Source organism: Halictus rubicundus, unplaced genomic scaffold (assembly GCF_050948215.1).
Source record: "Halictus rubicundus isolate RS-2024b unplaced genomic scaffold, iyHalRubi1_principal scaffold0042, whole genome shotgun sequence".
Lineage (NCBI taxonomy): Eukaryota > Metazoa > Arthropoda > Insecta > Hymenoptera > Halictidae > Halictus > Halictus rubicundus.
Window position 1 is genome coordinate 372,744 of NW_027488583.1, and position 144,179 is coordinate 516,922.

The following is a 144,179-nucleotide window of genomic DNA, read 5'->3' on the forward strand; positions in this document are numbered from 1 at the left end:
ATAGGATAGGGGATTGGATAGGATAGAGGACAGGAGACGATGGAGGATAGGACAGAATACAGGATAGGATAGGATAGAGGATAGGATAGGATAGAGGATAGGATAGGATAGAGGATAGGATAGGATAGAGGATAGGATAGGATAGAGCATAGTATAGGATAGAGGATGGGATAGCATAGAGGATAGGATAGGATAGAGGATAGGATAGGTTTGAGGATAGGATAGGATTGAGGATAGGATAGGATAGAGGATCCGATAGGGGATTGGATAGGATAGAGGATAGGATAGGATAGAGGATAGGATAGGATAGAGGATAGGATAGGATTGAGGATAGGATAGGATTGAGGATGGAATAGGATAGAGGATCCGATAGGGGATTGGATAGGATAGAGGATAGGAGACGGTAGAGGATAGGATAGGGGATTGGATAGGATAGAGGACAGGAGACGATGGAGGATAGGACATAATACAGGATAGGATAGGATAGGGGAAAGGATAGGATAGAGGATAGGATAGGATAGTGGATAGGATAGGATAGAGGATAGGATAGGATTGAGGATAGGATACGATAGAGGATCCGATAGGGGATTGGATAGGATAGAGGATAGGATAGGATAGAGGATAGGATAGGATAGAGGATAGGATAGGATTGAGGATAGGATAGGATTGAGGATAGAATAGGATAGAGGATCCGATAGGGGATTGGATAGGATAGAGGATAGGAGACGGTAGAGGATAGGATAGGGGATTGGATAGGATAGAGGACAGGAGACGATGGAGGATAGGACAGAATACAGGATAGGATAGGATAGGGGAAAGGATAGGATAGAGGATAGGATAGGATAGTGGATAGGATAGGATAGAGAATATGATAGGATAGAGGATAGGATAGGATAGAGGATTGGATAGGATAGAGGATAGGATAGGATAGAGGATAGGATAGGATTGAGGATAGGATAGGATAGAGGATAGGATAGGATAGAGGATAAGATAGGATAGAGCATAGTACAGGATAGAGGATGGGATAGCATAGAGGATAGGATAGGATAGAGGATAGGATGGGATTGAGGATAGGATAGGATTGAGGATAGGATAGGATAGAGGATAGGATAGGGGATTGGATAGCATAGAGGACAGGAGACGATGGAGGATAGGATAGAATAGAGGATAGGATAGGATAGGGGAAAGGATAGGATAGAGGATAGGATAGGATAGAGGATAGGATAGGAAAAAAGATATGATAGGATAGAGGATAGGATAGGATAGAGGATCCGATAGGGGATTGGATAGGAATAGAGGATAGGAGACGATAGAGGATAGGATAGGGGATTGGATAGGATAGAGGACAGGAGACGATGGAGGATAGGATAGAATAGAGGATAGGATAGGATAGAGGAAAGGATAGGATAGAGGATAGGATAGGATAGAGGATAGGATAGGATAGAGGATTGGATAGGATTGAGGATAGGATAGGATTGAGGATAGAATAGGATAGAGGATCCGATAGGGGATTGGATAGGATAGAGGATAGGAGACGGTAGAGGATAGGATAGGGGATTGGATAGGATAGAGGACAGGAGACGATGGAGGATAGGACAGAATACAGGATAGGATAGGATAGAGGATAGGATAGGATAGAGGATAGGATAGGATAGAGGATAGGATAGGATAGAGGATAGGATAGGATAGAGCATAGTATAGGATAGAGGATGGGATAGCATAGAGGATAGGATAGGATAGAGGATAGGATAGGTTTGAGGATAGGATAGGATTGAGGATAGGATAGGATAGAGGATCCGATAGGGGATTGGATAGGATAGAGGATAGGATAGGATAGAGGATAGGATAGGATAGAGGATAGGATAGGATTGAGGATAGGATAGGATTGAGGATGGAATAGGATAGAGGATCCGATAGGGGATTGGATAGGATAGAGGATAGGAGACGGTAGAGGATAGGATAGGGGATTGGATAGGATAGAGGACAGGAGACGATGGAGGATAGGACATAATACAGGATAGGATAGGATAGGGGAAAGGATAGGATAGAGGATAGGATAGGATAGTGGATAGGATAGGATAGAGGATAGGATAGGATTGAGGATAGGATACGATAGAGGATCCGATAGGGGATTGGATAGGATAGAGGATAGGATAGGATAGAGGATAGGATAGGATAGAGGATAGGATAGGATTGAGGATAGGATAGGATTGAGGATAGAATAGGATAGAGGATCCGATAGGGGATTGGATAGGATAGAGGATAGGAGACGGTAGAGGATAGGATAGGGGATTGGATAGGATAGAGGACAGGAGACGATGGAGGATAGGACAGAATACAGGATAGGATAGGATAGGGGAAAGGATAGGATAGAGGATAGGATAGGATAGTGGATAGGATAGGATAGAGAATATGATAGGATAGAGGATAGGATAGGATAGAGGATTGGATAGGATAGAGGATAGGATAGGATAGAGGATAGGATAGGATTGAGGATAGGATAGGATAGAGGATAGGATAGGATAGAGGATAAGATAGGATAGAGCATAGTACAGGATAGAGGATGGGATAGCATAGAGGATAGGATAGGATAGAGGATAGGATGGGATTGAGGATAGGATAGGATTGAGGATAGGATAGGATAGAGGATAGGATAGGGGATTGGATAGCATAGAGGACAGGAGACGATGGAGGATAGGATAGAATAGAGGATAGGATAGGATAGGGGAAAGGATAGGATAGAGGATAGGATAGGATAGAGGATAGGATAGGAAAAAAGATATGATAGGATAGAGGATAGGATAGGATAGAGGATCCGATAGGGGATTGGATAGGAATAGAGGATAGGAGACGATAGAGGATAGGATAGGGGATTGGATAGGATAGAGGACAGGAGACGATGGAGGATAGGATAGAATAGAGGATAGGATAGGATAGAGGAAAGGATAGGATAGAGGATAGGATAGGATAGAGGATAGGATAGGATTGAGGATAGGATAGGATAGAGGATCCGATAGGGGATTGGATAGGATAGAGGATAGGAGACGATAGAGGATAGGATAGGATAGAGGATAGGATAGGATAAAGGATAGGATAGGATAGAGGATAGGATAGGATTGAGGATAGGATAGAATAGAGGATAGGATAGGATAGAGGATAAGATAGGATAGAGCATAGTATAGGATAGAGGATGGGATAGCATAGAGGATAGGATAGGATAGAGGATAGGATAGGATTGAGGATAGGATAGGATTGAGGATAGGATAGGATAGAGGATCGGATAGGGGATTGGATAGGATAGAGGATAGGAGACGATGGAGGATAGGATAGAATAGAGGATAGGATAGGATAGGGGAAAGGATAGGATAGAGGATAGGATAGGATAGAGGATAGGATAGGATAGAGGATATGATAGGATAGAGGATAGGATAGGATAGAGGATCCGATAGGGGATTGGATAGGATAGAGGACAGGAGACGATGGAGGATAGGATAGAATAGAGGATAGGATAGGATAGAGGAAAGGATAGGATAGAGCATAGGATAGGATAGAGGATAGGATAGGATAGAGGATAGGATAGGATAGAGGATAGGATAGGATTGAGGATAGGATAGGATAGAGGATCCGATAGGGGATTGGATAGGATAGAGGATCGGAGACGATAGAGGATAGGATAGGGGATTGGATAGGGTAGAGGACAGGAGACGATGGAGGATAGGATAGAATAGAGGATAGGATAGGATAGGGGAAATGATAGGATAGAGGATAGGATAGGATAGAGGATAGGATAGGATAGAGGATATGATAGGATAGAGGATAGGATAGGATAGAGGATAGGATAGAGGATTGGATAGGATAGAGGATAGGATAGGATAGAGGATAGGATTGAGGATAGAGCATAGGATAGAGGATAGGATAGGATAGAGGATAGGATAGGATAGAGAATAGGATAGGATAGAGGATAGGATAGGATAGAGGATGGGATAGCATAGAGGATAGGATAGGATAGAGGATAGGATAGGATTGAGGATAGGATAGGATAGAGCATAGGATAGGATACAGGATAGGATAGGATTGAGGATAGGATAGGATAGAGGATCGGATAGGGGATTCGATAGGATAGAGGATAGGAGACGATAGAGGATAGGATAGGGGATTGGATAGGATAGAGGACAGGAGACGATGGAGGATAGGATAGAATAGAGGATAGGATAGGATAGGGGAAAGGATAGGATAGAGGATAGGATAGGATAGAAGATAGGATAGAGGATTGGATAGTATAGGATAGAGGATAGGATAGGATAGAGGATAGGATAGGATTGAGGATAGGATAGGGGATTGGATAGGATAGGATAGGATAGAGTATAGGATAGGATAGAGGATAGGATAATATAGAGGATAGGATAGGATAGAGGATATGATAGGATAGAGAATAGGATAGGATAGAGGATAGGATAGGATACAGTATAGGATAGGATAGAGGATAGGATAGGATAGAGGATAGGATAGAGGATAGGATAGGAGAGAGGATAAGATAGGATTGAGGATAGGATAGGATAGAGGATAGGATAGGATACAGTATAGGATAGGATAGAGGATAGGATAGGATAGAGGATAGGATAGAGGATAGGATAGAGGATTGGATAGGATAGAGGATAGGATAGGATAGAGGATAGGATAGGATAGAGGATAGGATTGAGGATAGAGCATACGATAGAGGATAGGATAGGATAGAGGATAGGATAGGATAGAGGATAGGATAGGATAGAGGATGGGATAGCATAGAGGATAGGATAGGATAGAGGATAGGATAGGATAGAGGATAGGATAGGATAGAGCATAGTATAGGATAGAGGATGGGATAGCATAGAGGATAGGATAGGATAGAGGATAGGATAGGATAGAGGATAGGATAGGATAGAGGATAGGATAGGATAGAGCATAGTATAGGATAGAGGATGGGATAGCATAGAGGATAGGATAGGATAGAGGATAGGATAGGATTGAGGATAGGATAGGATTGAGGATAGGATAGGATAGAGGATCCGATAGGGGATTGGATAGGCTAGAGGATAGGAGACGATAGAGGATAGGATAGGGGATTGGATAGGATAGAGGACAGGAGACGATGGAGGATAGGATAGGATAGGGGAAAGGATAGGATAGAGGATAGGATAGGATAGAAGATAGGATAGAGGATAGGATAGGAGAGAGGATAAGATAGGATTGAGGATAGGATAGGATAGAGGATAGGATAGGATAGAGGATCCGATGGGGGATTGGATAGGCTAGAGCATAGGAGACGATAGCGGATAGGATACGATAGAGAATAGGATAGGATAGAGGATAGGATAGGATAGAGGATAGGATAGGATAGAGGATAGGATAGGATAGAGGATAGGATAGGATAGAGGATAGGATAGGATAGAGGATAGGATAGGATAGAGGATAGGATAGGATTGGGGATAGGATAGGATAGAGGATAGGATAGGATGGAGGATCCGATAGGGGATTGGATAGGATAGAGGATAGGAGACGATAGAGGATAGGATAGGGGATTGGATATGATAGAGGACAGGAGACGATGGAGGATAGGATAGAATCGAGGAAAGGATAGGATAGAGGATAGGATAGGATAGAGGATAGGATAGGATAGAGGATAGGATAGGATAGAGGATAGGATAGGATTGAGGATAGGATAGGATTGAGGATAGGATAGGATAGAGGATCCGATAGGGGATTGGATAGGATAGAGGATAGGATAGGATAGAGCATAGGATAGGATAGAGGATAGGATAGGATTGAGGATAGGATAGGATTGAGGATAGGATAGGATAGAGGATCCGATAGGGGATTGGATAGGATAGAGGATAGGATAGGATAGAGGATAGGATAGGATTGAGGATAGGATAGGATAGAGGATAGGATAGGGGATTGGATAGCATAGAGGACAGGAGACGATGGTAGATAGGATAGAATAGAGGATAGGATAGGATAGGGGAAAGGATAGGATAGAGGATAGGATAGGATAGAGGATAGGATAGGATAGAGGATATGATAGGAGAGAGGATAGGATAGGATAGAGGATAGAATAGAGGATTGGATAGGATAGAGGATAGGATACGATAGAGGATAATATAGGATAGAGAACAGGATAGTAAAGAGGATAATATAGAGGAGCGGATAGGGGATTGGATAGGATATAGGATAGTTGACGATAGAGAATAGGATAGGGGATTGGACAGGATAGAGGACAGGAGACGATAGCGGATAGGATACGATAGAGAATAGGATAGGATAGAGGATAGGATAGGGTAGGATAGAGAATAGGATAGGATGGATGATATTATAGGATCGAGGACACGATAGGATAGAGGATACGATAGTATAGAGGATACGATAGGATAGAGGATAGGGTCGAATAGAGGATAGGATAGGGGATTGGATAGGATAGGATAGGATAGAGTATAGGATAGGATAGAGGATAGGATAGGATTGAGGATAGCATAGGATAGAGGATAGGATAGGATAGAGGATAGGATAGGATACAGTATAGGATAGGATAGAGGATAGGATAGGATAGAGGATAGGATAGGAGAGAGGATAAGATAGGATTGAGGATAGGATAGGATAGAGGATAGGATAGGATAGAGGATCCGATGGGGGATTGGATAGGCTAGAGGATAGGAGACGATAGAGGATAGGATAGGGGATTGGATAGGATAGAGGACAGGAGACGATGGAGGATAGGATAGAATAGAGGATAGGATAGGATAGAGGAAAGGATAGGATAGAGCATAGGATAGGATAGAGGATAGGATAGGATAGAGGATAGGATAGGATAGAGGATAGGATAGGATTGAGGATAGGATAGGATAGAGGATCCGATAGGGGATTGGATAGGATAGAGGATAGGAGACGATAGAGGATAGGATAGGGGATTGGATAGGATAGGGGACAGGAGACGATGGAGGATAGGATACAATAGAGGATAGGATAGGATAGAGGATAGGATAGGATACAGTATAGGATAGGATAGAGGATAGGATAGGATAGAAGATAGGATAGAGGATAGGATAGGAGAGAGGATAAGATAGGATTGAGGATAGGATAGGATAGAGGATAGGATAGGATAGAGGATCCGATGGGGGATTGGATAGGCTAGAGGATAGGAGACGATAGAGGATAGGATAGGGGATTGGATAGGATAGAGGACAGGAGACGATGGAGGATAGGATAGAATCGAGGAAAGGATAGGATAGAGGATAGGATAGGATAGAGGATAGGATAGGATAGAGGATAGGATAGGATTGAGGATAGGATAGGATTGAGGATAGGATAGGATAGAGGATCCGATAGGGGATTGGATAGGATAGAGGATAGGATAGGATAGAGGATAGGATAGGATAGAGGATAGGATAGGATTGAGGATAGGATAGGATTGAGGATAGGATAGGATAGAGGATCCGATAGGGGATTGGATAGGATAGAGGATAGGATAGGATAGAGGATAGGATAGGATTGAGGATAGGATAGGATAGAGGATAGGATAGGGGATTGGATAGCATAGAGGACAGGAGACGATGGAGGATAGGATAGAATAGAGGATAGGATAGGATAGAGGATAGGATAGGATAGAGGATATGATAGGAGAGAGGATAGGATAGGATAGAGGATAGAATAGAGGATTGGATAGGATAGAGGATAGGATACGACAGAGGATAGTATAGGATAGAGAACAGGATAGTAAAGAGGATAATATAGAGGAGCGGATAGGGGATTCGATAGGATATAGGATAGTTGACGATAGAGAATAGGATAGGGGATTGGACAAGATAGAGGACAGGAGAAGATAGCGGATAGGATACGATAGAGAATAGGATAGGATAGAGGATAGGATAGGGTAGGATAGAGAATAGGATAGGATGGATGATATTATAGGATCGAGGACACGATAGGATAAAGGATACGATAGTATAGAGGATACGATAGGATAGAGGATAGGGTCGAATAGAGGATAGGATAGGGGATTGGATAGCATAGGATAGGATAGAGTATAGGTCAGGATAGAGGATAGGATAGGTTAGAGTATAGGATAGGATAGAGGATAGGGTAGGATAGAGAATAGGATTGAGGATAGAGCATAGGATAGGATAGAGGATGGGATAGCATAGAGGATAGGATAGGATAGAGGATAGGATAGGATTGAGGATAGCATAAGATAGAGGATAGGATAGAGGATAGGATAGGATACAGTATAGGATAGGATAGAGGATAGGATAGGATAGAAGATAGGATAGAGGATAGGATAGGAGAGAGGATAAGATAGGATTGAGGATAGGATAGGATAGAGGATAGGATAGGATAGAGGATCCGATGGGGGATTGGATAGGCTAGAGGATAGGAGACGATAGAGGATAGGATAGGGGATTGGATAGGATAGAGGACAGGAGACGATGGAGGATAGGATAGAATCGAGGAAAGGATAGGATAGAGGATAGGATAGGATAGAGGATAGGATAGGATAGAGGATAGGATAGGATTGAGGATAGGATAGGATTGAGGATAGGATAGGATAGAGGATCCGATAGGGGATTGGATAGGATAGAGGATAGGATAGGATAGAGGATAGGATAGGATAGAGGATAGGATAGGATTGAGGATAGGATAGGATTGAGGATAGGATAGGATAGAGGATCCGATAGGGGATTGGATAGGATAGAGGATAGGATAGGATAGAGGATAGGATAGGATTGAGGATAGGATAGGATAGAGGATAGGATAGGGGATTGGATAGCATAGAGGACAGGAGACGATGGAGGATAGGATAGAATAGAGGATAGGATAGGATAGGGGAAAGGATAGGATAGAGGATAGGATAGGATAGAGGATAGGATAGGATAGAGGATATGATAGGAGAGAGGATAGGATAGGATAGAGGATAGAATAGAGGATTGGATAGGATAGAGGATAGGATACGATAGAGGATAGTATAGGATAGAGAACAGGATAGTAAAGAGGATAATATAGAGGAGCGGATAGGGGATTGGATAGGATATAGGATAGTTGACGATAGAGAATAGGATAGGGGATTGGACAGGATAGAGGACAGGAGACGATAGCGGATAGGATACGATAGAGAATAGGATCGGATAGAGGATAGGATAGGGTAGGATAGAGAATAGGATAGGATGGATGATATTATAGGATCGAGGACACGATAGGATAGAGGATACGATAGTATAGAGGATACGATAGGATAGAGGATAGGGTCGAATAGAGGATAGGATAGGGGATTGGATAGGATAGGATAGGATAGAGTATAGGATAGGATAGAGGATAGGATAGGATTGAGGATAGCATAGGATAGAGGATAGGATAGGATAGAGGATAGGATAGGAGAGAGGATAAGATAGGATTGAGGATAGGATAGGATAGAGGATAGGATAGGATAGAGGATCCGATGGGGGATTGGATAGGCTAGAGGATAGGAGACGATAGAGGATAGGATAGGGGATTGGATAGGATAGAGGACAGGAGACGATGGAGGATAGGATAGAATAGAGGATAGGATAGGATAGAGGAAAGGATAGGATAGAGCATAGGATAGGATAGAGGATGGGATAGCATAGAGGATAGGATAGGATAGAGGATAGGATAGGATTGAGGATAGGATAGGATTGAGGATAGGATAGGATAGAGGATCCGATAGGGGATTGGATAGGATAGAGGATAGGATAGGATAGAGGATAGGATAGGATAGAGGATAGGATAGGATAGAGGATAGGATAGGATTGAGGATAGGATAGGATTGAGGATAGAATAGGATAGAGGATCCGATAGGGGATTGGATGGGGTAGAGGATAGGAGACGGTAGAGGATAGGATAGGGGATTGGATAGGATAGAGGATAGGATAGGATAGAGGATCCGATAGGGGATTGGATAGGATAGAGGATAGGAGACGATAGAGGATAGGATAGGGGATTGGATAGGATAGAAGACAGGAGACGATGGAGGATAGGATAGAATAGAGGATAGGATAGGATAGAGGAAAGGATAGGATAGAGCATAGGATAGGATAGAGGATAGGATAGGATAGAGGATAGGATAGGATAGAGGATAGGATAGGATTGAGGATAGGATAGAGGATCCGATAGGGGATTGGATAGGATAGAGGATAGGAGACGATAGAGGATAGGATAGGATAGAGGATAGGATAGGATTGAGGATAGGATAGGATTGAGGATAGGATAGGATAGAGGATCCGATAGGGGATTGGATAGGATAGAGGATAGGAGACGGTAGAGGATAGGATAGGGGATTGGATAGGATAGAGGACAGGAGACGATGGAGGATAGGATAGAATAGAGGATAGGATAGTATAGAGGATAGGATAGGATAGGGTATAGGATAGGATAGAGGATATGATAGGATAGAGAATAGGATAGGATAGGATAGGATAGAGGATAGGATAGGATAGAGGATAGGATAGGATAGAGGATAGGATAGGATTGATAATAGGATAGGGGATTGGATAGGATAGGATAGGATAGAGTATAGGATAGGATAGAGGATAGGATAATATAGAGGATAGGATAGGATAGGGTATAGGATAGGATAGAGGATAGGATAGGATAGAGGATAGGATAGGATTGAGGATAGGATAGGATTGAGGATAGAATAGGATAGAGGATCCGATAGGGGATTGGATAGGATAGAGGATAGGATAGGATAGAGGATAGGATAGGATTGAGGATAGGATAGGATAGGGGAAAGGATAGGATAGAGGATAGGATAGGATAGAGGATAGGATAGGATAGAGGATATGATAGGATAGAGGATAGGATAGGATAGAGAATCCGATAGGGGATTGGATAGGATAGAGGATAGGAGACGATAGAGGATAGGATAGGGGATTGGATAGGATAGAGGACAGGAGACGATGGAGGATAGGATAGAATAGAGGATAGGATAGGATAGAGGAAAGGATAGGATAGAGCATAGGATAGGATAGAGGATAGGATAGGATAGAGGATAGGATAGGATTGAGGATAGGATAGGATAGAGGATCCGATAGGGGATTGGATAGGATAGAGGATAGGAGACGATAGAGGATAGGATAGGATAGAGGATAGGATAGGATTGAGGATAGGATAGGATTGAGGATAGGATAGGATAGAGGATCCGATAGGGGATTGGATAGGATAGAGGATAGGAGACGGTAGAGGATAGGATAGGGGATTGGATAGGATAGAGGACAGGAGACGATGGAGGATAGGACAGAATACAGGATAGGATAGGATAGGGGAAAGGATAGGATAGAGGATAGGATAGGATAGTGGATAGGATAGCATAGAGGATATGATAATAGAGGATAGGATAGGATAGAGGATTGGATAGGATAGAGGATAGGATAGGATAGAGGATAGGATAGGATTGAGGATAGGATAGGATAGGGGAAAGGATAGGATAGAGGATAGGATAGGATAGAGGATAGGATAGGATAGAGGATATGATAGGATAGAGGATAGGATAGGATAGAGGATCCGATAGGGGATTGGATAGGATAGAGGATAGGAGACGATAGAGGATAGGATAGGGGATTGGATAGGATAGAGGACAGGAGACGATGGAGGATAGGATAGAATAGAGGATAGGATAGGATAGAGGAAAGGATAGGATAGAGCATAGGATAGGATAGAGGATAGGATAGGATAGAGGATAGGATAGGATAGAGGATAGGATAGGATTGAGGATAGGATAGGATAGAGGATCCGATAGGGGATTGGATAGGATAGAGGATAGGAGACGATAGAGGATAGGATAGGATAGAGGATAGGATAGGATTGAGGATAGGATAGGATTGAGGATAGGATAGGATAGAGGATCCGATAGGGGATTGGATAGGATAGAGGATAGGAGACGGTAGAGGATAGGATAGGGGATTGGATAGGATAGAGGACAGGAGACGATGGAGGATAGGACAGAATAGAGGATAGGATAGGATAGGGGAAAGGATAGGATAGAGTATAGGATAGGATAGTGGATAGGATAGGATAGAGGATATGATAGTATAGAGGAGAGGATAGGGTAGAGAATTGGATAGGATAAAGGATAGGATAGGATAGAGGATAGGATAGGATTGAGGATAGGATAGGATAGAGGATAGGATAGGATAGAGGATAAGATAGGATAGAGCATAGTATAGGATAGAGGATGGGATAGCATAGAGGATAGGATAGGATAGAGGATAGGATAGGATTGAGGATAGGATAGGATTGAGGATAGGATAGGATAGAGGATCGGATAGGGGATTGGATAGGATAGAGGATAGGAGACGATGGAGGATAGGATAGAATAGAGGATAGGATAGGATAGGGGAAAGGATAGGATAGAGGATAGGATAGGATAGAGGATAGGATAGGATAGAGGATATGATAGGATAGAGGATAGGATAGGATAGAGAATCCGATAGGGGATTGGATAGGGTAGAGGATAGGAGACGGTAGAGGATAGGATAGGGGATTGGATAGGATAGAGGACAGGAGACGATGGAGGATAGGATAGAATAGAGGATAGGATAGAATAGAGGAAAGGATAGGATAGAGCATAGGATAGGATAGAGGATAGGATAGGATAGAGGATAGGATAGGATAGGATAGAGTATAGGATAGGATAGAGGATAGGATAGTATAGAGGATAGGATAGGATAGGGTATAGGATAGGATAGAGGATATGATAGGATAGAGAATAGGATATTATAGAGGATAGGATAGGATACAGTATAGGATAGGATAGAGGATAGGATAGGATAGGATAGAGGATAGGATAGGATAGAGGATAGGATAGGATTGATAATAGGATAGGGGATTGGATAGGATAGGATAGGATAGAGTATAGGATAGGATAGAGGATAGGATAATATAGAGGATAGGATAGGATAGGGTATAGGATAGGATAGAGGATATGATAGGATAGAGAATAGGATAGGATAGAGGATAGGATAGGATACAGTATAGGATAGGATAGAGGATAGGATAGGATAGAGGATAGGATAGAGGATAGGATAGGAGAGAGGATAAGATAGGATTGAGGATAGGATAGGATAGAGGATAGGATAGGATAGAGGATCCGATAGGGGATTGGATAGGATAGAGGATAGGAGACGATAGAGGATAGGATAGGGAATTGGATAGGATAGAGGACAGGAGACGATGGAGGATAGGATAGAATAGAGGATAGGATAGGATAGAATAAAGGGTAGGATAGAGCTTAGGATAGGATAGAGGATAGGATAGGATAGAGGATAGGATAGGATAGAGGATAGGATAGGATACAGCATAGTATAGGATAGAGGATGGGATAGCATAGTGGATAGGATAGGATAGAGGATAGGATAGGATTGAGGATAGGATAGGATTGAGGATAGGATAGGATAGAGGATCCGATAGGGGATTGGATAGGATAGAGGATAGGATAGGATAGAGGATAGGATAGGATAGAGGATAGGATAGGATTGAGGATAGGATAGGATTGAGGATAGAATAGGATAGAGGATCCGATAGGGGATTGGATAGGATAGAGGATAGGAGACGGTAGAGGATAGGATAGGGGATTGGATAGGATAGAGGACAGGAGACGATGGAGGATAGGACAGAATACAGGATAGGATAGGATAGGGGAAAGGATAGGATAGAGGATAGGATAGGATAGTGGATAGGATAGCATAGAGGATATGATAGGATAGAGGATAGGATAGGATAGAGGATTGGATAGGATAGAGGATAGGATAGGATAGAGGATAGGATAGGATTGAGGATAGGATAGGATAGGGGAAAGGATAGGATAGAGGATAGGATAGGATAGAGGATAGGATAGGATAGAGGATATGATAGGATAGAGGATAGGATAGGATAGAGGATATGATAGGATAGAGGATAGGATAGGATAGAGGATCCGATAGGGGATTGGATAGGATAGAGGATAGGAGACGATAGAGGATAGGATAGGGGATTGGATAGGATAGAGGACAGGAGACGATGGAGGATAGGATAGAATAGAGGATAGGATAGGATAGAGGAAAGGATAGGATAGAGCATAGGATAGGATAGAGGATAGGATAGGATAGAGGATAGGATAGGATAGAGGATAGGATAGGATTGAGGATAGGATAGGATAGAGGATCCGATAGGGGATTGGATAGGATAGAGGATAGGAGACGATAGAGGATAGGATAGGATAGAGGATAGGATAGGATTGAGGATAGGATAGGATTGAGGATAGGATAGGATAGAGGATCCGATAGGGGATTGGATAGGATAGAGGATAGGAGACGGTAGAGGATAGGATAGGGGATTGGATAGGATAGAGGACAGGAGACGATGGAGGATAGGATAGAATAGAGGATAGGATAGTATAGAGGATAGGATAGGATAGGGTATAGGATAGGATAGAGGATATGATAGGATAGAGAATAGGATAGGATAGGATAGGATAGAGGATAGGATAGGATAGAGGATAGGATAGGATTGATAATAGGATAGGGGATTGGATAGGATAGGATAGGATAGAGTATAGGATAGGATAGAGGATAGGATAATATAGAGGATAGGATAGGATAGGGTATAGGATAGGATAGAGGATAGGATAGGATAGAGGATAGGATAGGATTGAGGATAGGATAGGATTGAGGATAGAATAGGATAGAGGATCCGATAGGGGATTGGATAGGATAGAGGATAGGAGACGGTAGAGGATAGGATAGGGGATTGGATAGGATAGAGGACAGGAGACGATGGAGGATAGGACAGAATACAGGATAGGATAGGATAGGGGAAAGGATAGGATAGAGGATAGGATAGGATAGTGGATAGGATAGCATAGAGGATATGATAGGATAGAGGATAGGATAGGATAGAGGATTGGATAGGATAGAGGATAGGATAGGATAGAGGATAGGATAGGATTGAGGATAGGATAGGATAGGGGAAAGGATAGGATAGAGGATAGGATAGGATAGAGGATAGGATAGGATAGAGGATATGATAGGATAGAGGATAGGATAGGATAGAGGATCCGATAGGGGATTGGATAGGATAGAGGATAGGAGACGATAGAGGATAGGATAGGGGATTGGATAGGATAGAGGACAGGAGACGATGGAGGACAGGAGACGATGGAGGATAGGATAGAATAGAGGATAGGATAGGATAGAGGAAAGGATAGGATAGAGCATAGGATAGAATAGAGGATAGGATAGGATAGAGGATAGGATAGGATAGAGGATAGGATAGGATTGAGGATAGGATAGGATAGAGGATCCGATAGGGGATTGGATAGGATAGAGGATAGGAGACGATAGAGGATAGGATAGGATAGAGGATAGGATAGGATTGAGGATAGGATAGGATTGAGGATAGGATAGGATAGAGGATCCGATAGGGGATTGGATAGGATAGAGGATAGGAGACGGTAGAGGATAGGATAGGGGATTGGATAGGATAGAGGACAGGAGACGATGGAGGATAGGACAGAATAGAGGATAGGATAGGATAGGGGAAAGGATAGGATAGAGTATAGGATAGGATAGTGGATAGGATAGGATAGAGGATATGATAGTATAGAGGATAGGATAGGGTAGAGAATTGGATAGGATAAAGGATAGGATAGGATAGAGGATAGGATAGGATTGAGGATAGGATAGGATAGAGGATAGGATAGGATAGAGGATAAGATAGGATAGAGCATAGTATAGGATAGAGCATAGGATAGGATAGAGGATAGGATAGGATAGAGGATAGGATAGGACAGAGGATAGGATAGGATTGAGGATAGGATAGGATAGAGGATCCGATAGGGGATTGGATAGGATAGAGGATAGGAGACGATAGAGGATAGGATAGGATAGAGGATAGGATAGGATTGAGGATAGGATAGGATTGAGGATAGGATAGGATAGAGGATCCGATAGGGGATTGGATAGGATAGAGGATAGGAGACGGTAGAGGATAGGATAGGGGATTGGATAGGATAGAGGACAGGAGACGATGGAGGATAGGACAGAATAGAGGATAGGATAGGATAGGGGAAAGGATAGGATAGAGTATACGATAGGATAGTGGATAGGATAGGATAGAGGATATGATAGTATAGAGGAGAGGATAGGGTAGAGAATTGGATAGGATAAAGGATAGGATAGGATAGAGGATAGGATAGGATTGAGGATAGGATAGGATAGAGGATAGGATAGGATAGAGGATAGGATAGGATAGAGGATCCGATAGGGGATTGGATAGGATAGAGGATAGGAGACGATAGAGGATAGGATAGGGGATTGGATAGGATAGAGGACAGGAGACGATGGAGGATAGGATAGAATAGAGGATAGGATAGGATAGAGGAAAGGATAGGATAGAGCATAGGATAGGATAGAGGATAGGATAGGATAGAGGATAGGATAGGATAGAGGATAGGATAGGATTGAGGATAGGATAGGATAGAGGATAGGATAGGATAGAGGATAGGATAGGATAGAGGATCCGATAGGGGATTGGATAGGATAGAGGATAGGAGACGATAGAGGATAGGATAGGGGATTGGATAGGATAGAGGACAGGAGACGATGGAGGATAGGATAGAATAGAGGATAGGATAGGATAGAGGAAAGGATAGGATAGAGCATAGGATAGGATAGAGGATAGGATAGGATAGAGGATAGGATAGGATAGAGGATAGGATAGGATTGAGGATAGGATAGGATAGAGGATCCGATAGGGGATTGGATAGGATAGAGGACAGGAGACGATGGAGGATAGGACAGAATACAGGATAGGATAGGATAGGGGAAAGGATAGGATAGAGGATAGGATAGGATAGTGGATAGGATAGCATAGAGGATATGATAGGATAGAGGATAGGATAGGATAGAGGATTGGATAGGATAGAGGATAGGATAGGATAGAGGATAGGATAGGATTGAGGATAGGATAGGATAGGGGAAAGGATAGGATAGAGGATAGGATAGGATAGAGGATAGGATAGGATAGAGGATATGATAGGATAGAGGATAGGATAGGATAGAGGATCCGATAGGGGATTGGATAGGATAGAGGATAGGAGACGATAGAGGATAGGATAGGGGATTGGATAGGATAGAGGACAGGAGACGATGGAGGATAGGATAGAATAGAGGATAGGATAGGATAGAGGAAAGGATAGGATAGAGCATAGGATAGGATAGAGGATAGGATAGGATAGAGGATAGGATAGGATAGAGGATAGGATAGGATTGAGGATAGGATAGGATAGAGGATCCGATAGGGGATTGGATAGGATAGAGGATAGGAGACGATAGAGGATAGGATAGGATAGAGGATAGGATAGGATTGAGGATAGGATAGGATTGAGGATAGGATAGGATAGAGGATCCGATAGGGGATTGGATAGGATAGAGGATAGGAGACGGTAGAGGATAGGATAGGGGATTGGATAGGATAGAGGACAGGAGACGATGGAGGATAGGACAGAATAGAGGATAGGATAGGATAGGGGAAAGGATAGGATAGAGTATAGGATAGGATAGTGGATAGGATAGGATAGAGGATATGATAGTATAGAGGATAGGATAGGGTAGAGAATTGGATAGGATAAAGGATAGGATAGGATAGAGGATAGGATAGGATTGAGGATAGGATAGGATAGAGGATAGGATAGGATAGAGGATAAGATAGGATAGAGCATAGTATAGGATAGAGCATAGGATAGGATAGAGGATAGGATAGGATAGAGGATAGGATAGGATAGAGGATAGGATAGGATTGAGGATAGGATAGGATAGAGGATCCGATAGGGGATTGGATAGGATAGAGGATAGGAGACGATAGAGGATAGGATAGGATAGAGGATAGGATAGGATTGAGGATAGGATAGGATTGAGGATAGGATAGGATTGAGGATAGGATAGGATAGAGGATCCGATAGGGGATTGGATAGGATAGAGGATAGGAGACGGTAGAGGATAGGATAGGGGATTGGATAGGATAGAGGACAGGAGACGATGGAGGATAGGACAGAATAGAGGATAGGATAGGATAGGGGAAAGGATAGGATAGAGTATACGATAGGATAGTGGATAGGATAGGATAGAGGATATGATAGTATAGAGGAGAGGATAGGGTAGAGAATTGGATAGGATAAAGGATAGAATAGGATAGAGGATAGGATAGGATTGAGGATAGGATAGGATAGAGGATAGGATAGGATAGAGGATAAGATAGGATAGAGCATAGTATAGGATAGAGGATGGGATAGCATAGAGGATAGGATAGGATAGAGGATAGGATAGGATTGAGGATAGGATAGGATTGAGGATAGGATAGGATAGAGGATCGGATAGGGGATTGGATAGGATAGAGGATAGGAGACGATGGAGGATAGGATAGAATAGAGGATAGGATAGGATAGGGGAAAGGATAGGATAGAGGATAGGATAGGATAGAGGATAGGATAGGATAGAGGATATGATAGGATAGAGGATAGGATAGGATAGAGGATCCGATAGGGGATTGGATAGGGTAGAGGATAGGAGACGGTAGAGGATAGGATAGGGGATTGGATAGGATAGAGGACAGGAGACGATGGAGGATAGGATAGAATAGAGGATAGGATAGAATAGAGGAAAGGATAGGATAGAGCATAGGATAGGATAGAGGATAGGATAGGATAGAGGATAGGATAGGATAGGATAGAGTATAGGATAGGATAGAGGATAGGATAGTATAGAGGATAGGATAGGATAGGGTATAGGATAGGATAGAGGATATGATAGGATAGAGAATAGGATATTATAGAGGATAGGATAGGATACAGTATAGGATAGGATAGAGGATAGGATAGGATAGGATAGAGGATAGGATAGGATAGAGGATAGGATAGGATTGATAATAGGATAGGGGATTGGATAGGATAGGATAGGATAGAGTATAGGATAGGATAGAGGATAGGATAATATAGAGGATAGGATAGGATAGGGTATAGGATAGGATAGAGGATATGATAGGATAGAGAATAGGATAGGATAGAGGATAGGATAGGATACACTATAGGATAGGATAGAGGATAGGATAGGATAGAGGATAGGATAGAGGATAGGATAGGAGAGAGGATAAGATAGGATTGAGGATAGGATAGGATAGAGGATAGGATAGGATAGAGGATCCGATAGGGGATTGGATAGGATAGAGGATAGGAGACGATAGAGGATAGGATAGGGAATTGGATAGGATAGAGGACAGGAGACGATGGAGGATAGGATAGAATAGAGGATAGGATAGGATAGAATAAAGGGTAGGATAGAGCTTAGGATAGGATAGAGGATAGGATAGGATAGAGGATAGGATAGGATAGAGGATAGGATAGGATACAGCATAGTATAGGATAGAGGATGGGATAGCATAGTGGATAGGATAGGATAGAGGATAGGATAGGATTGAGGATAGGATAGGATTGAGGATAGGATAGGATAGAGGATCCGATAGGGGATTGGATAGGATAGAGGATAGGATAGGATAGAGGATAGGATAGGATAGAGGATAGGATAGGATTGAGGATAGGATAGGATTGAGGATAGAATAGGATAGAGGATCCGATAGGGGATTGGATAGGATGGAGGATAGGAGACGGTAGAGGATAGGATAGGGGATTGGATAGGATAGAGGACAGGAGACGATGGAGGATAGGACAGAATACAGGATAGGATAGGATAGGGGAAAGGATAGGATAGAGGATAGGATAGGATAGTGGATAGGATAGCATAGAGGATATGATAGGATAGAGGATAGGATAGGATAGAGGATTGGATAGGATAGAGGATAGGATAGGATAGAGGATAGGATAGGATTGAGGATAGGATAGGATAGGGGAAAGGATAGGATAGAGGATAGGATAGGATAGAGGATAGGATAGGATAGAGGATATGATAGGATAGAGGATAGGATAGGATAGAGGATATGATAGGATAGAGGATAGGATAGGATAGAGGATCCGATAGGGGATTGGATAGGATAGAGGATAGGAGACGATAGAGGATAGGATAGGGGATTGGATAGGATAGAGGACAGGAGACGATGGAGGATAGGATAGAATAGAGGATAGGATAGGATAGGGGAAAGGATAGGATAGAGCATAGGATAGGATAGAGGATAGGATAGGATAGAGGATAGGATAGGATAGAGGATAGGATAGGATTGAGGATAGGATAGGATAGAGGATCCGATAGGGGATTGGATAGGATAGAGGATAGGAGACGATAGAGGATAGGATAGGATAGAGGATAGGATAGGATTGAGGATAGGATAGGATTGAGGATAGGATAGGATAGAGGATCCGATAGGGGATTGGATAGGATAGAGGATAGGAGACGGTAGAGGATAGGATAGGGGATTGGATAGGATAGAGGACAGGAGACGATGGAGGATAGGATAGAATAGAGGATAGGATAGTATAGAGGATAGGATAGGATAGGGTATAGGATAGGATAGAGGATATGATAGGATAGAGAATAGGATAGGATAGGATAGGATAGAGGATAGGATAGGATAGAGGATAGGATAGGATTGATAATAGGATAGGGGATTGGATAGGATAGGATAGGATAGAGTATAGGATAGGATAGAGGATAGGATAATATAGAGGATAGGATAGGATAGGGTATAGGATAGGATAGAGGATAGGATAGGATAGAGGATAGGATAGGATTGAGGATAGGATAGGATTGAGGATAGAATAGGATAGAGGATCCGATAGGGGATTGGATAGGATAGAGGATAGGAGACGGTAGAGGATAGGATAGGGGATTGGATAGGATAGAGGACAGGAGACGATGGAGGATAGGACAGAATACAGGATAGGATAGGATAGGGGAAAGGATAGGATAGAGGATAGGATAGGATAGTGGATAGGATAGCATAGAGGATATGATAGGATAGAGGATAGGATAGGATAGAGGATTGGATAGGATAGAGGATAGGATAGGATAGAGGATAGGATAGGATTGAGGATAGGATAGGATAGGGGAAAGGATAGGATAGAGGATAGGATAGGATAGAGGATAGGATAGGATAGAGGATATGATAGGATAGAGGATAGGATAGGATAGAGGATCCGATAGGGGATTGGATAGGATAGAGGATAGGAGACGATAGAGGATAGGATAGGGGATTGGATAGGATAGAGGACAGGAGACGATGGAGGATAGGATAGAATAGAGGATAGGATAGGATAGAGGAAAGGATAGGATAGAGCATAGGATAGGATAGAGGATAGGATAGGATAGAGGATAGGATAGGATAGAGGATAGGATAGGATTGAGGATAGGATAGGATAGAGGATCCGATAGGGGATTGGATAGGATAGAGGATAGGAGACGATAGAGGATAGGATAGGATAGAGGATAGGATAGGATTGAGGATAGGATAGGATTGAGGATAGGATAGGATAGAGGATCCGATAGGGGATTGGATAGGATAGAGGATAGGAGACGGTAGAGGATAGGATAGGGGATTGGATAGGATAGAGGACAGGAGACGATGGAGGATAGGACAGAATAGAGGAAGGGATAGGATAGGGGAAAGGATAGGATAGAGTATAGGATAGGATAGTGGATAGGATAGGATAGAGGATATGATAGTATAGAGGATAGGATAGGGTAGAGAATTGGATAGGATAAAGGATAGGATAGGATAGAGGATAGGATAGGATTGAGGATAGGATAGGACAGAGGATAGGATAGGATAGAGGATAAGATAGGATAGAGCATAGTATAGGATAGAGGATGGGATAGCATAGAGGATAGGATAGGATAGAGGATAGGATAGGATTGAGGATAGGATAGGATTGAGGATAGGATAGGATACAGGATCGGATAGGGGATTGGATAGGATAGAGGATAGGAGACGATGGAGGATAGGATAGAATAGAGGATAGGATAGGATAGGGGAAAGGATAGGATAGAGGATAGGATAGGATAGAGGATAGGGTAGGATAGAGGATATGATAGGATAGAGGATAGGATAGGATAGAGGATCCGATAGGGGATTGGATAGGGTAGAGGATAGGAGACGGTAGAGGATAGGATAGGGGATTGGATAGGATAGAGGACAGGAGACGATGGAGGATAGGATAGAATAGAGGATAGGATAGAATAGAGGAAAGGATAGGATAGAGCATAGGATAGGATAGAGGATAGGATAGGATAGAGGATAGGATAGGATAGGATAGAGTATAGGATAGGATAGAGGATAGGATAGTATAGAGGATAGGATAGGATAGGGTATAGGATAGGATAGAGGATATGATAGGATAGAGAATAGGATAGGATAGAGGATAGGATAGGATACAGTATAGGATAGGATAGAGGATAGGATAGGATAGGATAGAGGATAGGATAGGATAGAGGATAGGATAGGATTGATAATAGGATAGGGGATTGGATAGGATAGGATAGGATAGAGTATAGGATAGGATAGAGGATAGGATAATATAGAGGATAGGATAGGATAGGGTATAGGATAGGATAGAGGATATGATAGGATAGAGAATAGGATAGGATAGAGGATAGGATAGGATACAGTATAGGATAGGATAGAGGATAGGATAGGATAGAGGATAGGATAGAGGATAGGATAGGATTGAGGATAGGATAGGATAGGGGAAAGGATAGGATAGAGGATAGGATAGGATAGAGGATAGGATAGGATAGAGGATATGATAGGATAGAGGATAGGATAGGATAGGGGATTGGATAGGATAGAGGATAGGAGACGATAGAGGATAGGATAGGGGATGGGATAGGATAGAGGACAGGAGACGATGGAGGATAGGATAGAATAGAGGATAGGATAGGATAGAGGAAAGGATAGGATAGAGCATAGGATAGGATAGAGGATAGGATAGGATAGAGGATAGGATAGGATAGAGGATAGGATAGGATTGAGGATAGGATAGGATAGAGGATCCGATAGGGGATTGGATAGGATAGAGGATAGGATAGGATAGAGGATAAGATAGGATAGAGCATAGTATAGGATAGAGGATGGGATAGCATAGAGGATAGGATAGGATAGAGGATAGGATAGGATTGAGGATAGGATAGGATTGAGGATAGGATAGGATAGAGGATCGGATAGGGGATTGGATAGGATAGAGGATAGGAGACGATGGAGGATAGGATAGAATAGAGGATAGGATAGGATAGGGGAAAGGATAGGATAGAGGATAGGATAGGATAGAGGATAGGATAGGATAGAGGATATGATAGGATAGAGGATAGGATAGGATAGAGGATCCGATAGGGGATTGGATAGGATAGAGGACAGGAGACGATGGAGGATAGGATAGAATAGAGGATAGGATAGGATAGAGGAAAGGATAGGATAGAGCATAGGATAGGATAGAGGATAGGATAGGATAGAGGATAGGATAGGATAGAGGATAGGATAGGATTGAGGATAGGATAGGGGATTGGATAGGATAGGATAGGATAGAGTATAGGATAGGATAGAGGATAGGATAATATAGAGGATAGGATAGGATAGGGTATAGGATAGGAGAGAGGATAAGATAGGATTGAGGATAGGATAGGATAGAGGATCCGATAGGGGATTTGATAGGATAGAGGATAGGAGACGATAGAGGATAGGATAGGGGATTGGATAGGATAGAGGACAGGAGACGATGGAGGATAGGATAGAATTGAGGATAGGATAGGATAGAGGAAAGGGTAGGATAGAGCATAGGATAGGATAGAGGATGGGATAGCATAGAGGATAGGATAGGATAGAGGATAGGATAGGATAGGATTGAGGATAGGATAGGATTGAGGATAGAATAGGATAGAGGATCCGATAGGGGATTGGATAGGATAGAGGATAGGAGACGGTAGAGGATAGGATAGGGGATTGGATAGGATAGAGGACAGGAGACGATGGAGGATAGGATAGAATAGAGGATAGGATAGAATAGAGGAAAGGATAGGATAGAGCATAGGATAGGATAGAGGATAGGATAGGATAGAGGATAGGATAGGATAGGATAGAGTATAGGATAGGATAGAGGATAGGATAGTATAGAGGATAGGATAGGATAGGGTATAGGATAGGATAGAGGATATGATAGGATAGAGAATAGGATAGGATAGAGGATAGGATAGGATACAGTATAGGATAGGATAGAGGATAGGATAGGATAGGATAGAGGATAGGATAGGATAGAGGATAGGATAGGATTGAGGATAGGATAGGGGATTGGATAGGATAGGATAGGATAGAGGATATGATAGGATAGAGAATAGGATAGGATAGAGGATAGGATAGGATACAGTATAGGATAGGATAGAGGATAGGATAGGATAGAGGATAGGATAGAGGATAGGATAGGAGAGAGGATAAGATAGGATTGAGGATAGGATAGGATAGAGGATAGGATAGGATAGAGGATCCGATAGGGGATTGGATAGGATAGAGGATAGGAGACGATAGAGGATAGGATAAGGGATTGGATAGGATAGAGGACAGGAGACGATGGAGGATAGGATAGAATAGAGGATAGGATAGGATAGAGGAAAGGGTAGGATAGAGCATAGGATAGGATAGAGGATAGGATAGGATAGAGGATAGGATAGGATAGAGGATAGGATAGGATAGAGCATAGTATAGGATAGAGGATGGGATAGCATAGAGGATAGGATAGGATAGAGGATAGGATAGGACTGAGGATAGGATAGGATTGAGGATAGGATAGGATAGAGGATCCGATAGGGGATTGGATAGGATAGAGGATAGGATAGGATAAAGGATAGGATAGGATAGAGGATAGGATAGGATTGAGGATAGGATAGGATTGAGGATAGAATAGGATAGAGGATCCGATAGGGGATTGGATAGGATAGAGGATAGGAGACGGTAGAGGATAGGATAGGGGATTGGATAGGATAGAGGACAGGAGACGATGGAGGATAGGACAGAATACAGGATAGGATAGGATAGGGGAAAGGATAGGATAGAGGATAGGATAGCATAGTGGATAGGATAGGATAGAGGATAGGATAGGATTGAGGATAGGATAGGATAGAGGATCCGATAGGGGATTGGATAGGATAGAGGATAGGATAGGATAGAGGATAGGATAGTGTTACGTCCCGCGGTTGGTTACACGATGGTAAAGACGCTTCGCGATTTTACCGCGGAGAGACGCTTCAAAATTACAACCATTTGGCTCACTCGACTCGTACGTTCGAAGTCTAGCCGGGTCCACGGTTCCACATAAATATGTGTAAGCTTTGTGTATAGGCTGGTGAGTTACACATAAATACTCGAGAGAGGTCAGGGCTAGACAGGATAAAGTAAACAGAGATTTAGATAGAGAGAGTGACACGGGAACCAATTAATTTAATAATTAATTACCTCGATAATTCGTGAGAAACGAATTAATGAAATATTAAAGTTCGGAAATCCACTAGACCAGGTTTCTATAAAGAAGATTGTACGGGGAGAGAATATAGGGAAGCACAAACATTTAATTGTTGATTCTCTATATTTTAGGTTAGTGTGACACGTGGGAAGTGTGTAAATATTATTTGGTGTGTAATTAATAATAAAACTCTATATTTTAGACGAATCAACCTTGTGTTTTTGCTTAAGAAGGAGCCCGAAATAATATTATAAATCAACAATTATTACGTTTGGGCAAGAAACGCGCACGAGAAGAGACATTGGATAGGCAACATTATGGAGAGGTTACAATTCCATTTTGAAGTCGTTGCAGCGGAACACTTAGATTCAGATCAAAGAGAAGAAATAAATGTCCTAATAAATGAATATAAACAGATTTTCGCCAAAGATAAATATGACGTAGGCAAAGTAAAAAATTATGAAGCATTCATTGACCTACAAACGGAGAAATATTGCTATAAAAGACCATATAGATGTTCAATCACAGATAGAATTGAGATAGAAAGACAGATCGCGGAACTATTAAAACATAATTTGATTGAGGAGTCATATAGTCCTTTTGCAGCGCCAGTGACACTAGCCTTTAAAAGAGATGAAGGAAAAAGAAGTCGTTTATGTATAGACTTTAGAGAATTAAATAAGATAATAGTTCCTCAATGCCAACCATTTCCTTTAATAGAAGACCTAATGACTGAGACCATTGACTGTAAATATTTTACAACTCTGGACATAAACTCAGCTTTTTGGTCCATACCCTTAAGAATTCGAGATAGACCAAAAACAGGATTTGTGACGCAAGAAGGATATTATCAGTGGACGTGTCTTCCTTTTGGCCTAAAAACGTCTCCAGCAATTTTTCAACGAATTTTAAGAGGTATTATAAAAAAATATAGACTATCTGGATTTGCAGTAAATTATATCGACGATATATTAATTTTCTCAAGAACATTTGCTGAGCATATAGTACATATTAAAAGATTGCTGGACGCTATCAAAAAAGAAGGACTTAGACTAAAATTCACAAAGTGCAAATTTGCATCTAATTCGGTAAAATACTTAGGACACGTAATAAAAGATAATACAATTACACCTCTAAAAGATAACTTAAAATCAATAAGAGAATTTCCAACTCCACAAACCAAAAAACACGTAAGACAGTTTTTAGGGAAAATTAATTTTCATGGAAAATATATTCCAAATGTTACAATAATACTTGAGCCGCTACACAATCTACTCCGTAAAGATACAAAATTTTATTGGTCAAATGAATGCCAAGAAGCATTTGAAATAATAAAAAATCATCTCTGTTCTAGACCAAATCTCGCAATTTTTGATCCGAAGTTACCGACAGTTATTTATACGGATGCTAGCATACACGGTTTGGGGGCGGTTTTGAAACAAACCCAATTAAATGGAGACCTGAAAACTGTAGCTTACTTTTCAAAAAAGCTAAATGAATCTCAAAAAAAGAAGAAAGCGATCTTTTTAGAATGTTTAGCCATAAAAGAAAGTCTGAAATTCTGGCAACATTGGTTACTGGGAAACTCCTTCATGGTATATACAGACCATAAACCGCTAGAAAAATTAAATGTTAAAAACAGAACAGATGATGAACTAGGGGATATGATTCACTATTTGTCCCAATACAACTTTACAATAAAGTATAATCCAGGAAAGACGAATATAGAAGCAGACTGTCTGAGCAGACATCCAGTTTTAGAAAATCACGAAAATAACGAAGATAACCTGAAGACGGTAAATATTATTAGTCTAGAAGATATAAAAAGTGACCAAGCACAAAACAAACAGTTAAGAGAGAATGCAAAATTTACTATGCAAGATGGGATCTACTACAGAGAAGATAAAAGAAAAAGAAAAAAAAATAATACTAAGTGAAGAATATAGTAAAATTGTGCTGAAGAAAATTCACGAAAACTACTGTCACATAGGAATAAATCAGATGGAAGCTAAGGTAAAACCCTTTTACACGGCACAGAATATAATGAAAAACATCAAAATAATGTGTAAAAACTGTGAAGTTTGCATAAAAAATAAAACAAGAGCAAACAGAAAATATGGTCTAATGTCACAATTAGGTCCAGCCGAGAAACCCTTCCAAATAATGTCTTTGGACACAGTTGGTGGATTTGGGAGTCGAAGATCAACAAAGAAATACCTGCATCTATTAGTGGACCATTTTACAAGATTTACATACAGCTCATGCTCGAAAAATCAAAACGCTCAAGACTTCATAAAACTGATTGAGAAGGTTTCCAAAGATAACACGATTGAAATACTGCTCTCAGATCAATATCCGGCCTTAAATTCAAGCGAATTCAAAAATTACCTTGAAAATCGAAATGTACAACTGATTTTTACAGCCGTAGATGCACCTTTCTCAAACGGTTTAAACGAAAGATTAAATCAGACGTTGGTAAATAGAATACGCTGTAAACTGAATGAGAAAGAAAAAAAATCAGCATGGTCCAAAATAGCAGAAGAATGTACAAACAAATATAACGAAACAAATCACACAATTACAGGATTTTCACCAAAATACCTGCTAAGTGGAGAATCTACTGACTTATTACCACCCGAATTAAAAGAAAAAAATAAGGATACAAGAAGTTTGGAACAAGATAGAAGAATAGCACTGCTTAGAACAAAAAAATCCCATGATTATAACAAATCTAGATTCGATAAAAACAGAACACAGTATAACTTCAAAGAAGGAGATTTAGTTTACGTAGTTAATGGAAATAAATTAAACAGGAAAAAAATGGATGAAATCAGGATAGGTCCCTTTGAAATATTGGAGAAATTATCAGATTCAATTTATAAAATAAACACTGGCCATAAAAAAAGATCACTTGGTTTGTATCATATAACAAAGCTCACACCTGTGTCGACTGATCTATGGTAAGATTAACGCTGAATTTGCATCTTCGGATGAAAATTAAGCATCTTGCGGAGGGGAGATGTAAGCTTTGTGTATAGGCTGGTGAGTTACACATAAATACTCGAGAGAGGTCAGGGCTAGACAGGATAAAGTAAACAGAGATTTAGATAGAGAGAGTGACACGGGAACCAATTAATTTAATAATTAATTACCTCGATAATTCGTGAGAAACGAATTAATGAAATATTAAAGTTCAGAAATCCACTAGACCAGGTTTCTATAAAGAAGATTGTACGGGGAGAGAATATAGGGAAGCACAAACATTTAATTGTTGATTCTCTATATTTTAGGTTAGTGTGACACGTGGGAAGTGTGTAAATATTATTTGGTGTGTAATTAATAATAAAACTCTATATTTTAGACGAATCAACCTTGTGTTTTTGCTTAAGAAGGAGCCCGAAATAATATTATATATGTAGATATGCTACTCACCAACAGTCCTGGACAGATTGCAAGAAACAGAGGCAGATGGGGCAGCCGTGATCCCTCGGATTGGCTACGGAGAATGGGTCGGTGTCCTTGTCCCTCTTAGGTCGATCTCTCTCTCTCTCTCTCTCTCTCTCTCTCTCTCTCCCTGGAGATTGGTCCTGATGCTGCGCGGCCGCGAGATGGTGCGGACGTTCGCCGAATGGATTGGATTGTTAGACACGAGAGGGCGAGATAACTGGCGTGATTAGTGTTTACAACCGGCGCGACGCGGCACTCTCTTGCGCGGGATTGGTGGATAATAAATGACAGGATTTGAATGGTTAACACTAAGTATATATATTCAAAAATAGTTGAGATACAAAGGCGCTAAATACTAAGATTGGAACAGCTAGATATAGTAACGCTTGAAGATAGAAACGCGAGATGTTGACGCGACCAGGTCGCGGATGAGAACCGACTTTCTCGGGAATTGTCCAGACCTCCTTCGCTCGGAGATCGCGTGGAGGGGCGCGTGACGTATTACGCGTCGTAGTGGGGCTCGCTAGAGCGCGGTGACGTAATAACGGGACTTAGAATTCTATGTGATGTAATGTAGTGGCTATCTATATATTATACAACTTATGGCCTAACGCGACATCTAGTTATAACTAAACACAACATCCCGACGGCGCGACATCTATTCAGAAGCTAACGCAACATGTCGATAGGCGTGACATCTAGTTATAACCTAGCGCAGCAACACGTCGGCAGACGTGACATCCCCCCCCCCCCCTTGGGAAAATAATTTTTACTACGGGAAAAATTATTCTTCCTCGTCTGAATGGTAATTAAATGTCCTTCGCACTGGTTTATCGGGGCGGTTTGGTCTATTTAAATTTGGGGGCGTAGTGTTCTCGTCACTCGGGGATCTTATAACTATTGTAGGAAGTTCGTCACTCGTAGAGTTTGTGGACACTTCACTGGGGATACACTCTAACCTCTTTTGGGGGGAACTCTCACTAATTGTCTCTTCGTTTTTCTGTTTCAAGAACAGACAGAAGTGGGTGAGGGCACTCCATGATGCAGCAAGGAGCTGGATGCTCCATCCATAAGCCGCATGCAGTGCGATTCCGTTGAGGATGACGTTGACGGTGACCTTGATGAGGCGGACCACCATGTAGATTCCAATCAGCCCTGCGACCACGGATCCGAATTCGGTGAATCTTTCCCAGATTCGTTGCCCGGTCGATTCTGCTATTTTCTCTAATGTTGCTTTATCCATTAGGTTAAACAGCGATGCGGAGCCTTCGGCATAGCTTCTTCCGGAGGCACCCTGAGCAAGTGAATCAATCACTGCGGTCTTCTCAATTGGAAACATTATGTGTTCGTTTAATTTGTTGATGTCGTCGGAGGAATATATTCCTCCGTTAGCCAGGTTCTGAGGGTCGACGTACTTCCATGCTGATTTTGTTAACGGTTGGACAGGCGGAAACGGCATACTTTCGACAGGGTTTGGCATCAGTTTGAACCAGGTTCCGTGTAGTTTGTATGCCGGAGGTATCAGCTCGTTGCATTTGCGTTGGGTACCAACAGAGGTAAGTATATGGTTTCTAGGTGTTAGAAAATAAGATGTATTTCTGTATGTCACGGGGAGCTCTTCGTAACATTCTTCTGTCTTCCTCAGTGCGCAGTCTATTGGTGTACATTTGATGAGATGTATGACCTCTCCAGCTTGGACGGCCATGAAACCATGGTCCCTGGCAAGAGTCGTGGCTACTTCTGCTGGGTCGATACGGATCGTAGCTATTGCATTCTCCAGGATCTGTTGTTCTAGTTTGCACTTTTGTTGAAGTACATCTCGATACATCGATACTACTTGGTTCTTCATATGGCGCTCGAGATATACGAATTTGGCGTTTACGTAGGTAAAGATGTCCAAATTATTCACTTGGATGGGTTCCATCTCCTTGAAACGTCCTTCCTTCTCTGTCTCCAGAATAAGAAGTTTCGGGTGCTCGGTCCTAATGAGGGTACAGCCGCACACGAATGTTCGGCTTGTGCTGGTCAGGGAGAATGCGGTCTCACCTGTTGTAACTGTGTAGATAGCTGCCCAGTTGGACTCTGGTGCTTTGGTACGTATCGATTTCCCATCGTAAAGGACGTGGTACTGGTTTAGTTGACATCTATCTGCAGGTAGACTGGTCCAGAATGTATATCCATCTTCAGAATCCAGGCAGGATTCTCTCTGGAGGTTGCATCTCTGGCCCGAAGGTAGGTAGATCTCGTTGGAAGTCAGCTTAACTGAGGCATAAAAATCTTTTAGGGTGATCCGGATGACTGCTTGGACCACCACGTCGGTCCATGTACCGAATGGATCGCTGTAGGTTGCCCCACTGCATGTGCCATCCTGCTGGACAGCACCAGCTAGGGCGATGCTCCTTGTTGAGGTACGGTTCGACATGAGACCGGCGATTTGTATGAATGGTGGCAGGTAGAGGATACCGGTGTCGTGCATTTGTTGACAGATTTCTCTGGGAGTATTCATGATATATTGCTGTCTCCCGTTCTGCACTATAGATACGTGGGAGTACATCCCGCAATGGTAGATCGTGCGGTCGATTTCTACTCGGCATTGGATGGTGGCCGTATCCTCGAATTCGGTAATCTGGAGCAGCTGGATTTTAGTTTCCTCGTTAGTTGGCATGGCGTCGGCGGTATCGCAGCTCGGTTTGTCGACGGTAGAAAAAGATGTGGTGTTGAGTGTGGGCCCACCACAGTCGTAGCCGATGAGGGCAGACGTCGTCTGGAGGACGGTGAGCATGCAGAGAAGTACGATGTGTCCCTTCATGGTTGGCGATGTCGGAATTGACTGACGCTGTCGCAATTTGTTCGTCGTCTTATACCCACCGGAGGTGTTATTGGTGGGGGCGACGAAGGGGTGTTGTTTCACCTGGATTAGTTCGGGTGGGGGGTGGGGATGGTGGCGAGTTTTAAGGAACAGTCGCGGCAGTCTGCTATTGGGGTGACGCGGCATATTTCCTTCCCACATTCGTGGCATTTGTTCTTCATTGTTTCCTGAATGGTGTGGATGTGAAACACCTCCAGGATCTGGTGCACCCTGCTGCACCGCTCGCAGAGCTCGTCTCCCTCGCTTGTCGTGTGTAGGGTGCCCTGATAGCACCTTATGCGCAGGAACCTGTTCAGATAGATCAGGCGCTTCTGTTCCGACGTTTTCCTGGGTCTGGCTAAGCGACACATTTTGATGGTTGTCGTTGCTGGAATGGCCCGTCAGTTTTTCGGGTGCCGTTTTATATCCAACCTTATCGGTAAATTTTTGGCCGGGCACGGGAGGGGGTTGGCGCGTCATCGCCCTTACTAGGAATATTCCATGGTTCTTGTTTCTTGTTTGGCCCACAGGCGTATCCGGTCCCACCAGCGTTGAATTTATATTAAGATTATCAGATCTAGCGGATGTCGCGTCTAACGTAACCGAATCGGGTTCTTTGATTATCGCTTCTAGTGTAATCGGATTCGCTTTCTTCGCGTGCTTAATTTTATTCGTATGAACGACTCGGGTTCCTCTCTTAAAGTCTAAGCGGACGTTGTTATCGCCTAAACATTCCAGTATCTTGAACGGACCGATATACTCGTCGTCAAATTTCCCTTTACGCGGTTCTTTCAGAAGGAAAACGCTATCTCCCACGGAAAAGGTTCTGGTACTGAGTTTCCTGTCGTAGTATGATTTAGAACGGATTTTCGCAGCTTTCAGGTTCTCGCGGGCTTGGCCAATGGTTCCTAATAATTTATCTTGGAGGTTTGACAGATAATTTGCGTAGGATTCATCCGAGGAGTTGTACTTCTGGGCGTCAGCCGAAGGGGTTCTTGCCAGCGAGCCGAAAACTAGCTCGTGAGGCGTGAACAGCGTTCCTTCGTGAACACTGGTGTTGTAACTGAAGGTCGCGTAAGGCAACCATTCATCCCAGTTTCTTTTATTAATGAATTGTTTTAGGTACTCGGTTAGTACGTGGTGGGAGCGTTCGATGGAACCGTTACTTTGCGGATGATATGCCGTTGTTTTAAACTGCGTGATTTTGAATTTCTTGGCAATACTTCTCATCAGTGAACTTAGAAAATTGGTTCCTCGATCGGTGAGGATTGCCTTAGGTGCGCCGAATCGACAGATAAAATGTTTTATAAATGCGTCGGCGGTGTCTATCGCAGTGGCGGACTCGATTGGGATTGCGAGGGAGTATTTTGTGAGGAGGTCTTGGATAGTGAGTATATTGTTGAACCCGTTAAGGGATGTGGGAAGGGGGCCGACAATGTCCATGGAAACCTTGTCGAAGGCCTTGCCGGGGGTGTCTGTTAATGTCATGGGTTGTCGTGTTTTGACTCTGTCCAATTTCTTCCTTTGGCATGATATGCAGCTGTTAACAAAGTTCTGAACTTCTCGCTTCAACGTGGGCCAATAATAATTTTCGCGGATACGTCTATAGGTTTTCGTAATGCCTTTATGTCCCGCGAAAGCTGATACGTGATTTTCTGTTATAATGTCTTCGCGTCTGTCTGTCGCGGGGATTGTAACTTCGTGAGAACAGCAGAAAATTTGTACATTGGTCGTCGAAAAGAATTCTAACAATAAATTTTTGAGAGAGGGCCAAGACACGTCTTCTACTGCTGATTTAGATATGCTAAATGTTGATAATTGAAGCTCCGTTATGACGTCGAGTAATGATCGGATGCATTCGATTACGTCCTCGTAGGAAGCTGAGTAGAGAGCGGATTGTTTAACTGGGAGTAAGATTAATTTCTTCGAATTGTAATTTAAAACTTTAGCACGGTGAAGCGTAGTGTCTTTGAGGAGAGGAATTTTGTTGTTCAGGGTCAGATCTATGGTTCCAGTGTCGAGGGGATGTCCGTCGAGTGTGATGAAGCCTACCAAATTGTCATTTCGCATAATTAATCGGTCTCTGGTATAAATTAAAGTTCGCCTGTGCGTCATAGTCGTCGGTGTGTTTAGAGGCTCGGAAACGTCCTCGTAGCTGTCTTCGTCTTCGTCGGTCATTGAGTTGGTCGGCGATGGGGAGGTGTTATTGGACGAAACGGGAGTGGGAGGAATTCCGCGTGGTAACGGGATTGGAGTGGTGTCGCGGGGCGTTGGTCTTGGAGGAGGGGCGCGCTGTAGGCGTAAGGGAAAGCTAGGAAGTGGAAGGACAGGGGTCGGAGAAAGACGAGGTTCCGGAGATAAGGAACGTGATGGCGGCTCGGGTGTGCTGATTAGTTGGCGATTCTGAGAGGCGGGCGCGGTCGAATGGCTATCGGCCTTTGCGGATCGGGTAGGAATGGCGTCGAAAATGGCGGATTCTGAGGAATCGGATAGAGGCAACATTGATACGGGGTTTCGAGACAACGCGTCTGCATTTAAATTTGTCTTACCAGTTTTGTACGTTACACGGTAATCATACTCGGCTAATTTTAATCGCCAACGCAGAAGGCGTGACGTAGGATCCTTGACTGAGTTGACCCAGACTAAGGGTTGGTGATCGGTGATTAAGTTGAATTTGTGTCCGTAAACGTACGGTCTGAAATGCTGTACGCAGTAAACTATGGCGAGGCATTCCTTTTCGATAGTTGAGTAATTTAGCTCTGCCCCATGTAGTAACCGAGACGCGTATGCGATAGGTCGATCTTTCCCTGGCTCGCCTTGGCTAAGAACTCCTCCTATGGCATAGCCTGACGCGTCGGTAGTGATGTTGAATTCACGAGAGAAATCCGGATATTGCAATAAAGGTTCTGTTGTCAAAATTTCACGCAAGGTGTTAAAAGCGGACTCCTGTTCAGAACCCCATTCGAACTTCTTTTCCTTTTTCAATAGGATAATCAGTGGTTTAGAAATTTGCGAAAACTGGTTTATGAATCGGCGGTAGTAGCCCGCGAGCCCTAAAAATTCGCGGACGCTCTTAACATTTTTGGGGCGAGGAAACTCTTTAACCGCTATTATCTTTTTAGGACACGGTTTTACTCCGTCTTCCCCGATGACGTGGCCAAGGTATGCGACTTCGCGGTGCAAGAGCCCACACTTTGAGGGTTGTAATTTCAAATTTGCTCGTCGCAACCTGCCAGCGAGCTTCTCGAATTTTATTTTGTGCTCGGTAAGACTTCGAGCATATATGACGATATCGTCCAGGTACACGAATAATTCCGTGCCCTGGAGTCCTGTTAGAATATTATCCATTAACCGCTGGAAGGTGGCGGGGGCGTTACGGAGACCGAAGGGCATTCTTTTAAATTCGTAGTGCCCGTACGGCGTGGAAAATGCCGTCTTGGCCGCGTCCTCGGGTTCCATGCCGATCTGATGAAACCCGTTCGCGAGATCGAAGACGCTGAAGTATTTTGCGCTCCCGAGCTGGTCCAAGATCTCTAGTATGCTTGGCAGAGGGTATGCGTCTGGGATCGATTTTTCATTTAGCGCACGGAAATCGATTACCATACGCCAGCGCTTGTTGCCGTGCTCGTCCGGCTTTTTAGGAACAATCCACAAGGGGCTGTTGTACGGAGACACGGAAGGAGTAACAATTTCGCTTTCCAAAAGTTCCTTCATTTGCTTATCTATCTCTTCCTTGTGGATTGGTGGATATCTATACTGTTTTACATGAACCGGCATCTGATCTGTCGTTACGATTTTATGGCGTACGGCGTTCGTTTTTCCCAGGCGATCTCCTGGGAGATGGAAGAGATCGTGGTGATCTCGAATTAAATTTTCGACGTGATGCTTCTCGTCCTCGCCGAGGTGACCAGTGCTTATTATGCCTGATATCTCCTCGATTCGCGAGGCGGGAGAGCGTGAATTGGAAGAACCAGTGGATATAGAAGATATGGTAGAGCTCGTGTTCGAGTTGGAATTAGAATAGAGATTGGAGTTTGCATTTGAATTTAGCGGAATAGGGGGTTCAATGGACTCCGCGGATTCCACGATTTCTTCCACCTCCTCCAGCTCCATGATCGGCATGGGGAGATTGATATCGGATTCTGTCGTGTTGATAACCTTAATAAAGATTTTTCCGTCGGAGATGCGGGCGAGGCAATGCGGGACGAGTACACCGGTCGTTAGCTCGCACCTCGGTACGTAGCCGAATTCGGGGCCGGTGGCGAGTATCGCAATGCACGCAGAAGATCGTGCCTTAATGTGACACGTGTTTAAGTTAATGAAGGGTATGTCTTTCCCCTTCCACGAAACGCAGTGTCGGACATATGAAATTTCCGCGCCTTTCGCGAGAAATGCTGATCCCAGTATTCCGTCGGTAGGAATTGGGAATGCGTCCGGCACGACGTGAAATTCTATTTCGGTCTCGTCGACCGTCAACATCGCGGAGCCAAGAGTCGATACGTGCCCTTCCGTGATACCGGATATATTTACAGCGTTATTGGTATTGATTGACACGCCGGGTTTTAGTAGCGAGATCTTAATTATGTTCGGTTCAGCTCCGGTATCTACCATTAAGTTCGCTTCGTCGCGAAGCTCGGGACAAGCGACCCGGACGTGGGGCACGGTGGTATCGGACCTTAGTTCGATTCGGGAGATGGCTCGCGGTTCTCCCTGGGCTCCTCTTGGCTTATTGCTCGAACTCGGTGTGGGTCGCGGGGACTCGTTTCCTCCCGTCGGGAACCCGAAGCAGATGAGAGGTTTCGTCCGTTTCCCGACTGGTTTCCACGGATGCGATTATTATACTCGCGCTTCCTGCACTCATGAATGTCATGACCCGCGTTCTTACAGTAGTTGCAGGATTTAGCGGGTGAGCGCGGTGCGACTTCCGGTCTATGTGAGTCATGGTGGGGCGGCATATACGCATCGCGGGATCGAGGGTTATCGCGCGTGATATCGTTTCGGATGGCACGCGAATCGTGTCGCGTTGCGTAGGGGGACTGATATCGGTATCTGTCCGGCGTCGGGCTTCTGTTACGATTCGCGTTATCATTATCGCGATAGGGCGAATAGGATCGCTCAGGGCGGCGGTAATCCGATCGCTGATTATAACGCGAGGACAGGTGTGAGGTGTCGTTGTTACCAGCCTTATCGGTTCCGGATTCGGTGAATCGCACCTGTCGCTCTGGGCGGTCGTAGCGGATTTTGTCGATTTCCGCTTCCTTGTGGAATTCGATGGCCTCGTCGAAAACGCGGTTCAACGGGGCGTTGCGGTACGTGCGCATTCCGGATCGGAGGTTTGGTATTAGACCGCTTATGAAGCTATCGCGTGTCAATGCGTCTACGTCAGCAACGTTGGGACGCGATCTGTCGCAATCTAGTATTGCGGCTCGGAGGTCTTTCACGCGGCTAATGAAATCGAGGATGTGCTCGTTCGATTTCATATATATGTTGGTCATTTCGCCGCGGTAATGATCAACTGAGTGTCGCGGTCCTAGCACATCTTTAAGGCGATTGCAGATGTGGGCGACGGTGTCTAGGTGTTCGTCTTCTACAGCTGTGTAGGCGCGACCGCGTAATTTTGTAATTATCAATTTAGCCAAGGTTTGCTCGGCTTGGGTCGGCACGAGGTCACGGGCGCGACGACAAGTGCGTACGAATTGTAACACGGGCATGTTATTCCCGTCGAACGTGGGGATCGAGTCTATAGCGGCTTTCATCGTGTAGCTCGCGCTTTCTGACGGCATTTCGGGTTGACCGTGGCTTGTGCCGGGAAGATTACGACTCGCGTCTTCGTCCGAAATTGGTATAGGTCGCGGCGTCACGCGGTGGTCGTCGAGGGCCTTAGTATCTCCTTGCAACTGGGAGATTTGTGCGCGGAGACTCGCGTTATCCGAAAGGGCGTCGCGGAGGGAGTCGCGGTCTTTCCGGTACTTTTGTTTTGCCTGCTCGGCATCGACGAGAAATTGTGATCTTTCCGCTTCAAAAGCAACTGCTTCTTCGCGGAGTCTACGCTCTTTCTCGCGGAGTTGACTCTGTAGCATTTTAATTTCATCTTCGGACATTTTCGATGAGTTATTGCGAAGATTTCCTGGCGGGACCGTCTGGAGTTTTTAACATTTTGAACCGTGGTGGTTGATATCCCACCGCTGCCACCAATTTGTTACGTCCCGCGGTTGGTTACACGATGGAAAAGACGCTTCGCGATTTTACCGCGGAGAGACGCTTCAAAATTACAACCATTTGGCTCACTCGACTCGTACGTTCGAAGTCTAGCCGGGTCCACGGTTCCACATAAATATGTAGATATGCTACTTACCAACAGTCCTGGACAGATTGCAAGAAACAGAGGCAGATGGGGCAGCCGTGATCCCTCGGATTGGCTACGGAGAATGGGTCGGTGTCCTTGTCCCTCTTAGGTCGATCTCTCTCTCTCTCTCTCTCTCTCCCTGGAGATTGGTCCTGATGCTGCGCGGCCGCGAGATGGTGCGGACGTTCGCCGAATGGATTGGATTGTTAGACACGAGAGGGCGAGATAACTGGCGTGATTAGTGTTTACAACCGGCGCGACGCGGCACTCTCTTGCGCGGGATTGGTGGATAATAAATGACAGGATTTGAATGGTTAACACTAAGTATATATATTCAAAAATAGTTGAGATACAAAGGCGCTAAATACTAAGATTGGAACAGCTAGATATAGTAACGCTTGAAGATAGAAACGCGAGATGTTGACGCGACCAGGTCGCGGATGAGAACCGACTTTCTCGGGAATTGTCCAGACCTCCTTCGCTCGGAGATCGCGTGGAGGGGCGCGTGACGTATTACGCGTCGTAGTGGGGCTCGCTAGAGCGCGGTGACGTAATAACGGGACTTAGAATTCTATGTGATGTAATGTAGTGGCTATCTATATATTATACAACTTATGGCCTAACGCGACATCTAGTTATAACTAAACACAACATCCCGACGGCGCGACATCTATTCAGAAGCTAACGCAACATGTCGATAGGCGTGACATCTAGTTATAACCTAGCGCAGCAACACGTCGGCAGACGTGACAATAGGATAGAGGATAGGATAGGATAGAGGATAGGATAGGATTGAGGATAGGATAGGATTGAGGATAGAATAGGATAGAGGATCCGATAGGGGATTGGATAGGATAGAGGATAGGAGACGGTAGAGGGATAGGGGATTGGATAGGATAGAGGACAGGAGACGATGGAGGATAGGACAGAATACAGGATAGGATAGGATAGGGGAAAGGATAGGATAGAGGATAGGATAGGATAGTGGATAGGATAGGATAGAGGATATGATAGGATAGAGGATAGGATAGGATAGAGGATTGGATAGGATAGAGGATAGGATAGGATAGAGGATCGGATAGGGGATTGGATAGGATAGAGGATAGGAGACGATGGAGGATAGGATAGAATAGAGGATAGGATAGGATAGGGGAAAGGATAGGATAGAGGATAGGATAGGATAGAGGATAGGATAGGATAGAGGATATGATAGGATAGAGGATAGGATAGGATAGAGGATCCGATAGGGGATTGGATAGGATAGAGGATAGGAGACGATAGAGGATAGGATAGGGGATTGGATAGGATAGAGGACAGGAGACGATGGAGGATAGGATAGAATAGAGGATAGGATAGGATAGAGGAAAGGATAGGATAGAGCATAGGATAGGATAGAGGATAGGATAGGATAGAGGATAGGATAGGATAGAGGATAGGATAGGATTGAGGATAGGATAGGATAGAGGATCCGATAGGGGATTGCATAGGATAGAGGATAGGAGACGATAGAGGATAGGATAGGGGATTGGATAGGATAGGGGACAGGAGACGATGGAGGATAGGATAGAATAGAGGATAGGATAGGATAGAGGATAGGATAGGGGATTGGATAGCATAGAGGACAGGAGACGATGGAGGATAGGATAGAATAGAGGATAGGATAGGATAGGGGAAAGGATAGGATAGAGGATAGGATAGGATAGAGGATAGGATAGGAAATAGGATATGATAGGATAGAGGATAGGATAGGATAGAGGATCCGATAGGGGATTGGATAGGATAGAGGATAGGAGACGATAGAGGATAGGATAGGGGATTGGATAGGATAGAGGACAGGAGACGATGGAGGATAGGATAGAATAGAGGATAGGATAGGATAGAGGATAGGATAGGATAGTGGATAGGATAGAATAGAGGATATGATAGGATAGAGGATAGGATAGGGTAGAGGATTGGATAGGATAAAGGATAGGATAGGATAGAGGATAGGATAGGATTGAGGATAGGATAGGATAGAGGATAGGATAGGATAGAGGATAAGATAGGATAGAGCATAGTATAGGATAGAGGATGGGATAGCATAGAGGATAGGATAGGATAGAGGATAGGATAGGATTGAGGATAGGATAGGATTGAGGATAGGATAGGATAGAGGATCGGATAGGGGATTGGATAGGATAGAGGATAGGATAGGATAGAGGATAGGATAGGATAGAAGATAGGATAGAGGATAGGATAGGATAGAGTATAGGATAGGATAGAGGATAGGATAGGATAGAGGATAGGATAGGATACAGTATAGGATAGGATAGAGGATAGGATAGGATAGAGGATAGGATAGAGGATAGGATAGGAGAGAGGATAAGATAGGATTGAGGATAGGATAGGATAGAGGATAGGATAGGATAGAGGATCCGATAGGGGATTGGATAGGATAGAGGATAGGAGACGATAGAGGATAGGATGGGGGTTTGGATAGGATAGAGGACAGGAGACAATGGAGGATAGGATAGAATAGAGGATAGGATAGGATAGAGGAAAGGGTAGGATAGAGCATAGGATAGGATAGAGGATAGGATAGGATAGAGGATAGGATAGGATAGAGGATAGGATATGATAGAGCATAGTATAGGATAGAGGATGGGATAGCATAGAGGATACGATAGGATAGAGGATAGGATAGGATTGAGGATAGGATAGGATTGAGGATAAGATAGGATAGAGCATAGTATAGGATAGAGGATGGGATAGCATAGAGGATAGGATAGGATAGAGGATACGATAGGATTGAGGATAGGATAGGATTGAGGATAGGATAGGATAGAGGATAGGATAGGGGATTGGATAGCATAGAGGACAGGAGACGATGGAGGATAGGATAGAATAGAGGATAGGATAGGATAGGGGAAAGGATAGGATAGAGGATAGGATAGGATAGAGGATAGGATAGGAAATAGGATATGATAGGATAGAGGATAGGATAGGATAGAGGATCCGATAGGGGATTGGATAGGATAGAGGATAGGAGACGATAGAGGATAGGATAGGGGATTGGATAGGATAGAGGACAGGAGACGATGGAGGATAGGATAGAATAGAGGATAGGATAGGATAGAGGATAGGATAGGATAGTGGATAGGATAGAATAGAGGATATGATAGGATAGAGGATAGGATAGGGTAGAGGATTGGATAGGATAAAGGATAGGATAGGATAGAGGATAGGATAGGATTGAGGATAGGATAGGATAGAGGATAGGATAGGATAGAGGATAAGATAGGATAGAGCATAGTATAGGATAGAGGATGGGATAGCATAGAGGATAGGATAGGATAGAGGATAGGATAGGATTGAGGATAGGATAGGATTGAGGATAGGATAGGATAGAGGATCGGATAGGGAATTGGATAGGATAGAGGATAGGAGACGATGGAGGATAGGATAGAATAGAGGATAGGATAGGATAGGGGAAAGGATAGGATAGAGGATAGGATAGGATAGAGGATAGGATAGGATAGAGGATATGATAGGATAGAGGATCCGATAGGGGATTGGATAGGATAGAGGATAGGAGACGATAGAGGATAGGATAGGGGATTGGATAGGATAGAGGACAGGAGACGATGGAGGATAGGATAGAATAGAGGATAGGATAGGATAGAGGAAAGGATAGGATAGAGCATAGGATAGGATAGAGGATAGGATAGGATAGAGGATAGGATAGGATAGAGGATAGGATAGGATTGAGGATAGGATAGAAGATTGGATAGGATAGAGGATAGGATACGATAGAGGCTAGGATAGGATAGAGGATAGGATAGGATAGAGAACAGGATAGTAAAGAGGATAATATAGAGGATCGGATAGGGGATTGGATAGGATATAGGATAGTTGACGATAGAGAATAGGATAGGGGATCGGACAGGATAGAGGACAGGAGACGATAGCGGATAGGATACGATAGAGGATAGGATAGGATAGAGGATAGGATACGATAGAGGATAGGATAGGGTAGGATAGAGAACAGGATAGGATGGATGATATTATAGGATCGAGGACACGATAGGATAGAGGATACGATAGTATAGAGGATACGATAGGATAGAGGATAGGGTAGGATAGAGAATAGGATTGAGGATAGAGCATAGGATAGGATATAGGATGGGATAGCATAGAGGATAGGATAGGATAGAGGATAGGATAGGATTGAGGATAGGATAGGGGATTGGATAGGATAGGATAGGATAGAGAATAGGATAGGATAGAGGATAGGATAGTATAGAGGATAGGATAGGATAGGGTATAGGATATGATAGAGGATATGATAGGATAGAGAATAGGATTGAGGATAGAGCATACGATAGGATAGAGGATGGGATAGCATAGAGCATAGGATAGGATAGAGGATAGGGTCGAATAGAGGATAGGATAGGGGATTGGATAGGATAGGTTAGAGTATAGGATAGGATAGAGGATAGGGTAGGATAGAGAATAGGATTGAGGATAGAGCATAGGATAGGATATAGGATGGGATAGCATAGAGGATAGGATAGGATAGAGGATAGGATAGGATTGAGGATAGGATAGGGGATTGGATAGGATAGGATAGGATAGAGAATAGGATAGGATAGAGGATAGGATAGTATAGAGGATAGGATAGGATAGGGTATAGGATATGATAGAGGATATGATAGGATAGAGAATAGGATTGAGGATAGAGCATACGATAGGATAGAGGATGGGATAGCATAGAGCATAGGATAGGATAGAGGATAGGGTCGAATAGAGGATAGGATAGGGGATTGGATAGGATAGGTTAGAGTATAGGATAGGATAGAGGATAGGGTAGGATAGAGAATAGGATTGAGGATAGAGCATAGGATAGGATATAGGATGGGATAGCATAGAGGATAGGATAGGATAGAGGATAGGATAGGATTGAGGATAGGATAGGGGATTGGATAGGATAGGATAGGATAGAGTATAGGATAGGATAGAGGATAGGATAGTATAGAGGATACTATAGGATAGGGTATAGGATATGATAGAGGATATGATAGGATAGAGAATAGGATTGAGGATAGAGCATACGATAGGATAGATGATGGGATAGCATAGAGCATAGGATAGGATAGAGGATAGGATATGATAGCAGATAGGATAGGATAGAGGATAGAGGATAGGATAGGATTGAGGATAGGATAGGATAGAGGATAGGATAGGATAGAGGATAGGATAGGATTGGTGATAGGATAGGATAGAGGATAGGATAGGATTGAGGATAGGATAGGATAGAGTATAGGATAGGGTAGAGGATAGGATTGAGGATAGAACATAGGATAGAGGATAGGATAGGATAGAGGATAGGATAGGATAGAGGATGGGATAGCATAGAGGATAGGATAGGATAGAGGATAGGACAGAATTGAGGATAGGATAGGATAGAGGATAGGATAGGATAGATGATAGGATAGGATAGAGCATAGTATAGGATAGAGGATGGGATAGCATAGAGGATAGGATAGGATAGAGGATAGGATAGGATTGAGGATAGGATAGGATTGAGGATAGGATAGAATAGAGGATCCGATAGGGGATTGGATTGGATAGAGGATAGGAGACGACAGAGGATAGGATAGGGGATTGGATAGGATAGAGGACAGGAGACGATGGAGGATAGGATAGAATAGAGGATAGGATAGGATAGAGGAAAGGATAGGATAGAGGATAGGATAGGATAGAGGATAGGATAGGCTAGAGGATAGGATAGGAGAGAGGGTAGCATAGGATAGAGGATAGGATAGGATAGAGGATAGGATAGAAGATTGGATAGGATAGAGGATAGGATACGATAGAGGCTAGGATAGGATAGAGGATAGGATAGGATAGAGAACAGGATAGTAAAGAGGATAATATAGAGGATCGGATAGGGGATTGGATAGGATATAGGATAGTTGACGATAGAGAATAGGATAGGGGATCGGACAGGATAGAGGACAGGAGACGATAGCGGATAGGATACGATAGAGGATAGGATAGGATAGAGGATAGGATACGATAGAGGATAGGATAGGGTAGGATAGAGAACAGGATAGGATGGATGATATTATAGGATCGAGGACACGATAGGATAGAGGATACGATAGTATAGAGCATAGGATAGGATAGAGGATAGGGTCGAATAGAGGATAGGATAGGGGATTGGATAGGATAGGTTAGAGTATAGGATAGGATAGAGGATAGGGTAGGATAGAGAATAGGATTGAGGATAGAGCATAGGATAGGATATAGGATGGGATAGCATAGAGGATAGGATAGGATAGAGGATAGGATAGGATTGAGGATAGGATAGGGGATTGGATAGGATAGGATAGGATAGAGTATAGGATAGGATAGAGGATAGGATAGTATAGAGGAAAGGATAGGATAGGGTATAGGATATGATAGAGGATATGATAGGATAGAGAATAGGATTGAGGATAGAGCATACGATAGGATAGAGGATGGGATAGCATAGAGCATAGGATAGGATAGAGGATAGGGTCGAATAGAGGATAGGATAGGGGATTGGATAGGATAGGTTAGAGTATAGGATAGGATAGAGGATAGGGTAGGATAGAGAATAGGATTGAGGATAGAGCATAGGATAGGATATAGGATGGGATAGCATAGAGGATAGGATAGGATAGAGGATAGGATAGGATTGAGGATAGGATAGGGGATTGGATAGGATAGGATAGGATAGAGTATAGGATAGGATAGAGGATAGGATAGTATAGAGGATAGGATAGGATAGGGTATAGGATATGATAGAGGATATGATAGGATAGAGAATAGGATTGAGGATAGAGCATACGATAGGATAGATGATGGGATAGCATAGAGCATAGGATAGGATAGAGGATAGGATATGATAGCAGATAGGATAGGATAGAGGATAGAGGATAGGATAGGATTGAGGATAGGATAGGATAGAGGATAGGATAGGATAGAGGATAGGATAGGATTGGGGATAGGATAGGATAGAGGATAGGATAGGATTGAGGATAGGATAGGATAGAGTATAGGATAGGGTAGAGGATAGGATAGGATAGAGGATCCGATAGGGGATTGGATTGGATAGAGGATAGGAGACGATAGAGGATAGGATAGGGGATTGGATAGGATAGAGGACAGGAGACGATGGAGGATAGGATAGCATAGAGCATAGGATAGGATAGAGGATAGGATATGATAGCAGATAGGATAGGATAGAGGATAGGATAGGATTGAGGATAGGATAGGGTAGGATAGAGAACAGGATAGGATGGATGATATTATAGGATCGAGGACACGATAGGATAGAGGATACGATAGTATAGAGGATACGATAGGATAGAGGATAGGGTCGAATAGAGGATAGGATAGGGGATTGGATAGGATAGGTTAGAGTATAGGATAGGATAGAGGATAGGGTAGGATAGAGAATAGGATTGAGGATAGAGCATAGGATAGGATATAGGATGGGATAGCATAGAGGATAGGATAGGATAGAGGATAGGATAGGATTGAGGATAGGATAGGGGATTGGATAGGATAGGATAGGATAGAGTATAGGATAGGATAGAGGATAGGATAGTATAGAGGATAGGATAGGACAGGGTATAGGATATGATAGAGGATATGATAGGATAGAGAATAGGATTGAGGATAGAGCATACGATAGGATAGAGGATGGGATAGCATAGAGCATAGGATAGGATAGAGGATAGGGTCGAATAGAGGAGAGGATAGGGGATTGGATAGGATAGGTTAGAGTATAGGATAGGATAGAGGATAGGGTAGGATAGAGACTAGGATTGAGGATAGAGCATAGGATAGGATATAGGATGGGATAGCATAGAGGATAGGATAGGATAGAGGATAGGATAGGATTGAGGATAGGATAGGGGATTGGATAGGATAGGATAGGATAGAGTATAGGATAGGATAGAGGATAGGATAGTATAGAGGATAGGATAGGATAGGGTATAGGATATGATAGAGGATATGATAGGATAGAGAATAGGATTGAGGATAGAGCATACGATAGGATAGATGATGGGATAGCATAGAGCATAGGATAGGATAGAGGATAGGATATGATAGCAGATAGGATAGGATAGAGGATAGAGGATAGGATTGGATTGAGGATAGGATAGGATAGAGGATAGGATAGGATAGAGGATAGGATAGGATTGGGGATAGGATAGGATAGAGGATAGGATAGGATTGAGGATAGGATAGGATAGAGTATAGGATAGGGTAGAGGATAGGATAGGATAGAGGATCCGATAGGGGATTGGATTGGATAGAGGATAGGAGACGATAGAGGATAGGATAACATAGAGCATAGGATAGGATAGAGGATAGGATAGGATAGAGAACAGGATAGTAAAGAGGATAATATAGAGGATCGGATAGGGGATTGGATAGGATATAGGATAGTTGACGATAGAGAATAGGATAGGGGATCGGACAGGATAGAGGACAGGAGACGATAGCGGATAGGATACGATAGAGGATAGGATAGGATAGAGGATAGGATACGATAGAGGATAGGATAGGGTAGGATAGAGAACAGGATAGGATGGATGATATTATAGGATCGAGGACACGATAGGATAGAGGATACGATAGTATAGAGCATAGGATAGGATAGAGGATAGGGTCGAATAGAGGATAGGATAGGGGATTGGATAGGATAGGTTAGAGTATAGGATAGGATAGAGGATAGGGTAGGATAGAGAATAGGATTGAGGATAGAGCATAGGATAGGATATAGGATGGGATAGCATAGAGGATAGGATAGGATAGAGGATAGGATAGGATTGAGGATAGGATAGGGGATTGGATAGGATAGGATAGGATAGAGTATAGGATAGGATAGAGGATAGGATAGTATAGAGGAAAGGATAGGATAGGGTATAGGATATGATAGAGGATATGATAGGATAGAGAATAGGATTGAGGATAGAGCATACGATAGGATAGAGGATGGGATAGCATAGAGCATAGGATAGGATAGAGGATAGGGTCGAATAGAGGATAGGATAGGGGATTGGATAGGATAGGTTAGAGTATAGGATAGGATAGAGGATAGGGTAGGATAGAGAATAGGATTGAGGATAGAGCATAGGATAGGATATAGGATGGGATAGCATAGAGGATAGGATAGGATAGAGGATAGGATAGGATTGAGGATAGGATAGGGGATTGGATAGGATAGGATAGGATAGAGTATAGGATAGGATAGAGGATAGGATAGTATAGAGGATAGGATAGGATAGGGTATAGGATATGATAGAGGATATGATAGGATAGAGAATAGGATTGAGGATAGAGCATACGATAGGATAGATGATGGGATAGCATAGAGCATAGGATAGGATAGAGGATAGGATATGATAGCAGATAGGATAGGATAGAGGATAGAGGATAGGATAGGATTGAGGATAGGATAGGATAGAGGATAGGATAGGATAGAGGATAGGATAGGATTGGGGATAGGATAGGATAGAGGATAGGATAGGATTGAGGATAGGATAGGATAGAGTATAGGATAGGGTAGAGGATAGGATAGGATAGAGGATCCGATAGGGGATTGGATTGGATAGAGGATAGGAGACGATAGAGGATAGGATAGGGGATTGGATAGGATAGAGGACAGGAGACGATGGAGGATAGGATAGCATAGAGCATAGGATAGGATAGAGGATAGGATATGATAGCAGATAGGATAGGATAGAGGATAGGATAGGATTGAGGATAGGATAGGGTAGGATAGAGAACAGGATAGGATGGATGATATTATAGGATCGAGGACACGATAGGATAGAGGATACGATAGTATAGAGGATACGATAGGATAGAGGATAGGGTCGAATAGAGGATAGGATAGGGGATTGGATAGGATAGGTTAGAGTATAGGATAGGATAGAGGATAGGGTAGGATAGAGAATAGGATTGAGGATAGAGCATAGGATAGGATATAGGATGGGATAGCATAGAGGATAGGATAGGATAGAGGATAGGATAGGATTGAGGATAGGATAGGGGATTGGATAGGATAGGATAGGATAGAGTATAGGATAGGATAGAGGATAGGATAGTATAGAGGATAGGATAGGACAGGGTATAGGATATGATAGAGGATATGATAGGATAGAGAATAGGATTGAGGATAGAGCATACGATAGGATAGAGGATGGGATAGCATAGAGCATAGGATAGGATAGAGGATAGGGTCGAATAGAGGAGAGGATAGGGGATTGGATAGGATAGGTTAGAGTATAGGATAGGATAGAGGATAGGGTAGGATAGAGACTAGGATTGAGGATAGAGCATAGGATAGGATATAGGATGGGATAGCATAGAGGATAGGATAGGATAGAGGATAGGATAGGATTGAGGATAGGATAGGGGATTGGATAGGATAGGATAGGATAGAGTATAGGATAGGATAGAGGATAGGATAGTATAGAGGATAGGATAGGATAGGGTATAGGATATGATAGAGGATATGATAGGATAGAGAATAGGATTGAGGATAGAGCATACGATAGGATAGATGATGGGATAGCATAGAGCATAGGATAGGATAGAGGATAGGATATGATAGCAGATAGGATAGGATAGAGGATAGAGGATAGGATTGGATTGAGGATCGGATAGGATAGAGGATAGGATAGGATAGAGGATAGGATAGGATTGGGGATAGGATAGGATAGAGGATAGGATAGGATTGAGGATAGGATAGGATAGAGTATAGGATAGGGTAGAGGATAGGATAGGATAGAGGATCCGATAGGGGATTGGATTGGATAGAGGATAGGAGACGATAGAGGATAGGATAACATAGAGCATAGGATAGGATAGAGGATAGGATATGATAGCAGATAGGATAGGATAGAGGATAGGATAGGATTGAGGATAGGATAGGATAGAGGATAGGATAGGATAGAGGATAGGATAGGATTGGGGATAGGATAGGATAGAGGATAGGATAGGATTGAGGATAGGATAGGGGATTGGATAGGATAGGATAGGATAGAGTATAGGATAGGATAGAGGATAGGGTAGGATAGAGAATAGGATTGAGGATAGAGCATAGGATAGGATAGAGGATGGGATAGCATAGAGCATAGGATAGGATAGAGGATAGGATATGATAGCAGATAGGATAGGATAGAGGATAGAGGATAGGATAGGATTGAGGATAGGATAGGATAGAGGATAGGATAGGATAGAGGATAGGATAGGATTGGGGATAGGATAGGATAGAGGATAGGATAGGATTGAGGATAGGATAGGATAGAGTATAGGATAGGGTAGAGGATAGGATAGGATAGAGGATCCGATAGGGGATTGGATTGGATAGAGGATAGGAGACGATAGAGGATAGGATAGGGGATTGGATAGGATAGAGGACAGGAGACGATGGAGGATAGGATAGCATAGAGCATAGGATAGGATAGAGGATAGGATATGATAGCAGATAGGATAGGATAGAGGATAGGATAGGATTGAGGATAGGATAGGATAGAGGATAGGATAGGATAGAGGATAGGATAGGATTGGGGATAGGATAGGATAGAGGATAGGATAGGATTGAGGATAGGATAGGGGATTGGATAGGATAGGATAGGATAGAGTATAGGATAGGATAGAGGATAGGGTAGGATAGAGAATAGGATTGAGGATAGAGCATAGGATAGGATAGAGGATGGGATAGCATAGAGGATAGAATAGGATAGAGGATAGGATAGGATTGAGGATAGGATAGGGGATTGGATAGGAAAGGATAGGATAGAGTATAGGATAGGATAGAGAATAGGATTGAGGATAGAGCATAGGATAGGATAGGGTATAGGATAGGATAGAGGATATGATAGGATAGAGAATAGGATTGAGGATAGAGCATAGGATAGGATAGAGGATGGGATAGCATAGAGGATAGAATAGGATAGAGGATAGGATAGGATTGAGGATAGCATAGGATAGAGGATAGGATAGGAAAGAGGATGGGATAGGATACAGTATAGGATAGGATAGAGGATAGGATAGGATAGAGGATAGGATAGAGGATAGGATAGGAGAGAGGATAAGATAGGATTGAGGATAGGGTAGGATAGAGGATAGGATAGGATAGAGGATAGGATAGGATTGAGGATAGCATAGGATAGAGGATAGGATAGGATAGAGGATATGATAGGATAGAGAATAGGATTGAGGATAGAGCATAGGATAGGATAGAGGATGGGATAGCATACAGGATAGGGTAGGATAGAGGATAGGATAGGATTGAGGATAGCATAGGATAGAGGATAGGATAGGATAGAGGATAGGATAGGATACAGTATAGGATAGGATAGAGGATAGGATAGAGTATACGATAGGATAGAGCATAGGATAGGATAGAGGATAGGATAGGATAGAGGATAGGATAGGATTGAGGATAGGATAGGATTGAGGATAGGATAGGATAGAGGATCCGATAGGGGATTGGATAGGATAGAGGATAGGAGACGACAGAGGATAGGATAGGGGATTGGATAGGATAGAGGACAGGAGACGCTGGAGGATAGGATAGAATAGAGGATAGGATAGGATAGAGGAAAGGATAGGATAGAGGATAGGATAGGATAGAGGATAGGATAGGCTAGAGGATAGGATAGGAGAGAGGGTAGCATAGGATAGAGGATAGGATAGGATAGAGGATAGGATAGAAGATTGGATAGGATAGAGGATAGGATACGATAGAGGCTAGGATAGGATAGAGGATAGGATAGGATAGAGGATAGGATAGGATAGAGGATAGGATAGGATTGAGGATAGCATAGGATAGAGGATAGGATAGGATAGAGGATATGATAGGATAGAGAATAGGATTGAGGATAGAGCATAGGATAGGATAGAGGATGGGATAGCATACAGGATAGGGTAGGATAGAGGATAGGATAGGATTGAGGATAGCATAGGATAGAGGATAGGATAGGATAGAGGATAGGATAGGATACAGTATAGGATAGGATAGAGGATAGGATAGAGTATACGATAGGATAGAGCTTAGGATAGGATAGAGGATAGGATAGGATAGAGGATAGGATAGGATTGAGGATAGGATAGGATTGAGGATAGGATAGGATAGAGGATCCGATAGGGGATTGGATAGGATAGAGGATAGGAGACGACAGAGGATAGGATAGGGGATTGGATAGGATAGAGGACAGGAGACGATGGAGGATAGGATAGAATAGAGGATAGGATAGGATAGAGGAAAGGATAGGATAGAGGATAGGATAGGATAGAGGATAGGATAGGCTAGAGGATAGGATAGGAGAGAGGGTAGCATAGGATAGAGGATAGGATAGGATAGAGGATAGGATAGAAGATTGGATAGGATAGAGGATAGGATACGATAGAGGATAGGATAGGGTAGGATAGAGAACAGGATAGGATGGATGATATTATAGGATCGAGGACACGATAGGATAGAGGATACGATAGTATAGAGGATACGATAGGATAGAGGATAGGGTCGAATAGAGGATAGGATAGGGGATTGGATAGGATAGGTTAGAGTATAGGATAGGATAGAGGATAGGGTAGGATAGAGAATATAATTGAGGATAGAGCATAGGATAGGATATAGGATGGGATAGCATAGAGGATAGGATAGGATAGAGGATAGGATAGGATTGAGGATAGGATAGGGGATTGGATAGGATAGGATAGGATAGAGTATAGGATAGGATAGAGGATAGGATAGTATAGAGGATAGGATAGGATAGGGTATAGGATATGATAGAGTATACGATAGGATAGAGTATACGATAGGATAGAGTATAGGATAGGATAGAGGATAGGATAGGATAGAGGATAGGATAGGATAGAGGATAGGATAGGATTGAGGATAGGATAGGGGATTGGATAGGATAGGATAGGATAGATTATAGGATAGGATAGATGATAGGATAGTATAGAGGATAGGATAGGATAGAGGATAGCATAGGATAGAGGATGGTATAGCATAGAGGATAGGATAGGATAGAGGATAGGATAGGATTGAGGATAGGATAGGATAAAGGATAGGATAGGATAGAGGATAGGATAGGATAGAGCATAGTATAGGATAGAGGATGGGATAGCATAGAGCATAGGATAGGATAGAGGATGGGATAGCATAGAGGATAGGATAGGATTGAGGATAGCATAGGATAGAGGATAGGATAGGATAGAGGATAGGATAGGATACATTATAGGATAGGATAGAGGATAGGATAGAGTATACGATAGGATAGAGTATAGGATAGGATAGAGGATAGGATAGGATAGAGGATAGGATTGAGGATAGAGCATAGGATAGAGGATAGGATAGGATAGATGATAGGATAGGATAGAGGATAGGATAGGATAGAGGATGGGATAGCATAGAGGATAGGATAGGATAGAGGAAAGGATAGGATTGAGGATAGGATAGGATAGAGGATAGGATAGGATAGAGGATAGAATAGGATTGAGCATAGTATAGGATAGAGGATGGGATAGCATAGAGGAAAGGATAGGATAGAGGATAGGATAGGATTGAGGATAGGATAGGATTGAGGATAGGATAGGATAGAGGATCCAATAGGGGATTGGATAGGATAGAGGATAGGAGACGATAGAGGATAGGATAGGGGATTGGATAGGATAGAGGACAGGTGACGATGGAGGAAAGGATAGAATAGAGGATAGAATAGGATAGGGGAAAGGATAGGATAGAGGATAGGATAGGATAGAGGATAGGATAGGATAGAGGATATGATAGGATAGAGGATAGGATAGGATAGAGGATAGGATACGATAGAGGATAGTATAGGATAGAGAACAGGATAGTAAAGAGGATAATATAGAGGAGCGGATAGGGGATTGGATAGGATATAGGATAGTTGACGATAGAGAATAGGATAGGGGATTGGACAGGATAGAGAACAGGAGACGATAGCGGATAGGATACGATAGAGAATAGGATAGGATAGAGGATAGGATAGGGTAGGATAGAGAATAGGATAGGATGGATGATATTATAGGATCGAGGACACGATAGGATAGAGGATACGATAGTATAGAGGATACGATAGTATAGAGGATAGGGTCGAATAGAGGATAGGATAGGGGATTGGATAGGATAGGATAGGATAGAGTATAGGATAGGATAGAGGATAGGATAGGTTAGATTATAGGATAGGATAGAGGATAGGGTAGGATAGAGAATAGGATTGAGGATAGAGCATAGGACAGGATAGAGGATGGGATACGATAGAGGATAGGATAGGGTAGGATAGAGAATAGGATAGGATGGATGATATTATAGGATCGAGGACACGATAGGATAGAGGATACGATAGGATAGAGGATAGGATCGAATAGAGGATAGGATAGGGGATTGGATAGGATAGGATAGGATAGAATATAGGATAGGATAGAGGATAGGATAGTATAGAGGATACTATAGGATAGAGTATAGGATAGGATAGAGGATAGGATAGGATAGAGGATAGGATAGGATAGAGTATAGGATAGGATAGAGGATAGGATAGGATAGAGGATAGGATTGAGGATAGAGCATAGGATAGAGGATAGGATAGGTTAGAGTATAGGATAGGATAGAGGATAGGGTAGGATAGAGAATAGGATTGAGGATAGAGCATAGGACAGGATAGAGGATGGGATACGATAGAGGATATGATAGGGTAGGATGAGAATAGGATAGGATGGATGATATTATAGGATCGAGGACACGATAGGATAGAGGATACGATAGGATAGAGGATAGGATCGAATAGAGGATAGGATAGGGGATTGGATAGGATAGGATAGGATAGAATATAGGATACGATAGAGGATAGGATAGTATAGAGGATAGGATAGGATAGAGTATAGGATAGGATAGGATAGAGTATAGGATAGGATAGAGGATAGGATAGGATAGAGGATAGGATAGGATAGAGTATAGGATAGGATAGAGGATAGGATAGGATAGAGGATAGGATTGAGGATAGAGCATAGGATAGAGGATAGGATAGGATAGAGGATAGGATAGGATAGAGGATAGGATAGGATAGAGGGTAGGATAGGATAGAGGATAGGATAGGATAGAGGATAGGATAGGGGATTGGATAGGATAGAGGATAGGATACGATAGAGGCTAGGATAGGATAGAGGATAGGATAGGATAGAGAACAGGATAGTAAAGAGGATAATATAGAGGATCGGATAGGGGATTGGATAGGATATAGGGTAGTTGACGATAGAGAATAGGATAGGGGATTGGACCGGATAGAGGACAGGAGACGATAGCGGATAGGATACGATAGAGGATAGGATAGGATAGAGGATAGGATACGATAGAGGATAGGATGGGGTAGGATAGAGAATAGGATAGGATGGATGATATTATAGGATCGAGGACACGATAGGATAGAGGATACGATAGTATAGAGGATACGATAGTATAGAGGATAGGGTCGAATAGAGGATAGGATAGGGGATTGGATAGGATAGGATAGGATAGAGTATAGGATAGGATAGAGGATAGGATAGGTTAGATTATAGGATAGGATAGCAGATAGGGTAGGATAGAGAATAGGATTGAGGATAGAGCATAGGACAGGATAGAGGATGGGATACGATAGAGGATAGGATAGGGTAGGATAGAGAATAGGATAGGATGGATGATATTATAGGATCGAGGACACGATAGGATAGAGGATACGATAGGATAGAGGATAGGATCGAATAGAGGATAGGATAGGGGATTGGATAGGATAGGATAGGATAGAATATAGGATAGGATAGAGGATAGGATAGTATAGAGGATAGGATAGGATAGAGTATAGGATAGGATAGAGGATAGGATAGGATAGAGGATAGGATAGGATAGAGTATAGGATAGGATAGAGGATAGGATAGGATAGAGGATAGGATTGAGGATAGAGCATAGGATAGAGGATAGGATAGGTTAGAGTATAGGATAGGATAGAGGATAGGGTAGGATAGAGAATAGGATTGAGGATAGAGCATAGGACAGGATAGAGGATGGGATACGATAGAGGATATGATAGGGTAGGATGAGAATAGGATAGGATGGATGATATTATAGGATCGAGGACACGATAGGATAGAGGATACGATAGGATAGAGGATAGGATCGAATAGAGGATAGGATAGGGGATTGGATAGGATAGGATAGGATAGAATATAGGATACGATAGAGGATAGGATAGTATAGAGGATAGGATAGGATAGAGTATAGGATAGGATAGAGGATAGGATAGGATAGAGGATAGGATAGGATAGAGTATAGGATAGGATAGAGGATAGGATAGGATAGAGGATAGGATTGAGGATAGAGCATAGGATAGAGGATAGGATAGGATAGAGGATAGGATAGGATAGAGGATAGGATAGGATAGAGGGTAGGATAGGATAGAGGATAGGATAGGATAGAGGATAGGATAGAGGATTGGATAGGATAGAGGATAGGATACGATAGAGGCTAGGATAGGATAGAGGATAGGATGGGGTAGGATAGAGAATAGGATAGGATGGATGATATTATAGGATCGAGGACACGATAGGATAGAGGATACGATAGTATGGAGGATACGATAGGATAGAGGATAGGGTCGAATAGAGGATAGGATAGGGGATTGGATAGGATAGGATAGGATAGAGTATAGGATAGGATAGAGGATAGGATAGGTTAGAGTATAGGATAGGATAGAGGATAGGGTAGGATAGAGAATAGGATTGAGGATAGAGCATAGGGTAGGATAGAGGATGGGATAGCATAGAGGATAGGATAGGATAGAGGATAGGAGAGAATTGAGGATAGCATAGGATAGAGGATAGGATAGGATAGAGGATAGGATAGGATACAGTATAGGATAGGATAGAGGATACGATAGTATAGAGGATACGATAGGATAGAGGATAGGGTCGAATAGAGGATAGGATAGGGGATTGGATAGGATAGGATAGGATAGAGTATAGGATAGGATAGTATAGAGGATAGGATACGATAGGGTACAGGATAGGATAGATGATATGATAGGATAGAGAATAGGATTGAGGATAGAGCATAGGATAGGATAGAGGATGGGATAGCATAGAGGATAGGATAGGATAGAGGATAGGAGAGGATTGAGGATAGCATAGGATAGAGGATAGGATAGGATAGAGGATAGGATAGGATACAGTATAGGATAGGATAGAGGATAGGATAGGATAGAGGATAGGATAGAGGATAGGATAGGAGAGAGGATAAGATAGGATTGAGGATAAGATAGGATAGAGGATAGGATAGGATAGAGGATAAGATAGGATTGAGGATAAGATAGGATAGAGGATAGGATAGGATAGAGGATCCGATAGGGGATTGGATAGGATAGGAGATAGGAGACGATAGAGGATAGGATAGGGGATTGGATAGGATAGAGGACAGGAGACGATGGAGGATAGGATAGAATAGAGGATAGGATAGGATAGAGGAAAGGATAGGATAGAGCATAGGATAGGATAGAGGATAGGATAGGATAGAGGATAGGATAGGATAGAGGATAGGATATGATTGAGGATAGGATAGGATTGAGGATAGGATAGGATAGAGGATAGGATAGGATAGAGGATAGGATAGGATTGGGGATAGGATAGGATAGAGGATAGGATAGGATGGAGGATAGGATAGGATTGGGGATAGGATAGGATAGAGGATAGGATAGGATTGAGGATAGGATAGGATTGAGGATAGGATAGGATAGAGGATAGGATAGGATAGAGGATAGGATAGGATAGAGGATAGGATAGGATAGAGGATAGGATAGGATGGAGGATAGGATAGGATTGGGGATAGGATAGGTTAGAGTATAGGATAGGATAGAGGATAGGGTAGGATAGAGAATAGGATTGAGGATAGAGCATAGGATAGGATAGAGGATGGGATAGCATAGAGGATAGAATAGGATAGAGGATAGGATAGGATTGAGGATAGCATAGGATAGAGGATAGGATAGGATAGAGGATAGGATAGGATACAGTATAGGATTGGATAGAGGATAGGATAGGATAGAGGATAGTATAGAGGATACGATAGGATAGAGGATAGGGTCGAATAGAGCATAGGATAGGGGATTGGATAGGATAGGTTAGAGTGTAGGATAGGATAGAGGATAGGGTAGGATAGAGAATAGGATTGAGGATAGAGCATAGGATAGGATAGAGGATGGGATAGCATAGAGGATAGGATAGGATAGAGGATAGGATAGGATTGAGGATAGGATAGGATAGAGGATAGGATAGGATAGAGTATAGCGTAGGATTGGGGATAGGATAGGATAGAGGATAGGATAGGATGGAGGATGGGATAGCATAGAGGATAGGATAGGATAGAGGATAGGATAGGATTGAGGATAGGATAGGGGATTGGATAGGATAGGATAGGATAGAGTATAGGATAGGATAGAGAATAGGATTGAGGATAGAGCATAGGATAGGATAGGGTATAGGATAGGATAGAGGATACGATAGGATAGAGAATAGGATTGAGGATAGAGCATAGGATAGGATAGAGGATGGGATAGCATAGAGGATAGAATAGGATAGTGGATAGGATAGGATTGAGGATAGCATAGGATAGAGGATAGGATAGGATAGAGGATAGGATAGGATACAGTATAGGATAGGATAGATGATAGGATAGGATAGAGGATAGGATAGAGGATAGGATAGGAGAGAGGATAAGATAGGATTGAGAATAGGATAGGATAGAGGATAGGATAGGATAGAGGATCCGATAGGGGATTGGATAGGATAGAGGATAGGATAGGGGATTGGATAGGATAGAGGACTGGAGACGATGGAGGATAGGATGGAATAGAGCATAGGATAGGATAGAGGATAGGATAGGATAGCAGATAGGATAGGATAGAGGATAGGATAGGATTGAGGATAGGATAGGATAGAGGATAGGATAGGATAGAGGATAGGATAGGATTGGGGATAGGATAGGATAGAGGATAGGATAGGATGGAGGATCCGATAGGGGATTGGATAGGATAGAGGATAGGAGACGATAGAGGATAGGATAGGGGATTGGATATGATAGAGGACAGGATAGTAAAGAGGATAATATAGAGGATCGGATAGGGGATTGGATAGGATATAGGATAGTTGACGATAGAGAATAGAATACGGGATTGGACAGGATAGAGGACAGGAGACGATAGCGGATAGGATACGATAGAGGATAGGATAGGATAGAGGATAGGATACGATAGAGGATAGGATAGGGTAGGATAGAGAATAGGCTAGGATGGATGATATTATAGGATCGAGGACACGATAGGATAGAGGATACGATAGGATAGAGGATACGATAGGATAGAGGATAGGGTCGAATAGAGGATAGGATCGGGGATTGGATAGGATAGGACAGGATAGAGTATAGGATAGGATAGAGGATAGGATAGGTTAGAGTATAGGATAGGATAGAGGATAGGGTAGGATAGAGAATAGGATTGAGGATAGAGCATAGGATAGGATAGAGGATGGGATAGCATAGAGGATAGAATAGGATGGAGGATAGGATAGGATTGAGGATAGGATAGGGGATTGGATAGGATAGGATAGGATAGAGTATAGGATAGGATAGAGAATAGGATTGAGGATAGAGCATAGGATAGGATAGGGTATAGGATAGGATAGAGGATACGATAGTATAGAGGATACGATAGGATAGAGTATAGGATAGGATAGAGGATAGGATAGGATAGAGGATAGGATAGGATAGAGTATAGGATAGGATAGAGGATAGGATAGGATAGAGGATAGGATTGAGGATAGAGCATAGGATAGATGATAGGATAGGTTAGAGTATAGGATAGGATAGAGGATAGGGTAGGATAGAGAATAGGATTGAGGATAGAGCATAGGATAGGATAGAGGATGGGATAGCATAGAGGATAGGATAGGATAGAGGATAGGATAGGATTGAGGATAGGATAGGATAGAGGATAGGATAGGATAGAGGATAGCGTAGGATTGGGGATAGGATAGGATAGAGGATAGGATAGGATGGAGGATGGGATAGCATAGAGGATAGGATAGGATAGAGGATAGCGTAGGATTGGGGATAGGATAGGATAGAGGATAGGATAGGATGGAGGATGGGATAGCATAGAGGATAGGATTGAGGATAGAGCATAGGATAGGATAGGGTATAGGATAGGATAGAGGATATGATAGGATAGAGAATAGGATTGAGGATAGAGCATAGGATAGGATAGAGGATGGGATAGCATAGAGGATAGAATAGGATAGTGGATAGGATAGGATTGAGGATAGCATAGGATAGAGGATAGGATAGGATAGAGGATAGGATAGGATACAGTATAGGATAGGATAGAGGATAGGATAGGATAGAGGATAGGATAGAGGATAGGATAGGAGAGAGGATAAGATAGGATTGAGAATAGGATAGGATAGAGGATAGGATAGGATAGAGGATCCGATAGGGGATTGGATAGGATAGAGGATAGGATAGGGGATTGGATAGGATAGAGGACAGGAGACGATGGAGGATAGGATAGAATAGAGCATAGGATAGGATAGAGGTTAGGATAGGATAGCAGATAGGATAGGATAGAGGATAGGATAGGATTGAGGATAGGATAGGATAGAGGATAGGATAGGATAGAGGATAGGATAGGATTGGGGATAGGATAGGATAGAGGATAGGATAGGATGGAGGATCCGATAGGGGATTGGATAGGATAGAGGATAGGATAGGGGATTGGATATGATAGAGGACAGGATAGTAAAGAGGATAATATAGAGGATCGGATAGGGGATTGGATAGGATATAGGATAGTTGACGATAGAGAATAGGATAGGGGATTGGACAGGATAGAGGACAGGAGACGATAGCGGATAGGATACGATAGAGGATAGGATAGGATAGAGGATAGGATACGATAGAGGATAGGATAGGGTAGGATAGAGAATAGGATAGGATGGATGATATTATAGGATCGAGGACACGATAGGATAGAGGATACGATAGGATAGAGGATACGATAGGATAGAGGATACGATAGGATAGCGGATAGGGTCGAATAGAGGATAGGATCGGGGATTGGATAGGATAGGACAGGATAGAGTATAGGATAGGATAGAGGATAGGATAGGTTAGAGTATAGGATAGGATAGAGGATAGGGTAGGATAGAGAATAGGATTGAGGATAGAGCATAGGATGGGATAGAGGATGGGATAGCATAGAGGATAGAATAGGATAGAGGATAGGATAGGATTGAGGATAGGATAGGGGATTGGATAGGATAGGATAGGATAGAGTATAGGATAGGATAGAGGATAGGGTAGGATAGAGAATAGGATTGAGGATAGAGCATATGATAGGATAGAGGACGGGATAGCATAGAGGATAGAATAGGATAGAGGATAGGATAGGATTGAGGATAGGATAGGGGATTGGATAGGATAGGATAGGATAGAGTATAGGATAGGATAGAGAATAGGATTGAGGATAGAGCATAGGATAGGATAGGGTATAGGATAGGATAGAGGATATGATAGGATAGAGAATAGGATTGAGGATAGAGCATAGGATAGGATAGAGGATGGGATAGCATAGAGGATAGGATAGGATAGAGGATAGGATAGGATAGAGGATAGGATAGGATTGAGGATAGGATAGGATAGAGGATAGGATAGGATAGAGGATAGGATAGGATTGGGGATAGGATAGGATAGAGGATAGGATAGGATGGAGGATCCGATAGGGGATTGGATAGGATAGAGGATAGGAGACGATAGAGGATATGATAGAGGACAGGAGACGATGGAGGATAGGATAGAATAGAGGATAGGTTAGGATAGAAGAAAGGATAGAATAGAGGATAGGATAGGATAGAGGATAGGATAGGATAGAGGATAGGATAGAGTATACGATAGGATAGAGTATACGACAGGATAGAGTATACGATAGGATAGAGGATAGGATAGGATAGAGGATAGGATAGGATAGAGGATAGGATAGGATTGAGGATAGGATAGGATTGAGGATAGGATAGGATAGAGGATAGGATAGGATAGAGGATAGGATAGGATTGAGGATAGCATAGGATAGAGGATAGGATAGGTTAGAGTATAGGATAGGATAGAGGATAGGATAGGTTAGAGTATAGGATAGGATAGAGGATAGGGTAGGATAGAGAATAGGATTGAGGATAGAGCATAGGATAGGATAGAGGATGGGATAGCATAGAGGATAGAATAGGATAGAGGATAGGATAGGATTGAGGATAGGATAGGGGATTGGATAGGATAGGATAGGATAGAGTATAGGATAGGATAGAGAATAGGATTGAGGATAGAGCATAGGATAGGGTAGGGTATAGGATAGGATAGAGGATATGATAGGATAAAGAATAGGATTGAGGATAGAGCATAGGATAGGATAGAGGATGGGATAGCATAGAGGATAGAATAGGATAGAGGATAGGATAGGATAGAGGATAGGATAGAGGATAGGATAGGGGATTGGATATGATAGAGGACAGGATAGTAAAGAGGATAATATAGAGGATCGGATAGGGGATTGGATAGGATATAGGATAGTTGACGATAGAGAATAGAATACGGGATTGGACAGGATAGAGGACAGGAGACGATAGCGGATAGGATACGATAGAGGATAGGATAGGATAGAGGATAGGATACGATAGAGGATAGGATAGGGTAGGATAGAGAATAGGCTAGGATGGATGATATTATAGGATCGAGGACACGATAGGATAGAGGATACGATAGGATAGAGGATACGATAGGATAGAGGATAGGGTCGAATAGAGGATAGGATCGGGGATTGGATAGGATAGGACAGGATAGAGTATAGGATAGGATAGAGGATAGGATAGGTTAGAGTATAGGATAGGATAGAGGATAGGGTAGGATAGAGAATAGGATTGAGGATAGAGCATAGGATAGGATAGAGGATGGGATAGCATAGAGGATAGAATAGGATAGAGGATAGGATAGGATTGAGGATAGGATAGGGGATTGGATAGGATAGGATAGGATAGAGTATAGGATAGGATAGAGAATAGGATTGAGGATAGAGCATAGGATAGGGTAGGGTATAGGATAGGATAGAGGATATGATAGGATAAAGAATAGGATTGAGGATAGAGCATAGGATAGGATAGAGGATGGGATAGCATAGAGGATAGAATAGGATAGAGGATAGGATAGGATAGAGGATAGGATAGAGGATAGGATAGGGGATTGGATATGATAGAGGACAGGATAGTAAAGAGGATAATATAGAGGATCGGATAGGGGATTGGATAGGATATAGGATAGTTGACGATAGAGAATAGAATACGGGATTGGACAGGATAGAGGACAGGAGACGATAGCGGATAGGATACGATAGAGGATAGGATAGGATAGAGGATAGGATACGATAGAGGATAGGATAGGGTAGGATAGAGAATAGGCTAGGATGGATGATATTATAGGATCGAGGACACGATAGGATAGAGGATACGATAGGATAGAGGATACGATAGGATAGAGGATAGGGTCGAATAGAGGATAAGATCGGGGATTGGATAGGATAGGACAGGATAGAGTATAGGATAGGATAGAGGATAGGATAGGTTAGAGTATAGGATAGGATAGAGGATAGGGTAGGATAGAGAATAGGATTGAGGATAGAGCATAGGATAGGATAGAGGATGGGATAGCATAGAGGATAGAATAGGATGGAGGATAGGATAGGATTGAGGATAGGATAGGGGATTGGATAGGATAGGATAGGATAGAGTATAGGATAGGATAGAGAATAGGATTGAGGATAGAGCATAGGATAGGATAGGGTATAGGATAGGATAGAGGATACGATAGTATAGAGGATACGATAGGATAGAGTATAGGATAGGATAGAGGATAGGATAGGATAGAGGATAGGATAGGATAGAGTATAGGATAGGATAGAGGATAGGATAGGATAGAGGATAGGATTGAGGATAGAGCATAGGATAGAGGATAGGATAGGTTAGAGTATAGGATAGGATAGAGGATAGGGTAGGATAGAGAATAGGGTTGAGGATAGAGCATAGGATAGGATAGAGGATGGGATAGCATAGAGGATAGGATAGGATAGAGGATAGGATAGGATTGAGGATAGGATAGGATAGAGGATAGGATAGGATAGAGGATAGCGTAGGATTGGGGATAGGATAGGATAGAGGATAGGATAGGATGGAGGATGGGATAGCATAGAGGATAGGATAGGATAGAGGATAGCGTAGGATTGGGGATAGGATAGGATAGAGGATAGGATAGGATGGAGGATGGGATAGCATAGAGGATAGGATTGAGGATAGAGCATAGGATAGGATAGGGTATAGGATAGGATAGAGGATATGATAGGATAGAGAATAGGATTGAGGATAGAGCATAGGATAGGATAGAGGATGGGATAGCATAGAGGATAGAAAAGGATAGTGGATAGGATAGGATTGAGGATAGCATAGGATAGAGGATAGGATAGGATAGAGGATAGGATAGGATACAGCATAGGATAGGATACAGGATAGGATAGGATAGAGGATAGGATAGAGGATAGGATAGGAGAGAGGATAAGATAGGATTGAGAATAGGATAGGATAGAGGATAGGATAGGATAGAGGATCCGATAGGGGATTGGATAGGATAGAGGATAGGATAGGGGATTGGATAGGATAGAGGACAGGAGACGATGGAGGATAGGATAGAATAGAGCATAGGATAGGATAGAGGTTAGGATAGGATAGCAGATAGGATAGGATAGAGGATAGGATAGGATTGAGGATAGGATAGGATAGAGGATAGGATAGGATAGAGGATAGGATAGGATTGGGGATAGGATAGGATAGAGGATAGGATAGGATGGAGGATCCGATAGGGGATTGGATAGGATAGAGGATAGGATAGGGGATTGGATATGATAGAGGACAGGATAGTAAAGAGGATAATATAGAGGATCGGATAGGGGATTGGATAGGATATAGGATAGTTGACGATAGAGAATAGGATAGGGGATTGGACAGGATAGAAGACAGGAGACGATAGCGGATAGGATACGATAGAGGATAGGATAGGATAGAGGATAGGATACGATAGAGGATAGGATAGGGTAGGATAGAGAATAGGATAGGATGGATGAGATTATAGGATCGAGGACACGATAGGATAGAGGATACGATAGGATAGAGGATACGATAGGATAGAGGATTCGATAGGATAGCGGATAGGGTCGAATAGAGGATAGGATCGGGGATTGGATAGGATAGGACAGGATAGAGTATAGGATAGGATAGAGGATAGGATAGGTTAGAGTATAGGATAGGATAGAGGATAGGGTAGGATAGAGAATAGGATTGAGGATAGAGCATAGGATGGGATAGAGGATGGGATAGCATAGAGGATAGAATAGGATAGAGGATAGGATAGGATTGAGGATAGGATAGGGGATTGGATAGGATAGGATAGGATAGAGTATAGGATAGGATAGAGGATAGGGTAGGATAGAGAATAGGATTGAGGATAGAGCATAGGATAGGATAGAGGACGGGATAGCATAGAGGATAGAATAGGATAGAGGATAGGATAGGATTGAGGACAGGATAGGGGATTGGATAGGATAGGATAGGATAGAGTATAGGATAGGATAGAGAATAGGATTGAGGATAGAGCATAGGATAGGATAGGGTATAGGATAGGATAGAGGATATGATAGGATAGAGAATAGGATTGAGGATAGAGCATAGGATAGGATAGAGGATGGGATAGCATAGAGGATAGGATAGGATAGAGGATAGGATAGGATAGAGGATAGGATAGGATTGAGGATAGGATAGGATAGAGGATAGGATAGGATAGAGGATAGGATAGGATTGGGGATAGGATAGGATAGAGGATAGGATAGGATGGAGGATCCGATAGGGGATTGGATAGGATAGAGGATAGGAGACGATAGAGGATATGATAGAGGACAGGAGACGATGGAGGATAGGATAGAATAGAGGATAGGTTAGGATAGAAGAAAGGATAGAATAGAGGATAGGATAGGATAGAGGATAGGATAGGATAGAGGATAGGATAGAGTATACGATAGGATAGAGTATACGACAGGATAGAGTATACGATAGGATAGAGGATAGGATAGGATAGAGGATAGGATAGGATAGAGGATAGGATAGGATTGAGGATAGGATAGGATTGAGGATAGGATAGGATAGAGGATAGGATAGGATAGAGGATAGGATAGGATTGAGGATAGCATAGGATAGAGGATAGGATAGGTTAGAGTATAGGATAGGATAGAGGATAGGATAGGTTAGAGTATAGGATAGGATAGAGGATAGGGTAGGATAGAGAATAGGATTGAGGATAGAGCATAGGATAGGATAGAGGATGGGATAGCATAGAGGATAGAATAGGATAGAGGATAGGATAGGATTGAGGATAGGATAGGGGATTGGATAGGATAGGATAGGATAGAGTATAGGATAGGATAGAGAATAGGATTGAGGATAGAGCATAGGATAGGGTAGGGTATAGGATAGGATAGAGGATATGATAGGATAAAGAATAGGATTGAGGATAGAGCATAGGATAGGATAGAGGATGGGATAGCATAGAGGATAGAATAGGATAGAGGATAGGATAGGATAGAGGATAGGATAGAGGATAGGATAGGAGAGAGGATAAGATAGGATTGAGGATAGGATAGGATAGAGGATAGGATAGGATAGAGGATAGGATAGGATTGAGGATAGGATAGGATAGAGGATAGGATAGGATTGGGGATAGGATAGGATAGAGGATAGGATAGGATTGAGGATCCGATAGGGGATTGGATAGGATAGAGGATAGGAGACGATAGAGGATAGGATAGGGGATTGGATATGATAGAGGACAGGAGACGATGGAGGATAGGATAGAATAGAGGATAGGTTAGGATAGAGGAAAGGATAGAATAGAGGATAGGATAGGATAGAGAATAGGATAGGATAGAGGATAGGATAGAGTATACGATAGGATAGAGTATACTATAGGATAGAGTATACGATAGGATAGAGGATAGGATAGGATAGGATAGAGGATAGGATAGGATTGAGGATAGGGTAGGGGATTGGATAGGATAGGATAGGATAGAGTATAGGATAGGATAGATGATAGGATAGTATAGAGGAGAGGATAGGATAGGGTATAGGATAGGATAGAGGATATGATAGGATAGAGAATAGGATTGAGGATAGAGCATAGGATAGGATAGGGGATTGGATAGGATAGAGGACAGGAGACGATGGAGGATAGGATAGAATAGAGGATAGGATAGGATAGAGGATAGGATAGGATTGAGGATAGGATAGGATAGAGGATAGCGTAGGATTGGGGATAGGATAGGATAGAGGATAGGATAGGATGGAGGATGGGATAGCATAGAGGATAGGATAGGATAGAGGATAGCGTAGGATTGGGGATAGGATAGGATAGAGGATAGGATAGGATGGAGGATGGGATAGCATAGAGGATAGGATTGAGGATAGAGCATAGGATAGGATAGGGTATAGGATAGGATAGAGGATATGATAGGATAGAGAATAGGATTGAGGATAGAGCATAGGATAGGATAGAGGATGGGATAGCATAGAGGATAGAATAGGATAGTGGATAGGATAGGATTGAGGATAGCATAGGATAGAGGATAGGATAGGATAGAGGATAGGATAGGATACAGTATAGGATAGGATAGAGGATAGGATAGGAGAGAGGATAAGATAGGATTGAGAATAGGATAGGATAGAGGATAGGATAGGATCGAGGATCCGATAGGGGATTGGATAGGATAGAGGATAGGATAGGGGATTGGATAGGATAGAGGACAGGAGACGATGGAGGATAGGATAGAATAGAGCATAGGATAGGATAGGGTATAGGATAGGATAGAGGATACGATAGTATAGAGGATACGATAGGATAGAGGATAGGGTCGAATAGAGGATAGGATAGGGGATTGGATAGGATAGGTTAGAGTATAGGATAGGATAGAGGATAGGGTAGGATAGAGAATAGGATTGAGGATAGAGCACAGGATAGGATAGAGGATGGGATAGCATAGAGGATAGGATAGGATAGAGGATAGGATAGGATAGAGGATGGGATAGCATAGAGGATAGAATAGGATAGAGGATAGGATAGGATTGAGGATAGGATAGGATAGAGGATAGGATAGGATACAGTATAGGATAGGATAGAGGATAGGATAGAGTATACGATAGGATAGAGCATAGGATAGGATAGAGGATAGGATAGGATAGAGGATAGGATTGAGGATAGAGCATAGGATAGAGGATAGGATAGGATAGAGGATAGGATAGGATAGAGGATGGGATAGCATAGAGGATAGGATAGGATAGAGGATAGGACAGGATTGAGGATAGGATAGGATAGAGGATAGCATAGGATAGAGGATAGGATAGGATAGAGCATAGTATAGGATAGAGGATGGGATAGCATAGAGGATAGGATAGGATAGAGGATAGGATAGGATTGAGGATAGGATAGGATAGAGGATAGGATAGGATTGAGGATAGGATAGGATTGAGGATAGGATAGGATAGAGGATAGGATAGGATAGAGGATAGGATAGGATTGAGGATAGCATAGGATAGAGGATAGGATAGGTTAGAGTATAGGATAGGATAGAGGATAGGATAGGTTAGAGTATAGGATAGGATAGAGGATAGGGTAGGATAGAGAATAGGATTGAGGATAGAGCATAGGATAGGATAGAGGATGGGATAGCATAGAGGATAGAATAGGATAGAGGATAGGATAGGATTGAGGATAGGGTAGGGGATTGGATAGGATAGGATAGGATAGAGTATAGGATAGGATAGAGAATAGGATTGAGGATAGAGCATAGGATAGGGTAGGGTATAGGATAGGATAGAGGATATGATAGGATAAAGAATAGGATTGAGGATAGAGCATAGGATAGGATAGAGGATGGGATAGCATAGAGGATAGAATAGGATAGAGGATAGGATAGGATAGAGGATAGGATAGAGGATAGGATAGGAGAGAGGATAAGATAGGATTGAGGATAGGATAGGATAGAGGATAGGATAGGATAGAGGATAGGATAGGATTGAGGATAGGATAGGATAGAGGATAGGATAGGATAGAGGATAGGATAGGATTGGGGATAGGATAGGATAGAGGATAGGATAGGATGGAGGATCCGATAGGGGATTGGATAGGATAGAGGATAGGAGACGATAGAGGATAGGATAGGGGATTGGATATGATAGAGGACAGGAGACGATGGAGGATAGGATAGAATAGAGGATAGGTTAGGATAGAGGAAAGGATAGAATAGAGGATAGGATAGGATAGAGAATAGGATAGGATAGAGGATAGGATAGAGTATACGATAGGATAGAGTATACTATAGGATAGAGTATACGATAGGATAGAGGATAGGATAGGATAGGATAGAGGATAGGATAGGATTGAGGATAGGGTAGGGGATTGGATAGGATAGGATAGGATAGAGTATAGGATAGGATAGATGATAGGATAGTATAGAGGAGAGGATAGGATAGGGTATAGGATAGGATAGAGGATATGATAGGATAGAGAATAGGATTGAGGATAGAGCATAGGATAGGATAGAGGATGGGATAGCATACAGGATAGGATAGGATAGAGGATAGGATAGGATTGAGGATAGCATAGGATAGAGGATAGGATAGGATAGAGGATAGGATAGGATACAGTATAGGATAGGATAGAGGATAGGATAGAGTATACGATAGGATAGAGCATAGGATAGGATAGAGGATAGGATAGGATAGAGGATAGGATTGAGGATAGAGCATAGGATAGAGGATAGGATAGGATAGAGGATAGGATAGGATAGAGGATGGGATAGCATAGAGGATAGGATAGGATAGAGGATAGGACAGGATTGAGGATAGGATAGGATAGAGGATAGCATAGGATAGAGGATAGGATAGGATAGAGCATAGTATAGGATAGAGGATGGGATAGCATAGAGGATAGGATAGGATAGAGGATAGGATAGGATTGAGGATAGGATAGGATTGAGGATAGGATAGGATAGAGGATCCGATAGGGGATTGGATAGGATAGAGGATAGGAGACGACAGAGGATAGGATAGGGGATTGGATAGGATAGAGGACAGGAGACGATGGAGGATATGATAGAATAGAGGATAGGATAGGATAGAGGAAAGGATAGGATAGAGGATAGGATAGGATAGAGGATAGGATAGGCTAGAGGATAGGATAGGAGAGAGGGTAGGATAGGATAGAGGATAGGATAGGATAGAGGATAGGATAGAAGATTGGATAGGATAGAGGATAGGATACGATAGAGGCTAGGATAGGATAGAGGATAGGATAGGATAGAGAACAGGATAGTAAAGAGGATAATATAGAGGATCGGATAGGGGATTGGATAGGATATAGGATAGTTGACGATAGAGAATAGGATAGGGGATCGGACAGGATAGAGGACAGGAGACGATAGCGGATAGGATACGATAGAGGATAGGATAGGATAGAGGATAGGATACGATAGAGGATAGGATAGGGTAGGATAGAGAACAGGATAGGATGGATGATATTATAGGATCGAGGACACGATAGGATAGAGGATACGATAGTATAGAGGATACGATAGGATAGAGGATAGGGTCGAATAGAGGATAGGATAGGGGATTGGATAGGATAGGTTAGAGTATAGGAAATGATAGAGGATAGGGTAGGATAGAGAATAGGATTGAGGATAGAGCATAGGATAGGATAGAGGATGGGATAGCATAGAGGATAGGATAGGATAGAGGATAGGATAGGATTGAGGATAGGATAGGGGATTGGATAGGATAGGATAGGATAGAGTATAGGATAGGATAGAGGATAGGATAGTATAGAGGATAGAATAGGATAGTGTATAGGATAGGATAGAGGATATGATAGGATAGAGAATAGGATTGAGGATAGAGCATAGGATAGGATAGAGGATGGGATAGGATAGAGCATAGTATAGGATAGAGGATGGGATAGCATAGAGGATAGGATAGGATAGAGGATAGGATAGGATTGAGGATAGGATAGGATTGAGGATAGGATAGGATAGAGGATCCGATAGGGGATTGGATAGGATAGAGGATAGGAGACGACAGAGGATAGGATAGGGGATTGGATAGGATAGAGGACAGGAGACGATGGAGGATAGGATAGAATAGAGGATAGGATAGGATAGAGGAAAGGATAGGGTAGAGAATAGGATAGGATAGAGGATAGGATAGGCTAGAGGATAGGATAGGAGAGAGTGTAGGATAGGATAGAGGATAGGATAGGATAGAGGATAGGATAGAAGATTGGATAGGATAGAGGATAGGATACGATAGAGGCTAGGATAGGATAGAGGATAGGATAGGATAGAGAACAGGATAGTAAAGAGGATAATATAGAGGATCGGATAGGGGATTGGATAGGATATAGGATAGTTGACGATAGAGAATAGGATAGGGGATCGGACAGGATAGAGGACAGGAGACGATAGCGGATAGGATACGATAGAGGATAGGATAGGATAGAGGATAGGATACGATAGAGGATAGGATAGGGTAGGATAGAGAACAGGATAGGATGGATGATATTATAGGATCGAGGACACGATAGGATAGAGGATACGATAGTATAGAGGATACGATAGGATAGAGGATAGGGTCGAATAGAGGATAGGATAGGGGATTGGATAGGATAGGTTAGAGTATAGGATAGGATAGAGGATAGGGTAGGATAGAGAATAGGATTGAGGATAGAGCATAGGATAGGATATAGGATGGGATAGCATAGAGGATAGGATAGGATACAGGATAGGATAGGATTGAGGATAGGATAGGGGATTGGATAGGATAGGATAGGATAGAGTATAGGATAGGATAGAGGATAGGATAGTATAGAGGATATGATAGGATAGAGAATAGGATTGAGGATAGAGCATAGGATAGGATAGAGGATGGGATAGCATAGAGGATAGGATAGGATAGAGGATAGGATAGGATTGAGGATAGCATAGGATAGAGGATAGGATAGGATAGGGAATAGGATAGGATACAGTATAGGATAGGATAGAGGATAGGATAGGATAGAGGATAGGATAGCGGATAGGATAGGAGAGAGGATAAGATAGGATTGAGGATAGGAAAGGATAGAGGATAGGATAGGGTAGGATAGAGAATAGGATAGGATGGATGATATTATAGGATCGAGGACACGATAGGATAGAGGATACGATAGTATAGAGGATACGATAGGATAGAGGATAGGGTCGAATAGAGGATAGGATAGGGGATTGGATAGGATAGGTTAGAGTATAGGAAATGATAGAGGATAGGGTAGGATAGAGAATAGGATTGAGGATAGAGCATAGGATAGGATAGAGGATGGGATAGCATAGAGGATAGGATAGGATAGAGGATAGGATAGGATTGAGGATAGGATAGGGGATTGGATAGGATAGGATAGGATAGAGTATAGGATAGGATAGAGGATAGGATAGTATAGAGGATAGGATAGGATAGTGTATAGGATAGGATAGAGGATATGATAGGATAGAGAATAGGATTGAGGATAGAGCATAGGATAGGATAGAGGATGGGATAGCATAGAGCATAGGATAGGATAGAGGATAGGATATGATAGCAGATAGGATAGGATAGAGGATAGGATAGGATAGAGGATAGGATAGGATAGAGGATAGGATAGGATAGAGGATAGGATAGCGGATAGGATAGGAGAGAGGATAAGATAGGATTGAGGATAGGAAAGGATAGAGGATAGGATAGGGTAGGATAGAGAATAGGATAGGATGCATGATATTATAGGATCGAGGACACGATAGGATAGAGGATACGATAGTATAGAGGATACGATAGGATAGAGGATAGGGTCGAATAGAGGATAGGATAGGGGATTGGATAGGATAGGTTAGAGTATAGGAAAGGATAGAGGATAGGGTAGGATAGAGAATAGGATTGAGGATAGAGCATAGGATAGGATAGAGGATGGGATAGCATAGAGGATAGGATAGGATAGAGGATAGGATAGGATTGAGGATAGGATAGGGGATTGGATAGGATAGGATAGGATAGAGTATAGGATAGGATAGAGGATAGGATAGTATAGAGGATAGGATAGGATAGGGTATAGGATAGGATAGAAGATATGATAGGATAGAGAATAGGATTGAGGATAGAGCATAGGATAGGATAGAGGATGGGATAGCATAGAGCATAGGATAGGATAGAGGATAGGATAGGATAGCAGATAGGATAGGATAGAGGATAGGATAGGTTTGAGGATAGGATAGGATAGAGGATATGATAGGATAGAGGATAGGATAGGATTGGGGATAGGATAGGATAGAGGATAGGATAGGATTGAGGATAGGATAGGGGATTGGATAGGATAGGATAGGATAGAGTATAGGATAGGATAGAGGATAGGATAGGATAGAGGATCCGATAGGGGATTGGATTGGATAGAGGATAGGAGACGATAGAGGATAGGATAGGGGATTGGATAGGATAGAGGACAGGAGACGATGGAGGATAGGATAGAATAGAGGATAGGTTAGGATAGAGGAAACGATAGAATAGAGGAGAGGATAGGATAGAGGATAGGATAGAGGATAGGAGACGATAGAGGATAGGATAGGGGATTGGATATGATAGAGGACAGGAGACGATGGAGGATAGGATATAATAGAGGATAGGTTAGGTTAGAGGAAACGATAGAATAGAGGAGAGGATAGGATAGAGGATAGGATAGGATAGAGGATAGGATAGGATAGAGGATGGTATAGCATAGAGGATAGGATAGGATAGAGGATAGGATAGGATTGAGGATAGGATAGGATAAAGGATAGGATAGGATAGAGGATAGGATAGGATAGAGCATAGTATAGGATAGAGGATGGGATAGCATAGAGCATAGGATAGGATAGAGGATGGGATAGCATAGAGGATAGGATAGGATTGAGGATAGCATAGGTTAGAGGATAGGATAGGATAGAGGATAGGATAGGATACAGTATAGGATAGGATAGAGGATAGGATAGAGTATACGATAGGATAGAGTATAGGATAGGATAGAGGATAGGATAGGATAGAGGATAGGATTGAGGATAGAGCATTTGATAGAGGATAGGATACGATAGATGATAGGATAGGATAGAGGATAGGATAGGATAGAGGATGGGATAGCATAGAGGATAGGATAGGATAGAGGAAAGGATAGGATTGAGGATAGGATAGGATAGAGGATAGGATAGGATAGAGGATAGAATAGGATTGAGCATAGTATAGGATAGAGGATGGGATAGCATAGAGGAAAGGATAGGATAGAGGATAGGATAGAATTGAGGATAGGATAGGATTGAGGATAGGATAGGATAGAGGATCCAATAGGGGATTGGATAGGATAGAGGATAGGAGACGATAGCATAGAGGATAGAATAGGATAGTGGATAGGATAGGATTGAGGATAGCATAGGATAGAGGATAGGATAGGATACAGGATAGGATAGGATACAGTATAGGATAGGATAGAGGATAGGATAGGATAGAGGATAGGATAGAGGATAGGATAGGAGAGAGGATAAGATAGGATTGAGAATAGGATAGGATAGAGGATAGGATAGGATAGAGGATCCGATAGGGGATTGGATAGGATAAAGGATAGGATAGGGGATTGGACAGGATAGAGGACAGGAGACGATAGCGGATAGGATACGATAGAGGATAGGATAGGATAGAGGATAGGATACGATAGAGGATAGGATAGGGTAGGATAGAGAATAGGATAGGATGGATGATATTATAGGATCGAGGACACGATAGGATAGAGGATACGATAGGATAGAGGATACGATAGGATAGAGGATAGGATAGGATAGAGGATAGGATAGGATTGAGGATAGGGTAGGGGATTGGATAGGATAGGATAGGATAGAGTATAGGATAGGATAGATGATAGGATAGTATAGAGGATAGGATAGGATAGGGTATAGGATAGGATAGAGGATATGATAGGATAGAGAATAGGATTGAGGATAGAGCATAGGATAGGATAGAGGATGGGATAGCATAGAGGATAGGATAGGATAGAGGACAGGATAGGATTGAGGATAGCATAGGATAGAGGATAGGATAGGTTAGAGTATAGGATAGGATAGAGGATAGGATAGGTTAGAGTATAGGATAGGATAGAGGATAGGGTAGGATAGAGAATAGGATTGAGGATAGAGCATAGGATAGGATAGAGGATGGGATAGCATAGAGGATAGAATAGGATAGAGGATAGGATAGGATTGAGGATAGGATAGGGGATTGGATAGGATAGGATAGGATAGAGTATAGGATAGGATAGAGAATAGGATTGAGGATAGAGCATAGGATAGGGTAGGGTATAGGATAGGATAGAGGAAATGATAGGATAAAGAATAGGATTGAGGATAGAGCATAGGATAGGATAGAGGATGGGATAGCATAGAGGATAGAATAGGATAGAGGATAGGATAGGATAGAGGATATTATAGAGGATAGGATAGGAGAGAGGATAGGATAGGATAGAGGATAGGATAGGATTGGGGATAGGATAGGATAGAGGATAGGATAGGATGGAGGATCCGATAGGGGATTGGATAGGATAGAGGATAGGAGACGATAGAGGATAGGATAGGGGATTGGATATGATAGAGGACAGGAGACGATGGAGGATAGGATAGAATAGAGGATAGGTTAGGATAGAGGAAAGGATAGAATAGAGGATAGGATAGGATAGAGGATAGGATAGGATAGAGGATAGGATAGAGTATACGATAGGATAGAGTATACTATAGGATAGAGTATACGATAGGATAGAGGACAGGATAGGATAGGATAGAGGATAGGATAGGATTGAGGATAGGGTAGGGGATTGGATAGGATAGGATAGGATAGAGTATAGGATAGGATAGATGATAGGATAGTATAGAGGAGAGGATAGGATAGGGTATAGGATAGGATAGAGGATATGATAGGATAGAGAATAGGATTGAGGATAGAGCATATTATAGGATAGAGGATGGGATAGCATACAGGATAGGATAGGATAGAGGATAGGATAGGATTGAGGATAGCATAGGATAGAGGATAGGATAGGATAGAGGATAGGATAGGATACAGTATAGGACAGGATAGAGGATAGGATAGAGTATACGATAGGATAGAGCATAGGATAGGATAGAGGATAGGATAGGATAGAGGATAGGATTGAGGATAGAGCATAGGATAGAGGATAGGATAGGATAGAGGATAGGATAGGATAGAGGATGGGATAGCATAGAGGATAGGATAGGATAGAGGATAGGACAGGATTGAGGATAGGATAGGATAGAGGATAGCATAGGATAGAGGATAGGATAGGATAGAGCATAGTATAGGATAGAGGATGGGATAGCATAGAGGATAGGATAGGATAGAGGATAGGATAGGATTGAGGATAGGATAGGATAGAGGATCCGATAGGGGATTGGATAGGATAGAGGATAGGAGACGACAGAGGATAGGATAGGGGATTGGATAGGATAGAGGACAGGAGACGATGGAGGATAGGATAGAATAGAGGATAGGATAGGATAGACGAAAGGATAGGATAGAGGATAGGATAGGATAGAGGATAGGATAGGCTAGAGGATAGGATAGGAGAGAGGGTAGGATAGGATAGAGGATAGGATAGGATAGAGGATAGGATAGAAGATTGGATAGGATAGAGGATAGGATACGATAGAGGCTAGGATAGGATAGAGGATAGGATAGGATAGAGAACAGGATAGTAAAGAGGATAATATAGAGGATCGGATAGGGGATTGGATAGGATATAGGATAGTTGACCATAGAGAATAGGATAGGGGATCGGACAGGATAGAGGACAGGAGACGATAGCGGATAGGATACGATAGAGGATAGGATGGGTAGGATAGAGAATAGGATAGGATGGATGATATTATAGGATCGAGGACACGATAGGATAGAGGATACGATAGTATGGAGGATACGATAGGATAGAGGATAGGGTCGAATAGAGGATAGGATAGGGGATTGGATAGGATAGGATAGTATAGAGTATAGGATAGGATAGAGGATAGGATAGGTTAGAGTATAGGATAGGATAGAGGATAGGATAGGTTAGAGTATAGGATAGGATAGAGGATAGGGTAGGATAGAGAATAGGATTGAGGATAGAGCATAGGATAGGATAGAGGATGGGATAGCATAGAGGATAGAATAGGATAGAGGATAGGATAGGATTGAGGATAGGATAGGGGATTGGATAGGATAGGATAGGATAGAGTATAGGATAGGATAGAGAATAGGATTGAGGATAGAGCATAGGATAGGGTAGGGTATAGGATAGGATAGAGGAAATGATAGGATAAAGAATAGGATTGAGGATAGAGCATAGGATAGGATAGAGGATGGGATAGCATAGAGGATAGAATAGGATAGAGGATAGGATAGGATAGAGGATATTATAGAGGATAGGATAGGAGAGAGGATAGGATAGGATAGAGGATAGGATAGGATTGGGGATAGGATAGGATAGAGGATAGGATAGGATGGAGGATCCGATAGGGGATTGGATAGGATAGAGGATAGGAGACGATAGAGGATAGGATAGGGGATTGGATATGATAGAGGACAGGAGACGATGGAGGATAGGATAGAATAGAGGATAGGTTAGGATAGAGGAAAGGATAGAATAGAGGATAGGATAGGATAGAGGATAGGATAGGATAGAGGATAGGATAGAGTATACGATAGGATAGAGTATACTATAGGATAGAGTATACGATAGGATAGAGGACAGGATAGGATAGGATAGAGGATAGGATAGGATTGAGGATAGGGTAGGGGATTGGATAGGATAGGATAGGATAGAGTATAGGATAGGATAGATGATAGGATAGTATAGAGGAGAGGATAGGATAGGGTATAGGATAGGATAGAGGATATGATAGGATAGAGAATAGGATTGAGGATAGAGCATATTATAGGATAGAGGATGGGATAGCATACAGGATAGGATAGGATAGAGGATAGGATAGGATTGAGGATAGCATAGGATAGAGGATAGGATAGGATAGAGGATAGGATAGGATACAGTATAGGACAGGATAGAGGATAGGATAGAGTATACGATAGGATAGAGCATAGGATAGGATAGAGGATAGGATAGGATAGAGGATAGGATTGAGGATAGAGCATAGGATAGAGGATAGGATAGGATAGAGGATAGGATAGGATAGAGGATGGGATAGCATAGAGGATAGGATAGGATAGAGGATAGGACAGGATTGAGGATAGGATAGGATAGAGGATAGCATAGGATAGAGGATAGGATAGTATAGAGCATAGTATAGGATAGAGGATGGGATAGCATAGAGGATAGGATAGGATAGAGGATAGGATAGGATTGAGGATAGGATAGGATAGAGGATCCGATAGGGGATTGGATAGGATAGAGGATAGGAGACGACAGAGGATAGGATAGGGGATTGGATAGGATAGAGGACAGGAGACGATGGAGGATAGGATAGAATAGAGGATAGGATAGGATAGAGGAAAGGATAGGATAGAGGATAGGATAGGATAGAGGATAGGATAGGCTAGAGGATAGGATAGGAGAGAGGGTAGGATAGGATAGAGGATAGGATAGGATAGAGGATAGGATAGAAGATTGGATAGGATAGAGGATAGGATACGATAGAGGCTAGGATAGGATAGAGGATAGGATAGGATAGAGAACAGGATAGTAAAGAGGATAATATAGAGGATCGGATAGGGGATTGGATAGGATATAGGATAGTTGACCATAGAGAATAGGATAGGGGATCGGACAGGATAGAGGACAGGAGACGATAGCGGATAGGATACGATAGAGGATAGGATGGGTAGGATAGAGAATAGGATAGGATGGATGATATTATAGGATCGAGGACACGATAGGATAGAGGATACGATAGTATGGAGGATACGATAGGATAGAGGATAGGGTCGAATAGAGGATAGGATAGGGGATTGGATAGGATAGGATAGTATAGAGTATAGGATAGGATAGAGGATAGGATAGGTTAGAGTATAGGATAGGATAGAGGATAGGGTAGGATAGAGAATAGGATTGAGGATAGAGCATAGGGTAGGATAGAGGATGGGATAGCATAGAGGATAGGATAGGATAGAGGATAGGATAGTATTGAGGATAGGATAGAGGATTGGATAGGATAGGATAGGATAGAGTATAGGATAGGATAGTATAGAGGATAGGATACGATAGGGTACAGGATAGGATAGAGGATATGATAGGATAGAGAATAGGATTGAGGATAGAGCATAGGATAGGATAGAGGATGGGATAGCATAGAGGATAGGATAGGATAGAGGATAGGAGAGGATTGAGGATAGCATAGGATAGAGGATAGGATAGGATAGAGGATAGGATAGGATACAGTATAGGATAGGATAGAGGATAGGATAGGATAGAGGATAGGATAGAGGATAGGATAGGAGAGAGGATAGGATAGGATAGAGGGTAGGATAGGATAGAGGATAGGATAGGATAGAGGATAGGATAGAGGATTGGATAGGATAGAGGATAGGATACGATAGAGGCTAGGATAGGATAGAGGATAGGATAGGATAGAGAACAGGATAGTAAAGAGGATAATATAGAGGATCGGATAGGGGATTGGATAGGATATAGGATAGTTGACGATAGAGAATAGGATAGGGGATTGGACAGGATAGAGGACAGGAGACGATAGCGGATAGGATACGATAGAGGATAGGATAGGATAGAGGATAGGATACGATAGAGGATAGGATGGGGTAGGATAGAGAATAGGATAGGATGGATGATATTATAGGATCGAGGACACGATAGGATAGAGGATACGATAGTATAGAGGATACGATAGGATAGAGGATAGGGTCGAATAGAGGATAGGATAGGGGATAGGATAGGATAGGATAGTATAGAGTATAGGATAGGATAGAGGATAGGATAGGATAGAGTATACGATAGGATAGAGTATAGGATAGGATAGAGGATAGGATAGGATAGAGGATAGGATAGCATAGAGAATAGGATAGTATAGAGGATAGGATAGGATTGAGGATAGGATAGAGCATTGGATAGGATAGAGGATAGGATAGAGGATAGGATAGAGGATAGGATAGGATAGAGGATAGGATACAGTATAGGATAGGATAGAGGGTGGCATAGGATAGAGGATAGGATAGGATAGAGGATACGATAGGGGATCGGATAGGATAGAGGATAGGATAGGATAGAGGATAGGATACAGTATAGGATAGGATACAGTATAGGATAGGATAGAGGGTGGCATAGGATAGAGGATAGGATAGGATAGAGGATACGATAGGGGATCGGATAGGATAGAGGATAGGATAGGATAGAGGATAGGATACGACAGGATAGGATAGGATAGAGGATAGGTTAGGATAGAGAATAGGATAGGATAGGGGATAGGATAGAGCATTGGATAGGATAGAGGATAGAATACGATAGAGGATAGGATAGGGTAGAGGATAGGATAGGGTGGATGATATTATATGCTCGAGGACAGGATAGGATAGAGGATAGGATAGGATAGAGAACAGGATAGTAAAGAGGATAGGATAGAGGATCGGATAGGGGATTGGATATGATATAGGATATTTGACGATAGAGAATAGGATAGGGGATTGGATAGGATAGAGGACAGGAGACGATAGCGGATAGGATACGATATAGGATAGGATAGGATAGAGGATAGGATACGATAGAGGATAGGATAGGGTAGGATAGAGAATAGGATTGAGGATAGAGCATAGGGTAGGATAGAGGATGGGATAGCATAGACGATAGGATAGGATAGAGGATAGGATAGGATTGAGGATAGGATACGGGATTGGATAGGATAGGATAGGATAGAGTATAGGATAGGATAGAGGATAGGATAGTATAGAGGATAGGATAGGAAAGGGTATAGGATAGGATAGAGGATAGGATAGGATTGAGGATAGGATAGGATTGAGGATAGGATAGGATAGAGGATAGGATAGGATAGAGGATAGGATAGGATTGGGGATAGGATAGGATAGAGGATAGGATAGGATGGAGGATCCGATAGGGGATTGGATAGGATAGAGGATAGGAGACGATAGAGGATAGGATAGGGGATTGGATATGATAGAGGACAGGAGACCATGGAGGATAGGATAGAATAGAGGAAAGGATAGGATAGAGGATAGGATAGGATAGAGGATAGGATAGGATAGAGGATAGGATAGGATAGAGGATAGGATAGGATAGAGGATAGGATAGAGTATACGATAGGATAGAGTATAGGATAGGATAGAGGATAGGATAGGATAGAAGATAGGATAGGATAGAGGATGGTATAGTATAGAGAATAGGATAGTATAGAGGATAGGATAGGATTGAGGATAGGATAGGATAGAGGATAGGATAGGATAGAGGATAGGATAGGATGGAGGATCCGATAGGGGATTGGATATGATAGAGGATAGGAGACGATAGAGGATAGGATAGGGGATTGGATATGATAGAGGACAGGAGACGATGGAGGATAGGATAGAATAGAGGAAAGGATAGGATAGAGGATAAGATAGGATAGAGGATAGGATAGGATAGAGGATAGGATAGGATAGAAGATTGGATAGGATAGAGGATGGTATAGCATAGAGAATAGGATAGTATAGAGGATAGGATAGGATTGAGGATAGGATAGGATAGAGGATAGGATAGGATAGAGGATAGGATAGGATAGAGGATAGGATAGGATAGGGGATAGGATAGAGCATTGGATAGGATAGAGGATAGGATACGATAGAGGATACGATAGGATAGAGGATAGGATAGAGGATAGGATAGGAGAGAGGATAGGATAGGATAGAGGATAGGATACGATAGAGGATAGGATAGGGTAGGATAGAGAAGAGGATAGGATGGATGATATTATATGCTCGAGGACAGGATAGGATAGAGGATAGGATAGGATAGAGAACAGGATAGTAAAGAGGATAGGATAGAGGATCGGATAGGGGATTGGATATGATATAGGATATTTGACGATAGAGAATAGGATAGGGGATTGGATAGGATAGAGGACAGGAGACGATAGCGGATAGGATACGATATAGGATAGGATAGGATAGAGGATAGGATACGATAGAGGATAGGATAGGGTAGGATAGAGAATAGGATTGAGGATAGAGCATAGGGTAGGATAGAGGATGGGATAGCATAGACGATAGGATAGGATAGAGGATAGGATAGGATAGAGGATAGGATAGGATAGAGGATAGGATAGAGTATACGATAGGATAGAGTATAGGATAGGATAGAGGATAGGATAGGATAGAAGATAGGATAGGATAGAGGATGGTATAGTATAGAGAATAGGATAGTATAGAGGATAGGATAGGATTGAGGATAGGATAGGATAGAGGATAGGATAGGATAGAGGATAGGATAGGATGGAGGATCCGATAGGGGATTGGATAGGATAGAGGATAGGAGACGATAGAGGATAGGATAGGGGATTGGATATGATAGAGGACAGGAGACGATGGAGGATAGGATAGAATAGAGGAAAGGATAGGATAGAGGATAGGATAGGATAGAGGATAGGATAGGATAGAGGATAGGATAGGATAGAGGATAGGATAGGATAGAGGATAGGATAGGATAGAGGATAGGATAGAGTATACGATATGATAGAGTATAGGATAGGATAGAGGATAGGATAGGATAGAAGATAGGATAGGATAGAGGATGGTATAGCATAGAGAATAGGATAGTATAGAGGATAGGATAGGATTGATCATAGGATAGGATAGAGGATAGGATAGGATAGAGGATAGGATAGGATAGAGGATAGGATAGGATAGAGGATGGGATAGGATAGAGGATAGGATAGGATAGAGGATAGGATAGGATAGAGGATAGGATAGGATAGAGGATAGGATAGGATAGAGGATAGGATAGGAGAGAGGATAAGAATAGGATAGAGGATAGGATAGGATAGAGGATAGGATAGAGCATTGGATAGGATAGAGGATAGGATACGATAGAGGATACGATAGGATAGAGGATAGGATAGAGGATAGGATAGGATAGAGGATAGGATAGGATAGAGGATAGGATAGGATTGAGGATAGGTTAGGGGAGTGGATAGAATAGGATAGGATAGAGTATAGGATAGGATAGATGATAGGATAGTATAGAGGATAGGATAGGATAGGGTATAGGATAGGATAGAGGATATGATAGGAGAGAGAATAGGATTGAGGATAGAGCATAGGATAGGATAGAGGATGGGATAGCATAGAGGATAGGATAGGATAGAGGATAGGATAGGATTGAGGATAGCATAGGATAGAGGATAGGATAGGATAGAGGATAGGATAGGATACAGTATAGGATAGGATAGAGAGCAAAGTGAACCGCCACGGTAATCGGAGCTTAACAGCAGATTTTTGAGTCTATAGCCGCGAAAGAAACAAAGAAGTTAAACTCGAAGTGAGTTTCAAGCATTAATTAAAAGAAGAATTACAAATAAGATAATTAATTCGCGCGATTTCGAGGAAAATAAGAGCAAATCTCCCCCGGGGGACTAGTTCCGAATCTCCGGGTTCAAATCACGTGAATTCGGTTATTAAACTGAACAAAGTGGATCGAGACACAGTGTAAAGTAAATTAAAATTAATTAATTAATTAATTAAGGTACTTACTTGTTATCGGGAATTCGTACGGTACGGTTTTTTCCTCGTGGAAAACCCACTCGGTCGCACGAATCGATGAAATACCACGGTCCGGAACATCTAGAAAAAAAAAGAGAGAAAATAATAAATTAGTTACTAATTAATAAAACAAGACGGGCTTGTGCGTGCGGAGATTACTCGACACGAAAACCCCTTCCTTCCAGTAAATCAAGGAACGGAGAGTGCCGGTGAAAAACCTGTAAAAAGAAAAAATTATTAGTATAATTAAAATTAATGGTCGGAGTGAGGGACACATTGAGAACAGAAGTGCATTAACTGAAAGTGAGAAAAAAGGACTTAAAGTGAGGAATTTAGGGAAAAAATTTCGAAATAGAGAAGTACCACCAGATAAACCGATACACACGGACCAGGAAGAGGGACCACACCGCGAGGGGTCAGTCGTATCTCATAAAAATAAGCTAAGAATAATATAAGTTTAGAAAAAATAAAAAAAAAAAAAAAAAAAAGCAATACAACTCCGCAGTATAACATATAATTTGAAATTGACAACACATAATTTGAAATCGACATACCTTATCCGTAGTGCAACCTAGAAGAAATAAAAACAGCTATTAATATAGAGAAAAGTGGAATAATAAGAATAAAAAGAGTAGATACAGAAACAATAGGGAGTTGAAACAGTAAATTGCAGTAGGTTATAACCAGCGGCCTGTTAAACAAGCGTTAGATAGTTAAAGGAGCTCGAGCGGAGGGAAGGGGAGGGGGGCTGCGATCGTTGCGTAACCGACCTAACCGACCGACCCCGAGCGAGCCTACATACAGCAAGCAAACAAACAAGGACAGAGGACTAGGAAGAGAGAAGAAAAAGAAGAAGAAGCAGGATAGACACATAGACAGAAAAACAATACAAGGACAGAAATAACCGCCACCAAAGACTGACATATACACACTTAGATAAGTACACACAGGCAAACAAACCGACCCTTACAAACACAAGTAAACTCTCACACAGACAGACATAACGTAGACGGTATCATTGAGAGAGAAACAAATATAACAGATACTGAAGAAGAAAGAAGGAAGATGGATGAAGAGGAGAAGTGGCTAACGCCACGCCACCCACCGGATAAAGGAATTATATTTAGAAAAAGCGATAAGATGAAAAGAAGCACAGAAAAAGAAAGAACCAAGAGAGACAGGGAGAATTTCGAGTCGGACTCGGAATCCCAATTTTCAGATGTGGTCCTTATTGGAAGCACGACTATGAAAAAGAAAAGGATAGACGACCGTAATAACACCTCGAATACTAAGCTGAATCAATCTAAAGAGGAAGAAAAGAGAAAAGAAAGAGAAAAAGAAATAGAGAGAGAAAAAGAAGAGGAAGAGGACATTCTCAAACTGATAAGAGAATTATCGACCCTTCTCAAGAAAACTAAGTCGTCTACAAAAGAATTGAAAAGTTTTTGTATGGATCCCCTAACAGAAGTTAGAAGTCCCACAAAAACGCATGCAGCTCAAGCGGACAGACAAGTGGAAGCAGCAATAACCAGGCTCAAGAACATCGAATTAATTATCGAGAACAAAAACCTGAAGAACAGCCTTCTCCACAAGGATATAGGTGTACAATGTAATATCCTGAGGAAAAGCGAGGACAAAAAAGGAATATCGGTCGGGACTGGCAAGACAACGGCAGAAGCAGCGAGGAAGTTATTAATCTACGAGAGCGAGACAGATGAAGCTGCAGAAACAACGGAAACCGAATCGAAACAAGAACAGGAATGGAAGATAGTGGAAAACAGGAAGAAAACAGAGGAGAAGAAGGCCCTTAAGAAGAAAAAGAAGGAAGAGGCCGCAGAAATAGAAAAAAGTAAGAAAGAGCAAGAGAAAGAAAAGGTAAAGGAAAGAGAGAGAGAGCTCAAAGGGACAGACAGCCGCCTCCACCAAAATCCGAAGCGATAATAATAAAGACAAGCGAAACAAGAACATTTGCGGATTTGTTTAAACAGCTGAAGTCAAATCCGGGAGACAACATGAAGGGCATCCATACGGTCAGAAAATCGCGAGGAGGCGATATCGTGATCGAAATGGAAAAAGGCACGAACGCCGGAGTCCTTGAAACATTTGCTAAACAGACCTTAGGAGAGGACTGTTTAGTAAGAAGAATGGCACCGAAAATCGTCTACGAGATAAAGGATTTAGATCCCACTATTGATAAGGACGAATTGCAAGAGGAACTAGCCCGAATCTTGCAAAAACAAAAAGAGGAAATTCAAATTAAAACTGTTAGATTTGGATACGGAGGAACCAAGACGGCAATCGTCTCCCTCCCTTCAGAAGCTCTGGAAATTTTAGGTCAAGAAAATAAACTAAAAATTGGATTTACAAACTGCAGAATTAAGAGAACCCAGAACTTATTAAGATGCTTTAAATGCCATGCCTTCGGCCACCTCTCCTACAACTGTTCTGCAGACTTGAAGGGACAGGAACTATGCAGAAGATGTGGAAACCTGGGGCATCAGATAAACGGATGTGAGGCAATAAGGTGCTGTATCTTATGCACAAGGGAGGGCATACATGCATCCAAAGCTGAACATGTAGCAGGAGCAGTCAATTGCCCGCAATATAGAAAATATATGGAACGTTTGGACAAGGGTAGCTCTAAATTATAAAATTCAATTTAAAGATACTCCAAATAAACCTGAATCATTGCAGATTGGCGCACTGCTTGCTAAACCAAACTGCAACAGAGCTGGGCGTAGATTTTGTACTAGTTTCAGAACCACTCTACAACCCGGGCAGCTGGATCTACACGAAGACAGGATCAGCAGCAGCAATCTGGGTGACGAATTTTAATGGAAATAGACGACTCGAAGATGGGGACGAATCAGAAGACGATTACTCTGCAGTAAGATTGGAAAACCTAACGATTGTGAGTACGTACGTATCGCCCAACATTTCGACCGATCTCTTCGCATTTAAAATTAAAAGATTAACGCAATTCTTGAGCCAGGAAATAGCGAAAGGTAACAGCGTAATTCTAGGAGGAGATTTCAATGCCAAGTCACCAGCCTGGGGCTCCAAGGAGCATAATCTAAAAGGAACAATACTGTTAGATGAACTTCTAAGAATAAATATTTACCCGTGTATTCCGGAAGGAGGCCACACATTCGAACGAGGAAGTTCCACTTCAAACTTGGACTTTATAGCGACCACCCAGGACCTGCAAAAGAATGAATTAGAATTTTCTAACAAGGTATTGAATTTAGAGTCGGCCTCTGACCATAAATACCTACTTACAGAGTTAAGAACAGCGGACGGAATCTCAAGGAGAAATACAAACCCTGGAGCTAGATGGAAAGTCACGAGGTCCGGCATCACCAGGCTGGGACTGGCATTGGATCGAACTCTAAGGGATCAGACAATAAATGCTGGTAGCACGTACACCTACGAAGAAGAAAATAAATTCTTCGAATGTATAGACAAAATCTGCGACGAGGCGCTGGACAAGGCTGATACGACGTCCACAAAAGGAAGAAGTAATAAATGGTGGAACCCGCAAATAAATAAGGAAAGAGCAAAAACGCAAAGGCTAAGGAGAGCCGCACAAAAAGCCAGGAAGAAAGGAAAAAATGACGAAAGGGAGGCATTAACTTACCTGTATAAACTTGCGAAAAAGAATCTCCAGAGAGTCATTAGTAAATCAAAGGAACAAACCTGGAAAGAACTTTGCGAAACAATCGACAAAGATGTATGGGGTAAACCATACAAAGCGGTCATGAGACAGGTCAAAAACAATAATCCACCAGCGACTCTTTCCGCACAATTTGCAGGAAAAGTTATGAAGGGGCTCTTTCCTCAAAAAGAGCAGCTAGCGGAACAACAAGGAGGTAGAAACGCAGCAGAAACACATAATCTACCTGTTTCAAATGATTTCAGGTCAATACCAATTCCGGATATCACCTCGGAAGAAGTCCTGGAAGCTGCCAAACTCCTGAAACCGGGAAAGGCGCCTGGCACTGACGGCATGCAACCAGAAATCCTCAAGGCACTGGTGCAATTTAGACCTGACAGGTTTGCCGCCTTATACAATGGAATCCTGACGAGAGGAATTATGCCGCAAAAATGGAAATACGCCAGAACCGTTCTGTTGAGGAAGGAAGGTAAGGACCCCTCCACCCCCTCAGCTTATAGACCCATATGCATTTTAGACGCCTCCGCTAAGCTGTTCGAGTACGTTATCCGAGCGAGGCTCCACGAAGAGCTTGGAGAGAAGCCGTTCAGTGTTTGCCAATATGGGTTCACTAAAGGAACCTCGACAGTCCACGCTATGGAGGAAGTGAGGCAAGCAGCTATAGAGGCCTCAAGCAAAAATAGGTTTGCTGCATTAATCGCGTTGGATGTCAAAAACGCGTTTAACACGCTTAGCTGGACGGCCATCCATAGAGAAGTAACAAATAGAAAAATCCCCGAGTACCTCGCTCGGATACTAAAAGACTATTTCAGATGTAGAGCAGTGAAATATGAAGCACCTGAAAAAACGATACGCCTAAACATGAAAATGGGAGTCCCCCAGGGCTCAGTCCTGGGCCCCTTCTTATGGAATATGGTATATGATGGACTACTTAGTGCAAATAACCTACCGATGTGTAAAAAAATTGCCTTTGCAGATGATCTAGCGATAATCGTACAAGCAGCAACAGTCAGAAGACTAAAAATAAGAGCCGAACAGATGGCAGAAGAAGCTAGACTGTGGATGACCACTGCGGGTCTAGAATTAGCAGAAAGTAAAACAGAAATTATTATGCTAAACCGTAAGAGGGTGGAGGGTGAACTTACCTTCAGGATCGGAGAAGCTGAAATAAAGCCAACTACGGAACTAAGGTACTTGGGAGTTATCTTCGACTCCAATAAAAATTTCAAACAACAAATCGAAAGATCAACTAACAAGGCCATTAGGACGATGTCTGCCCTGAGCAGAATCATGACGAATTCAATGAGAACGAAACAATCAGGACGAAAGCTCTATTATATGACTATGGAATCGATTGTTCTTTATGGAGCACCGATATGGGCAGAAGCAGCAGACAAACCGACCAACAGGAAATTATTGAAGAGAACACAGAAAATTGGGCTAACAAGGGTAGTATCGGCGTATAGGTCAGTTCCACTAGAAACGCTATCGGTATTATCCGGAGTTGTACCCTGGAACCTGAAAATAAGAGAAAGGAGAGAAACCTTCGAGAAAGAAAATGAAGTGGCAGAATTAATAAGCTACGAAAGAAGAAACAGAGAGGAAACCGGGGACAGAAGGAATACACACACGCACACACACACCCACACATACACACACACTCAAACACACACACACACGCATACACTAACAGAGACCCCGGTAGATACAGAAGAAAACGCAGAGGAGACAATGGAAGTAATGAGAAACAGCATGAAAAAGGTTATAAGGAAGCAAGCAAGAGAAAACACCTTACAGAAGTGGCAAGAGGAATGGGATGATGCGACGGTGGGAAGATGGACTCACCGACTCATCCCAGATATAGAGAAATGGATCAACAGAAAACATGGTCAACTAAATTTTTATATTACCCAAGCCCTTACGGGGCACGGTGTTTTTAATAATTTCAGGAAAAGAATAGGTAAAACAGCCTCCGACGAGTGTTGGTACCATCACGGAGTCCCCGATACACCGGATCACACACTCGTTGCATGCCTCAGATGGGAGGAAGAACGAAAACCACTGGTGGAGGCATTAAAAACCAGACCAGAAAACCTCACTATAGAAATCATCATTGAGGGGATCCTGGCGGAGGAAAAGACATGGATAATCTTTGCAAACTTCTGTAAGGACATCTTGAGAAAGAAGGAGGAAGAAGAGAGAAAAAGAGAAAAGGATCTCAGGGACAACCTGATCATGAGGGACACCGAGGAAGACCTGGAATCAGCTGACGCCGAGAGGATGATAGAATTATAATTAAGTTAAGCGGACTCTCCCTTTGTATTGCATAAGACAGTTAAGAATTTTTTAAACTAAATGAGAGCATATAGGCACTAAGATGTTTGTTTTCCCTGTGTTGCAGCTCACTCTGGTGCGGGCGGAGGAGGGGGAGGAGGACGAGGACGAGGAAGACGGGACGGGACGTGTGACCACGCGGGAGAAAACAAGGAGATCTCTGAGTCAACTGACGCCTGTGAATAAGCGGACTTCGCGGGGCCGGGCTAGGCCGACATACGGGATACTTACCTTGGATGACCTCCAGCAGACTCACGGGTACTCGCTTCAGTGGACTACACCCGACGTCCGTCTCTCCCCTCTCCCCCCGGGCCGCCTGATGAAGGGTTGCAGCATGGGAGCAGCATCGAAACACGCCTGAAACAGAAAGAGAAATGTAAGGACCAGCGGCATAGTGCTTGCTGCAAGCGTTGCAGCGGCACAGGCGCAATTACCCGCATAGGGCAGGGTTCTGCAGTAACTGAGAGATAGTTGAACTAGGATAAGGTAGATCACTGTAAAAACATTGCAGTTGCCTGTAAAAGATCGATAAGGTAGGACGCGTATAAGGTAGTTCACTACCCAAGTGCCGATAACCAGCAGATACGGTATAGGCTTAACAGGGGCTGGTTAACCAGCGGCGTATTGCTTTCGCATATATAACAAAATGGTCGACAAAGCCAATCACACGTGGCGACTTATACTTTTATTAATTTTGATATGATAGAACGATCATTTGGAAGCCAAAATGTGAACATGACGCTTTTTTGAGACGACCAATCATTGGAGACCAGAAATAACCTATAAAAGGAACTAAATAAAAAGATATTTTTAGGATGTAAAAAACCGGAGAAGAATATAAAAAATAGAAAATTAGCATTATTTAACGGACTAAAGACCTCTTAGTACTTTTGCAATAATAGCCTTATTACATTAGAAAAAACGCTTTTAAAGTTCAAATCAAGAGTAAAAAACAGGTTCAAGTATAATTAAGACCTGTAATTAACATAAGAAACGAAAACCTAAAAACTAGTTAGGTATAAATGTACCCTTCGTATTTGTTCTTAAAAGCAATAACTGTAAAGTTATAGACGATTGAAAGTTCAAGAAAGAATTAGGAAAAATGTTTTAAAAGTGACAAAAACGAAAAATAAAGGACTGATCGGAAAAATTGTGTCATTTCTTTAATAAAAGTACTCTTGACATTTTTTGATCAAACAAATGGCTTGGAAGATATTTCAAAATGTAACAAAATGAGATTTGCTCGAACGAGCTCAGATCGAGGTAGTAGTATAATACCTCGCCGCCGTTGTCTCAAGAAAGTGGGCATGTGGGCAACAAATGCAGAATTTATATAGTAGATGTAGTATGGTTAATAACATAGAACCAACGCAACGTTAGGAAAAAGACCGTAAATAATTGTATAACGGGTGTCCAAGATGTGAAGGGAAGTGAAACAAAACTCTTAAGTGATAAAGACCAGATTTAGGGATATTTTTCAAAATAGATAATTTAGAACAATTAACATAAAAAATGAAATCTAGCAATTTTAAATTGAATTAACATCTTTTGAAGTTTTTCGGATAGGCTCCCTATAATAATATAAGGGGTCCCAAAAGTCTAGAGCAGGAGTAAATAACTGGTTTTAATATAACAAACGGGTATATTTTATCTGCAAATCAAAAACAAAGTAACGAAGGGATAATAAATATACTGATGCAGTTGTCCCATAAGAGCAATAGTTTAAGAGTCGTGGGCTAATCAAAGACCACACAGTTTGTAGAAAAAGTTAAAAATTTTTCGCTAAAAACGATCAATGAAGGATCTAGAGTAAAAACAAGGATAATTCTTGACGAAAAGCACTCTTGAAAATTTTCGATCAGACAAACGGTTCTTTAAATATAACAAATTGTACTAAAATGCGGACAACTCGAACGATATGCGATCAAGATAGCACTTAATAGCCTCGGTAGCCTGCGCTCATAGTAGAAGGGCATACGAGGAATAAATAGAGGAATAATTTATTAAAAACGGCTAAGTAGCAACAGACAGATAGTATTATAATAACGGTCGCCAAAATAATTTCAGGGAAGGCTTCCAGAGAATAATACAAGGTAGACTAAAGTATAGTTTAGACAAAAAAAAAAAAATTAAAATTAAATAATAATAATATACTTAAGATAACTAAGGGATATAGTAACATAATATTCATAATAGAAAAGACAATAGAGTAACAAAAATATTTAAATAGCTTACTAATAGAAAGAAGAATAGGTTACAAGTTAGGACAGATGAGAAGCTAACACAAAAAAACCTAAATGCAGAGAAAGACAATTAAAACCGGGCAAATTAGTGAGCTAGAATCAATTAAAGACTGGAAACACGCTGTGTGATTTTTTAAAAGGAATATCCGATAAACATTCGACAAGATCAAAAAATTTTTTATATTAAAAGAACGCGGCTCGATCGAGCTGAAATAGCGACTATAGGTGAAAATCTCGACGGTAGGCTTCACAAGAAAACGGGCGATTAGAAATAGAACTATATTGTAATAACCGAACAGTTCAAACTCTGCCGTTAAGCATACCGGTTAATTTGATTTTCATAAAAGAAATAAGACATGGTATACTTTGGCAAGAATATTGCTAGCAAGGGTAGAAGAAGAAAAACTAGGGCATGACAACGGTCTCGTACACGAACAACCAGTACAGTCGAAAAACCAAAATCTTTGAAAACAACATAGGAGGCACTCAAGGCCGTTTCAAAATAGAACAACAAGTATATATAGAAAAAACACGCGGAGTGTCAAGCGGGAGGGGATAGCTACAGGTCACGCGAGCCCCAACGGATAAAATCCAAATCAGAGCAAAGTGAACCGCCACGGTAATCGGAGCTTAACAGCAGATTTTTGAGTCTATAGCCGCGAAAGAAACAAAGAAGTTAAACTCGAAGTGAGTTTCAAGCATTAATTAAAAGAAGAATTACAAATAAGATAATTAATTCGCGCGATTTCGAGGAAAATAAGAGCAAATCTCCCCCGGGGGACTAGTTCCGAATCTCCGGGTTCAAATCACGTGAATTCGGTTATTAAACTGAACAAAGTGGATCGAGACACAGTGTAAAGTAAATTAAAATTAATTAATTAATTAATTAAGGTACTTACTTGTTATCGGGAATTCGTACGGTACGGTTTTTTCCTCGTGGAAAACCCACTCGGTCGCACGAATCGATGAAATACCACGGTCCGGAACATCTAGAAAAAAAAAGAGAGAAAATAATAAATTAGTTACTAATTAATAAAACAAGACGGGCTTGTGCGTGCGGAGATTACTCGACACGAAAACCCCTTCCTTCCAGTAAATCAAGGAACGGAGAGTGCCGGTGAAAAACCTGTAAAAAGAAAAAATTATTAGTATAATTAAAATTAATGGTCGGAGTGAGGGACACATTGAGAACAGAAGTGCATTAACTGAAAGTGAGAAAAAAGGACTTAAAGTGAGGAATTTAGGGAAAAAATTTCGAAATAGAGAAGTACCACCAGATAAACCGATACACACGGACCAGGAAGAGGGACCACACCGCGAGGGGTCGGTCGTATCTCATAAAAATAAGGTAGGAGAAATGGTTTAGTGCCTAAAAATAGGAAAGAGTAGAGAAAAGTAGGAAAAGAGATCATTTGACCTTGAACACAAGAGAGAACTAGCGGTTTTTATATAACTAACCCACATCTATTAGTGCAGCTACGGATAGGGATAGACATAAGAAGCAATCGCCCTATAGGAAGTTTTCTCGTAAAACCTATCCCTGTAGGTGTTAGGGTCGTTATCTCGAGAACGGGGGGCCGGAGGCGAAAATCGTGTACCTCCGAAATTTCTTCGGAGACCAGTCGCCAACCCCGAGATACCCCCCCCCCCAAGAGGATAGCCTACCCAGAAAATTTTTTCAGTCGAAAATTTATGGGACACCCGGTATATAAGAAAAACTTAGACTTTATCCGATCTAGGCGTGCGACGGCTCGTTGTAAAGCTCTAGCCGAGCCCTAACCGACTACCGGGTCAGCTTTTTGAAAATCTCAAAATTCGAGGTAATTTTTCCCACAGCTCGGAAAGGAGGGGGCAAAATCGAAAAAGTTTTTCAGGGGGGAGAATACTTCTCCAATCCGACCCCGAAAGACTCGCCACCCTCCGAAATAGGCGTATACCGAATTTCGGCCCGATAGGTCAATTTTCGTACGGAACCATAATCGCGAAAACACCTAAGAAAACGCCGGGTACGATAAAACCGTGTGGGGGCTCTTTGGAAAGCCAGAGAGCAGGGCTGGCATTTCGCCAAAGCAGATTTTGTATATCGTGTAAAATAAAAGAAGTAACATACAGTTAAGAATAAAAAATTAGAGTAAGAGAAGGTATCGACACCTTGACACGTTTAGACCACGCGCAGGCGTTTTAATGATAGGTTAAATTAGGCTAAGAGCGAAAAAACCAAAAATAAATCAATTAAAAATAAGGTAGCGTTTAAGACTAGAAAATAAGAACATTTATAGAAATATATATATATATACATAGAGGCTAGAAAATTATTTACAGTAGCGAATAAAATAAGATAAGATACGTTAAAAGTTAAATAAGAAGTTAGTTTATTTTAGTGTTTTTGAATTTGAATTTGAATTTATTGCATTTCGTATACTATACTATACTATATTATACTAAGCACTATTATACTGTATTAGATTTACAAACAATTTTGAATAAGCGAAATAGTTTTAACTACGACAGACATTGTAATTTTTAGGTGATTCTGTAATTTTAGAAAATGAAATAGAGACAAATACCCGTTAAAAAAAAAAAAAGTATAGGATAGGATAGAGGATAGGATAGGATAGAGGATAGGATAGAGGATAGGATAGAGGATAGGATAGGAGAGAGGATAAGATAGGATTGTGGATAGGATAGGATAGAGGATAGGATAGGATAGAGGATCCGATAGGGGATTGGATAGGATAGAGGATAGGAGACGATAGAGGATAGGATAGGGGATAGGATAGGATAGAGGATAGGATAGGATAGAGGATAGGATAGGATAGAGGATAGGATAGGATAGAGGATAGGATAGGAGAGAGGATAAGGATAGGATAGAGGATAGGATAGGATAGAGGATAGGATAGAGCATTGGATAGGATAGAGGATAGGATACGATAGAGGATACGATAGGATAGAGGATAGGATAGAGGATAGGATAGAGGATAGGATAGGATAGAGGATAGGATAGGATAGAGGATAGGATAGGATAGAGGATAGGATAGGATAGAGGATAGGATAGGATTGAGGATAGGTTAGGGGATTGGATAGGATAGGATAGGATAGAGTATAGGATAGGATAGATGATAGGATAGTATAGAGGATAGGATAGGATAGGGTATAGGATAGGATAGAGGATATGATAGGAGAGAGAATAGGATTGAGGATAGAGCATAGGATAGGATAGAGGATGGGATAGCATAGAGGATAGGATAGGATAGAGGAGAGGATAGGATTGAGGATAGCATAGGATAGAGGATAGGATAGGATAGAGGATAGGATAGGATACAGTATAGGATAGGATAGAGGATAGGATAGGATAGAGGATAGGATAGAGGATAGGATAGGAGAGAAGATAAGATAGGATTGTGGATAGGATAGGATAGAGGATAGGATAGGATAGAGGATCCGATAGGGGATTGGATAGGATAGAGGATAGGAGACGATAGAGGATAGGATAGGGGATTGGATAGGATAGAGGACAGGAGACGATGGAGGATAGGATAGAATAGAGGATAGGATAGGATAGAGGAAAGGGTAGGATAGAGCATAGGATAGGATAGAGGATAGGATAGGATAGGGGATAGGATAGGATAGAGGATAGGATAGGATTGAGGATAGGATAGGATTGAGGATAGGTTAGGATAGAGGATAGGATAGGATAGAGGATAGGATAGGATAGAGGATAGGATAGGATGGAGGATCCGATAGGGGATTGGATAGGATAGAGGATAGGAGACGATAGAGGATAGGATAGGGGATTGGATATGATAGAGGACAGGAGACGATGGAGGATAGGATAGAATAGAGGATAGGATAGGATAGAGGAAAGGATAGGATAGAGGATAGGATAGGATAGAGGATAGGATAGGATAGAGGATAGGATAGAGTATACGATAGGATAGAGTATAGGATAGGATAGAGGATAGGATAGGATAGAGGATAGGATAGGATAGAGGATAGGATAGGATAGAGGGTAGGATAGGATAGAGGATAGGATAGGATAGAGGATAGGATAGGAGAGAGGATAAGGATAGGATAGAGGATAGGATAGAGCATTGGATAGGATAGAGGATAGGATACGATAGAGGATACGATAGGATAGAGGATAGGATAGAGGATAGGATAGGAGAGAGGAGAGGATAGGATAGAGGATAGGATACGATAGAGGATAGGATAGGGTAGGATAGAGAATAGGATAGGATGGATGATATTATATGCTCGAGGACAGGATAGGATAGAGGATAGGATAGGATAGAGAACCGGATAGTAAAGAGGATAGGATAGAGGATCGGATAGGGGATTGGATATGATATAGGATATTTGACGATAGAGAATAAGATAGGGGATTGGATAGGATAGAGGACAGGAGACGATAGCGGATAGGATACGATAGAGGATAGGATAGGATAGAGGATAGGATACGATAGAGGATAGGATAGGGTAGGATAGAGAATAGGATAGTATGGATGATATTATAGGATCGAGGACACGATAGGATAGAGGATACGATAGTATAGAGGATACGATAGGATAGAGGATAGGATCGAATAGAGGATAGGATAGGGGATTGGATAGGATAGGATAGGATAGAGTATAGGATAGGATAGAGGATAGGATAGTATAGAGGATAGGATAGGATTGAGTATAGGATAGGATAGAGTATAGGATAGGATAGAGAATAGGATTGAGGATAGAGCATAGGATAGGATAGAGGATGGGATAGCATAGAGGATAGGATAGGATAGAGCATAGTATAGGATAGAGGATGGGATAGCATAGAGGATAGGATAGGATAGAGGATAGGATAGGATAGAGGATAGGATAGGATTGAGGATAGGATAGGGGATTGGATAGGATAGGATAGGATAGAGTATAAGATAGGATAGATGATAGGATAGTATAGAGGATAGGATAGGATAGGGTATAGGATAGGATAGAGGATATGATAGGAGAGAGAATAGTATTGAGGATAGAGCATAGGATAGGATAGAGGATGGGATAGCATAGAGGATGGGATAGGATAGAGGATAGGATAGGATTGAGGATAGGATAGGATAGAGGATAGGATAGGATAGAGGATAGGATAGGATACAGTATAGGATAGGATAGAGGATAGGATAGGATAGAGGATAGGATAGAGGATAGGATAGGAGAGAGGATAAGATAGGATTGTGGATAGGATAGGATAGAGGATAGGATAGGATAGAGGATCCGATAGGGGATTGGATAGGATAGAGGATAGGAGACGATAGAGGATAGGATAGGGGATTGGATAGGATAGAGGACAGGAGACGAAGGAGGATAGGATAGAATAGAGGATAGGATAGGATAGAGGAAAGGGTAGGATAGAGCATAGGATAGGATAGAGGATAGGATAGGATAGAGGATAGGATAGTATAGAGGATAGGATAGGATTGAGGATAGGATAGGATAGAGGATAGGATAGGATAGAGGATAGGATAGGATTGGGGATAGGATAGGATAGAGGATAGGATAGGATGGAGGACAGGATAGGATAGAGGATTGGATAGGATACAGGAAAGGATAGGATTGAGGATAGGATAGGATGGAGGATAGGATAGGATAGAGGATAGGATAGGATAGGGGATTGGATACAGGATAGGATAGGATAGAGGATAGGATAGGATAGAGGATAGGATAGGATAGAGGATAGGATAGGATAGAGGATAGGATAGGATAGAGGATAGGATAGGATAGAGGATAGGATAGGATAGAGGATAGGATAGGATAGAGGATAGGATACAGTATAGGATAGGATAGAGGGTGGCATAGGATAGAGGATAGGATAGGATAGAGGATACGATAGGGGATCGGATAGGATAGAGGATAGGATAGGATAGAGGATAGGATACGACAGGATAGGATAGGATAGAGGATAGGTTAGGATAGAGAATAGGATAGGATATATGATATTGTAGGATAGAGGATAGGATAGGATAGAGGATAGGATACGACTGGATAGGATAGGATAGAGGATAGGTCAGGATAGAGGATAGGATAGGATAGGATAGAGGATTGGATAGGATAGAGGATAGGATAGGATAGAGGATGGGATAGCATAGAGGATAGGATAGGATAGAGGATAGGATAGGATAGGATAGAGGATTGGATAGGATAGAGGATAGGATAGGATAGAGGATGGGATAGCATAGAGGATAGGATAGGATAGAGGATAGGATAGGATTGAGGATAGGATAGGATAGAGGATAGGATAGGATAGAGGATAGGAGAGGATAGAGCATAGTATAGGATAGAGGATATGATACGATAGAGAATAGGATTGAGGATAGAGCATAGGATAGGATAGAGGATAGGATAAAATAGAGCATAGTATAGGATAGAGGATATGATACGATAGAGAATAGGATTGAGGATAGAGCATAGGATAGGATAGAGGATGGGATAGCATAGAGGATAGGATAGGATAGAGGATAGGATAGGATTGAGGATAGCATAGGATAGAGGAGAGGATAGGATAGAGGATAGAACAGGATACAGTATAGGATAGGATACAGGATAGGATAGGATAGAGGATAGGATAGAGGATAGGATAGGAGACAGGATAAGATAGGATAGAGGATAGGATAGGATAGAGGATAGAATAGGATAGAGGATCCGATAGGGGATTGGATAGGCTAGAGGATAGGAGACGATAGAAGATAGGATAGGGGATTGGATAGGATAGAGGACAGGAGACGATGGAGGATAGGATAGAATAGAGGATAGGATAGGATAGAGGATAGGATAGGATTGAGGATAGCATAGGATAGAGGATAGGATAGGATAGAGGATAGGATAGGATACAGTATAGGATAGGATAGAGGATAGGATAGGATAGAGGATAGGATAGAGGATAGGATAGGAGAGAGGATAAGATAGGATTGAGGATAGGATACGATAGAGGATAGGATAGGATAGAGGATCCGATAGGGGATTGGATAGGATAGAGGATAGGAGACGATAGAGGATAGGATAGGGGAAAGGATAGGATAGAGGATAGGATAGGATAGAGGATCGGATAGGATAGAGGATAGGATAGGATAGAGGATCGGATAGGATAGAGGATAGGATAGGATAGAGGATATGATAGGATAGAGGATAGGATAGGATAGAGGATAGGATAGAGGTTTGGATAGGATAGAGGATAGGATAGGATAGAGGATAGGATAGAGGATAGGATAGGATAGAGGATAGTATAGGATAGAGGATGGGATAGCATAGAGGATAGGATAGGATAGAGGATAGGATAGGATTGAGGATAGGATAGGATTGATGATAGGGTAGGATAGAGGATCCGATAGGGGATTGGATAGGATAGAGGATATGGGGCGATAGAGGATAGGATAGAGGACAGGAGACGATGGAGGATAGGATAGAATAGAGGATAGGATAGGATAGGGGAAAGGATAGGATAGAGGATAGGATAGGATAGAGGATAGGATAGGATAGAGGATATGATAGGATACAGTATAGGATAGGATAGAGTATAGGATAGGATAGAGGATAGGATAGAGGATAGGATAGGAGAGAGGATAAGATAGGATTGAGGATAGTATAGGATAGAGGATGGGATAGCATAGAGGATAGGATAGGATAGAGGATAGGATAGGATTGAGGATAGGATAGGATTGATGATAGGATAGGATAGAGGATCCGATAGGGGAATGGATAGGATAGAGGACAGGAGACGATGGAGGATAGGATAGAATAGAGGATAGGATAGGATAGGGGAAAGGATAGGATAGAGGATAGGATAGGATAGAGGATAGGATAGGATAGAGGATAGGATAGGGTAGGATAGAGAATGGGATAGGATGGATGATATTATAGGATCGAGGACACGATAGGATAGAGGATACGATAGTATAGAGGATACGATAGGATAGAGGATAGGGTCGAATAGAGGATAGGATAGGGGATTGGATAGGATAGGATAGGATAGAGTATAGGATAGGATAGAGGATAGGATAGGTTAGAGTATAGGATAGGATAGAGGATAGGGTAGAATAGAGAATAGGATTGAGGATAGAGCATAGGATAGGATAGAGGATGGGATAGCATAGAGGATAGGATAGGATAGAGCATAGTATAGGATAGAGGATGGGATAGCATAGAGGATAGGATAGGATAGAGAACCGGATAGTAAAGAGGATAGGATAGAGGATCGGATAGGGGATTGGATATGATAATAGGATATTTGACGATAGAGAATAAGATAGGGGATTGGATAGGATAGAGGACAGGAGACGATAGCGGATAGGATACGATAGAGGATAGGATAGGATAAAGGATAGGATACGATAGAGGATAGGATAGGGTAGGATAGAGAATAGGATAGTATGGATGATATTATAGGATCGAGGACACGATAGGATAGAGGATACGATAGTATAGAGGATACGATAGGATAGAGGATAGGATCGAATAGAGGATAGGATAGGGGATTGGATAGGATAGGATAGGATAGAGTATAGGATAGGATAGAGGATAGGATAGTATAGAGGATAGGATAGGATTGAGTATAGGATAGGATAGAGTATAGGATAGGATAGAGAATAGGATTGAGGATAGAGCATAGGATAGGATAGAGGATGGGATAGCATAGAGGATAGGATAGGATAGAGCATAGTATAGGATAGAGGATGGGATAGCATAGCGGATAGGATAGGATAGAGGATATGATAGGATAGAGGATAGGATAGGATTGAGGATAGGATAGGGGATTGGATAGGATAGGATAGGATAGAGTATAGGATAGGATAGATGATAGGATAGTATAGAGGATAGGATAGGATAGGGTATAGGATAGGATAGAGGATATGATAGGAGAGAGAATAGTATTGAGGATAGAGCATAGGATAGGATAGAGGATGGGATAGCATAGAGGATAGGATAGGATAGAGGATAGGATAGGATTGAGGATAGGATAGGATAGAGGATAGGATAGGATAGAGGATAGGATAGGATACAGTATAGGATAGGATAGAGGATAGGATAGGATAGAGGATAGGATAGAGGATAGGATAGGAGAGAGGATAAGATAGGATTGTGGATAGGATAGGATAGAGGATAGGATAGGATAGAGGATCCGATAGGGGATTGGATAGGATAGAGGATAGGAGACGATAGAGGATAGGATAGGGGATTGGATAGGATAGAGGACAGGAGACGAAGGAGGATAGGATAGAATAGAGGATAGGATAGGATAGAGGAAAGGGTAGGATAGAGCATAGGATAGGAGAGAGGATAGGATAGGATAGAGGATAGGATAGTATAGAGGATAGGATCGGATTGAGGATAGGATAGGATTGAGGATAGGATAGGATAGAGGATAGGATAGGATAGAGGATAGGATAGGATTGGGGATAGGATAGGATAGAGGATAGGATAGGATGGAGGACAGGATAGGATAGAGGATTGGATAGGATACAGGAAAGGATAGGATTGAGGATAGGATAGGATGGAGGATAGGATAGGATAGAGGATAGGATAGGATAGGGGATTGGATACAGGATAGGATAGGATAGAGGATAGGATAGGATAGAGGATAGGATAGGATAGAGGATAGGATAGGATAGAGGATAGGATAGGATAGAGGATAGGATAGGATAGAGGATAGGATACAGTATAGGATAGGATAGAGGGTGGCATAGGATAGAGGATAGGATAGGATAGAGGATACGATAGGGGATCGGATAGGATAGAGGATAGGATAGGATAGAGGATAGGATACGACAGGATAGGATAGGATAGAGGATAGGTTAGGATAGAGAATAGGATAGGATATATGATATTGTAGGATAGAGGATAGGATAGGATAGAGGATAGGATACGACTGGATAGGATAGGATAGAGGATAGGTTAGGATAGAGGATAGGATAGGATAGGATAGAGGATTGGATAGAATAGAGGATAGGATAGGATAGAGGATGGGATAGCATAGAGGATAGGATAGGATAGAGGATAGGATAGGATAGGATAGAGGATTGGATAGGATAGAGGATAGGATAGGATAGAGGATGGGATAGCATAGAGGATAGGATAGGATAGAGGATAGGATAGGATTGAGGATAGGATAGGATAGAGGATAGGATAGGATAGAGGATAGGATAGGATAGAGCATAGTATAGGATAGAGGATATGATACGATAGAGAATAGGATTGAGGATAGAGCATAGGATAGGATAGAGGATAGGATAAAATAGAGCATAGTATAGGATAGAGGATATGATACGATAGAGAATAGGATTGAGGATAGAGCATAGGATAGGATAGAGGATGGGATAGCATAGAGGATAGGATAGGATAGAGGATAGGATAGGATTGAGGATAGCATAGGATAGAGGAGAGGATAGGATAGAGGATAGAACAGGATACAGTATAGGATAGGATAGAGGATAGGATAGGATAGAGGATAGGATAGAGGATAGGATAGGAGACAGGATAAGATAGGATAGAGGATAGGATAGGATAGAGGATAGAATAGGATAGAGGATCCGATAGGGGAGTGGATAGGCTAGAGGATAGGAGACGATAGAAGATAGGATAGGGGATTGGATAGGATAGAGGACAGGAGACGATGGAGGATAGGATAGAATAGAGGATAGGATAGGATAGAGGATAGGATAGGATTGAGGATAGCATAGGATAGAGGATAGGATAGGATAGAGGATAGGATAGGATACAGTATAGGATAGGATAGAGGATAGGATAGGATAGAGGATAGGATAGAGGATAGGATAGGAGAGAGGATAAGATAGGATTGAGGATAGGATACGATAGAGGATAGGATAGGATAGAGGATCCGCTAGGGGATTGGATAGGATAGAGGATAGGAGACGATAGAGGATAGGATAGGGGAAAGGATAGGATAGAGGATAGGATAGGATAGAGGATCGGATAGGATAGAGGATAGGATAGGATAGAGGATATGATAGGATAGAGGATAGGATAGGATAGAGGATAGGATAGAGGATTGGATAGGATAGAGGATAGGATAGGATAGAGGATAGGATAGAGGATAGGATAGGATAGAGGATAGTATAGGATAGAGGATGGGATAGCATAGAGGATAGGATAGGATAGAGGATAGGATAGGATTGAGGATAGGATAGGATTGATGATAGGGTAGGATAGAGGATCCGATAGGGGATTGGATAGGATAGAGGATAGGGGACGATAGAGGATAGGATAGAGGACAGGAGACGATGGAGGATAGGATAGAATAGAGGATAGGATAGGATAGGGGAAAGGATAGGATAGAGGATAGGATAGGATAGAGGATAGGATAGGATAGAGGATATGATAGGATACAGTATAGGATAGGATAGAGTATAGGATAGGATAGAGGATAGGATAGAGGATAGGATAGGAGAGAGGATAAGATAGGATTGAGGATAGGATAGGATAGAGGATAGGATAGGATAGAGGATAGGATAGGATTGGTGATAGCATAGGATAGAGGATAGGATAGGATAGAGGATAGGATAGGATACAGTATAGGATAGGATAGAGGATAGGATAGAGGATAGGATAGGAGAGAGGATAAGATAGGATTGAGGATAGTATAGGATAGAGGATGGGATAGCATAGAGGATAGGATAGGATAGAGGATAGGATAGGATTGAGGATAGGATAGGATTGAGGATAGGATAGGATAGAGGATCCGATAGGGGAATGGATAGGATAGAGGACAGGAGACGATGGAGGATAGGATAGAATAGAGGATAGGATAGGATAGGGGAAAGGATAGGATAGAGGATAGGATAGGATAGAGGATAGGATAGGGTAGGATAGAGAATGGGATAGGATGGATGATATTATAGGATCGAGGACACGATAGGATAGAGGATACGATAGTATAGAGGATACGATAGGATAGAGGATAGGGTCGAATAGAGGATAGGATAGGGGATTGGATAGGATAGGATAGGATAGAGTATAGGATAGGATAGAGGATAGGATAGGTTAGAGTATAGGATAGGATAGAGGATAGGGTAGGATAGAGAATAGGATTGAGGATAGAGCATAGGATAGGATAGAGGATGGGATAGCATAGAGGATAGGATAGGATAGAGCATAGTATAGGATAGAGGATGGGATAGCATAGAGGATAGGATAGGATAGAGGATAGGATAGGATAGAGGATAGGATAGGATAGAGGATAGGATAGGATTGAGGATAGGATAGGGGATTGGTTAGGATAGGATAGGATAGAGTATAGGATAGGATAGATGACAGGATAGTATAGAGGATAGGATAGGATAGAGGATAGGATAGGATAGAGCATAGTATAGGATAGAGGATATAATACGATAGAGAATAGGATTGAGGATAGAGCATAGGATAGGATAGAGGATAGGATAAAATAGAGCATAGTATAGGATAGAGGATATGATACGATAGAGAATAGGATTGAGGATAGAGCATAGGATAGGATAGAGGATGGGATAGCATTGAGGATAGGATAGGATAGAGGATAGGATAGGATTGAGGATAGCATATGATAGAGGAGAGGATAGGATAGAGGATAGAACAGGATACAGTATAGGATAGGATAGAGGATAGGATAGGATAGAGGATAGGATAGAGGATAGGATAGGCGACAGGATAAGATAGGATTGAGGATAGGATAGGATAGAGGATAGGATAGGATAGAGGATCGGATAGGATAGAGGATAGGATAGGATAGAGGATATGATAGAGGATATGATAGGAGAGAGGATAAGATAGGATTGAGGATAGGATACGATAGAGGATAGGATAGGATAGAGGATCCGATAGGGGATTGGATAGGATAGAGGATAGGAGACGATAGAGGATAGGATAGGGGATTGGATAGGATAGAGGACAGGAGACGATGGAGGATAGGATAGAATAGAGGATAGGATAGGATAGAGGAAAGGATAGGATAGAGCATAGGATAGGATAGAGGATAGGATAGGATAGAGCATAGTATAGGATAGAGGATGGGATAGCATAGAGGAAAGGATAGGATAGAGGATAGGATAGGATTGAGGATAGGATAGGATTGAGGATAGGATAGGATAGAGGATCCGGTAGGGGATTGGATAGGATAGAGGATAGGATAGGATAGAGGATAGGATAGGATAGAGGATAGGATAGGATTGAGGATAGGATAGGATTGAGGATAGGATAGGATAGAGGATCCGATAGGGGATTGGATAGGATAGAGGACAGGAGACGATGGACGATAGGATAGGATAGAGGATAGGATAGGATAGAGGATGGGATAGCATAGGGGATAGGATAGGATAGAGGATAGGATAGGATTGAGGATGGGATAGGATAGAGGATAGGATAGGATAGAGGATAGGATAGGATAGAGCATAGTATAGGATAGAGGATGGGATAGCGTAGAGGATAGGATAGGATAGAGGATAGGAGACGATAGAGGATAGGATATGGGATTGGATAGGATAGAGGACAGGAGACGATGGAGGATAGGATAGAATAGAGGATAGGATAGGATAGGGGAAAGGATAGGATAGAGGATAGGATAGGATAGAGGATCGGATAGGATAGAGGATAGGATACGATAGAGGATATGATAGGATAGAGGATAGGATCGGATAGAGGATAGGATAGAGGATTGGATAGGATAGAGGATAGGATAGGATAGAGGATAGGATAGAGGATAGCATAGGATAGAGGATAGTATAGGATAGAGGATGGGGTAGCATAGAGGATAGGATAGGATAGAGGATAGGATAGGATTGAGGATAGGATAGGATTGATGATAGGGTAGGATAGAGGATCCGATAGGGGATTGGATAGGATAGAGGATAGGGTCGAATAGAGGATAGGATAGGGGATTGGATAGGATAGATGATAGGATAGTATAGAGGATAGGATAGGATAGAGGATAGGATAGGATAGAGCATAGTATAGGATAGAGGATATAATACGATAGAGAATAGGATTGAGGATAGAGCATAGGATAGGATAGAGGATAGGATAAAATAGAGCATAGTATAGGATAGAGGATATGATACGATAGAGAATAGGATTGAGGATAGAGCATAGGATAGGATAGAGGATGGGATAGCATAGAGGATAGGATAGGATAGGATTGAGGATAGCATAGGATAGAGGAGAGGATAGGATTGGGGATAGGATAGGATAGAGGATAGGATAGGATGGAGGACAGGATAGGATAAAGGATTGGATAGGATACAGGAAAGGATAGGATTGAGGATAGGATAGGATGGAGGATAGGATAGGATAGAGGATAGGATAGGATAGGGGATTGGATACAGGATAGGATAGGATAGAGGATAGGATAGGATAGAGGATAGGATAGGATAGAGGATAGGGTAGGATAGAGGATAGGATAGGATAGAGGATAGGATAGGATAGAGGATAGGATAGGATAGAGGATAGGATACAGTATAGGATAGGATAGAGGGTGGCATAGGATAGAGGATAGGATAGGATAGAGGATACGATAGGGGATCGGATAGGATAGAGGATAGGATAGGATAGAGGATAGGATACGACAGGATAGGATAGGATAGAGGATAGGTTAGGATAGAGAATAGGATAGGATATATGATATTGTAGGATAGAGGATAGGATAGGATAGAGGATAGGATACGACTGGATAGGATAGGATAGAGGATAGGTTAGGATAGAGGATAGGATAGGATAGGATAGAGGATTGGATAGGATAGAGGATAGGATAGGATAGAGGATGGGATAGCATAGAGGATAGGATAGGATAGAGGATAGGATAGGATAGGATAGAGGATTGGATAGGATAGAGGATAGGATAGGATAGAGGATGGGATAGCATAGAGGATAGGATAGGATAGAGGATAGGATAGGATTGAGGATACGATAGGATAGAGGATAGGATAGGATAGAGGATAGGATAGGATAGAGCATAGTATAGGATAGAGGATATGATACGATAGAGAATAGGATTGAGGATAGAGCATAGGATAGGATAGAGGATAGGATAAAATAGAGCATAGTATAGGATAGAGGATATGATACGATAGAGAATAGGATTGAGGATAGAGCATAGGATAGGATAGAGGATGGGATAGCATAGAGGATAGGATAGGATAGAGGATAGGATAGGATTGAGGATAGCATAGGATAGAGGAGAGGATAGGATAGAGGATAGAACAGGATACAGTATAGGATAGGATAGAGGATAGGATAGGATAGAGGATAGGATAGAGGATAGTATAGGAGACAGGATAAGATAGGATAGAGGATAGGATAGGATAGAGGATAGAATAGGATAGAGGATCCGATAGGGGATTGGATAGGCTAGAGGATAGGAGACGATAGAAGATAGGATAGGGGATTGGATAGGATAGAGGACAGGAGACGATGGAGGATAGGATAGAATAGAGGATAGGATAGGATAGAGGATAGGATAGGATTGAGGATAGCATAGGATAGAGGATAGGATAGGATAGAGGATAGGATAGGATACAGTATAGGATAGGATAGAGGATAGGATAGGATAGAGGATAGGATAGAGGATAGGATAGGAGAGAGGATAAGATAGGATTGAGGATAGGATACGATAGAGGATAGGATAGGATAGAGGATCCGATAGGGGATTGGATAGGATAGAGGATAGGAGACGATAGAGGATAGGATAGGGGAAAGGATAGGATAGAGGATAGGATAGGATAGAGGATCGGATAGGATAGAGGATAGGATAGGATAGAGGATATGATAGGATAGAGGATAGGATAGGATAGAGGATAGGATAGAGGTTTGGATAGGATAGAGGATAGGATAGGATAGAGGATAGGATAGAGGATAGGATAGGATAGAGGATAGTATAGGATAGAGGATGGGATAGCATAGAGGATAGGATAGGATAGAGGATAGGATAGGATTGAGGATAGGATAGGATTGATGATAGGGTAGGATAGAGGATCCGATAGGGGATTGGATAGGATAGAGGATAGGGGGCGATAGAGGATAGGATAGAGGACAGGAGACGATGGAGGATAGGATAGAATAGAGGATAGGATAGGATAGGGGAAAGGATAGGATAGAGGATAGGATAGGATAGAGGATAGGATAGGATAGAGGATATGATAGGATACAGTATAGGATAGGATAGAGTATAGGATAGGATAGAGGATAGGATAGAGGATAGGATAGGAGAGAGGATAAGATAGGATTGAGGATAGGATAGGATAGAGGATAGGATAGGATAGAGGATAGGATAGGATTGGTGATAGCATAGGATAGAGGATAGGATAGGATAGAGGATAGGATAGGATACAGTATAGGATAGGATAGAGGATAGGATAGGATAGAGGATAGGATAGGATACAGGATAGGATAGGATTGAGGATAGGATAGGATTGAGGATAGGATAGGATAGAGGATCCGATAGGGGAATGGATAGGATAGAGGACAGGAGACGATGGAGGATAGGATAGAATAGAGGATAGGATAGGATAGGGGAAAGGATAGGATAGAGGATAGGATAGGATAGAGGATAGGATAGGATAGAGGATAGGATAGGGTAGGATAGAGAATGGGATAGGATGGATGATATTATAGGATCGAGGACACGATAGGATAGAGGATACGATAGTATAGAGGATACGATAGGATAGAGGATAGGGTCGAATACAGGATAGGATAGGGGATTAGATAGGATAGGATAGGATAGAGTATAGGATAGGATAGAGGATAGGATAGGTTAGAGTATAGGATAGGATAGAGGATAGGGTAGAATAGAGAATAGGATTGAGGATAGAGCATAGGATAGGATAGAGGATGGGATAGCATAGAGGATAGGATAGGATAGAGCATAGTATAGGATAGAGGATGGGATAGCATAGAGGATAGGATAGGATAGAGAACCGGATAGTAAAGAGGATAGGATAGAGGATCGGATAGGGGATTGGATATGATATAGGATATTTGACGATAGAGAATAAGATAGGGGATTGGATAGGATAGAGGACAGGAGACGATAGCGGATAGGATACGATAGAGGATAGGATAGGATAAAGGATAGGATACGATAGAGGATAGGATAGGGTAGGATAGAGAATAGGATAGTATGGATGATATTATAGGATCGAGGACACGATAGGATAGAGGATACGATAGTATAGAGGATACGATAGGATAGAGGATAGGATCGAATAGAGGATAGGATAGGGGATTGGATAGGATAGGATTGAGGATAGGATAGGGGATTGGATAGGATAGGATAGGATAGAGTATAGGATAGGATAGATGATAGGATAGTATAGAGGATAGGATAGGATAGGGTATAGGATAGGATAGAGGATATGATAGGAGAGAGAATAGTATTGAGGATAGAGCATAGGATAGGATAGGATAGAGGATAGGATAGGATTGAGGATAGGATAGGATAGAGGATAGGATAGGATAGAGGATAGGATAGGATACAGTATAGGATAGGATAGAGGATAGGATAGGATAGAGGATAGGATAGAGGATAGGATAGGAGAGAGGATAAGATAGGATTGTGGATAGGATAGGATAGAGGATAGGATAGGATAGAGGATCCGATAGGGGATTGGATAGGATAGAGGATAGGAGACGATAGAGGATAGGATAGGGGATTGGATAGGATAGAGGACAGGAGACGAAGGAGGATAGGATAGAATAGAGGATAGGATAGGATAGAGGAAAGGGTAGGATAGAGCATAGGATAGGATAGAGGATAGGATAGGATAGAGGATAGGATAGTATAGAGGATAGGATCGGATTGAGGATAGGATAGGATTGAGGATAGGATAGGATAGAGGATAGGATAGGATAGAGGATAGGATAGGATTGGGGATAGGATAGGATAGAGGATAGGATAGGATGGAGGACAGGATAGGATAGAGGATTGGATAGGATACAGGAAAGGATAGGATTGAGGATAGTATAGGATGGAGGATAGGATAGGATAGAGGATAGGATAGGATAGGGGATTGGATACAGGATAGGATAGGATAGAGGATAGGATAGGATAGAGTATAGGATAGGATAGAGGATAGGATAGGATAGAGGATAGGATAGGATAGAGGATAGGATAGGATAGAGGATAGGATAGGATAGAGGATAGGATAGGATAGAGGATAGGATACAGTATAGGATAGGATAGAGGGTGGCATAGGATAGAGGATAGGATAGGATAGAGGATACGATAGGGGATCGGATAGGATAGAGGATAGGATAGGATAGAGGATAGGATACGACAGGATAGGATAGGATAGAGGATAGGTTAGGATAGAGAATAGGATAGGATATATGATATTGTAGGATAGAGGATAGGATAGGATAGAGGATAGGATACGACTGGATAGGATAGGATAGAGGATAGGTTAGGATAGAGGATAGGATAGGATAGGATAGAGGATTGGATAGGATAGAGGATAGGATAGGATAGAGGATGGGATAGCATAGAGGATAGGATAGGATAGAGGATAGGATAGGATAGGATAGAGGATAGGATAGGATTGAGGATAGGATAGGGGATTGGATAGGATAGGATAGGATAGAGTATAGGATAGGATAGATGATAGGATAGTATAGAGGATAGGATAGGATAGGGTATAGGATAGGATAGAGGATATGATAGGAGAGAGAATAGTATTGAGGATAGAGCATAGGATAGGATAGAGGATGGGATAGCATAGAGGATAGGATAGGATAGAGGATAGGATAGGATTGAGGATAGGATAGGATAGAGGATAGGATAGGATAGAGGATAGGATAGGATACAGTATAGGATAGGATAGAGGATAGGATAGGATAGAGGATAGGATAGAGGATAGGATAGGAGAGAGGATAAGATAGGATTGTGGATAGGATAGGATAGAGGATAGGATAGGATAGAGGATCCGATAGGGGATTGGATAGGATAGAGGATAGGAGACGATAGAGGATAGGATAGGGGATTGGATAGGATAGAGGACAGGAGACGAAGGAGGATAGGATAGAATAGAGGATAGGATAGGATAGAGGAAAGGGTAGGATAGAGCATAGGATAGGATAGAGGATAGGATAGGATAGAGGATAGGATAGTATAGAGGATAGGATCGGATTGAGGATAGGATAGGATTGAGGATAGGATAGGATAGAGGATAGGATAGGATAGAGGATAGGATAGGATTGGGGATAGGATAGGATAGAGGATAGGATAGGATGGAGGACAGGATAGGATAGAGGATTGGATAGGATACAGGAAAGGATAGGATTGAGGATAGGATAGGATGGAGGATAGGATAGGATAGAGGATAGGATAGGATAGGGGATTGGATACAGGATAGGATAGGATAGAGGATAGGATAGGATAGAGGATAGGATAGGATAGAGGATAGGATAGGATAGAGGATAGGATACAGTATAGGATAGGATAGAGGGTGGCATAGGATAGAGGATAGGATAGGATAGAGGATACGATAGGGGATCGGATAGGATAGAGGATAGGATAGGATAGAGGATAGGATACGACAGGATAGGATAGGATAGAGGATAGGTTAGGATAGAGAATAGGATAGGATATATGATATTGTAGGATAGAGGATAGGATAGGATAGAGGATAGGATACGACTGGATAGGATAGGATAGAGGATAGGTTAGGATAGAGGATAGGATAGGATAGGATAGAGGATTGGATAGGATAGAGGATAGGATAGGATAGAGGATGGGATAGCATAGAGGATAGGATAGGATAGAGGATAGGATAGGATAGGATAGAGGATTGGATAGGATAGAGGATAGGATAGGATAGAGGATGGGATAACATAGAGGATAGGATAGGATAGAGGATAGGATAGGATTGAGGATAGGATAGGATAGAGGATAGGATAGGATAGAGCATAGTATAGGATAGAGGATATGATACGATAGAGAATAGGATTGAGGATAGAGCATAGGATAGGATAGAGGATAGGATAAAATAGAGCATAGTATAGGATAGAGGATATGATACGATAGAGAATAGGATTGAGGATAGAGCATAGGATAGGATAGAGGATGGGATAGCATAGAGGATAGGATAGGATAGAGGATAGGATAGGATTGAGGATAGCATAGGATAGAGGAGAGGATAGGATAGAGGATAGAACAGGATACAGTATAGGATAGGATAGAGGATAGGATAGGATAGAGGATAGGATAGAGGATAGGATAGGAGACAGGATAAGATAGGATAGAGGATAGGATAGGATAGAGGATAGAATAGGATAGAGGATCCGATAGGGGAGTGGATAGGCTAGAGGATAGGAGACGATAGAAGATAGGATAGGGGATTGGATAGGATAGAGGACAGGAGACGATGGAGGATAGGATAGAATAGAGGATAGGATAGGATAGAGGATAGGATAGGATTGAGGATAGCATAGGATAGAGGATAGGATAGGATAGAGGATAGGATAGGATACAGTATAGGATAGGATAGAGGATAGGATAGGATAGAGGATAGGATAGAGGATAGGATAGGAGAGAGGATAAGATAGGATTGAGGATAGGATACGATAGAGGATAGGATAGGATAGAGGATCCGCTAGGGGATTGGATAGGATAGAGGATAGGAGACGATAGAGGATAGGATAGGGGAAAGGATAGGATAGAGGATAGGATAGGATAGAGGATCGGATAGGATAGAGGATAGGATAGGATAGAGGATATGATAGGATAGAGGATAGGATAGGATAGAGGATAGGATAGAGGATAGGATAGAGGATTGGATAGGATAGAGGATAGGATAGGATAGAGGATAGGATAGAGGATAGGATAGGATAGAGGATAGTATAGGATAGAGGATGGGATAGCATAGAGGATAGGATAGGATAGAGGATAGGATAGGATTGAGGATAGGATAGGATTGATGATAGGGTAGGATAGAGGATCCGATAGGGGATTGGATAGGATAGAGGATAGGGGACGATAGAGGATAGGATAGAGGACAGGAGACGATGGAGGATAGGATAGAATAGAGGATAGGATAGGATAGGGGAAAGGATAGGATAGAGGATAGGATAGGATAGAGGATACGATAGGATAGAGGATATGATAGGATACAGTATAGGATAGGATAGAGTATAGGATAGGATAGAGGATAGGATAGAGGATAGGATAGGAGAGAGGATAAGATAGGATTGAGGATAGGATAGGATAGAGGATAGGATAGGATAGAGGATAGGATAGGATTGGTGATAGCATAGGATAGAGGATAGGATAGGATAGAGGATAGGATAGGATACAGTATAGGATAGGATAGAGGATAGGATAGAGGATAGGATAGGAGAGAGGATAAGATAGGATTGAGGATAGTATAGGATAGAGGATGGGATAGCATAGAGGATAGGATAGGATAGAGGATAGGATAGGATTGAGGATAGGATAGGATTGAGGATAGGATAGGATAGAGGATCCGATAGGGGAATGGATAGGATAGAGGACAGGAGACGATGGAGGATAGGATAGAATAGAGGATAGGATAGGATAGGGGAAAGGATAGGATAGAGGATAGGATAGGATAGAGGATAGGATAGGGTAGGATAGAGAATGGGATAGGATGGATGATATTATAGGATCGAGGACACGATAGGATAGAGGATACGATAGTATAGAGGATACGATAGGATAGAGGATAGGGTCGAATAGAGGATAGGATAGGGGATTGGATAGGATAGGATAGGATAGAGTATAGGATAGGATAGAGGATAGGATAGGTTAGAGTATAGGATAGGATAGAGGATAGGGTAGGATAGAGAATAGGATTGAGGATAGAGCATAGGATAGGATAGAGGATGGGATAGCATAGAGGATAGGATAGGATAGAGCATAGTATAGGATAGAGGATGGGATAGCATAGAGGATAGGATAGGATAGAGGATAGGATAGGATAGAAGATAGGATAGGATAGAGGATAGGATAGGATTGAGGATAGGATAGGGGATTGGTTAGGATAGGATAGGATAGAGTATAGGATAGGATAGATGACAGGATAGTATAGAGGATAGGATAGGATAGAGGATAGGATAGGATAGAGCATAGTATAGGATAGAGGATATAATACGATAGAGAATAGGATTGAGGATAGAGCATAGGATAGGATAGAGGATAGGATAAAATAGAGCATAGTATAGGATAGAGGATATGATACGATAGAGAATAGGATTGAGGATAGAGCATAGGATAGGATAGAGGATGGGATAGCATTGAGGATAGGATAGGATAGAGGATAGGATAGGATTGAGGATAGCATATGATAGAGGAGAGGATAGGATAGAGGATAGAACAGGATACAGTATAGGATAGGCTAGAGGATAGGATAGGATAGAGGATAGGATAGAGGATAGGATAGGCGACAGGATAAGATAGGATTGAGGATAGGATAGGATAGAGGATAGGATAGGATAGAGGATCGGATAGGATAGAGGATAGGATAGGATAGAGGATATGATAGAGGATATGATAGGAGAGAGGATAAGATAGGATTGAGGATAGGATACGATAGAGGATAGGATAGGATAGAGGATCCGATAGGGGATTGGATAGGATAGAGGATAGGAGACGATAGAGGATAGGATAGGGGATTGGATAGGATAGAGGACAGGAGACGATGGAGGATAGGATAGAATAGAGGATAGGATAGGATAGAGGAAAGGATAGGATAGAGCATAGGATAGGATAGAGGATAGGATAGGATAGAGGATAGGATAGGATAGAGGATAGGATAGGATAGAGCATAGTATAGGATAGAGGATGGGATAGCATAGAGGATAGGATAGGATAGAGGATAGGATAGGATTGAGGATAGGATAGGATTGAGGATAGGATAGGATAGAGGATCCGGTAGGGGATTGGATAGGATAGAGGATAGGATAGGATAGAGGATAGGATAGGATAGAGGATAGGATAGGATTGAGGATAGGATAGGATTGAGGATAGGATAGGATAGAGGATCCGATAGGGGATTGGATAGGATAGAGGACAGGAGACGATGGAGGATAGGATAGGATAGAGGATAGGATAGGATAGAGGATGGGATAGCATAGAGGATAGGATAGGATAGAGGATAGGATAGGATTGAGGATGGGATAGGATAGAGGATAGGATAGGATAGAGGATAGGATAGGATAGAGCATAGTATAGGATAGAGGATGGGATAGCGTAGAGGATAGGATAGGATAGAGGATAGGAGACGATAGAGGATAGGATATGGGATTGGATAGGATAGAGGACAGGAGACGATGGAGGATAGGATAGAATAGAGGATAGGATAGGATAGGGGAAAGGATAGGATAGAGGATAGGATAGGATAGAGGATCGGATAGGATAGAGGATAGGATACGATAGAGGATATGATAGGATAGAGGATAGGATCGGATAGAGGATAGGATAGAGGATTGGATAGGATAGAGGATAGGATAGGATAGAGGATAGGATAGAGGATAGCATAGGATAGAGGATAGTATAGGATAGAGGATGGGGTAGCATAGAGGATAGGATAGGATAGAGGATATGATACGATAGAGAATAGGATTGAGGATAGAGCATAGGATAGGATAGAGGATGGGATAGCATAGAGGATAGGATAGGATAGGATTGAGGATAGCATAGGATAGAGGAGAGGATAGGATAGAGGATAGAACAGGATACAGTAGAGGATAGGATAGAGGATAGGATAGGATAGAGGATAGGATAGAGGATAGGATAGGAGACAGGATAAGATAGGATTGAGGATAGGATAGGATAGAGGATAGGATAGGATAGAGGATCCGATAGGGGATTGGATAGGCTAGAGGATAGGAGACGATGGAGCATAGGATAGAATAGAGGATAGGATAGGATAGAGGATAGGATAGGATAGAGGATAGGATAGGATAGAGCATAGTATAGGATAGAGGATATGATACGATAGAGAATAGGATTGAGGATAGAGCATAGGATAGGATAGAGGATAGGATAAAATAGAGCATAGTATAGGATAGAGGATATGATACGATAGAGAATAGGATTGAGGATAGAGCATAGGATAGGATAGAGGATGGGATAGCATAGAGGATAGGATAGGATAGAGGATAGGATAGGATTCAGGATAGCATAGGATAGAGGAGAGGATAGGATAGAGGATAGAACAGGATACAGTATAGGATAGGATAGAGGATAGGATAGGATAGAGGATAGGATAGAGGATAGGATAGGAGACAGGATAAGATAGGATTGAGGATAGGATAGGATAGAGGATAGGATAGGATAGAGGATCCGATAGGGGATTGGATAGGCTAGAGGATAGGAGACGATAGAAGATAGGATAGAATAGAGGATAGGATAGGATAGAGGATAGGATAGGATAGAGGATAGGATAGGATAGAGGATAGGATAGAATAGACGATAGGATAGAGTATACGATAGGATAGAGTATAGGATAGGATAGAGGATAGGATAGGATAGAGGATAGGATAGGATAGAGGATAGGATAGGATTGAGGATAGGATAGGGGATTGGATAGGATAGGATAGGATAGAGTATAGGATAGGATAGAGGATAGGATAGTATAGAGGATAGGATAGGATAGGGTATAGGATAGGATAGCGGATATGATAGGATAGAGAATAGGATTGAGGATAGAGCATAGGATAGGATAGAGGATGGGATAGCATAGAGGATAGGATAGGATAGAGGATAGGATAGGATTGAGGATAGCATAGGATAGAGGATAGGATAGGATAGAGGATCCGATAGGGGATTTGATAGGATAGAGGATAGGAGACGATAGAGGATAGGATAGGGGATTGGATAGGATAGAGGACAGGAGACGATGGAGGATAGGATAGAATAGAGGATAGGATAGGATAGAGGAAAGGATAGGATAGAGCATAGGATAGGATAGAGGATAGGATAGGATAGAGGATAGGATAGGATAGAGGATAGGATAGGATAGAGCATAGTATAGGATAGAGGATGGGATAGCATAGAGGATAGGATAGGATAGAGGATAGGATATGGGATTGGATAGGATAGAGGACAGGAGACGATGGAGGATAGGATAGAATAGAGGATAGGATAGGATAGGGGAAAGGATAGGATAGAGGATAGGATAGGATAGAGGATCGGATAGGATAGAGGATAGGATAGGATAGAGGATATGATAGGATAGAGGATAGGATAGGATAGAGGATAGGATAGAGGATTGGATAGGATAGAGGATAGGATAGGATAGAGGATAGGATAGAGGATAGCATAGGATAGAGGATAGTATAGGATAGAGGATGGGATAGCATAGAGGATAGGATAGGATAGAGGATAGGATAGGATTGAGGATAGGGTAGGATTGATGATAGGGTAGGATAGAGGATAGGATAGGATAGAGGATAGGATAGGATTTAGGATAGAATAGGGGATTGGATAGGATAGGATAGGATAGAGTATAGAATAGGATAGATGATAGGATAGTATAGAGGATAGGATAGGATAGGGTATAGGATAGGATAGAGGATATGATAGGAGAGAGAATAGGATTGAGGATAGAGCATAGGATAGGATAGAGAATGGGATAGGATAGAGGATAGGATAGGATAGAGGATAGGATAGGATTGAGGATAGCATAGGATAGAGGATAGGATAGGATAGAGGATAGGATAGGATACAGTATAGGATAGGATAGAGGATAGGATAGGATAGAGGATAGGATAGAGGATAGGATAGGAGAGAGGATAAGATAGGATTGAGGATAGTATAGGATAGAGGATGGGATAGCATAGAGGATAGGATAGGATAGAGGATAGGATAGGATTGAGGATAGGATAGGATTGAGGATAGGATAGGATAGAGGATCCGATAGGGGATTGGATAGGATAGAGTATAGGAGACGATAGAGGATAGGATAGGGGATTGGATAGGATAGAGGACAGGAGACGATGGAGGATAGGATAGAATAGAGGATAGGATAGGATAGGGGAAAGGATAGGATAGAGGATAGGATAGGATAGAGGATAGGATAGGATAGAGGATATGATAGGATAGAGGATAGGATAGTATAGAGGATAGGATAGAGGATTGGATAGGATAGAGGATAGGATACGATAGAGGATAGTATAGGATAGAGAACAGGATAGTAAAGAGGATAATATAGAGGAGCGGATAGGGGATTGGATAGGATATAGGATAGTTGACGATAGAGAATAGGATAGGGGATTGGATAGGATAGAGGACAGGAGACGATAGCGGATAGGATACGATAGAGAATAGGATAGGATAGATGATAGGATAGGGTAGGATAGAGAATAGGATAGGATGGATGATATTATAGGATCGAGGACACGATAGGATAGAGGATACGATAGGATTGAGGATAGGGTCGAATAGAGGATAGGATAGGATAGAGTATAGGATAGGATAGAGGATAGGATAGGTTAGAGTATAGGATAGGATAGAGGATAGGGTAGGATAGAGAATAGGATTGAGGATAGAGCATAGGATAGGATAGAGGATGGGATAGCATAGAGGATAGGATAGGATAGAGCATAGTATAGGATAGAGGATGGGATAGCATAGAGGATAGGATAGGATAGAGGATAGGATAGGATAGAGGATAGGATAGGATTGAGGATAGGATAGGGGATTGGATAGGATAGGATAGGATAGAGTATAGGATAGGATAGATGATAGGATAGTATAGAGGATAGGATAGGATAGGGTATAGGATAGGATAGAGGATATGATAGGAGAGAGAATAGGATTGAGGATAGAGCATAGGATAGGATAGAGGATGGGATAGCATAGAGGATAGGATAGGATAGAAGATAGGATAGGACTGAGGATAGCATAGGATAGAGGATAGGATAGGATAAAGGATAGGATAGGATAGAGGATAGGATAGGATAGAGGATAGGATAGGATACAGTATAGGATAGGATAGAGGATAGGATAGGATAGAGGATAGGATAGAGGATAGGATAGGAGAGAGGATAAGATAGGATTGACGAAAAGATAGGATAGAGGATAGGATAGGATAGAGGATCCGATAGGGGATTGGATAGGATAGAGGATAGGAGACGATAGAGGATAGGATAGGGGATTGGATAGGATAGAGGACAGGAGACGATGGAGGATAGGATAGAATAGAGGACAGGAGACGATGGAGGATAGGATAGAATAGAGGATAGGCTAGGATAGAGGGAAGGGTAGGATAGAGCATAGGATAGGATAGAGGATAGGATAGGATAGAGGATAGGATAGGATAGAGGATAGGATAGGATTGAGGATAGGATTGGATTGAGGATAGGATAGGATAGAGGATCCGATAGGGGATTGGATAGGATAGAGGATAGGATAGGGGATTGGATAAGATAGAGGACAGGAGACGATGGAGGATAGGATAGAATAGAGGATAGGATAGGATAGAGGAAAGGATAGGATAGAGGATAGGATAGGATACAGGATAGGATAGGATAGAGGATATGATAGGATAGAGGATAGGATAGGATAGAGGATAGGATTGGATAGAGGATAGGATAGAGGATAGGATAGGAGAGAGGATAAGATAGGATTGAGGATAGGATAGGATAGAGGATAGGATAGGATAGAGGATGGGATAGCATAGAGGATAGGATAGGATAGAGGATAGGATAGGATTGAGGATAGGATAGGATTCAGGATAGGATAGGATAGAGGATCCGATAGGGGAATGGATAGGATAGAGGATAGGAGAGGATAGAGTATAGGATAGGGGATTGGATAGGATAGAGGATGGGATAGCATAGAGGATAGGATAGGATAGAGGATAGGATAGGATTGAGGATAGGATAGGATTGAGGATAGGATAGGATAGATGATCCGATAGGGGATTGGATAGGATAGAGGATAGGATAGGATAGAGGATAGGATAGGATAGAGGATAGGATAGGATAGAGGATATGATAGGATTGAGGATAGGATAGGATTGAGGATAGGATAGGATAGAGGATCCGATAGGGGATTGGATAGGATAGAGAACAGGAGACGATGGAGGATAGGATAGAATAGAGGATAGGATAGGATAGAGGAAAGGATAGGATAGAGGATAGGATAGGATACAGGATAGGATAGGATAGAGGATATGATAGGATAGAGGATAGGATAGGATAGAGGATAGGATTGGAAAGTGGATAGGATAGAGGATAGGATAGGAGAGAGGATAAGATAGGATTGAGGATAGGATAGGATAGAGGATAGGATAGGATAGAGGATAGGATAGGATTGAGGATAGCATAGGATAGAGGATAGGATAGGATAGAGGATAGGATAGGATACAGTATTGGATAGGATAGAGGATAGGATAGGATAGAGGATAGGATAGAGGATAGGATAGGAGAGAGGATAAGATAGGATTGAGGATAGTATAGGATAGAGGATGGGATAGCATAGAGGATAGGATAGGATAGAGGATAGGATAGGATTGAGGATAGGATAGGATTGAGGATAGGATAGGATAGAGGATCCGATAGGGGAATGGATAGGATAGAGGATAGGAGAGGATAGAGTATAGGATAGGGGATTGGATAGGATAGAGGATGGGATAGCATAGAGGATAGGATAGGATAGAGGATAGGATAGGATTGAGGATAGGATAGGATTGAGGATAGGATAGGATAGATGATCCGATAGGGGATTGGATAGGATAGAGGATAGGATAGGATAGAGGATAGGATAGGATAGAGGATATGATAGGATTGAGGATAGGATAGGATTGAGGATAGGATAGGATAGAGGATCCGATAGGGGATTGGATAGGATAGAGGACAGGAGACGATGGAGGATAGGATAGAATAGAGGATAGGATAGGATAGAGGAAAGGATAGGATAGAGGATAAGATAGGATAGATGATAGGATAGGATAGAGGATATGATAGGATAGAGGATAGGATAGGATAGAGGATAGGATTGGATAGAGGATAGGATAGAGGATAGGATAGGAGAGAGGATAAGATAGGATTGAGGATAGGATAGGATAGAGGATAGGATAGGATAGAGGATAGGATAGGATTGAGGATAGCATAGGATAGAGGATAGGATAGGATAGAGGATAGGATAGGATACAGTATTGGATAGGATAGAGGATAGGATAGGATAGAGGATAGGATAGAGGATAGGATAGGAGAGAGGATAAGATAGGATTGAGGATAGTATAGGATAGAGGATGGGATAGCATAGAGGATAGGATAGGATAGAGGATAGGATAGGATTGAGGATAGGATAGGATTGAGGATAGGATAGGATAGAGGATCCGATAGGGGAATGGATAGGATAGAGGATAGGAGAGGATAGAGTATAGGATAGGGGATTGGATAGGATAGAGGATGGGATAGCATAGAGGATAGGATAGGATAGAGGATAGGATAGGATTGAGGATAGGATAGGATTGAGGATAGGATAGGATTGAGGATAGGATAGGATAGATGATCCGATAGGGGATTGGATAGGATAGAGGATAGGATAGGATAGAGGATAGGATAGGATAGAGGATATGATAGGATTGAGGATAGGATAGGATTGAGGATAGGATAGGATAGAGGATCCGATAGGGGATTGGATAGGATAGAGGACAGGAGACGATGGAGGATAGGATAGAATAGAGGATAGGATAGGATAGGGGAAAGGATAGGATAGAGGATAAGATAGGATAGATGATAGGATAGGATAGAGGATAGGATAGGATAGAGGATAGGATAGGATAGAGGATAGGATAGGAGAGAGGATAAGATAGGATTGAGGAAAAGGTAGGATAGAGGATAGGATAGGATAGAGGATCCGATAGGGGATTGGATAGGATAGAGGACAGAAGACGATAGAGGATAGGATAGGGGATTGGATAGGATAGAGGACAGGAGACGATGGAGGATAGGATAGAATAGAGGATAGGATAGGATAGGGGAAAGGATAGGATAGAGGATAGGATAGGATAGAGAATAGGATAGGATAGAGGATAGTATAGGATAGAGAACAGGATAGTAAAGAGGATAATATAGAGGAGCGGATAGGGGATTGGATAGGATATAGGATAGTTGACGATAGAGAATAGGATAGGGGATTGGACAGGATAGAGGACAGGAGACAATAGCGGATAGGATACGATAGAGAATAGGATAGGATAGAGGATAGGATAGGGTAGGATAGAGAATAGGATAGGATGGATGATATTATAGGATCGAGGACACGATAGGATAGAGGATACGATAGTATAGAGGATACGATAGGATAGAGGATAGGGTCGAATAGAGGATAGGATAGGGGATTGGATAGGATAGGATAGGATAGAGTATAGGATAGGATAGAGGATAGGATAGGTTAGAGTATAGGATAGGATAGAGGATAGGGTAGGATAGAGAATAGGATTGAGGATAGAGCATAGGATAGGATAGAGGATGGGATAGCATAGATGATAGGATAGGATAGAGCATAGTATAGGATAGAGGATGGGATAGCATAGAGGATAGGATAGGATAGAGGATAGGATAGGACTGAGGATAGCATAGGATAGAGGATAGGATAGGATAGAGGATAGGATAGGATACAGTATAGGATAGGATAGAGGATAGGATAGGATAGAGGATAGGATAGAGGATAGGATAGGAGAGAGGATAAGATAGGATTGAGGAAAAGATAGGATAGAGGATAGGATAGGATAGAGGATCCGATAGGGGATTGGATAGGATGGAGTATATGAGACGATAGAGGATAGGATAGGGGATTGGATAGGATAGAGGACAGGAGACGATGGAGGATAGGATAGAATAGAGGACAGGAGACGATGGAGGATAGGATAGAATAGAGGATAGGCTAGGATAGAGGGAAGGGTAGGATAGAGCATAGGATAGGATAGAGGATAGGATAGGATAGAGGATAGGATAGGATAGAGGATAGGATAGGATTGAGGATAGGATTGGATTGAGGATAGGATAGGATAGAGGATCCGATAGGGGATTGGATAGGATAGAGGATAGGAGACGATAGAGGATAGGATAGGGGATTGGATAAGATAGAGGACAGGAGACGATGGAGGATAGGATAGAATAGAGGATAGGATAGGATAGAGGAAAGGATAGGATAGAGGATAGGATAGGATACAGGATAGGATAGGATAGAGGATATGATAGGATAGAGGATAGGATAGGATTGAGGATAGGATAGGATTGAGGATAGGATAGGATAGATGATCCGATAGGGGATTGGATAGGATAGAGGATAGGATAGGATAGAGGATAGGATAGGATAGAGGATATGATAGGATTGAGGATAGGATAGGATTGAGGATAGGATAGGATAGAGGATCCGATAGGGGATTGGATAGGATAGAGGACAGGAGACGATGGAGGATAGGATAGAATAGAGGATAGGATAGGATAGAGGAAAGGATAGGATAGAGGATAAGATAGGATAGATGATAGGATAGGATAGAGGATATGATAGGATAGAGGATAGGATAGGATAGAGGATAGGATTGGATAGAGGATAGGATAGAGGATAGGATAGGAGAGAGGATAAGATAGGATTGAGGATAGGATAGGATAGAGGATAGGATAGGATAGAGGATAGGATAGGATTGAGGATAGCATAGGATAGAGGATAGGATAGGATAGAGGATAGGATAGGATACAGTATTGGATAGGATAGAGGATAGGATAGGATAGAGGATAGGATAGAGGATAGGATAGGAGAGAGGATAAGATAGGATTGAGGATAGTATAGGATAGAGGATGGGATAGCATAGAGGATAGGATAGGATAGAGGATAGGATAGGATTGAGGATAGGATAGGATTGAGGATAGGATAGGATAGAGGATCCGATAGGGGAATGGATAGGATAGAGGATAGGAGAGGATAGAGTATAGGATAGGGGATTGGATAGGATAGAGGATGGGATAGCATAGAGGATAGGATAGGATAGAGGATAGGATAGGATTGAGGATAGGATAGGATTGAGGATAGGATAGGATTGAGGATAGGATAGGATAGATGATCCGATAGGGGATTGGATAGGATAGAGGATAGGATAGGATAGAGGATAGGATAGGATAGAGGATATGATAGGATTGAGGATAGGATAGGATTGAGGATAGGATAGGATAGAGGATCCGATAGGGGATTGGATAGGATAGAGGACAGGAGACGATGGAGGATAGGATAGAATAGAGGATAGGATAGGATAGGGGAAAGGATAGGATAGAGGATAAGATAGGATAGATGATAGGATAGGATAGAGGATAGGATAGGATAGAGGATAGGATAGGATAGAGGATAGGATAGGAGAGAGGATAAGATAGGATTGAGGAAAAGGTAGGATAGAGGATAGGATAGGATAGAGGATCCGATAGGGGATTGGATAGGATAGAGGACAGAAGACGATAGAGGATAGGATAGGGGATTGGATAGGATAGAGGACAGGAGACGATGGAGGATAGGATAGAATAGAGGATAGGATAGGATAGGGGAAAGGATAGGATAGAGGATAGGATAGGATAGAGAATAGGATAGGATAGAGGATAGTATAGGATAGAGAACAGGATAGTAAAGAGGATAATATAGAGGAGCGGATAGGGGATTGGATAGGATATAGGATAGTTGACGATAGAGAATAGGATAGGGGATTGGACAGGATAGAGGACAGGAGACAATAGCGGATAGGATACGATAGAGAATAGGATAGGATAGAGGATAGGATAGGGTAGGATAGAGAATAGGATAGGATGGATGATATTATAGGATCGAGGACACGATAGGATAGAGGATACGATAGTATAGAGGATACGATAGGATAGAGGATAGGGTCGAATAGAGGATAGGATAGGGGATTGGATAGGATAGGATAGGATAGAGTATAGGATAGGATAGAGGATAGGATAGGTTAGAGTATAGGATAGGATAGAGGATAGGGTAGGATAGAGAATAGGATTGAGGATAGAGCATAGGATAGGATAGAGGATGGGATAGCATAGATGATAGGATAGGATAGAGCATAGTATAGGATAGAGGATGGGATAGCATAGAGGATAGGATAGGATAGAGGATAGGATAGGACTGAGGATAGCATAGGATAGAGGATAGGATAGGATAGAGGATAGGATAGGATACAGTATAGGATAGGATAGAGGATAGGATAGGATAGAGGATAGGATAGAGGATAGGATAGGAGAGAGGATAAGATAGGATTGAGGAAAAGATAGGATAGAGGATAGGATAGGATAGAGGATCCGATAGGGGATTGGATAGGATGGAGTATATGAGACGATAGAGGATAGGATAGGGGATTGGATAGGATAGAGGACAGGAGACGATGGAGGATAGGATAGAATAGAGGACAGGAGACGATGGAGGATAGGATAGAATAGAGGATAGGCTAGGATAGAGGGAAGGGTAGGATAGAGCATAGGATAGGATAGAGGATAGGATAGGATAGAGGATAGGATAGGATAGAGGATAGGATAGGATTGAGGATAGGATTGGATTGAGGATAGGATAGGATAGAGGATCCGATAGGGGATTGGATAGGATAGAGGATAGGAGACGATAGAGGATAGGATAGGGGATTGGATAAGATAGAGGACAGGAGACGATGGAGGATAGGATAGAATAGAGGATAGGATAGGATAGAGGAAAGGATAGGATAGAGGATAGGATAGGATACAGGATAGGATAGGATAGAGGATATGATAGGATAGAGGATAGGATAGGATAGAGGATAGGATTGGATAGAGGATAGGATAGAGGATAGGATAGGAGAGAGGATAAGATAGGATTGAGGATAGGATAGGATAGAGGATAGGATAGGATAGAGGATAGGATAGGATTGAGGATAGCATAGGATAGAGGATAGGATAGGATAGAGGATAGGATAGGATACAGTATTGGATAGGATAGAGGATAGGATAGGATAGAGGATAGGATAGAGGATAGGATAGGAGAGAGGATAAGATAGGATTGAGGATAGTATAGGATAGAGGATGGGATAGCATAGAGGATAGGATAGGATTGAGAATAGGATAGGATAGAGGATCCGATAGGGGATTGGATAGGATAGAGGATAGGAGACGATAGAGGATAGGATAGGGGATTGGATAGGATAGAGGACAGGAGACGATGGAGGATAGGATAGAATAGAGGATAGGATAGGACAGGGGAAAGGATAGGATAGAGTATAGGATAGGATAGAGGATAGGATAGGATAGAGGATATGATAGGATAGAGGATAGGATAGGATAGAGGATAGGATAGGATTGAGGATAGCATAGGATAGAGGATAGGATAGGATAGAGGATAGGATAGGATACAGTATTGGATAGGATAGAGGATAGGATAGGATAGAGGATAGGATAGAGGATAGGATAGGAGAGAGGATAAGATAGGATTGAGGATAGTATAGGATAGAGGATGGGATAGCATAGAGGATAGGATAGGATAGAGGATAGGATAGGATTGAGGATAGGATAGGATTGAGGATAGGATAGGATAGAGGATCCGATAGGGGAATGGATAGGATAGAGGATAGGAGAGGATAGAGTATAGGATAGGGGATTGGATAGGATAGAGGATGGGATAGCATAGAGGATAGGATAGGATAGAGGATAGGATAGGATTGAGGATAGGATAGGATTGAGGATAGGATAGGATTGAGGATAGGATAGGATAGATGATCCGATAGGGGATTGGATAGGATAGAGGATAGGATAGGATAGAGGATAGGATAGGATAGAGGATATGATAGGATTGAGGATAGGATAGGATTGAGGATAGGATAGGATAGAGGATCCGATAGGGGATTGGATAGGATAGAGGACAGGAGACGATGGAGGATAGGATAGAATAGAGGATAGGATAGGATAGGGGAAAGGATAGGATAGAGGATAAGATAGGATAGATGATAGGATAGGATAGAGGATAGGATAGGATAGAGGATAGGATAGGATAGAGGATAGGATAGGAGAGAGGATAAGATAGGATTGAGGAAAAGGTAGGATAGAGGATAGGATAGGATAGAGGATCCGATAGGGGATTGGATAGGATAGAGGACAGAAGACGATAGAGGATAGGATAGGGGATTGGATAGGATAGAGGACAGGAGACGATGGAGGATAGGATAGAATAGAGGATAGGATAGGATAGGGGAAAGGATAGGATAGAGGATAGGATAGGATAGAGAATAGGATAGGATAGAGGATAGTATAGGATAGAGAACAGGATAGTAAAGAGGATAATATAGAGGAGCGGATAGGGGATTGGATAGGATATAGGATAGTTGACGATAGAGAATAGGATAGGGGATTGGACAGGATAGAGGACAGGAGACAATAGCGGATAGGATACGATAGAGAATAGGATAGGATAGAGGATAGGATAGGGTAGGATAGAGAATAGGATAGGATGGATGATATTATAGGATCGAGGACACGATAGGATAGAGGATACGATAGTATAGAGGATACGATAGGATAGAGGATAGGGTCGAATAGAGGATAGGATAGGGGATTGGATAGGATAGGATAGGATAGAGTATAGGATAGGATAGAGGATAGGATAGGTTAGAGTATAGGATAGGATAGAGGATAGGGTAGGATAGAGAATAGGATTGAGGATAGAGCATAGGATAGGATAGAGGATGGGATAGCATAGATGATAGGATAGGATAGAGCATAGTATAGGATAGAGGATGGGATAGCATAGAGGATAGGATAGGATAGAGGATAGGATAGGACTGAGGATAGCATAGGATAGAGGATAGGATAGGATAGAGGATAGGATAGGATACAGTATAGGATAGGATAGAGGATAGGATAGGATAGAGGATAGGATAGAGGATAGGATAGGAGAGAGGATAAGATAGGATTGAGGAAAAGATAGGATAGAGGATAGGATAGGATAGAGGATCCGATAGGGGATTGGATAGGATGGAGTATATGAGACGATAGAGGATAGGATAGGGGATTGGATAGGATAGAGGACAGGAGACGATGGAGGATAGGATAGAATAGAGGACAGGAGACGATGGAGGATAGGATAGAATAGAGGATAGGCTAGGATAGAGGGAAGGGTAGGATAGAGCATAGGATAGGATAGAGGATAGGATAGGATAGAGGATAGGATAGGATAGAGGATAGGATAGGATTGAGGATAGGATTGGATTGAGGATAGGATAGGATAGAGGATCCGATAGGGGATTGGATAGGATAGAGGATAGGAGACGATAGAGGATAGGATAGGGGATTGGATAAGATAGAGGACAGGAGACGATGGAGGATAGGATAGAATAGAGGATAGGATAGGATAGAGGAAAGGATAGGATAGAGGATAGGATAGGATACAGGATAGGATAGGATAGAGGATATGATAGGATAGAGGATAGGATAGGATTGAGGATAGGATAGGATTGAGGATAGGATAGGATAGATGATCCGATAGGGGATTGGATAGGATAGAGGATAGGATAGGATAGAGGATAGGATAGGATAGAGGATATGATAGGATTGAGGATAGGATAGGATTGAGGATAGGATAGGATAGAGGATCCGATAGGGGATTGGATAGGATAGAGGACAGGAGACGATGGAGGATAGGATAGAATAGAGGATAGGATAGGATAGAGGAAAGGATAGGATAGAGGATAAGATAGGATAGATGATAGGATAGGATAGAGGATATGATAGGATAGAGGATAGGATAGGAGAGAGGATAAGATAGGATTGAGGAAAAGATAGGATAGAGGATAGGATAGGATAGAGGATCCGATAGGGGATTGGATAGGATGGAGTATATGAGACGATAGAGGATAGGATAGGGGATTGGATAGGATAGAGGACAGGAGACGATGGAGGATAGGATAGAATAGAGGACAGGAGACGATGGAGGATAGGATAGAATAGAGGATAGGCTAGGATAGAGGGAAGGGTAGGATAGAGCATAGGATAGGATAGAGGATAGGATAGGATAGAGGATAGGATAGGATAGAGGATAGGATAGGATTGAGGATAGGATTGGATTGAGGATAGGATAGGATAGAGGATCCGATAGGGGATTGGATAGGATAGAGGATAGGAGACGATAGAGGATAGGATAGGGGATTGGATAAGATAGAGGACAGGAGACGATGGAGGATAGGATAGAATAGAGGATAGGATAGGATAGAGGAAAGGATAGGATAGAGGATAGGATAGGATACAGGATAGGATAGGATAGAGGATATGATAGGATAGAGGATAGGATAGGATAGAGGATAGGATTGGATAGAGGATAGGATAGAGGATAGGATAGGAGAGAGGATAAGATAGGATTGAGGATAGGATAGGATAGAGGATAGGATAGGATAGAGGATAGGATAGGATTGAGGATAGCATAGGATAGAGGATAGGATAGGATAGAGGATAGGATAGGATACAGTATTGGATAGGATAGAGGATAGGATAGGATAGAGGATAGGATAGAGGATAGGATAGGAGAGAGGATAAGATAGGATTGAGGATAGTATAGGATAGAGGATGGGATAGCATAGAGGATAGGATAGGATTGAGAATAGGATAGGATAGAGGATCCGATAGGGGATTGGATAGGATAGAGGATAGGAGACGATAGAGGATAGGATAGGGGATTGGATAGGATAGAGGACAGGAGACGATGGAGGATAGGATAGAATAGAGGATAGGATAGGACAGGGGAAAGGATAGGATAGAGTATAGGATAGGATAGAGGATAGGATAGGATAGAGGATATGATAGGATAGAGAATAGGATAGGATAGAGGATAGGCTAGAGGATTGGATAGGATAGAGGATAGGATACGATAGAGGATAGTATAGGATAGAGAACAGGATAGTTAAGAGGATAATAGAGAGGAGCGGATAGGGGATTGGATAGGATAGGATAGGATAGAGTATAGGATAGGATAGAGGATCGGATAGGTTAGAGTATAGGATAGGATAGAGGATAGGGTAGGATTGAGGATAGGATAGGATAGAGGATAGGATAGGATAGAGGATAGGATAGGATAGAGCATAGTATAGGATAGAGGATGGGATAGCATAGAGGATATGATGGGATAGAGGATAGGATAGGATAGAGGATAGGATAGGATAGGATAGAGGATAGGATAGGATTGAGGATAGGATAGGGGATTGGATAGGATAGGATAGGATAGGATAGAGTATAGGATAGGATAGATGATAGGATAGTATAGAGGATAGGATAGGATAGGGTATAGGATAGGATAGAGGATATGATAGGAGAGAGAATAGGATTGAGGATAGAGCATAGGATAGGATAGAGGATGGGATAGCATAGAGGATAGGATAGGATAGAGGATAGGATAGGATAAAGGATAGGATAGGATAGAGGATCCGATAGGGGATTGAATAGGATAGAGGATAGGAGACGATAGAGGATAGGATAGGGGATTGGATAGGATAGAGGACAGGAGACGATGGAGGATAGGATAGAATAGAGGATAGGATAGGATAGAGGAAAGGGTAGGATAGAGCATAGGATAGGATAGAGGATAGGATAGGATAGAGGATAGGATAGGATAGAGGATAGGATAGGATTGAGGATAGGATAGGATTGAGGATAGGATAGGATAGAGGACAGGATAGGATAGAGGATAGGATAGGATTGGGGATAGGATAGGATACAGGATAGGATAGGATGGAGGATCCGATAGGGGATTGGATAGGATAGAGGATAGGAGACGATAGAGGATAGGATAGGGGATTGGATATGATAGAGGACAGGAGACGATGGAGGATAGGATAGAATAGAGGATAGGATAGGATAGAGGAAAGGATAGGATAGCGGATAGGATAGGATAGAGTATAGGATAGGATAGAGGATAGGATTGAGGATAGAGCATAGGATAGAGGATAGAATAGGATAGCGGATAGGATAGGATAGAGGATAGGATAGGATAGAGGATTGGATGGGATAGGATAGGATAGAGTATAGGATAGGATAGAGGATAGGATAGGTTAGAGTATAGGATAGGATAGAGGATAGGGTAGGATAGAGAATAGGATTGAGGATAGAGCATAGGATAGGATAGAGGATGGGATAGCATAGAGGATATGATAGGATAGAGAATAGTATAGGATAGAGGATGGGATAGCATAGAGGATAGGATAGGATAGAGGATAGGATAGGATAGAGGATAGGATAGGATTGAGGATAGGATAGGGGATTGAGGATAGCATAGGATAGAGGACAGGATAGGATAGAGGATAGGATAGGATACAGTATAGGATAGGATATAGTATACGATAGGATAGAGTATAGGATAGGATAGAGGATAGGATTGAGGATAGAGCATAGGATAGAGGATAGAATAGGATAGCGGATAGGATAGGATAGAGGATAGGATAGGATAGAGGATTGGATGGGATAGGATAGGATAGAGTATAGGATAGGATAGAGGATAGGATAGGTTAGAGTATAGGATAGGATAGAGGATAGGGTAGGATAGAGAATAGGATTGAGGATAGAGCATAGGATAGGATAGAGGATGGGATAGCATAGAGGATATGATAGGATAGAGAATAGTATAGGATAGAGGATGGGATAGCATAGAGGATAGGATAGGATAGAGGATAGGATAGGATAGAGGATAGGATAGGATTGAGGATAGGATAGGGGATTGAGGATAGCATAGGATAGAGGACAGGATAGGATAGAGGATAGGATAGGATACAGTATAGGATAGGATAGAGGATAGGATAGGATAGAGGATAGGATAGGATAGAGGATAGGATAGAGGATAGGATAGAGGATAGGATAGGAGAGAGGATAAGATAGGATTGAGGATAGGATAGGATAGAGGATAGGATAGGATAGAGGATCCGATAGGGGATTGGATAGGATAGAGGACAGGAGACGATGGAGGATAGGGTCGAATAGAGGATAGGATAGGGGATTGGATAGGATAGGATAGGATAGAGTATAGGATAGGATAGAGGATAGGATAGGTTAGAGTATAGGATAGGATAGAGGATAGGGTAGGATAGAGAATAGGATTGAGGATAGAGCATAGGATAGGATAGAGGATGGGATAGCATAGATGATAGGATAGGATAGAGCATAGTATAGGATAGAGGATGGGATAGCATGGAGGATAGGATAGGATAGAGGATAGGATAGGAGAGAGGATAAGATAGGATTGAGGAAAAGATAGGATAGAGGATAGGATAGGATAGAGGATAGGATAGAGGATAGGATAGAGGATAGGATAGGATAGAGGATAGGATTGAGGATAGAGCATAGGATAGAGGATAGGATAAAATAGAGGATAGGATAGGATAGAGGATAGGATAGGATAGAGGATGGGATAGGATACAGTATAGGATAGGATAGAGGATAGGATAGGATAGAGGATAGGATAGGAGAGAGGATAAGATAGGATTGAGGAAAAGATAGGATAGAGGATAGGATAGGATAGAGGATCCGATAGGGGATTGGATAGGATAGAGGACAGGAGACGATGGAGGATAGGATAGAATAGAGGATAGGATAGGATAGAGGGAAGGGTAGGATAGAGCATAGGATAGGATAGAGGATAGGATAGGATAGAGGATAGGATAGGATAGAGGATAGGATAGGATTGAGGATAGGATTGGATTGAGGATAGGATAGGATAGAGGATCCGATAGGGGATTGGATAGGATAGAGGATAGGAGACGATAGAGGATAGGATAGGGGATTGGATAAGATAGAGGACAGGAGACGATGGAGGATAGGATAGAATAGAGGATAGGATAGGATAGGGGAAAGGATAGGATAGAGGATAGGATAGGATAGATGATAGGATAGGATAGAGGATATGATAGGATAGAGGATAGGATAGGATAGAGGATAGGATAGGATAGAGGATAGGATAGGATAGAGGATAGGATAGGATAGAGGATAGGATAGGATAGAGGATGGAATAGCATAGAGGATAGGATAGGATAGAGGATAGGATAGGATTGAGGATAGGATAGGATAGAGGATAGCATAGGATAGAGGATAGGATAGGATAGAGCTTAGTATAGGATAGAGGATGGGATAGCATAGAGGATAGGATAGGATAGAGGATAGGATAGGATTGAGGATAGCATAGGATTGATGATAGGGTAGGATAGAGGATCCGATAGGGGATTGGATAGGATAGAGGATAGGAGACGATAGAGGATAGGATAGGGGATTGGATAGGATAGAGGACAGGAGACGATGGTGGATAGGATAGAATAGAGGATAGGATAGGATAGGGGAAAGGATAGGATAGAGGATAGGATAGGATAGAGGATAGGATAGGATAGAGGATATGATAGGATACAGTATAGGATAGGATAGAGGATAGGATAGGATAGAGGATAGGATAGAGGATAGGATAGGAGAGAGGATAAGGTAGGATTGAGGATAGGATAGGATAGAGGATAGGATAGGATAGAGGATAGGATAGGATTGAGGATAGCATAGTATAGAGGATAGGATAGGATAGAGGATAGGATAGGATACAGTATAGGATAGGATAGAGGATAGGATAGGATAGAGGATAGGGTAGGATAGAGAATAGGATTGAGGATAGAGCATAGGATAGGATAGAGGATGGGATAGCATAGAGGATATGATAGGATAGAGAATAGTATAGGATAGAGGATGGGATAGCATAGAGGATAGGATAGGATAGAGGATAGGATAGGATAGAGGATAGGATAGGATTGAGGATAGGATAGGGGATTGAGGATAGCATAGGATAGAGGACAGGATAGGATAGAGGATAGGATAGGATACAGTATAGGATAGGATAGAGGATAGGATAGGATAGAGGATAGGATAGAGGATAGGATAGAGGATAGGATAGGAGAGAGGATAAGATAGGATTGAGGATAGGATAGGATAGAGGATAGGATAGGATAGAGGATCCGATAGGGGATTGGATAGGATAGAGGACAGGAGACGATGGAGGATAGGGTCGAATAGAGGATAGGATAGGGGATTGGATAGGATAGGATAGGATAGAGTATAGGATAGGATAGAGGATAGGATAGGTTAGAGTATAGGATAGGATAGAGGATAGGGTAGGATAGAGAATAGGATTGAGGATAGAGCATAGGATAGGATAGAGGATGGGATAGCATAGATGATAGGATAGGATAGAGCATAGTATAGGATAGAGGATGGGATAGCATAGAGGATAGGATAGGATAGAGGATAGGATAGGACTGAGGATAGCATAGGATAGAGGATAGGATAGGATAGAGGATAGGATAGGATACAGTATAGGATAGGATAGAGGATAGGATAGGATAGAGGATAGGATAGAGGATAGGATAGGAGAGAGGATAGGATAGGATAGAGGATGGAATAGCATAGAGGATAGGATAGGATAGAGGATAGGATAGGATTGAGGATAGGATAGGATAGAGGATAGCATAGGATAGAGGATAGGATAGAGTATTGGATAGGATAGAGGATAGGATAGGATAGAGGATAGGATAGAGGATAGGATAGAGGATAGGATAGGATAGAGGATAGGATTGAGGATAGAGCATAGGATAGAGGATAGGATAAAATAGAGGATAGGATAGGATAGAGGATAGGATAGGATAGAGGATGGAATAGCATAGAGGATAGGATAGGATAGAGGATAGGATAGGATTGAGGATAGGATAGGATAGAGGATAGCATAGGATAGAGGATAGGATAGGATAGAGCTTAGTATAGGATAGAGGATGGGATAGCATAGAGGATAGGATAGGATAGAGGATAGGATAGGATTGAGGATAGGATAGGATTGATGATAGGGTAGGATAGAGGATCCGATAGGGGATTGGATAGGATAGAGGATAGGAGACGATAGAGGATAGGATAGGGGATTGGATAGGATAGAGGACAGGAGACGATGGTGGATAGGATAGAATAGAGGATAGGATAGGATAGGGGAAAGGATAGGATAGAGGATAGGATAGGATAGAGGATAGGATAGGATAGAGGATATGATAGGATACAGTATAGGATAGGATAGAGGATAGGATAGGATAGAGGATAGGATAGGAGAGAGGATAAGGTAGGATTGAGGATAGGATAGGATAGAGGATAGGATAGGATAGAGGATAGGATAGGATTGAGGATAGCATAGGAATGAGGATAGGATAGGATAGAGGATAGGATAGGATACAGTATAGGATAGGATAGAGGATAGGATAGGATAGAGGATAGGATAGAGGATAGGATAGGAGAGAGGATAAGATAGGATTGAGGGTAGTATAGGATAGAGGATGGGATAGCATAGAGGATAGGATAGGATAGAGGATAGGATAGGATTGAGGATAGGATAGGATTGAGGATAGGATAGGATAGAGGATCCGATAGGGGATTGGATAGGATAGAGTATAGGAGACGATAGAGGATAGGATAGGGGATTGGATAGGATAGAGGACAGGAGACGATGGAGGATAGGATAGAATAGAGGATAGGATAGGATAGGGGAAAGGATAGGATAGAGGATAGGATATTATAGAGGATAGTATAGGATAGAGAACAGGATAGTAAAGAGGATAATATAGAGGAGCGGATAGGGGATTGGATAGGATATAGGATAGTTGACGATAGAGAATAGGATAGGGGATTGGACAGGATAGAGGACAGGAGACGATAGCGGATAGGATACGATAGAGAATAGGATAGGATAGAGGATAGGATAGGGTAGGATAGAGAATAGGATAGGATGGATGATATTATAGGATCGAGGACACGATAGGATAGAGGATACGATAGTATAGAGGATACGATAGGATAGAGGATAGGGTCGAATAGATGATAGGATAGGGGATTGGATAGGATAGGATAGGATAGAGTATAGGATAGGATAGATGATAGGATAGTATAGAGGATAGGATAGGATAGGGTATAGGATAGGATAGAGGATAGGATAGGAGAGAGGATAAGATAGGATTGAGGAAAAGATAGGATAGAGGATAGGATAGGATAGAGGATCCGATAGGGGATTGGATAGGATAGAGGACAGGAGACGATGGAGGATAGGATAGAATAGAGGATAGGATAGGATAGAGGGAAGGGTAGGATAGAGCATAGGATAGGATAGAGGATAGGATAGGATAGAGGATAGGATAGGATAGAGGATAGGATAGGATAGAGGATAGGATAGGATAGAGGATAGGATAGGATAGAGGATAGGATAGGATAGAGGATGGAATAGCATAGAGGATAGGATAGGATAGAGGATAGGATAGGATTGAGGATAGGATAGGATAGAGGATAGCATAGGATAGAGGATAGGATAGGATAGAGCTTAGTATAGGATAGAGGATGGGATAGCATAGAGGATAGGATAGGATAGAGGATAGGATAGGATTGAGGATAGAATAGGATTGATGATAGGGTAGGATAGAGGATCCGATAGGGGATTGGATAGGATAGAGGATAGGAGACGATAGAGGATAGGATAGGGGATTGGATAGGATAGAGGACAGGAGACGATGGTGGATAGGATAGAATAGAGGATAGGATAGGATAGGGGAAAGGATAGGATAGAGGATAGGATAGGATAGAGGATAGGATAGGATAGAGGATATGATAGGATACAGTATAGGATAGGATAGAGGATAGGATAGGATAGAGGATAGGATAGAGGATAGGATAGGAGAGAGGATAAGGTAGGATTGAGGATAGGATAGGATAGAGGATAGGATAGGATAGAGGATAGGATAGGATTGAGGATAGCATAGGATAGAGGATAGGATAGGATAGAGGATAGGATAGGATACAGTATAGGATAGGATAGAGGATAGGATAGGATAGAGGATAGGGTAGGATAGAGAATAGGATTGAGGATAGAGCATAGGATAGGATAGAGGATGGGATAGCATAGAGGATATGATAGGATAGAGAATAGTATAGGATAGAGGATGGGATAGCATAGAGGATAGGATAGGATAGAGGATAGGATAGGATAGAGGATAGGATAGGATTGAGGATAGGATAGGGGATTGAGGATAGCATAGGATAGAGGACAGGATAGGATAGAGGATAGGATAGGATACAGTATAGGATAGGATAGAGGATAGGATAGGATAGAGGATAGGATAGAGGATAGGATAGAGGATAGGATAGGAGAGAGGATAAGATAGGATTGAGGATAGGATAGGATAGAGGATAGGATAGGATAGAGGATCCGATAGGGGATTGGATAGGATAGAGGACAGGAGACGATGGAGGATAGGGTCGAATAGAGGATAGGATAGGGGATTGGATAGGATAGGATAGGATAGAGTATAGGATAGGATAGAGGATAGGATAGGTTAGAGTATAGGATAGGATAGAGGATAGGGTAGGATAGAGAATAGGATTGAGGATAGAGCATAGGATAGGATAGAGGATGGGATAGCATAGATGATAGGATAGGATAGAGCATAGTATAGGATAGAGGATGGGATAGCATAGAGGATAGGATAGGATAGAGGATAGGATAGGACTGAGGATAGCATAGGATAGAGGATAGGATAGGATAGAGGATAGGATAGGATACAGTATAGGATAGGATAGAGGATAGGATAGGATAGAGGATAGGATAGAGGATAGGATAGGAGAGAGGATAGGATAGGATAGAGGATGGAATAGCATAGAGGATAGGATAGGATAGAGGATAGGATAGGATTGAGGATAGGATAGGATAGAGGATAGCATAGGATAGAGGATAGGATAGAGTATTGGATAGGATAGAGGATAGGATAGGATAGAGGATAGGATAGAGGATAGGATAGAGGATAGGATAGGATAGAGGATAGGATTGAGGATAGAGCATAGGATAGAGGATAGGATAAAATAGAGGATAGGATAGGATAGAGGATAGGATAGGATAGAGGATGGAATAGCATAGAGGATAGGATAGGATAGAGGATAGGATAGGATTGAGGATAGGATAGGATAGAGGATAGCATAGGATAGAGGATAGGATAGGATAGAGCTTAGTATAGGATAGAGGATGGGATAGCATAGAGGATAGGATAGGATAGAGGATAGGATAGGATTGAGGATAGGATAGGATTGATGATAGGGTAGGATAGAGGATCCGATAGGGGATTGGATAGGATAGAGGATAGGAGACGATAGAGGATAGGATAGGGGATTGGATAGGATAGAGGACAGGAGACGATGGAGGATAGGATAGAATAGAGGATAGGATAGGATAGGGGAAAGGATAGGATAGAGGATAGGATAGGATAGAGGATAGGATAGGATAGAGGATATGATAGGATACAGTATAGGATAGGATAGAGGATAGGATAGGATAGAGGATAGGATAGGAGAGAGGATAAGGTAGGATTGAGGATAGGATAGGATAGAGGATAGGATAGGATAGAGGATAGGATAGGATTGAGGATAGCATAGGAATGAGGATAGGATAGGATAGAGGATAGGATAGGATACAGTATAGGATAGGATAGAGGATAGGATAGGATAGAGGATAGGATAGAGGATAGGATAGGAGAGAGGATAAGATAGGATTGAGGGTAGTATAGGATAGAGGATGGGATAGCATAGAGGATAGGATAGGATAGAGGATAGGATAGGATTGAGGATAGGATAGGATTGAGGATAGGATAGGATAGAGGATCCGATAGGGGATTGGATAGGATAGAGTATAGGAGACGATAGAGGATAGGATAGGGGATTGGATAGGATAGAGGACAGGAGACGATGGAGGATAGGATAGAATAGAGGATAGGATAGGATAGGGGAAAGGATAGGATAGAGGATAGGATATTATAGAGGATAGTATAGGATAGAGAACAGGATAGTAAAGAGGATAATATAGAGGAGCGGATAGGGGATTGGATAGGATATAGGATAGTTGACGATAGAGAATAGGATAGGGGATTGGACAGGATAGAGGACAGGAGACGATAGCGGATAGGATACGATAGAGAATAGGATAGGATAGAGGATAGGATAGGGTAGGATAGAGAATAGGATAGGATGGATGATATTATAGGATCGAGGACACGATAGGATAGAGGATACGATAGTATAGAGGATACGATAGGATAGAGGATAGGGTCGAATAGATGATAGGATAGGGGATTGGATAGGATAGGATAGGATAGAGTATAGGATAGGATAGATGATAGGATAGTATAGAGGATAGGATAGGATAGGGTATAGGATAGGATAGAGGATATGATAGGAGAGATAATAGGATTGAGGATAGAGCATAGGATAGGATAGAGGATGGGATAGCATAGAGGATAGGATAGGATAGAGGAGAGGATAGGACTGAGGATAGCATAGGATAGAGGATAGGATAGGATAGAGGATGGGATAGGATACAGTATAGGATAGGATAGAGGATAGGATAGGATAGAGGATAGGATAGGAGAGAGGATAAGATAGGATTGAGGAAAAGATAGGATAGAGGATAGGATAGGATAGAGGATCCGATAGGGGATTGGATAGGATAGAGGACAGGAGACGATGGAGGATAGGATAGAATAGAGGATAGGATAGGATAGAGGGAAGGGTAGGATAGAGCATAGGATAGGATAGAGGATAGGATAGGATAGAGGATAGGATAGGATAGAGGATAGGATAGGATTGAGGATAGGATTGGATTGAGGATAGGATAGGATAGAGGATCCGATAGGGGATTGGATAGGATAGAGGATAGGAGACGATAGAGGATAGGATAGGGGATTGGATAAGATAGAGGACAGGAGACGATGGAGGATAGGATAGAATAGAGGATAGGATAGGATAGGGGAAAGGATAGGATAGAGGATAGGATAGGATAGATGATAGGATAGGATAGAGGATATGATAGGATAGAGGATAGGATAGGATAGAGGATAGGATAGGATAGAGGATAGGATAGGATAGAGGATAGGATTGAGGATAGAGCATAGGATAGAGGATAGGATAGGATAGAGGATAGGATAGGATAGAGGATAGGATAGGATAGAGGATGGGATAGCATAGAGGATAGGATAGGATAGAGGATAGGATAGGATTGAGGATAGGATAGGATAGAGGATAGGATAGGATAGAGGATAAGATAGGATAGAGCATAGTATAGGATACAGGATGGGATAGCATAGAGGATATGATAGGATAGAGGATAGGATAGGATTGAGGATAGGATAGGATTGAGAATAGGATAGGATAGAGGATCCGATTTGGGATTGGATAGCATATAGGATAGTTGACGATAGAGAATAGGATAGGGGGTGGACAGGATAGAGGACAGGAGACGATAGCGGATAGGATACGATAGAGAATAGGATAGGATAGATGATATTATAGGATCGAGGACACGATAGGATAGAGGATACGATAGTATAGAGGATACGATAGGATAGAGGATAGGGTCGAATAGAGGATAGGATAGGGGATTGGATAGGATAGGATAGGATAGAGTATAGGATAGGATAGAGGATCGGATAGGTTAGAGTATAGGATAGGATAGAGGATAGGGTCGGATTGAGGATAGGATAGGATAGAGGATAGGATAGGATAGAGGATAGGATAGGATAGAGCATAGTATAGGATAGAGGATGGGATAGCATAGAGGATAGGATAGGATACAGTATAGGATAGGATAGAGGATAGGATAGGATAGAGGATAGGATAGAGGATAGGATAGAGGATAGGATAGGAGAGAGGATAGGATAGGATAAAGGATAGGATAGGATAGAGGATCCGATAGGGGATTGGATAGGATAGAGGATAGGATAGAGGATTGGATAGGATAGAGGACAGGAGACGATTGAGGATAGGATAGAATAGAGGATAGGATAGGATAGAGGAAAGGGTAGGATAGAGCATAGGATAGGATAGAGGATAGGATAGGATAGAGGATAGGATAGGCTAGAGGATAGGATAGGATTGAGGATAGGATAGGATTGAGGATAGGATAGGATAGAGGATAGGATAGGATAGAGGATAGGATAGGATAGAGGATGGGATAGCATAGAGGATAGGATAGGATAGAGGATAGGATAGGATTGAGGATAGGATAGGATGTTGGATAGGATAGGATAGAGGATAGGATAGGATAGAGGATAGGATAGGATAGAGGATCCGATAGGGGATTGGATAAGATAGAGGATAGGAGACGATAGAGGATTCGATAGGGGATTGGATAGGATAGAGGACAGGAGACGATGGAGGATAGGATAGAATAGAGGATAGGGTAGGATAGGGGAAAGGATTTGATAGAGGATAGGATAGGATAGAGGATAGGATAGGATAGAGGATATGATAGGATAGAGGATAGGATAGGATAGGGGATTGGATAGGATAGAAGACAGGAGACGATGGAGGATAGGATAGAATAGAGGATAGGATAGGATAGAGGATAGGATAGGATAGAGCACTGTATAGGATAGAGGATGGGATAGCATAGAGGATTTGATAGGATAGAGGATAGGATAGGATTGAGGATAGGATAGGATTGAGGATAGGATAGGATTGAGGATAGGATAGGATAGAGGATCCGATAGGGGATTGGATAGGATAGAGGATAGGATAGGATAGAGGATGGGATAGGATAGAGGATATGATAGGATTGAGGATAGGATAGGATTGAGGATAGGATAGGATAGAGGATCCGATAGGGGATTGGATAGGATAGAGGATAGGAGACGATAGAGGATTGGATAGGGGATTGGATAGGATAGAGGACAGGAGACGATGGAGGATAGGATAGAATAGAGGATAGGGTAGGATAGGGGAAAGGATTTGATAGAGGATAGGATAGGATAGAGGATAGGATAGGATAGAGGATATGATAGGATAGAGGATAGGATAGGATAGAGGATAGGATAGAGGATTGGATAAAATAGAGGATAGGATAGGATAGAGGATAGGAGACGATAGAGGATAGGATAGGGGATTGGATAGGATACAGTATAGGATAGGATAGAGGATAGGATATGGGATTGGATAGGATAGAGGACAGGAGACGATGGAGGATACGATAGAATAGAGGATAAGATAGGATAGAGGAAAGGATAGGATAGAGCATAGGATAGGATAGAGGATAGGATAGGATAGAGGATAGGATATAGAGGATAGGATAGGATAGAGCACTGTATAGGATAGAGGATGGGATAGCATAGAGGATAGGATAGGATAGAGGATAGGATAGGATTGAGGATAGGATAGGATTGAGGATAGGATAGGATAGAGGATCCGATAGGGAATTGGATAGGATAGAGGATAGGATAGGATAGAGGATGGGATAGGATAGAGGATATGATAGGATTGAGGATAGGATAGGATAGAAGATCCGATAGGGGATTGGATAGGATAGAGGATAGGAGACGATAGAGGATTGGATAGGGGATTGGATAGGATAGAGGACAGGAGACGATGGAGGATAGGATAGAATAGAGGATAGGATAGGATAGAGGACAGGAGACGATAGCGGATAGGATACGATAGAGAATAGGATAGGATAGATGATATTATAGGATCGAGGACACGATAGGATAGAGGATACGATAGTATAGAGGATACGATAGGATCGAGGATAGGGTCGAATAGAGGATAGGATAGGGGATTGGATAGGATAGGATAGGATAGAGTATAGGATAGGATAGAGGATAGGATAGGTTAGAGTATAGGATAGGATAGAGGATAGGGTAGGATAGAGAATAGGATTGAGGATAGAGCATAGGATAGGATAGAGGATGGGATAGCATAGAGGATATGATAGGATAGAGCATAGTATAGGATAGAGGATGGGATAGCATAGAGGATAGGATAGGATAGAGGATAGGATAGGATTGAGGATAGGATAGGGGATTGAGGATAGCATAGGATAGAGGATAGGATAGGATAGAGGATAGGATAGGATACAGTATAGGATAGGATAGAGGATAGGATAGGATAGGATAGAGGATAGGATAGAGGATAGTATAGGAGAGAGGATAAGATAGGATTGAGGATAGGATAGGATAGAGGATAGGATAGGATAGAGGATCCGATAGGGGATTGGATAGGATACAGGACAGGAGACGATGGAGGATAGGATAGAATAGAGGATAGGATAGGATAGAGGAAAGGGTAGGATAGAGGATAGGATAGGATAGAGGATAGGATAGGATAGAGGATAGGATAGGATTGAGGATAGGATAGGATTGATGATAGGGTAGGATAGAGGATAGGATAGAGTATTGGATAGGATAGAGGATAGGATAGGATAGAGGATAGGATAGAGGATAGGATAGAGGATAGGATAGAGGATAGGATAGGATAGAGGATAGGATAGGATAGAGGATAGGATTGAGGATAGAGCATAGGATAGAGGATAGGATAAAATAGAGGATAGGATAGGATAGAGGATAGGATAGGATAGAGGATGGAATAGCATAGAGGATAGGATAGGATAGAGGATAGGATAGGATTGAGGATAGGATAGGATAGAGGATAGCATAGGATAGAGGATAGGATAGGATAGAGCTTAGTATAGGATAGAGGATGGGATAGCATAGAGGATAGGATAGGATAGAGGATAGGATAGGATTGAGGATAGAATAGGATTGATGATAGGGTAGGATAGAGGATCCGATAGGGGATTGGATAGGATAGAGGATAGGAGACGATAGAGGATAGGATAGGGGATTGGATAGGATAGAGGACAGGAGACGATGGTGGATAGGATAGAATAGAGGATAGGATAGGATAGCGGAAAGGATAGGATAGAGGAGAGGATAGGATAGAGGATAGGATAGGATAGAGGATATGATAGGATACAGTATAGGATAGGATAGAGGATAGGATAGGATAGAGGATAGGATAGAGGATAGGATAGGAGAGAGGACAAGATAGGATTGAGGATAGGATAGGATAGAGGATAGGATAGGATAGAGGATAGGATAGGATAGAGGATAGGATAGGATTGAGGATAGCAGAGGATAGAGGATAGGATAGGATAGAGGATAGGATAGGATAGAGGATAGGATAGGATACAGTATAGGATAGGATAGAGGATAGGATAGGATAGAGGATAGGATAGAGGATAGGATAGGAGAGAGGATAAGATAGGATTGAGGGTAGTATAGGATAGAGGATGGGATAGCATAGAGGATAGGATAGGATAGAGGATAGGATAGGATTGAGGATAGGATAGGATTGAGGATAGGATAGGATAGAGGATCCGATAGGGGATTGGATAGGATAGAGTATAGGAGACGATAGAGGATAGGATAGGGGTTTGGATATAATAGAGGACAGGAGACGATGGAGGATAGGATAGAATAGAGGATAGGATAGGATAGGGGAAAGGATAGGATAGAGGATAGGATAGGATTGAGGATAGGATATAATAGAGGATAGGATAGGATAGAGGACAGGAGACGATAGCGGATAGGATACGATAGAGAATAGGATAGGATAGATGATATTATAGGATCGAGGACACGATAGGATAGAGGATACGATAGTATAGAGGATACGATAGGATAGAGGATAGGGTCGAATAGAGGATAGGATAGGGGATTGGATAGGATAGGATAGGATAGAGTATAGGATAGGATAGAGGATAGGATCGGTTAGAGTATAGGATAGGATAGAGGATAGGGTAGGATAGAGAATAGGATTGAGGATAGAGCATAGGATAGAATAGAGGATAGGATAGGATAGAGGATAGGATAGGATAGAGCACTGTATAGGATAGAGGATGGGATAGCATAGAGGATTTGATAGGATAGAGGATAGGATAGGATTGAGAA